The sequence below is a fragment of the Podarcis gaigeae genome, assembly GCF_964106915.1.
Source record: "Podarcis gaigeae genome assembly, chromosome: 5".
Classification (NCBI taxonomy): Eukaryota; Metazoa; Chordata; class Lepidosauria; order Squamata; family Lacertidae; genus Podarcis; species Podarcis gaigeae.
The window spans coordinates 52931869-53076047 of NC_139681.1; the positions used below are offsets into that span (position 1 = coordinate 52931869).

Below are 144179 nucleotides of genomic sequence, written 5' to 3' on the forward strand. Positions count from 1 at the left end.
CATGTCATTTAGATGAGGTTGGCATTATCACTGAAGCAGAAACACCCTGGGAGCACACATTACTTCTGGATGAGTTCTCATGAAATTAAAGCAGCAAAGTGAAGGCAGAGGGATCCAAATTTAAAGCAACTTTCAGTTCCATACATTTAATTTACTTGGAATTATGTACAAGGCGATCTTTGTGAGTGAGGATTTTAGCATGTTGTGGTAAGGATCAGAACGCTGACATTAACGTGATTTTATTCAAAGTCTAATAGAAAAAAGTAACACTGTTTGTAAGCTTTGGCAATGTGACAACTGATTATTGTGAAACTCGTTCTTCTAATATTTATTTCTATGCTACTGCCTTCCATGTGTTCTTAATTACTACAGCCATAGCCATATGAGGAAACAACAGGGTTGTTTGGCTTCTGTCCTACTGTTACATGATAAATCAAATCTTGGGAAAGGAAGGAACTAATGATCATAGTACTAAATTTAGTGAAAACCAGACCTGGGTTAATCTTAAAAGCTCTTATTCTACTTATTAGGAATTCAAGACCCAGTATAAGGATTTGGAGTTGCTGTGATAGTTCTATCTTTTTTATTTCCATTATTTCAGTTCATTGATTTTTAAGCTATCAGAATAGAATATACTGCGTATTTTGAACTATTCTCAAAGCATATTTTAGTTTACAAAATAGCTTTTTAGCTATTAGTTGCCAAATTCATCTAAAATAGTAATTGTAATAAATGCTAATTTTGAAATAAAATATTCACCTTAAGAAAGGCAAATAGCATCAGGTCTTCCTACAGAAAACTTCTAGGAGGACATGTTTTCATAGAATGATAGAATTGTAGAGTTGGAAAAGACCCCCAAAATTAATCTAGTCCAACCCCTTGCAATGCAGGAATCTTCTGCTCAACAGGGACCCGAACCCACAACCCTGAGATGAAGGGTCTCATATTTATATCTTGTCCATATATAGTTTATGCACAGGACTACATTCACTTTTCACACACAAAGCAAACCATGTTCAAATCATGAGACGATATTCCAGAGTTCTTCATTGTGCTTTATAGATAGGATATCCTTCTCTTTACCATGCAGAAAATGGGTCCTTTTCTGATCAAAGGAGGATAAAAGAGTCTGCAGTTCTAAGGACAAGATATGCTAAGGATTCGCTAAATTGAAGTAACCGTCCATATGGATATGTGAATCAACTTCTAAGAAGTTAACACATTGCCCTAGTTCTTCAATTAAAAAATGAGGCTTTTAATGTGTCCAAGTCTTTATCACAGGCAAACACAGACTCAACACAATAAACTGGAAGAAGGATCACTTTATTAATCCTGCAATGAAATTCCTGCAAACGCTAGGAGAATGACAAAACATGAAAGAGACAGTGCTGTGACTTCAGTTCACCAAGAATCATGATGGAGCTGCATGTGCAGTGAAGAAACGAGATCTAGTGCTTGAGCTGAGCTGACGTCTTATGAGAGATCAGTAGGGGCCATAAATCAGCGGTAGAGCAGAATGTCCTGTGCTGCAACTGCTATAAAAATGATCTCATGTTAGCAGGGGTGGCAGAGTCCCTTGCCTGTGAGACCTACAGAGTACACAATACTTGGCTAGATGGATGAATAGTATATTCCATGTTGTTCCTGGATGAATGGTCCTCAAGTGATTCCTGGACTACAACTCTGATCATTCCTGAGGATGACTGTTGGGCATGCTGGCTGGGGCAAATAAGAGTTGTGTGTGTGTGTGTGTGTGTGTGTGCAACCTTATCTGCAACCTAGAATAGCATTAGCTTTATTGCTGCAGAATCACACTGTTGACTCATGTTAAGTGATCTGCTTAGGGCCATAGATTCTTTTCAAATGTACTATGGGCAAGCCAAGTGTCCCACGCCTCATACTTGTGCAGCTGGTTCTTCCTGCCTAAGTGGAGAACCTTATATTTATCTCTATTGAAATGTATTTTGTTGATTTCTAACCCATTATTGTTGTTGTTTTCTTTTGGGTATAGTAATAATAATAATAATAATAATAATAATAATAATAAAAACTGTACTGGATTCTCTCCTTAATCATTTCCTAGAGTGAAAATGGAAGTGAGTTAGAACTAATGAGGATCGATTGAGTGCCTCAGGGCTTGATGGTGATTTTGACTATTGGGTACAGCCAAGTGTTTCTTCCACCATTTTGACAGTGAGCTCTGATTGCTGGTAAACTCCCAGCCACAACTTCCTTCCTCTACAGCAGTGTTTCCCAACCTTGTGCCTCCAGATGTTTTTGGCCTACAACTCCCATCATCCCTGACCACTGGTCTTGCTAGCTAGGGATGATGGGAGTTGTAGGCCAAAAACATCTGGAGGCACAAGGTTGGGAAACACTGCTCTACAGATTGCTAATGTAATTTACTTTCTTTGCTGAGGAACCAGTCTTGAAGCAAAATACAGACAGCTCTTGGAAAAGAAATAGAAAGGAAAACAGATGAGTTATCACATGGAAAAGTGAAGTGAATTGCTTTCATGGACTGTCAACTTCCAGAAGAAGATAGTGCAAAAATGTGTCAGTCATTCATAGCTCTACTTGCCGCACTTTGACTGCTCAGTGGCAGTTAGTTTGGGGAGTATCCCTGGAGAGAAACTGTATATAATCAGAAGAATTCCAATTGGGGGTGTGGGCGGAACATCCACCTCCACATTTCTATGATTCTATGATCAAGAAAGATAAACTAACAACGTTCCATAGCACATTATCTGCATTCAGCTTCAGGGTGTACCTAGGTAGGTAGTCATACAACTGTGAGTGCCTATTGATGCATTCACACAGCAGTTTGTTCCATTTCCCTGATGTTTCCCTAACTGTTAATTTCTGCATTATACAAGAGGTTCCATATGACATAAAAATCACATTCAGAAATTTAGAGTATATTTAGTGCTCATGTCCATGTTATTTGATTCCAGAAATAATCTGCTTGCAGACCTCTTAACCTGGAATATCACAGGAGTATGAATGAATGCACCCTAAAGCAGGTTCAGAGAACCTGTGGCCCTCTAGATGATGCTGGATTCTGAACTCTCATCTGCCCCAGCTAGCTTGGCTAATGGTCAAAAAATATTGGCGTGTACCATCACTAGTCTAAATCTATCTCACCTCATCTATTCAAATAAACCTCCTTCTGGCAGTTCCCTTACTGTGAGAAGTGAGGTTACAGGGAACCAGGCAGAGGGCCTTCTCAGTAGTGGCACCCATCCTGTGGAATGCCCTCCCACCAAATGTCAAAGAAATAAACAACTGACTTTTAGAAGACATCTGAAGGCAGCCCTGTTTAGGAAAGTTTTTAATGTTTGATGTTTTGTTGTATTTTTAATATTCTTTTGGGAGCCACCCAGAGTGTCTGGGGAAACCCAGCCAGATGGGCAGGGTATAAATAATAAATTATTATTATTATTGTTATTATTATTATTATTAATAATAATAATAATATATGAATAAGTGGTGTGATAAAAGTTGGGAAATTATGAAAAGGGCTTGGGCACCAGCAAGGCATTTTCTAAAGGTCCCTTGTAAGGTATTTCTGAGGAGAGGCAGGATATAGCCCACTTCAGCCATCCAACTCATGATGTGCATCTGTTGCAGTCTGCAGAGTTTTGAGACCCCGGAATCTGCCACTGTTTCTAACTTACATGCAGTTTACACTGACAAGGAAGTAGCAAAAGGGATTGACGTGAGTATAAAGCCACTATTACAGGTACGTGCTGCTGAGTTCATGTAGAACCACTGAATCAGCACTGAACTAGATTTGATTGCTTCGTCATCATGTATACTGCCCCAGACACATTCATTGCGTCATCGCAAAACTTCTGTAAGTTGCACGAGTGGTAGTCTGGTGACACTAGCCACCCGTTGAAGCAATTAGGCAATTCAAAATAAATTTAGTTCCATCACATCCTGCTGATCCAACAGAGTTGGATGAATTGGTTTTTACCACCAGATGTTCCTAGATTCAAATCTTGATAGGAGTCCTTGACATGTAACCTTTTGCAGCTCAGAAACAACAGCAAACTTTTACTGTAAGACCGGAATGATTGAAATCAGACCTCATGTTTGGGAAATCTAGTGCAAAGGATGTTCACCCCACTGACTGCAGAGACTTTTGGATGGAAGGAAAATTATGGGTTTGGATCATCAAACAGATTTTCCAGGAAGCCAGGACAAAGGATGTGTGATGTTATCCAGCCCCTTTGAACACAGTGAACTCATATTTCCAAGAAATCTCTGGGAAATCTTGTTTATATTTGACACGGTATAATTCTAATTCAGTTATGTGTACATGAACAATCTTCCCCCTTTTTGGTATTTTCATGGTTTCGTTCTGGGTCCTATTGCCCTTGTCTACCTATATTTTGCAAATCTTTTTTTTGGTTTTGTTCTTGTATGTTAACTATTCTCTACACAGAAGCAATTGAAAGAGCTGTTATTAGGAAGCTGATTGCTCCTTTTTCCTGCTCAAAAATACACAGCGGGTTGGGAAATCTTGTGCAGAAACCAAGAATGATTTAAGCCGGATTATGCCTTCTTGCTTTTCTTGACGGGTAATTTCTCAGATAATTGTCAGCCCAAAGAAAAGTGTACCCAGCTGAGTTACAAGGAAGTTACAAAAATTGAAAAGTCTATATTGAGGCTTTTGTTTGCTAGAGAATTGGGTAAAAAACATCAATCTCATATTGGGAGAGATTGTGTGGAGAAGCTGTTGATCTAAGTGAAGGTGGACAATCTAAATTATTACTTTGTAGTGCTACTTATGTTCCAGCCTTCTTGTTGAAAGATTCAGGACAGCTACAAGAAAGTACTTCTCCACATGGTTCATAGTTAAACTGTGGAACTCACCCACAGGAGACGGTGATGGCCACCAACTTGGATGACTTTAAAAGAGGATTGAACAAAATAATGGAGGGTAAGGCTATTGAAGAAGAAGAAGAAGAAGAAGAAGAAGAAGAAGAAGAAGAAGAAGAAGAAGAAGAAGAATTAATTGCTGGAAACAACAGGAGAAAGCACCAGAAAACTTTGGAGCTCAAGGGCTCTTGGGTTGCCCAGGCAGATGCATTATGTAGCCCATGAGAGCAGCAAAATAACCAGAATGTACAATGGTGATGGGGTAAAATCAGGCCAAATCTTTATTGACAGCAACAGGCAGGGCAAGAGTTGACATGGCATTTGGTCCCAGGAACAGTTCATTATTCCACAAGCTCCACATTGATGGAACGGATCCGCTGGGTTTGGATCACTCCAAACCTGTACCATGGGAGTTGGCCAGTATTGAACCTTGCCGTGGTGCAAGCAAAACAAGCAAGATCTCACTGGGTGTGTGGATTCCAACCAGGCAGATACTGAATCCATGCTTAGGTTTGCTGTGGTCAATCCTCCCCTCATGCCTCTTATGGGGGGGGGGGTATACTATGTTGATCCAGACCAATGCCATTTCCGGCCTCATACAAACAATGTTATTTTGCCTAACAAAGGAAAGCCATAATTGCACTGAGGGAAAGGCAAAAAAAAATGCAACCAAGTGCCAATCAGGTTGAAAGAGGAAAAAATCCTTTCTCGCCCTGTCAACCCACAACCCAAAATTGCTCAGTAAAGCCTTTAACCCAGGCATGGCCAAACTTGTTGATTCGCCTTGTTCAGGCACAGGCAAACTCGGCCCTCCAGATGTTTGGGGACTACAACTCCCATCATCGCTGACCACTGGTCCTGTTAGCTAGGGATGGTGGGAGTTGTAGTCCCAAAACAGCTGGAGGGCCAAGTTTGGCCTGGCCTGCTCTAACCCAAGGATGGGCAGACAGGAAGCTCTCAAAACAAAATGTCTGTGAGCTTCAGGGAAAGCAGCCTTATGTAGGCTTCTCCTCCGCTCTGCAACAAGGACTCATAAGACAGCTTTTTCCCATGAGCCCATCACACAGAGAAGACACTGGACAAAAACATTGCCCAGCATTTTGTTGCAATCTATGGGCCACAGTACCGCCAGACACAGGCGTCCTATGCTTATTGGGCACGGAACGGGGCTTATTGTAGACTCTCATGATTCCAAAATCTTTGATTCAGACAGGAAATTTTTTTTTAACTCTTTCCCTTGTCAAATTGGAGAGCTTCCATTATTGGATGTTGGAACAGCATCTGATTCAGTTAGGGAAAGGTGATAGAACTCTTCCCTTAACTTGGTTAGAGGCTCTCAGATACATGGGGTCTAGAATTACCATTGGACAGCACTAGATCTCCTTCACATATAAAGTTCTCTGATTCAGTGAGACATGTAATTTTATGTACTTCCCTTAACCCCAATTTAATCTTTGGCTAGTAGTTTTGGCCTCTAGTTTTAATCTTTGGCCTCTAGTTTTAATATGAACTAGATTTTGACAGACTCCTGCCTGGAAATGCAAGTGCCTTGCCTGATAAATGTCTGCTAGAAATCAAGATTCAGCTCCATTAAATAATTGCACTGCACCATTGCTTTCCAAGAAATTGCAATTTACTCCTTGTGGCAGAGCTAGTTAAGAGCCATTCATTCATCTGCAACATCTCAGCTACGTGAACTTCCTGCCCCCCCCCCCAAGATGATTCACGCTCAGCACAAACACCTTGCTGTTATCCGTCATGGCTGGCTAACTAGGAAGTTATAACTTATAATTACTTGTTGAATATAAAGAATCAAGCAAAACTTCCAGTTATGGTGTATGTCACTTTGACCATAACAAAAAATATGCTCCTACTAAAGATCCATCATGGGGAACATGATAGGTATATCCCATGGAGAGTTTTTTGCTTGCTTCCATAGTCTACTGTACTTCTGATCCATGTGTTTGTTTCTGCCATCACTAAAAGCAAGGTTCCCCCAGACCACTGCTATGAATAAGCAGCAGAGCTGATTTTGCACTTGATATTAAGTCAAACCCTGGCTTAGCTGCCATGCCATGCTGAACTAAAAGCACTAGGGAAGAGCAAAAGGGGTGAGAGGGATGAACTTCCAGCAACATGTTGAAATGCTGTACTGAAGGGAAGGCCCCTTGAGAATTTGGGACTCTCCATGACACAATGTGAAGCCATGATGGCTAGAGGGCTTTTGGGATGGCTGAGGTATTTTCAGGGCACTTGGCCGGTGTGTTTACTGTGATGTGTGAACCAGACTGGTAAAACCATGGAGTTGAAATACAATTGACAAAGGGTGGACCCTGGCGCCCTTATTCATTTTATACCCCATGGACAATATCCAAAATTGCCCCAGCCAATGCCAGCAATCACTCAACTCTCCAGAGCAGATTTTGGGTGTGCAACATGTCTGCAAGGAAGAAGAGGAAGGGGAACTTGTGTTTGTCTGTGGCACAAGAAGGCAACCACACTTGGCTATCACTTGATCTTCCCCACCTTTACCTGGGAATGTTAAGAATGTGTTACATCGACACTGATGATTTTGTGTGGGTGAGGGGTTTTTTGTTATTTATTGTTCTATTTATAATTTGTAGTTTTGTTGTATTACTGTATATGTAAGCTGTCTTGCAAGGGCATCTATGTTGAAAGACAAGGTAAACAGCTACAAAATAAATAAAACTGTGGGTTCAGCAGTATATGTCTGTGTTCCACCTCCTAAGTGACCAGTCTTGATCATAATATCTAAGTCATATACTTCTGTTTATAATAGCACACACAAAAAATGTTATTGGCCAATGGAGAGAGGCGTTCTGCTATTTCTCTTGTTTTTCACAGCATTCCTTAAGAAAGATTTTTGGGCTTTGAGGATAATATTGCTCTTGAGATTTCTATTCCCTTGATGATCTTGAAGCAGTGCAGGCCTTTGTGAAAGGACAAAAACTGTTACCAATTAGCATGAAATTCTGACAGTTATGACCTCTCTCTCCAGGACCCGCTGAGATCTGTGAATAATGACTGTATTTTTAGATGTAGGCAGTAGCCAACATGGTGCCTTCAAGATGTTTTTGGAATACAACACTCATTATCCCTGACCATTGGCATTACTGCCTCGGGCTGATAAGAGTAGGAGTCCAACAACCTCTGGAAGGCACCATATTGGATACAGTTGTAGGGCCAAATAAGCTCTATCCCATAAACATGTTCTCAACTCATTCCCATTGAGATGGGAATAACTGAAAAGTGGTTGCACCTCGTGGTTGTGCAACCACTAGAATGTGGTTGTGTCCATAATGTACAACCACAAGTGCTGATGTTACTTAAATTTGAGACTGTTTTTTTTTCCTCCAGAAAAACAATAATATGCAGCCTACATATTACTATGCCAAGGACATATACATAGCCATATCTGAATAGAAACCTGATTATTCAATACTCTCCAGAGAACAGACATGATTGTGCCGATGCCTTGAAGATTGCCACGACTCTCAGAAGGTGAAAAGTTTGTCAGGTTCATTTCTGTATTGATAAAGAAGAAAAGATTGAGGGGGGGTGGAACAGCCTGATGGCAGTACTACCTGTTGGGTTTTGATGTCTCATCACAGCTCTGCAGGAAGTCAATCAAAGCATTTAGAAATAGAGTTTTTTTCTTTAAACAAAGTCTCAGTGGTAGCCAAACCAAAAGAATTGCTGTGGGGGTTTTGAATTATCAACATTGCTTTGAAGTATTCTATAGGAGGCCATTATTTTCCTGTCTATGATGCAGCTGTCAATGGGCATTTCTCAGAAGAGGATGAAAGAAACTTTTCATGGTTACAACTCCCATGGATACTTTGATATTTTCCATTTATTTAATGTCCAATATTTAAGTTATTGGTTGTTGTTTTTTTAATTTTTAGGAGTTAATCCACATGTCTTCAGGTCTTCAAAGTACTATACAGCCACTATGTTAAATAAGATTAGAGCAGAAGAGGTCAGATCCTCCAAGTGTCTCTATTTTTCAGAGACAGTCCCAGATTTACAAAAGCTGTCCCAGCCTCTGATTTGATCTCAGAATGTCTCGATTTTCCTTAAGACATCCCTATTTTCATCGGACAAATGGTGAAGGGTATGGAGTTATGTGACTCCCAAGCCAAGGAGATAAGTAACTATACAACCTTTAGAAGACATCTGAAGGTAGCTCTGTATAGGGAAGTTTTTTAATGTTTAATGTTTTATTATGTTTTTATATATATTGGAAGCTGCTCAGAGTGGCTGGAGCAACCCAGTCAGATGGGTGGGGTGTAAATAATAAAATCATCATTGTAATTATTACTATGGAATAGGACGTCCTTATTTTCATTGGAGAAATGTCAGAGGGTATGGTATCTACATGCTACATTCGCATCACAAAGCACCTGTATAATTTTACTTTCAAATTACATTTAGAGAAATGCAAGCACAGAAAGAGCTTACTAGAAATCTATTTAACAGTGCCACCCTATATATTTCTTCAGAAGTATGATCCATTCAGTTCATTGATCCTTACTCCAAGGTAAATGTGTATAGAATTGTGGCCTAGGACAGTGTTCTGTTTTGTTTTCTGCTGTTGTATTCTTCTGGTGAGGCCTTTTGGTTCTTAGTTGGAAGTGTTTGTCCTTCAGGCTAAACTGAAACTTTTCATATAGTGAAGATGTGAGGCTAAAATGTCATGCTTAGAGAATTCTTTAGCAACCTCTAAAGACCACAGGGCTGTTGAAATTTGAGATGGGTTTTATGCATAAAAAAACTAGTCCTACATAGATTATTAGGTGGGCTTTCTAGATCGAGTAAAATGATGCAGAGCTGATGTTGTGTTATATTGTGTGTGATAATTATCTCAACCTGGTTATTTACAAAACACTGTTAAGCAAGAAAACCCTTCCCTAGTTCTCATTTCAAGTTCTTGTTTCTCCAATTCAATCTGTCTCTTCTCCAGGGTATGGTTTGAAGATACATGAGGCTACCACCTTACTGAAGCTAAGCAGGTCTGGGTCTGATCAGTGCCTGGTTTGGAAGGTCACCTGAGAACCACATATACACTGCCTTGAGTTCCAAAGGTGGGGTATATGTTAGAAATCAAACAAAAGTCAGAAATGAAATATTCTGAAATGTCTGTGAGTAATCAAAATCATTCACAAACAAGCTATTTTTTACTGGCACAGGAGCTCCAGAGTGATCATGGTGTTCCATCTCCCACAAGTACTGTTCCACTTATTTCAAGGGAGGAATCAGATCAGCATAAACATCCCTTTGCATGTAAAAATGGCAAAATGTGAGTTAGCCCCTGAGAGCAAGATCATCTTTCTCTCTGTGTGTGTATTAGAGTGTCTGTGGGGTTCTGGATCAGGGTGCTGATTGAGTCCAGTGGGAGTGCTTCTGAGTAAGTGGTTTCAAGACTGCAAGCCAATCAGTGGTATTTGCCAATGACTCACTCATTTCTCTGGGGCTATTGTCCTCATTTCTCTCTTTTTTTTATGTCATAATTTCTGTACATTACCCACTCCGGGCTCACATTACACTGACGAGTTACACAATCAAGTCAGCTTTATGAAGATAATACTTTACTTTGTGGATGTCACACTGACGCACTGAGCAAATGTCGCCTATGGTTCTGCAGTACGGAATAGATACTATTTCTTTCCGTTGAGCTTGCTGCTCTCAAGAAGTGCTCTGATCGTGAAACGCTTCTTTGTTTCTTTTGGTTATTGAACAAATTGCTTGATGCGTTGTCTTTGAATTATATGAGGTTGGCAAAGGAAGGGAGGCAGGCTTGTAGGAAATCTTCCCCCTGAAAACCCTAACCACCAGGCAGGGAACAGAAGGCAAGATATACCCCAACGCAGTAATCTTATACAACCGGCAACCTAAGAAGTAAATCAGGCCGATGAAAACATGCTTCCCAGTTGGTCCACCATCATCCAAATAAATTTATTTCCAGTCTCTTATTTTTGTTTGTGTTCACGTAGAAATCCTGTTTTGTCCTATTTCTACATTACTCAACGTAACAAATTTTTAAAAACACACATCAGTTAAATACTTATCTAAATATTCATATTTAAATGTATTTTTTGTCAAAAGAAGATTTTGCATCTGAACAAAATGTGATGAGCCTGCATCTACAGTATTTTAACCTTTCAAATTATATGCATTTACACATCCCAAATAAGACCAGGAAAGAGCTCTCATTTAGGATGCGTAAATAATTTGAAGGGTAAAAAAAACTGTGGAGGTGACTTGAGTCTTTGTACCTCTTTCTGCTGTTGGCCTTTTTTTGCCCATAATTGCTTACCTTTGGCCTAAGACCTGTCATCACCTGACTTGCCGCCTCCAACTGTTTCGTAAGACAGATTTTATGAAATAGAACAACAAACATCAAGATGTTGGAAGCATTAGAACTAAAAAGGCTGACAAGTCAAAATGAGAGATGTACAAAATTTCAAACGAGTGAGGTAGGCAACATATGGCAGCATACAGTCTTTCAAAGAGCAAACAGAAATAAAATCTTGCAGTGACTTGTTGCAATAGGATCAAGACTGTACACTCCCCCCAAAATTACATTTGTTTTTGTTGTCCGTGAGAGAAACTGTGTATGTCAAAACACATTGGGCACATCACATATTGTGATAAAATTCCATTCACACACAGGGACAGACACACCCACCCCAAGCATTACTTAAAGCTTTTAGGCATTTTGCTCCAGCCATTTTTGGGAAGTTTCAAATTATAGCTCAATTACATTGAGTCATTCTTTTCTACATTAGATCACAGGTGGGCAGGGTGGAAGGTCTGTCTGTTCTGAGAAGGAAACAAGACTAAACTGTAAGATAGGTCCAACCCATCAACTTTTCATGAAGGAAATTATAGGTTTGAAAACGACTTATGATTGTAATAACACCCAGTATTTACCGACCTGGTTTGGTTTTGAACTGATGACCCAGAAAAGGAGAGCCTTTCCTGCCTTAATTCTCTGTCAATATATGTAATCCATTCTTTATTGAACAGGTGTGGCACAGACTTAACATGCTTCTGTTCCCAAACTGCACACCCCGTAACAGAGTTATTTCAGTCTGAAACCTTGATCTCTGGTAAAGGGGTACTGGTCAAATTATTCCGTGACATATTTTGAAAGATAGCAGATATAGTTGTGTTATGCACAAGGTTGTGATCAGTTAAACCAAAAGGAATTTGAGAATCATTCACAAAGAAATCCAGGAACTTCCCTGCCCTCTCTCCACCTCTCCAAAATTATACACAGAGGGAAGAGAGTGGGAAGATGTTCCATTGTGTGAATAGAAGTCATTCCACTTCCACAATTGTTTTGTTGGATTCAACCTAGTGAGTTTCAGTGCAGTCTTAATACTCCTCCCTGGGAATAAGGAGGATGCATCCCTTATTGCCAATGGGCAAATTGTCTTCCCTAGGCAGGTGCCTGCACTAATCTATTGTTTTTCTGCTTTCTCCTATGTGGATTCACAGAACAATTTTGGGCATACATTCCAAGTGCAGAATGTTCCATCCTTCTTAAGTCATAAAGAACATAATCTGAACATCTTTGAAATGTCAAGGAATGTGTGCGTAGTTTGAAACTGAGTATGCATAGCTTGAAACTGAGGCAGTTTCCCATACAAAACACGCTACTGATAATCATTGCCATCCCCTTGTCTTATACTGTGAGGTACTTTCACTGGGTTTACTAGAGATTTACACTAAATACAATGTACAAATAAACATGTGCAATAAAGATTGCTTACACAAGGCTTCCTCACTCTGGTGTCCTCCAGATGTTTTAGACTACAACACTCATCATGCCGGTTGGGGCTGATGGGAGCTAGAATCCATCATCATCTGATGTGCGCCAGGTTCGGAATGGCCAGCTTGCACTATTAAATTGTGTGTATTTACAAGCACACAGGAAAATCTGTGTCATTTCAGCAGTGAGCACATGATATCTTGAAAATGTTGATTTTACTACTGCTACCTTTCTAAAACACAGAAGGGAAAGAGCAGTTTCTTCAGCAGCTGTTCTAAGCTGTGAATGTCTGTCTGGTAGGGAATCACTGAGTCCCCTATTTCTCTATGGGCTGCAAATATTGTATTTACCAAAAGAAAACAAAGTCACCAAATCCTCCTCCATCCTTATGAGATGCTATTGCAGGCAGATTATTTTCTGCTCAAATTGCCACTGGCATCTGTATTCTCCAGCTTTGGGGATAGGAAGAACAGAGAGAGAGAGAGAAACCACCAACTGAGGCCTGAAGTGTCACATCAAGCAGATGCAATCATTGAAGAAGAGACAGCCCTTAGGTGTGTCCAGATGGTGGCTTTGAAGGGGAGGAACTGTGCAGTGTGTGTCAGTCTTCCATGATGAACATGCAGTAACAACATTGTCTAATGCTGATCACCTCTCTGCCGCTGCTTTTACCCAACATTGAAAGAGAACAGGGAGTGTGGACAACAGAGGCTGTAAGAAGGTTGTAAGAAGTACTTGGTTAAGTGTATGAGCTATGAGCTATAAGTCCCTGACATCAAAAGTAGCTTTGGAAAAGTCTTTGGTTCATAATTATAGATGATTTAATTTCTTACACAATCCATTTTTGCAGTACAGTTGTACTTTGGTTGTCAAACAGAATCCGTTTTAGAAGTCCGTTCGACTTCTGAAAATGTTTCACAGCCAAGGCCCGGTTTCTGATTGGCTGCAGGAGCTTCCTGCATGCAATCGGAACCTGCGGAACCCGCATCTGACGTTTGGGTTCCAATAACATTCACAAACTGGAACACTCACTTCTGGGTTTGTGGCGTTCAGGATCCAAAACGTTTGAGTCACAAGGCATTCAGGATCCAGGGTATGACTGTATGTGGAACCTCTGGTGGACCAACTGAACTGAGATTGCCGCTGGAGGGCTTGATTGTAAGTTGGCACTGTCATTTGGGGATTAGATGCACGGTCACCAAGAAACAATTTAGGAAAGCCCTGAAAATCAGAGCAAATGAGAGAGACTAAAAAATCAAGAGAGCGAGAAAAGGTGCCACTGCTATAAGCTATGAGTACCTCTCTAGCCATCAGCTGAATAACCTCCTCTATACACCACATATGTTTAGCAGGCCAGACATATTTTAGTAATCCTAATATTTTCCCAATTAGTTTAGTTGAATTCTGCTCTACTCAAATACTGTCCAACTGCAGACTGAATTAAACCTCCAGTGGGGAGCATGGCAAGAGTTGCCATGTATTTCAGAAGACTTTGGCTTATGATTATAGAGAATGGAGATTTAAATATGACATTGAAGTTAAGACTTTGAGGGATAATGAGATAACGCCTGAGCTTTCCATCTGTGGTGCTTCCGAAGCTTATGCAGGTTGGTAGGGGATCTCTCTGAACATTAGCTGGAGAGCTACCAGCTAGTTATCAAAGTCAGGTTATTGAACATCCTTTCTGACTGCACCACTCACAAGTGTATGCCTGAATACGCTCTGATATGGGTATTCATTTCACTCTCATATATGCTTCGGACAACAGCCCACAGGGGGTTACAAGGCTCCACTTTGATAGTTCTGATCCTGCTAAGTTCTCCACAGCGCTAATCCTTTGTAAGAGCATTTAGACCATGTTTCCCAACACTTTTGGAAAATTTTAAAGCAAAGGGAAAACATTTATTGATGCCATCAGGTACCATGTAGTACCAGCCAAAGTATATCTTTTGTATCCATCTGTCTTTCCTCCCTTTGAACCTTTTGTTTTCCTCACAGCTGTCTTCACTCGCTTTAAACAGATGGTGTAAAATCAACATTTCTTTGTCAGCTTCCAGTGTAAGTCAAGAGAATTCCCTATGGACAATATATCAGAGGACTACATGCACTGCCTGATACCTATTTCAGGGTAATACTTTTTAAAGATAGCATTTGGACCCAATCTAACAGCACATCCTATCTGCTTTTCAGTTAGTCGCATCCAAAATCACTAGGAACTTGCAGTCAGAAATGCAGCAGCTGACTATTCCTAATGGCACCTCCTCATTTAATTGGGTTTTTTGACTTTGCCGTTCTCCTGCATTGACACCCACAGCACATAGCCACTCCTCTCTTTCCCTCTGCCAAATTAAGTTCCTTGAGAGTAGCACCAGTGCAGGCATTGGCAAACTCGGCCCTCCAGATGTTTTGTGACTACAACTCCCATCATCCCTGACCACTGGTCCTGTTAGCGAGGGGTGGTGGGAGTTGTAGTCCCAGAACATCTGGAGGGCTGAGTTTGCCTATGCCTGCACCAGAGTGCAGAATTCCACAACTGGAGGCTAATTCACACATGTGTATATCACATGTGCACATGTGTATATCACATGTGCACATGTGTATATCACATGTGCACATGATCAGAATAGATCTCTGCTCACTCAGGGGGACTTCCTTTTGTTCTATAGTCCCATGCATTCCTGACAGCCTCAAAAGCACAGAGTGTTGCTGAAGTGTAGGTGGGTTCCCATGAGGCAAGACACAGTGATAACAGCAGGAACATTTTTTGAACTAACAGGACTGGACAACAGGGGCAAAGCAACTGCTTATATACATTTCTGAAGGCCTGGGCCACTACCACTCCCAACATCATTGGCTGTCTAAACTTCCAAGCTGCAAATCATGACTCAGAGTTTAAGGGCCAGTGGCAGAGGCCCAAATCCTGAAATGTTCTGTGATTGGATATCATGTATTGAATCAGAACACAGGGGCTCAGACCACAGAATACATAAGAGTTGCCATTTTTAATTGCAATCTTTGGAACACAGAAACTGAAACGTGTAACTGATTGTTCAGGATTCCAGAACATGGTATGGAAAGGTGGTCAGGATGTCATGACACTGTTTTATGGCCTGTGACTTCCTGCTGGTTTACCTTCTCTTTCATGACCCATCACAAACAGATGTGAGTAAGCTTCAAAAAAGAGAAAGAATTCCTGACAAACTTACATGCTCATTGTGCAGCGAGGGAGGGAATGCTAGAAATATAAACTTGCAAGAATTTCATTTTACTTGGGTCAATTTTATGCTGCATGCTCATGGTTCATTTACAAACATGTTGGCAGTCTATACATTATATTAATTAAAGGAACCCTTTTGTGTTGAAGCAAAAGAGTTTTTTTTAAAAAAAATGCACAATCTTGAAGTAATTGAAGCCCTAATTATGGTGCACAAAGAGCAAAAACTCTTTTGTAAGTAGCTCCAGTGCTTGGAATTTGTGCAATTAATTGTAGCGCTCACATCTTCTTTCCCTAGTACTTTATTTCTTAAAGAAATTTGGAAGTCTAGAATCGGAAGGACCTTCAAAAGTCATCCATTTTAATCTCATGTAATGGCCAGGAACCACCCAACATCTTTAAACGGATTAAGCTGCTCCTATAATGACATATAATCAAATTAAATGATAGTATCCTGAAACTGAAGAGTTGCAGGGACAGGTTGAAGCCCCTGCAGCAAATGTGTTTGTAGAAAAAAGGGGGGAAAGTAAGAAAAAAATAGGCTGTGTACATGCTATACCTTTAAAGCACATTTGAAGCATCTTCTTTCCCTCAGAGATTTCTGGGCACAGGAGCTTACCCCTCACAGAGCTACAATTCCCAGCATCTGACAACTACAGTGCCCAGAATTCTTTGAGGGGGAAAATGTGTTTTAAATGTCCTTCAAAAGCATAGTGTGTATGCAGCCTTAGCGAACAAACAGTTAAGCATGATATTTTTCCAATAGCCATTCTGGAAAAGACAGAAAAAGGGGAGGCGGGGCAGAAGGGACTTTTTTTATAACGAGTCATACCAATGGTCCACATTAAGAACAATAAGACCTGCACCAGCAGTTAGTACTACCAGATCTCTGGAGAAGAGACTTACTATCATTGTGGCAATTTGTCCTCCTCAACATTTGCCTTTTGCTGTTGTCAGTCTCCTCTGGAGAGAGATGGAAGAGCCACCTGTATGTTATCCAGCCTGTATGTCAGCCATATGTCATCTACCCCTCATCTCTGAACTGTATTTGGAGTGCAGCAATACAAGTTCCAGAAACTTTCTTGTTGATTAACTCTTATTTTGCTTCTGTATGCCAAATGGTTGATTCTTGACATTTTTTTAATTTACTGGCCTGTAATTTGTATGTTTGAATTGCTAACACTCTGTATTTTGATGCTTTGAATGTTTGCTGTATGCTGCTTTGGGCACAGCTCATTGTAGAAAAGTGGAATATAAGTAAACTCTATCAATTAATGTTAACAGCTTTTCGGAATCTCAGGAATCTTTTTTTCTAGTTCCTCTGAATTTTTTTCTTACTGGGACAACAATCCCCAAACTGGTGCCCTCCTGTCAATTGGCCATACTGGATAGGACTGATTGAGTTATGAGTTTAAAACATCTTGAGGCACCAGGTTGACAAAAGCTGAACTAGACATTCTGGAAGATCACACACTTGAAATTTGTGCTGTGCATTACTAAGTTCCTGCCTGTCCACCACTCTGATTCTTTCTACTAATGACTACAAAGACTTTGCAATCTTTGTCTCACTCAGCTTAGAAAATGACTTTCACATGGATTCACAGTATAGAGCTGTGAACAGGGGAAGCAGCTTTTGTTATCTGGAGTTGAAGACACTTAAAAGACATTTGCATTTTTAAAATATAATTAAACCTGATTTATTTAAATGTAGAACAGGGGAAACATTTCGCAACAGCCAAATGGCCTGAGGACCCTGCTATCTGCCAAACATAATTTCTTGATTGACAGAGGATTTGAGGATAGATGAAGGCATTTGAAATAGCCACAAAATATTCAGCATCCACTTACAAAGCTCTCCTCTCTGCTCATATAATACGGGGTATTCTCCATGAAGTATGAAACTGCAGTCCAGATACTAATTCAGAGATTCCAAGGCTTCACACTTTGCATGTCCATCATTCTGAACAAGAGCAGTTCCGCTTAAACTAGGCTTCCAAACAACATTACCACATCAGCTATACACTTTGGGGGGAGGGGGAGAAGGAATTTTGCAGTGGTGAATACTCCTAATCTGCATCGTGAAGGACAGCACACAAATGTCTCTGCATGTTCCAGTGTGAGGCCATTGAAAGGAGTTTCCGCAAGGTGACCATAAAGCTGATCTGATTTCATGCACTTGGTTTTCTCTAATGGTGAGATCTTCATGGAAGTCATTTGCGGTCTCCATGGGATTGCCTATTGTTTTTATGCACTTTTAACTCAGCCATGTATGCATTATCCTGGAAGCATGTGGGTGTGCTATGGGAACCAAAACACATATGACTACTATGACTAAAGAGGTATATTTCTTTCTCCTCTTTTATCATGGCAGTTGCATGTACTAATGTACAGAAGTCTATTTTCATATACCAGACGGTTGTTAAGCCACTTATAATACTATGAAGACAGGAGTATTATATGTGATTACAGCCACTTAGCTGCCCCATAAAGAAAGTTCTGAATGCTAAGTACATTTCAGTTGCTAAAGACAGGATGAGCACAGAGTGTACAATGGATGACTATTTGAATGCAACCATTGTAAACAGCTATCATGGTTTACCAGATGTACAGTACCTATCCCTTTATTAGTTTTATGATTATAGTCAGCAATATTCATTACCATAAAACTAGCTATAAATATGTATTTAGAGAGTACATTATAAACCAATAGGTTTCTTAATGGTTCCCATGCACTATAAAACAAATAGTGTAAAAATGCATATAAATGTTATAATTTTGTTGTTTTTAAAACAAAGAGAAAGATGTGTGAATTATTTTTCATGTGCTGTCTTGAGGGAAATGGGAGGTGTGTCAAAAGGAAAATCAGAATGGACAAGATGGCTGATTACTGATTTTAGCCTTTACTGTGAAGGGTTGACAAACTTGTCATTACCAATATCAGTTTTCCGTATAAAACATTTGCAAGTATGACATAGCAGAGGTGTTTAATGCTATTGCTGCAAAACGTGAAATACAAAGTCATTATTCCTGCAAATAATGCACTTGTAGAGAATTGGGACAGGAAGAATAGTTGGGCTTCATAAGCTGCTTACATGGCTTATGAAGTCAGTCTGTGATAAAATAAAATAGCTAATGCTATTCAACAGACGGATAGCATCCTGGTCAAGGGAAGTAATAGTACCACTCTATTCTGCTTTGGTCAGACTACACCTGGAGTACTGTGTCCAGTTCTGAGCACCACAGTTTACGAAGCATATTGACAAGCTGTGTGCATAGGAGGGCAACCAAGATGATCAATGGTCTGGAAACCAATCTGTATGAGGAATGGTTGAGGAGGGGTATGTTTAGCCTGGAAAAGAGGAGACTGAGAGGATAGCCATCTTCAAATATCTGAAGGGCTGTCACATAGAAGATGGAGCAAACTAGTTTTCTCCTGCTCTGGAGGCTGGAACCTGAACTCTAAAATTCTATGATTTTATGAAGGCTGCTCATAAGGCTTACTCCTTGCAGACATCTGCACCAAGGCATGGATATCCATTCAGGGGCACACATGAGAAGTAGCAAGTAGAAAACTGACCTGTGAATCAGGAAGTTCCTTCTTCAAATCTTGCTTCTGGCATGAATTCGTAGGTCACTGCAGGCAAACCACCCCCTGTCAGGCCACAGTTATCCACTACCATCCATCTGCAATATGGGAGATAATAATACTGACTTACCTTACAAGTTGTTTGTAAGGACTACTGCTAGATAATGCATGTGAAATGCTTTGAACACTTGGAAGTGCTGTACAACTGTGAACTCTAATTAGATTAGGGTCACTAATTGGAAAGAATATTTCATCACCTTATATGAACAGCTGACAGTTTGGACAGTGACCAAACGGGATATTTGTCACAAGTGTGATCAATTAAAGGTATCTGTTGCTAATCAGTCTGACTTCTGGGTATATTTTGATATTACATTGCAGAAATTAGTATAAGACCACTGAACAAAATGATGTGGTTGTACAATACTTGTAACTGTGTATTTTACTTTGCATGAGATTTCCACATGAATAATTATTATTCCCAAACTGTGACTTTTGGATGTTTTTCTGCAACTGTAATTCTGTATCTGTGAGGTCAGATTCTAGCAGAGGAACCTGCTGAACAGGTCAAACTAGTTTCGTGCTAGGTTAATGGTGGCAGCTGTTCTGTACTGAATCCAAAGTTGCACCCCGAGATCCCCAGGACCCACCCCCAAAATAACTTCACACAGACACTTATTTTAGTTTAAGTTTTTGGACAAATTTTGGCCACAACTTTATTGAAATACAACCACGTGAGCAGTATTGGCTTAAGCATTGACTCCTGACTATAACTGACTCCACCTCTCTGGTCCAATGGGGTAAACCAAACGAGGGAGCAAGGTTGATGAGGACCAACCAAAGCTCACCCCAGGGTTCCTGTGGTCCTGGCATGGCCCTAACTCCTCAAGCGGACTTTGGACAAGATCCAGGACACCCCAAATTCCTTTAATGGAATACCCAGTTCCTGGAGGGGCAGGTGATAGTCGCACCTCCCCTCCCCACAGTCCAACTGAGTCAATGCCTAACTGCCACCTTACAAGTTGTGAGGACTGTAAGGGGTAGGCAAAAACCAAGTAGCTAAAGCCAATCTGCCAAATGGAAAAAATTCCTACGCAGCCCCTGTTCCAAAACAGGCGACCAAAACCAAAGCAAGGCCAAGCGACTCTGCCTAAATCTAGGGACGGTGGGCGGGTGTTGGCAGCGCGAGGCAAGTGCCCCTACTTAGAATCATAGAATCATAGAGTTGGAAGAGACCACAAGGGCCATCGAGTCCAACCCCCTGCCAAGCAGGAAACACCATCAGAGCACTCCTGACATATGGTTGTCAAGCCTCTGCTTAAAGACCTCCAAAGAAGGAGACTCCACCACACTCCTTGGCAGCAAATTCTTGTGTCACACTGCCGGTTTTAAAGTCCCTGGGATCACGCCACCCTCCAGCAATTGGCTAAAGCAGCCTGGCGTGATCCCAGGGCTATGGCCAGGACATCTAGCTACTCCCCCGCAATTTAACCCTGTAAGGGGAGAGCCCTGGGGCCCCGTGCACAACCAGGACCCTCTATTAGGAGGATCCCATCTATGGATTTGGGGGCACCATTCCCCTGAAAACTAATGGGAAGGAAAGATCTGTTGGAGTGTTAATGCTGTGAGAGCCCTTCCATCTTATACTCAGGTTGTATATACATGCAGATAAAACCATGTATCCTAAAAATACCACAGACTCCATTGAATGAGTGCTAGCACTTCTGGAGTCTCTTATAGCTGGGGGACTGGGATGCATACAACACTATGTAAGAAGCATTTAAAAACCAAACAGCTAGAATTATAGGACCAAGGCAGCTATTTGAAAGAAGTGCCAAGCTGCTGGGTACGTACTGACTGTGCTCTGCTTCCACTCAGGTATGAATTTAAAGTGGACATGGCAAAAAGCAGCTCTTTATTTTCTTGACAGATGAATGAAAAGTATAGTCTAAAATGGATCCCCATGTGGCAGCACACTAAGACTGAAGTGTATTGCACCTGGAATCTGGATGAAAACCCATCTCATTTCCCTATCCCTGACAGGCACGAGGTAGGCAACCAAGCTGAAAATTTGCCAGCTGTATAATGTGAAACTTCATTTGAATTTCAATGAAAAGGTGATGTATAAAGAAAGACCTGGCTCACAAGGCAGCAGATTTTGCTTTTAAGTGCATACTAAATATTAAGCTTGTTATGCCTATTCAGCACAAAAGACAGGTACATTTTCAAAAGTAATTTTAAAAGTTAGAAGTCGGACCGCCAACAAAATGTTGCAGCATGAAGTACTTGTGCTGAGTGTTCCAGTCAGTCAGCAATGCCCTTTTGTAGGATATGCCATTCTAGTCCTCGTTCCTTCCAGTGTTACATCCCCCCCCCCGCCGCCGCCAGCCTGCCACTGTTCCATGGCCATTGATCAAACTTAGTCCTCATTGGGCGCTCTTTGGGTTCCTTCCGTCTTGTCGTTTTTCTCTGGAAGACCTCTGGCCCATTGTCTAGCTGCTGCTTACAAGAAGGCAGAGGCAGTGGTGAGGTCAGCATGGTGCAAACACACCAGCAGGAGTGCCAGATTGGCTCCACCAATGCATTTGCACATTGCTGCCACCCCAAACTTTTATCTCTTAGTAAGAAGCAGAAGCTTCTTACTGAGTGCTCAGTAAGAATCAGTAAATCAGCCCTGAATGCTCACTGGAAGGACAGATCCTGAAGCTGAGGCTCCAATACTTTGGTCATCTCGTGAGAAGAGAAGACTCCCTGGAAAAGACCCTGATGTTGGGAAAGATGGAGGGCACAAGGAGAAGGGGACGACAGGGGACAAGATGGTTGGACACTGTTCTCGAAGCTACCAACATGAGTCTGACCAAACTGCAGGAGGCAGTGGAAGACAGGAGTGCCTGGCGTGCTCTGGTCCATGGGGTCATGAAGAGTCGGACACGACTAAACGACTAAAAAACAACAACAAGCAGAAGCACAACTGACTGGTGGTCAAGTGTGTGGTGCCACCTCACCCCACTATCCACTACCACCTTAGTTAAAGTTGCCATCTGAAAAAAAATTTGCTTTCATTTCGATATTCGATATTCATTAGGCAAGCAGAAATCACCCATCCCAGCCGCTTGTGCAGGAACGACCCACTGATTAATGTTCCACAATGTAGTTTCTCATGCATAAAGAATCAGAGCCAAGTAGTTGCTAACTACTTTTTAAGTCTTATTTCCTTTATCTTTAATGCCATCATCAGTTACCTAAGATATTCCAAGTTGTCAACACAGAACTCGCATAAAGAGAACTCTCTGGGCCTATTAAAAAAGACTGTAAAAATTCTAATGCTGGTCACGTGTTCCTCATGTAATCTGAGCTCCAGCCCTGGGAAACATTTATCTGTGCAGGAACATCTAATAAATAGTCACACTCTCCATTCAGTTCTATCCATTCAGATGCCGTGACGGCATTCAAGACAGTGTTTTGCTGTTTGAATGGTAAACAATCATTAAAAGGAAACATAAATTGGCAGGAAAGAATCACATTGGTTTTTATCAATATAACAGATGACGGGATACTCCCCAAAGGCTGACCATACCAGAAATGGCTACGTTCATTGTGAAAAGAAAAGAAAAGAAAAGAAAAGAAAAGAAAAGCATCAAACTAAAGCATGCTCTAGCATTTCAGGGTTTGTAGTCTTTAAAAGCAGAGACATCACCTTACCAACAAAGTTCTGTATACTTAAAGCCATGGTTTCCCCAGTAGTGATGTATGGAAGTGAGAGCTGGACCATCAAGAAGGCTGATCGCCGAAGAATTGATGCTTTTGAATTATGGTGCTGGAGGAGACTCTTGAGAGTCCCATGGACTGCAAGAAGATCAAACGTATCCATTCTTAAGGAAATCAGCCCTGAGTGCTCACTAGAAGGACAGATCCTGAAGCTGAGGCTCCAATACTTTGGCCACCTCATGAGAAAAGAAGACTCCCTGGAAAAGACCCTGATGTTGAGAAAGATTGAGGGCACAAGAAGAAGGGGACGACAGAGGACGAGATGGTTGGACAGCGTTCTCGAAGCTACAAACATGAGTTTGATCAAACTGCGGGAGGCAGTGGAAGACAGGAGTGCCTGGCGTGCTCTGGTCCATGGGGTCATGAAGAGTCAGTCACGACTAAACGACTAAACAACAACAACAACAAAGTCTTGAATAAAAGAATTGATTATTATGAATTAAGACTAGATTGGATGCCATTAGCTTAGTTAGTGATTTCAAAATAATAAGCTGGGACACTTCCTTCCCCCTTAGTGAGTTATAGGGATCTTGTGAATGGGCAGATGCAGTTCAATAATCTATCATTTTAGTTTTTGAGTTTATTTTATTTTTATCTGTTCAGTTGTTATGGCAATAACTTTTTAAAGGTAACTAGAGAGAAACTCAGGACAGACAAAAAGAAGTACTTTTTCACATTATGAAATTCTCTACCCACCAACTTAGACAAATTCCTGGTGAATAAAGCTATCAATAGCTACTAGTAACAATGGCTATATATTGTCTCCAGTATCAGCAGTATGCCTCTGAAATCCATTTGTCGTGGATCACAACTGGGAGGGATCTATTGCACTCATGTCCTACTTGTGAGCTTCTGCTGGCACCTGGTTGGCCACTGCAGCCAACAGGTTGATATGGTCGGATCCAGCAGGACTCTCCTTCCATGTTTATGTCTTTTGTTTTGGGGACATGACAGCATTAACTTTTACAACACTAAATAGTTTTCATAACACTAAATTCCTCTGCTATGCTTGACTAGGAGATTTGGTTTTAATCCTAAATCATACTATGCCACCTTTCTTGGTATTTAGCTTTCAGACCATAATCAAGACAAACAATGATGAAATCCAACTGCTTTTAAGTGAAATTAATGAAGTCTCTTTCTGTCTATAGGAGTTTTGTTTACTAAGCCGAAGGCAAGAAAACATGTACAATAGGAACATTTGTCATGAGAAAGAGAAAGGTTAACAACCTTTGCTGCTGGGACAGAGAAGTTGATTGTTAAACCAATAAACCAAAAACCACAGGCAGCAAAGCACGATCTGTGCAAACCACTTTTAAATACTGGTTTTCTTACAGCAGGAAATCTAAGCACGTAGATAAACAGACTGGAAGCCAGGAAGATCACAACACCTAAAGGCTATATTATCTGAAAAGGTGATGTCTAATTTTGGTGCACTCTTTATAAACATCTCCTTCACATTTTATCTGGTAAGGAAGGGTTTTCAGAGACAGACAGAAACAACTTTCCCTTGAATATTGCCTAGTTCTCTTATGAGATTTATATGTTAGTTACAAGACACTGAACATGGCCCAGTGGTTGAGAGCAGCCAGTGCAGTCTGCTTAAGACAGGTGCAATATCCACACATTCAGGTGCTCAACTCAACAACTTGGCTATAGTGTTCTGCACTGGCTTCCGCTTCTGAACCAGTCTCAAACTTTATCTATTTATTTAGTATACCCTTAGACCTCAGGGGGAATAAAATCAAACTCTGTTGAACTCCACATTGATTACTCCATGGGGCTGGAAAACACTCCCCCAAGCAACACCCTCGGGGAAAGACCACCCAAGTAGGACCAGAACCACTGCAAAGCAGTGCCACCCACCCCTAACTCGGACAGCCGCTCCAGAAGGATGCAACGGTTGGTGGTACTGAAATTTGTTGAGAGGTCAAGGAGAATTAACAGGGAAACGTGTCCCCTTCCTCTTTTTATTATGACAGAAGTCATACTAAAGAGCAACCAAAGCGGTTTCTGTGCCAAAACTGGGCCTAAACCCCCATGGAAATGGATCTAGAAAATCAGTTTCATCCAAGAGCACTTGGGTGTGGTCCACAACTACCCACTCTAGAACCTTGCCCAGGAAAGGGAGATTAGCAACTGGCCAGCAGCTAGTTAGATTTTCCAGGGAGAGTTTCTTAAGCAGCAGTTTTACTGCTGCCTCCTTCAAGCAGGCAGGGACCACCCCCTCTCATAAACAGACATTAACCACCTCCTTGGCTCAGCCAGTTGTCCTCTCCCTGATAGTTTTTATTAGCCAGAGGCACAAGGGTGCAGAGAGCAAGCAGTCACCCTCACCGATCCAAGCACCTTATCTATTTAGACAGGAGGCATTCACCAGGGTGTGGTAACGGACTTTAAGATTTTTTAGCAATGCTATCTATAATTTTGAATCCTCTACAAATATATTAACAAGCCTTTATCTTTTGTAGTGAAGCAACAATCAAGTTTCTCTTTTAGTCCTCACACATGATCTTAGTAGGGTTGTTGAAATAACCAGTGTTTGAATATGTGAATAAAAGTATGACACCTAAATCCCAGGGGTTGTATCCAATGTCAGTACTATTCACAACAGACCTATTGAAATTAATGGACATGACAAACTTAGGTAGAATTCAATGAATATTGCTCAAATTAGGCTCATTGGAATTAATGGACCTAACTTAGCCATGTCAATTAATTTCAGTGGTTGTACTCGGAGCAAAACCTAGCTTAATACCACCACTAAATTCTAATGGGTCTACTCTGAAAATAACATAGTTGGATACAGCTCCAGAGTTATTTATTTATTTATTTATTTATTTATTTATTTTATTTAATATGTCATCTGATAGACTTCATTGAATTCACCATTTTGTTCTTAATTATAGATCCAATCCTGTTGGCAGGTTTTCAGAGTTGGAAAACTAGTATAAGTCTGAGTGCCCCATGCCAAACTCTTGACATCTGGCAAATCTAAACACAGTCCTTGCCTCTAGCACTGTTAAAAACAGCGAGCTTAATCTCATTTAGCTGATCCTAATGAATAAAAATAATCTCTCTGGGAAGCGATCTTTCTTTCTTTCTTTCTTTCTTTCTTTCTTTCTTTCTTTCTTTCTTTCTACTTTACTCCATATGGATGATGGTGCCTTTCTATTAAAACATTTTAGCTCCAAAAGAGTATTTGAAATGTCATAATTAATAAGATTTTGTGTTTGAACTTTGCATCCACTAAGACATTTAAAGCAACTGAAGCTCAGTCCTCTTCAGTCATTTATTTCTTTCATCCTTCAGACATCAGTTTTCTGTCCAACCCCCATAAGATTTTTTCTTTTAGCAGATCTGCAAATGAGGGAAGACTGGGGGTGGGAAGGTCACAACCAACTGTACCTTGAAAATGTCTGTCTGAATTGTGCCCAATTAAGTCATTGTTGCAGAACATAAATAAAAAACCCATGTACAGTAATTCAACTGAAATCACAGCATTGGCTACAACAGTTTTTTAGCAGCCCAACAACTTTTGAAATGTCATCATTTTGATAGCTGGTATGAGGTGATGGAGATAAGAAGAGTGCAGTCGAATACCCAGTTACCTGGAAACAAGCCCCACCAAACTCGGCAGAACTTATTTCTGAGTTATTACTGTTATTATTATCATTATGGGAGGCCCACAAGCAGGACCTCAGCACAAGAGAATTCTTCTGTCCTTCTTCTGGAAGCAGAAGTAGAACACAGTCATCAGGGATGGTAACCACTGAAAACCAGATTTAGGACAGAGCTACTGATTCTGTTGCTCTGGGCACTGAGCCTATGGGGCGTCATAAGGCATTGCAACTATGATGTAGTGAGCAGAACAGAACGTGAGAGGTGAATGAGGGGTGCCAACTTTGGGGTTTCTGCAGGGCACCACTGAAATTTGAAAGACTAAATTCCACCCCTGCTGAAAATCTTACCTCTTATCCTCCATGAATCTGTCTAATCTGCTTTTAAAGGCAAATTGGTGGCCACCACCCCACACCTTCTGCCTTAGCTTGATCATGCAGCAATTGGGGGGTCCTAGAAGCAACAGGGGGTGAGTCTTCATCATGCAACCCCCCTCTCTTGACACCTTATTTCAACCCATGGAAGGAATTGTGCAAAGTCCCCTATGAGGTGAAACAACACACATTCATTGGTGGGGGGCTTTTCTAACTTACGGTAAGTTATGAACATTTTTGTTTTGGTTTTCTTCCAGAACATAGACTTTAGCTGTGCACCAGAGACTCTGCACACAGAATGATGACGCATTATTTACAAAACCTTCAGCATTAAGTCAGCGTATGACAGGGTGCTCTTAATCAATATGGGAAGATTTTGAAAATGATTAACTGTCGCAATTAAATCTGAATCCTTTGTGAAAATATACACCATTCATGGAGCTATTACATTGTTGTTCAGCAATCCATCAAAACAAAGGAATGCACATGCTAATAAACATGTCGTTTTTTAATATTGTTTACTACAGAAAGAGTGACAAACAGCAGCGAATTGGCAAGACGGGGGAATATCTGGAGCAAATAATAATAATAATAATAATAATAATAATAATAATAATACTGCAATGTGTGCTTTACAGGGATTCCTGATGCTATTGCTGTGGAAGAATTGTCTGAGGGAAGAATTGACTTCCATTGCTCACCAGCTGCTGTGACGGTGTTGCCAGGAGAGAGTTTTGTATCAATTTTCATAAATGGCCATCCTTCTGCTGGAGTTTTGCTGTGCTTGGGTGTTGCATGCATCTTATGAAGGGATCAAATCCTCATAAGAACGACCCCTCTGGATAAGGTCTGTCTAGTCCAGTATCCTGTTCTCCTCGTGGCTACCCAGATGGCTGTAGGAACCCCTCCAGCAGGACCCAGATACAAGAGCACTCTCCCCTCCTGTGGTTTCTAGCAACTAGTATTCAGAAACATTGCTGCCTCTTAACGCGAAGGAAGAGCATAGCCATTGTGGCTAATCATTGTGGCTAGGAGCCACTGATGGCCATTTCCTCCATGAATTTGTCCAACCTTCTTTTAAAGCCATCCTCCTAATGCAGTATCCATCATGATGTTTGTTCAGCAGGCCCCACTTGTCATTATTACTATGAACCATCTGTTTTACTGTTTTATTTGATGTTTTAAATGAAAAGTAATTGTTATTGAACTAAGATGGATACCTTTCATAGAAAAAGTCAGTGTGACAATGGGGGCTGAATGGGCGGACAGAAGCCTTATCTTGGTTTAAGGGAAGGTTGTAGCCTCTGCTTGCTCCTCCTTGGTTAAAGGAAGATCCCAGTAAAATGATCCGGGAGGATATGCTTCTGTCCAAATGCCCAGGCGAGAGCAAGGGCCATAGCACTCCTCCAACAAGGACCCCTTGGGGGTACCCCTATTTGATGTGGGTCATTAGGGCTCACCCTAGGGGTGGTTTGCTCTTAGCTGCACTTCGGAAAATGGACTGGGCAGAATATGGCTTTACCCAATGCCTAAGCCAAAACCGTTCACATCTGTAATCAATAAAGTTGTGGCCTAATTGAACCCAATCTATATATTTTCTGTCTGGTCCGGTTATTTCATACTTAGGGAGCAAAGGGGTTATGCAACCTTGACACACTATTTGTTTTCCGTTGATTCCTTCAACATCCCTAGTCCTTGGCTGGATTAGGGAAACAAAGGCAAAGTCTCAATTTGCTAGACTGTTCATCTATTCAGTCCAACGCATGGAAGCAAAAAAGAGAGATTTGGTTTTAATATATGTGCAGCCCTCTTCTTTATACACCACATGAGCTCAGGGATGTACAACACAGAGGCCTGTCATGTTGTCGGGATCAGATGGCCCATTCTCTTTTGCTTGAGCTTTTATCCTGTTTCATTGACTTTGCCTCCAGCCATCCTGCACATCTGTGATTTCTGATCCCAGAAGACTCCATAGCTCCTATTATATATGCACCGCTTACAACCTCTAAGTTTGTTAGCAACAGGTTGCATCTCTTTTATGAAAACAATGTCACGACCTGCCTTTTTGCTTAATTTGTAAGCCAAAAGGTAGCAAATCAAATATTAATGTTAGATTTCCCAAATCAACACTGAATGGTAAAGGGTCTGTTGTCAGAAGCCAAATCATTTGAATTGTTCAATAGGCAAACAGAAAAGCTGTTGATGGAGAGCATCTGGATTTTTGTTTTCCTGTTTATCTCCAAGGAAGCTAAAGGAAACTGTTTCATGTTGCTCTCTTGCCTCGACTGTAAGAAATATTTCAAGTGAAGCCTCTCTTCCGAGAAGGAGATTGTCTTGTGATTGATTTGTCAAGTTTCTTGAGGTTGGAAAATAACTTGTAACATTTTGAAGCTGCAGCCCAAAATATATAGTTTGTTCCCACAATACATATCACAGAAACAAGGCATAGATAAGAGGTAAGTAAATACATTTCCTCTGTTGGCATGCAAAAAATATTGAGTTAGAAATGTAGCAAATACTCTGGGCTCCTTAACTACCCTGCCAATATTGTACATTAGCACCTACCTTTCATTTTCCCATGTCATACAGTATTAATGCATCTTAAGTTTTCAAACATATACAGCCATGATAAAACGGGATATCTGTCAGAATTATTCAGGTGGGAATAAGGTCATCCAGGAAGATTAAAGTGTAGTGTGAGCTGGTGCAGTAATTGCAGTTACTGGGCCAAGATTGGGTCTGATGCCATCAAGCGATGGCAGTGAAACCAGTTTGGGATCCAATGGCTTTCTTGCTGACTGCTGCCAGTGAGGACATGCCAGTGGCCTACCTGCATGTTCCATAGGCTGAAGGGAGAGGTTGGTGCCAGTGGAGCGACAGCTGCATCACTCCATCAGTGGTGGTTAGTCAGAGGCTGGCTTAGCAGGCAGAGCTGAGCAGAGGAACCCCTCCACCCAATCCAACTCTTCCAGCTCAGTGCAAGGGGCATTTAGATTGCTTTGTAAATCATTCATATTCTATTCTATTTTTTTGTCAGTTGCTAGTGGAATGTAAATAAATTTATGTTGACCACATGACTTGCATTGAATCTGTATCTGTAACATTTGGAAGCAGCCCACTCTGTTTTAAATCCACTCTGCTTCGTTCCAATTAGATTTGTTAATCTAGCTCAAATCTGTTAAATCTGTAGATCTATTTTGTCCCCGTTGTCTACAATAGGAAATCTAGAAATGGTTATAACTTTTTTTCCACACAATGGATAAAATTTGCAGGCAAGAAAGTACCCCTAAAGTAGGTTATATCTGCTGAATTTCAGATAGATCTATCCAGGGGATTTTGTGCTGTGTTCCCTACTTTCTGTGACCAAATACTTTGAAAACTGGGCCATGCTGAGCGTGTGCCTGTGTAAGATACCTGAAAAAATCAGATAAATTATTCTAGAGAAACTCTTGTATCAGACAATTTTACCTTTGTTATAAAACCCTGGAAAAGTCGGTTTTCTTCTCACTGTCTCCCTTCCACCTCCCAGTCTTGAACTACCATCTATGAAGTAAAATGACTCTAACTGATCCACACACACCTCAGCTGGTGCAGAAGGGGTTTGGATTACAGTGTAAGTCATTATTTCAATGGGCCTACTCTACACCTGGTGAAGTCTGAGCTGTGATTAGTTGGTCAGCAGATTTTTTTAAAAAAGAAAACAATTTCAATTGAAGTATTTATAAAAACCTAAGCACCATCTTAAAAGAGTCACCCCTTATATTCTATCCTTTGTGACAAAGAAAGGGGAATGCCTTCTTAAACATACACATGCATCCTCTACAAGCAAACGGAAGCATGATATTTTTCTTTAGAAACTATATACACACTCATGCAGATTGAAGTGGCAGATCAATCAACTAAAACATGCACTGTTGATCAGCTTCATTTAATTGAGCAGCAGTCCTAGAAAAATGCAGATTATATTCAAAAAGTGTGGGATCAAATTGAGGGATGAAATGGTGGATGACTAGGGAGCAACATTCTTTCATGTCTGTACTGAGTTGGTGTTCTGATCAAAGTTTCTGATTGAAGGGTAGCAGCCTGGAAAGCATAGCCCTTTTTGGATGGAAGCACCTGATGTACGCAACATCTGGCTGAAGATGCAGCACACAACTAATAACTTGACTGTAATGAAAGTCCTTTTAACTGCCACGAGTAGGTATGGGAATGAAGCTCCTGAAAAGTGAATGAAAGAGTGAACCTGACTTTAGTTTGCACACCTGCTGCCTTCCCTGCTGTCTCCCCTGCAAGAGCCCTGAATTAGTCATCAATACTATTTTTTTTTAAAAAAGAAAACTTCTTTCATATGGAAACAACTGTCCTTGAACCCAGAGCATGTTTTGTTGTTCCACCCACAAAAAAGAAAGGACTTTTTATATCTCATCTTTCTTCTCCCCCTTAATCCGGCTGCTTGGTAAAGGCTCTTGCTAGCAGTGTTGTTTAACAAATATGCCAATTGCCCGGGAGTAAATTGCACAGGATTCTGAGCAACCAGGTTTTGGGATTATGATGTAAGACTTGTAAGAAATATTCCTCATTCCTTAACTAAGGTACCTTCTCCCCACCCCACTTTAATCTGGCTGCTTAGAAAAGATTCAGAATAGCTTTGTGGTTAAACAGATATGCCTGTTTGTATGTTTGTTTTTTTAAAAAACACACCAGTTGCCGAGAGTAAACTACATTGAATCCAGTGGAGCTTACATCTGAGTAGACAGGTTGGGGACATATTTTTGCAGCTTGATTTACTGGGCTGTGAACTGGTTTGACCCAACCTTTAAATTGTTATATCCACCATCACAAATGAACAGGTACAGAGGAGCAGGGCCCACCCCTCATTATTAGAGGATCAGGGGATGTCCACATGAAGCTTATGTGATAAAGGCAGCAAGGAAAGCAGCCCAAGAGGGTAACCCTGAGACAGATTTCCTGCCAAAATAATAAGTAGGAGGAGGTGGTAGGTCATTAAATCATTGCAATGCTCAGGAACAGGGATTAAGAAGCAATGCTCTGCTTTTCCTCCTTTTCAAGCTGCTGAATTCATTTTTAATCTCTTTTTTAAATTTACTGAAGATCTGGTGGCACAGTCCACTCTCAACACATTAGAAAGGACTCATCTTTCTATCTTGTTCACTTTGTGTTGCCTTCCTCCGTGAAAAGTGTCAAGTCAGGAAAGAAGCTTTTGTGCATGTCAAAAGAGGGGAAAGTGACATTGCCTTAAGAATGTCTCTGAATTATTCATGGCACATAGCCTAATTCTTCTCAAGTCCTAGGCCAAGCAGAACCTTGAGTGTGATGTTTGCCTTATATTAATGCTATTTCATTAATCACTACAGAGATGAGCAAGACGGAGTCATTAAGCTCACTGCAATGTTGTATTATTACTTCTTGGATGTTCTATTATTATGCAAAGCATGTTTAATAAAAGTGATTAGAATTCCCCTCCACAATGGCATTTGTAGCAACATTTACTCTTAGAATCGACAAAGGCAAAGATGGAGTTTTTATTACAGAAAATCCCTTGACTTAAGTTCTAGTTCATAAAACTATTTAAAGCCCTGGGCAACAGCCACACATCCATAAAATACAATTGGCAGTCTTTTTGGCAGATATTGAGGATACTTTACATGGCCAGGATCAGCTATAGATGAAAGTGCGGGGGGGGGGGTATACATGCAAATACCTGGCATTTATTATGTTTTTGTATTTAAATTATAACCAGTGGTGCGTAAAATGCACAAAATAATGTCAAGCCCAAACATTAAGTACCTGTCATTTCCCAAGACAACAGGCTCTCAATAAGTTATTAGCTGTGTTGCCAATGTAAATTTCTGCTTATTTTCTTTACAAAGGAGTAATGAACATTTGTCATACAAATGCTTCCATTCAGTTCCAGCAATTCTCCTATCGTACATTTTAGCAATATTCAGCAGTCCACAATTCCATGTTCCAGAGGCAGCACTACTCAACTTAATTTCCTCTGGATGAAAGATGGGTGATTTCTCTGTGAAGTTTGCTACATTTACAAATATGCAAAAGAAGTGTAAGTGGAGGCAAAACTGGCACTTCTTGTACCAGCAGAAGTGATCCCATAAGTACAAAAAGAACCCTGCTGGATCAGATCACTGGTTTTTCTAGTCCATGTGTCTATGGACTAGGGCATATGTCTATGCCCTTTCATGCCATTGCCCATCAAATAGTATACAGTGCCATATTGCCTCTGAAATAATGCACACATGCAAATTTAGAAACAATTACTATAATTAAATAGAAATATAATACATCCCCCCACTGGGAGGCGGGGAGACTGTGACCTGGTCACCTGTGTCATGTCTTTTCTCCCTATGGTGAGATGCAGCCCACATTCACACCATACATTTAAAGTGCTATAGACAGCTGTGGCTTCCTCAAAAGTATCCTGGGAACTGTAGTTTTTTAAAGGTGCTGAGAGTTGTTAGGCGTCACCTATTCCCCTCCCTGAGCTACATTTCTCAGAGTGTTTAAACAGTCAACCCCTCTTCACAGGGAACTCTGGGAATTATAGCTCTGGAAGGGAAATAGGAACCTCCTAACAACTCTCAGCACCCTTAACAAACTACAGCTCACAGAATTCTTGGGGCGGAAGCCATGACTGTTTAAAGTGGTATGGCAGTGCTTCACATTTATGGTGGGATATGTGGCCATAATGAGAGGTCAGTCTGCATTCCAGATGCTAAATGTTGATGGGCAACTTCAATGTCCTTCCTGCTCTCCTTTCTTAAGGTGTGGGTTTTTTTTGGTAATCTTTCAGTGGGACTGAGACTGGACAGCCCTTCACATAGAGGTCTCCTTCAAATAAAGGAATGTTCTCTGTAAAGCATGTTTCCTCTCTAGACTATAAAACAATTCCCTTGGTAAGTTCCATTTAGATAATCACTACTATCAGTACAACATGACAATATTTACCTTGCAAAAAAAAAAAAAGCGTTAACTGAAGCTATTGGCCCTCTCCCAGGTACATTTATGTTTACATGAAGATAGCAGGCAGGTATGCATTTTCTCCCTCTGCTCCCCCCCCCCCAAACTCAACATTTAAACTTGAAACACATTCAACACTAGGCAACCAGGAAATTATCAACACAGTTCTAAAATCAATAGCATTTCCTTTAATCATTTAGGAGTCTCTTTGTCCTGGAATTGAGTAGAGTTCCATTTATGTAGTGATTTTGGATGCATGGCAAAGGATCTTTCAGCATATTTCCCAGAAGGTTTTTTTTTTTTTAAGTTCAAATCAAATTATTTTTCTTTCTTCTCCTTGGTCTTCCTTAAATGGCTACTGGCCCAATCTAATACTTCAGCCAAAACTGCAGCTCAAGGCCTGCCACCTACAAGTCCTTATCCAGGTCTATATTCTTCTGTCATATTAATACACTCAAGCCAGTCACTAGCTAGCAATTCCCTTCTTGTGTATAACATTCCAGTTATTCCAGTGTAGAAAGCACAATCTTAAACTTAGGCAGATGAGTGTCCCAGTTTACTTTGCCCTGCATTGCTCGCAGAACTCTGAAAAACTCCCACTGTAGCAGCCTCTTTCTGAGGTGGGGTGGGTGCTGGGCCTTTATGAGATTCATAAGAGGTGAAGCCCTTAACCATAAGGGACTTGTCCTTAACCATAGATTCAGTCTGCAGCCTGTCCTCATCCATGTCACACATTTCCAACCTCGGCTGCTTTTTCTCTTCCCAGATGTTCTCCAATTCCAGAAGTTTTTTCTCTAGCTTTCCACTCCAATCATTGCTGCTGATAGGCTCCAACTTAGATAAAGCCCTTCTCAACTACTGACTGCAGTACTCCACAGCACAAGTGTGTCAACTCAAGGCCCTCTTCAACCACCGCCAACTGGTGGCTCTGCAGCTGGGCCCCTGGATCTTCTTGCTAGCTGTGGATCAAATGGTGCTTTCACCTCTTCAAGTCTCACACACCCTCCTGATCCTGCTTTTTGGTTGCTCTAAGTTTCTGCTCCAGGCCTGGTTGGTTATGTTTCTCCTTAGACAGTTGGGCTGCTCCAGATTTTTATTTCAGAAATGCTTCTAGTTGCCCTGGCTAGGCTAAGCCACACCAGCTCACATTTTCTTTAAAGAAAACACAAGTGTCATTTTCTCCCTTCTTTGCTGAACAGTGACTCATTCTCACATACTTAATATATTGAACTTGGTCTGTGCTGCTTCCCATTCAGGAAGAATCCCCAGTCCTTCAGAATCATTAACATTATGTTACCAGTGAATAGGCTTGTGAAACTCAGAACAATTCCCTTTCCTTTCTGACAGAAAAAGACAGTTCTTCAGTACAGGGGAATATATGTTCAGCTCCTTGGTGCACAAATCAATAAAAATGTTCCATGAGACTGTAACAAATACAGTTCCAGTTCTAGGTATTTGCAAAGTGTTCTTGAGTTGAACAACTATAGCCACAGAGCAGAGAAAGTAAAAATATAAGAAATGTCATATTAAATCTGACCAGCAGGCAGTCAAGACTATCATTCTGTCGTTGACAGTAGTCAAAATGAGATGTTGATTTATATTACAGCTGACTGGGGCTGATGAAGTATACTAGTACTGGCAATTGGGGCCTGACTTACCCATTCCCTCAGAACTTTTTAAAACAAACTGTTTGATGGTAGTCTGATCATCCATTGAATTAGGAAAACACTTACAAGACACTCATGGTTAGGCTTCCCATACAACAAATACAACTTAGCTGAAATACACAAAGACAACCAGTTAAAATGGGTGACAGTAGATTAATGCCTGATGTCTGCTGAACTACTTTGAGATTGGATAGATGGAGAAAGTCTAGCAGTAATATATTTTTCCTTGCAGGAGACAGAAGCTCAGAGCATTCATTTTTCTCCATTTTGATAATCTTTAATACTCAGTATCTCAGGAAAAAGGAAAGGCTTCTGAAATATAAATGATCTGGTAAAATAACTGGTTGGATCTTGAGTGGCCTAGTAGCCATTGATAGCCCTCTTCTCCACAAATTTATCTAATCCTTTTTTAAAGCCATCTAAGTTGGTAGTCATCACTGCCTCCTGTGGGAGCAAGTCCATTGTTTAACTATGCTTGAACAAGTACTTCCTTTTCTCTGACCTGAATTTTCTAACATTCATTGCATGTCCATGATTTCCAGTATTGCGTAAAGATCCCAAAACCGCCTAGAAATAAATTCACACAGGACTCAAATTTTAGTTTGAGGTTTTGGCATAATTTTGGGCACCACTTTATTGATTACAGACTGTGATTGGTTTGCTTAGGCCTTGGTTCAGACTATCTGAACCTGTCCAAGACTGTCCAGGACAGGAACAGAAACGGCAACTGGCAGTGCAGAGGTCAGCGATGGTAAGCACCCTGGGAGATCGATTGGGATGGGAGCAGATCCCAAGATCACACCCAGAATGCTCCCAGGGGCTCTTGCGTGGCCCTATCCCCCTTTCAGGGGTCAGACAAAAGCATGGCGAGCCCCTGGATTCCTTTAACGGAATACCCACACAGCAACCATTGGAGAGACAGGCCACAGCCACACCTAGTCCCCTCCATCACACATTAACCAATGACTAACCGCAAACCTTACAAAGTTGTGATGATTTGCTATAAGGTAAGGCAAAACCCAAATGGCGCCAGCCAATTGGCCAAGTGGGAAAAATTCCTACCGGGCCCCTGCCCCAAGAGCAGACAACCCACAAAGGTATAAGCAAGGTCAATCAAACCCGAAATATAGGGAAGGGTGGGCGGGTGATCCAGTGCACAAAGCGAAAAAGAGGAAGCTCAACGCGATCGTGCAGCGGTATATAAAAGTCCCTCAAATGCTAATTTAAGCACCCATTGGTGAGAAGCAGTCCCATGCCTCCGAGGAACCAGTTGGGTAGTGGCTATCCAAGCATACCCACCCCACCAATCAGCAAGTGGTTGTGGTGATCTCAACACAATGTGTTCTCTCTGTGAGGAGAACCCGATTTATGAGAGAGGGGGGAAAAACATTTCTCTATCCACTTTCCAGATGCCATGAATAATTTTATAAACTTCCATCATGTCACCTCTTACTCACCTTTTCCTCTAAATCTGAAAGTCTAGTTGTTGTTGTTGTACTTCATCTCCCATATGGGCAATGGTGGGAGCTGTAGCTCCATAACACCTTGAGGCCCACAGATTTTCTCTCCCTGCTCTAAATCTCACAATGTTGGTGACTTTCACTCATCTTGTAATGCAAATAAGATAAGATAAAGAGGTGCTTTAATTTGGTGGGAGTGAGAAAGTGGCAATACCCAATCTGTGTTGGAAGCACAGTTGGAATCTCAAGGAAGTGTCCAGAATCTCCTTCGAAGAACCTGGAAGTGCCAATAAATTATGGGAACTACCTTGTAAAGGATGTGTGTGAGAGAGAGAAGTCCCAGTGAATGTGACTATCCTCAAGGAGATCATTTTACTTTTAAGGGAACTTTCACAATTTCTTGCGTAAGAGTTACATTCATTATTGAGAACACTCTGTTCAGCAGAGAAAACACTTCTGCATAATTTAACATTTGTTATTAGAATTGTAATACCGGTTTACTTAGGGAAACCGGTAAAAAAAGTGGTGAAATATGATACACCTTCATGCAAAGTTTTTGAGAAAACTCTGCTTCCATCCCAAACCATCACTTTCGTAACTTCTTCCACTCCTCAGATCTCTTGCAGGCTTCCCACTGGGAAGGTCTTTCTTATAAAGCCATCCATTTTCCCCATCAGGGTTTATAAATTTAGGTCTTCTTCTATTTCTTAACACCTGGAGATTAAAGATGATTTAATCATGTCAATGCCCTACATTAAAATAAAGAAACATTTAAAAGAAAAATAAAGAAACCAGGAAAAGGGTGGAAGGGAAGTCACCAGGTATTTAGTTGTATGTCAAGATTGATATGAAAGTTGTACAACTGGAGGGTGGAGAGAAGGGAATGTGGGATGTGGTGTTTTTTCCCTGTCTCTGTATTAATAATAATAATAATAATAATAATAATAATAATAATAATAATAAAGAGACAGCACTGGCGAAAAAGAGTTGCAAGTACAATCAAAGATGCCATTCAAATTTCTTTTTAAAATATGAGCAGGGTAAGGCAGAAGTGAACAAGGTTGCTGGTTAATTCACCATGGCCTTTTATGGAGGTTAGATTACACTTTGCAACCCAATATTCTGCATGTTTACTCAAGGGTAAACTCATTGAATACAATGGAGTGTACACACAGGTAGATGTGCTTTGCATTGTAGCCAAGGCAACAAACATAAACTTGTTGCTTAATTCCACATTATCTTTTGAAAGGGCTTAGGAGCTGATGTGGGTCTTTAAAGCACCCTGCCCTAATAATAAAATGAAAGGAGAGTGAGTCTGTGCTTTCATAAACAAGAAAGTTGTTTTTACATTCCTACTCAAACAACCAGAAGAGGATGCTTAATAGAAAGCATATGTAAAGAGTAACTACTCAGTATTTCCATAAACAAATGGGGGTGGGGAGGAATTCTGCCTATCAGAAAATTTTCCTCTCCAAATAGATATGTTGCAGATGATGTATATATGGGAGGATTTATATTATAGAGCCATTGATGTTTATGGTGCTTTATGAAGTAATGCGAGCCAAGAAAAAATAAAATAAAAATCTGCCCCAAGGAGCTTACAACTGAAATTGAATCACTGACAGAGACAACAAAGAGCCTTACTCCAGTGAATTGTGTCTGGCAACCAGCCACTTACTAGACCCAGCCAGGCTTACTTAACATTCATAATGCTGCTGTATCAGATTCCCTCCAACTATAACAAAATGAATTTCAACAGGGACAAATGTAACGTTCTACACTTAGGCAGGAAGAACCAGCTGCATAAATATAAGATGAGGAAAACCTGGATTACCAGTAGTACATGTGAAAAGGATCTTGGAGGGGTCTTAGTGGATCACAAGTTTAACATGAGTCAACAGTGTGATGCAGCAGCAGCAAAAAAGGGACCTAATTCTATTCTAGGCTGCATCAACAGAAGTATGGTGTCCAGATCAAGGGAAGTAATAGTACCACTCTATTCTGCCTTAGTCAGACCACACCTGGAATACTGAGTCCAATTCTGGTCACCACAATTTAGTACGGATTTTGACAAGCTGGAACATGTGCAAAGGAGGAAAACCAAGATAATCAAGAGTCTGGAAGCCAAGCCTTATGATGAATGGTTGAAAAAGCTGGGTATGTTTAGCCTGGAAAAGACGAGACTGAGAGGAGATATGATAGCCATCTTCAAATAAATGAAGGGCTGTCACTTTGAAGATGGAGCAAGCTTGGTTTTTTTCTGTTCCGGAGGATAGGACTCGAACCAATGGGTTCATGTTACAAGAAAGGAGATTCTAACTAAGCACCAGGAAGAACTTTCTGACAATAAAAGTTGTTTGACAGTGGAAGAGTCTCCCTTGGGAGCTAGTGGAGGTTTTCAAGGTTTTCATTTGAGGTTTTTAAGCAGACGTTGGATGGCCATCTGTCATGGATGGTGTAGCTGAGATTCCTGCATTGCAGGAGGTTAGACTAAATGACCCTTGGGGTCCCTTTCAACTCTACAGTTCTATGATTCTGTATCCTGGTACTTCAACTCTTTGCAGTTTTGGCAAAATGGTCCAGGAAGATCATAGGTTGAATTCTATGCAGGAGTCTCATGCATTGTTTGCCCTATCTCAGGGATGGTCAACATAGTGTCCTCAAATGCTGTGGACTACAACTCCTATCAGACCAACCTGCATGGCCAATGATAAAACATAATGAGAGTTGTAGTCAGCTTGCCAGATGGAACAATCCCCCCTTTCCTTCCCCATGAGCTGTTCTGGGGGGTTTTCCACCCACCCCCAAGCCAATCTGGGGGAAGGCAGGAAAAAAAGTGTGGAAAAAGTTCCACTGTGCTAACAGAAGTCCTTGTGTGGACTTACACTAGAGGGACTCACTTGAATCCAGCCCAGTGTTGTTGTTATCATTCTTTCATTTCACTTATGAATCACATACCATGCTGAATTACAATATAAATAAAAACAGTTAAAACAATTGCATCCATAAAAACAAAAATGGCTCCTCCAAGTATTGTTGAATTCCAGCAGCTTCTGCCAACCTGGCTTATGGTCAGGGTCAGTGGTACTTACCTCTGATGTTCTTCAGAAGTAAACACCAGTACCCCTGACCATTGGCCATGCTGGCAGGGGCTGATTGGAGCAGGAGTCCTACAGCATCTGGAAGGCTATGGGTTTCCCATCCCTGTTCTAAGCAAGTATCAGTCGAAAAAAGTGCATTATGTCAAAGTTTTGTTTTATTGGAACCCTAACCCTAAATACTGCCATCCAAATAAACTCATTGGTCTTCATGACTAACTCTTGATAGTCATTATCTGATAATAATAATAATAATAATAATAATAATAATAATAATAATAATAATAATAATAATTTCATTGTTTATACCCCATCCATCTGGCTGTGTTTCCCCAACCACTCTGGAATGGCTTACAGCATATATAAAAACACAATAAAACATCAAACCTCCCAGTACAGGGCTGCCTTCATCCTAACGTGGTTTAGGAACATTTCTTCTAGATCAGACTACCCCAAGGACTAAATGCACAGCAACTTTCATCAGATCTTTATTTCCACTCATTGCTATTGTTGCTGTACCCATTTTCTGAAAGGATAGATTCGATCAGACGTTTGTTTGCTTCTAGCTCTGCACTATTGTTTTACAATGGAATGCTGAAGAGGTTAGAACTGTGGACAGACCAGCTCTAATTTGATACACTTGCTCTGATTTTGCCCTTCAGACACAGAGTTCTAGAATGAGCAGGCAAATAGAATAAATTTGATTCTTGGAATGGAGCCTCCTAATGACCTCTAAACCCTGGGACACGGTGATTTTAATGAACCATGGGATACAAATTACAGATTAAGTTCATTTTAATGGAAGCACCATGGACTAAGAAAAGGAAACCATTCTCACTACAAGCAATAGGAATTCTTCCTGGAGATAATGAAATTTGAGATTAAAAATAACATCTGAGCAATATAGTATTACAAGATCAAAGAAAAGTTCAGAATGACTCTTTGTCTTTGTACACAGATTTCCATGCTGTCTCTGTTCTTCAGATTGCTTTTTCTCAATGTGAGCTCTGACATTTTTGAACCCAGAGAATCTTTATTTTGAAAAGAAATACTTATAGTCTGCTCCTTTTTATATAGTACAGAGAGATGGATGTCGGAGGAAATAAAATGGCACCCCACCTTGGAAAGTGTTCATTCCATTCCATTCCATTTGTATACCATCCTTCATCTGAGGTGAGGCCATGTACCACTTAGGGAAAGGGGAGTTTTGTTTTGACCATGCATTGAATACATCCAGCAAATTCACTGAATCTACACACTAAGATGCAACCCTAAAGCAGTGGGGAAGAACTGGGTGTGGAAAGGTAGTAGTTTCATCCAACTCACTGCTGGTTTTGTACAGCAAGGCAGAAGGGAGGGTAACAGAGTGTTTTTGCTCTCCTCCATTTATGCCCAGATTTCTTTTCTTTTTTAAAAAACTTGATTTCCCTCACATTGGGAACAGTCAAAAGGAAATAAACTACACCAGATCCAGGGCTGACATAGATCCCCCACCATGACTAGAGTTTTCCTCCCAATGCAAATGGCAACTTCAGAGGAGAGGTTTGAGTTTTTGCAATTGGCGGCCAAAACACTGGTATGAAGAGTTTCTTTTGGTTTGGGGCACAGTTGCTGCTTCATGACCAGCTGCTGTTCTTATCATGGGAAATGCAAATCACGATTCTGATCCTGCAGGAGGAGTTTTGTAGTTTTGTAATGTGACTAGATGAAACAGTCTTGAGTTTAGCAGCTCTTGGGAAGAATTTGCCTGGAGTTGCTCCACAGGGTGACTACTGTGAGAACAGGCTGCTGGACTAAATGCACCATTGGCCTGATCCAACATCTTCTTTTTGTGTTTTTACATGGATGCTGTTGCTTTTGGGGAAAACTGGTGTTGCCATCAAGACAAGAAATGCCCCCACAAGTTGTTTCCTCTGTTCAACCTATATCAGAAAAGCACCATGAGTTGGATCAGACATCACCCTTCTGCTCATGTATCCTGCAGAAGGTGAGAAGTTCCACTTTCCCCCTGAAGCCTCCTGTTCCAGAAGGTCGAGAACCATGGAAGATGGCATGGAGGGGTCTGCAAAGGGGGGAAGAAACTGACAAAAATGCTTTGATATGCGGAATTCTCCAGTGAATTCAAACAATCCCATAAGTTTCAAGGACTATCTTCTCAAAAGTGACCTGACACCCATAAAAGGATGTCCAAAAGCTCCCTACTCTTTGGGGAATTGGGGAACATTAGCCATTATTCAAGATAAGCATTTCAATATCCCGTGTTCTCTGCATAAGCAACTACCACTACAGAATTTAGTATGCTGTTCTCAAAGGCCCTTTTCCCTCCACTTTATCTGATGTTGCTATCAATTTTTACATAATTGGATTTTCTCTGAAACTCACCCATATATCTTTATTCAATTATATCTTGAGAGAGTGATAAATATATTCTAGGCGCCTCCTGTCTTTGAACATATTATTGGTATTATTTTTATCATAATGATATCCTTTCTCCTAGCAATACCCTTAAATCCATATCATGTGGGTTGTCTTTTCCTGAACGATGTTAAGAATGCCTTTGTGGTTTTGGAAGCATTACTTCTGAATGTCATTAATAAGGGAATATTAGATAAAAAGTGGAAGAGGCCCATTTTCAAATCAAAAGTGTTTGGAGAATGGCTCAAATGGTGAGATGCAGCAGCAATTGTAATCCAACATTGGTATAATATATCCCCATTTGTTGAGCAAAAATGACCAGCTTGGTTAATTCAAATTGTTGGACTGAGTGTGGGAATTTTGGATCCAACCTTCATATGTGGTGAACATGCCCATTAGTCAATACATTATGAGTTTGGGTTTTCAAGGAAGTAGAAAATATGATGTACAAAATGTCCCATTTAAACCTAATTTGGTCCTTTTCTCCATCTCTGATGACTTGACATGGGTCTTGCTGGAGAAAGAGCTGTGTGTTCTTACTAACTTACCATTGCTAAATATTGCAGGTCTTTGAGAACAGATTTAATGTTGGACTTGCCCCAGCAATTTCGGCACTTAGCCCTAATGAAGAAACTGTCCTTTAAAATCCAAGTGCATCGATACAACCAAACAACATAATTTTTACACCATCTGGGTTAGTTCTATTAATTATGTGGAAATAGAATTGATTCCACCCACCAGCGGCTTATCTGGAAGGATATTCTGGGAGAAATGGACTCAATGGAACAAGAAGTTTAGTTTTTAGGATGCTTCCTGTATTCCTTTTCTGGGTAAATGTTTTTCATTTGAAGTCACATTTGATCAATGTCAGTTTAACATCCAAATTGTCATTGCTTTTTTGAAAAGGCAGTTGTGAAAAAATTTCTATGATTAAAGACACTACTTCAACTTGGAGATTAGTGTATTGATCAGAAGATGTACACAGTTCCGTTGAGATATGTACATTTCCCAAACCTGCTGGGGATTCTGCATATTGACTGGATTATGCAGCTTGTAAATGTTCACAATGGCTGGTGCACATTATCCATTCTACTCACATAACCACAGGTGTATATACATAGACTGTTATCTTTCTCCCATTACTTACTTTTCACTTTTGCTGTAACAATTTCTAGGGATTGCACACAATTCTACCCCATCTGAACACTTTCTCAACTATTTTCATCATGTAAACTGTACTGAGACATAAAATAAAGAGAAGTCTCCAATTTGTCAAGTGACTGTTGCCTTTCACCACATAACTGATTTATGAGTACAGTTGCCATTTGTCAATGGGTCCTCAGCTCATGTAGGATGGGAAGCAAGCAGGAATTAGCAAATGAGAACATTATTTTAATAAAATATATTTTCACATGGTAAGATTGCCAATAAATCTGGCCTGAATTCACATAAGAAAAAATAGCCTGAGTTTGTACCCCACCCCACTGGTTTCTTAGAAGCACCCAAAATAACGTTTAAATAATGAAAACCAGACTGTTCACATATATTATTTTTTTCTGTGTGTCTTCTATATCTGACATGAAGTTCTGTTCTCAGACCATGATTTCCTTTCTGTTGCTCATGTCTTTTCATAAGCCAAGGATCTTTGGAGGTTGGTACCAAGGAATGGTGTATAATTCTACAAAAACAATACATCCCAACATTGAATATGAATCAAATGATTACTGCTGCATCCCCAAGGCAAAGACAGATTTTTTCTTGCTGTGTGTAAAAATATCAGCAAGAATACCAAATAGTAGACATCATGTATTTTATCTTCAGTAATTTCATAAAGAATTATTGCCCTGCACCCTGCAAAAACAACCACATCCCACTGCAGATAACATATGTTCTAATTTGCTCCAATTGGGATTTTAAATTACTTAGAAATGCAGGGTTATAGTGAATAAACCTATGGCATTCTGACAGATTTTGTAAATAGAGCAGTCTTAAGCATTTTCATGATTACTGCTAAACACTTATATAGAAATTTTAAAACAGAATATAACTTGGATGGAGATGGAGTTTTGCAAGAGCTTTGTGAAGTGGTTGTTCCTGAAGTGGTTATAATTTGAAGCTTAATAACTTGCCCAAGACCACCCAGTGGATCCTCTTCTGACCATGGGGTGGAGAGAAGGGTTGGTGACAATGTGGTTCAACTCAGGATGCGATAAAATCTCCTCAAATCACCTTGATTTGCCTTGTTATTTGGCTCCATCACAGAACAGTTCTCAGCGACAGACCAAAACATTTTGGCACAAAATGGTGTCTCCCTCCCCATCAGAGAAGAAGGGGTATGTGAAGGTCTGCCTCAGAAACAAGGGAGGGTTGGCAGAATAAAGAGCTACAACGGGGATCTGCTGCCCCTGTGGATCCTGCTGCCTAAGGCATCACCTCACTTTGCCTCATGGGTGGGCCGGCCATGACAATTCCACACACCTAGCACTTACCATTCTGAGAGCGTAGGTAAGCACATCGCACAATATGTATCTGTAAGAAATGGATTGCCTTGTTAAAGCACATCCAATCAAATGTTATTTGCTAGTATATTGTCAATGAATTATATCTGAACATCAGTACATTCAGTGAAAGATTTTTCTTCTTCAGATAAATCTGATTACAGTTCAAATCTGAGGGGACAGGTGGGGAGTCTGATTGGGCAAAATGAGAATAAGTAAGAAAGAAGCAAAAAGGTAGAAGAAAGCATGGAATAAATTATTCATTATGAATTAGTGGCCTCCGTGTTGTCAGCAAAATTATTATCCTGTAAGCCCAAGTGTCCCCTTAGAGAGAGAGAGAGAATTGTTTCCTTATCTAATTCTTCCCTGTGGGTGGCATTGACCGTGATTGGCCATAATTGAGATATTTTGAATGAGCCAAGCAATGTCTTGACTCCAGCCACTGCCTCTTATCTCTCGAGCATTGTCCTCTTAGGATTAGTACATAAGTAAGCATGCCTCATACACTTTGCAGATCCAGACGTGAATATTTCTGCTCACAATGCGGCTAACAAGATTGTTATTGACAGGAAAATAAATTCCTTGGCATGAAATATGATTCACTCCACTCTGTTTACGTGCAAAGTAAATCAGAATTAAGAGATAACAAACTGTTTCCTGTTTCTGTTATGCTTTTTAATTCATCAGCACTTGAAGTATAGGAGAAGAATCAGACTGATGTTTGTGACAGAAGGCAAGGTTTGGATTGAGAGGTCTGGAGCATGAAAGAGGACAGGGTGGCAGATGCCTTCTCTCAGAAATACTTCTGGAAAGGGGCCTTTTCTGCAATGGCTATGGAATGCTTTCCCTGCTATGCTCTGGCAATCCCCAAGTGCTGAGCATAGGAATTGCAAAGCCATTGTTTAGTGCTTCCTAAGTGCCTGACAACCAGCTGGTTCTGGCGCTTGGTAAGTGCTGTAAAAGGGACTTTGACAGGTGTCAATCACCAGGTGTCATGATGACACCTAATGACTGACAGGTGGGTTGTTCCTCCCACCCATCAAAGTTGGCCAACAGGGGGAGATAAAACCTGCCCCGCCAGGCTAAATAGGTTCCCCACCGTTGTTATATGGTATTGTATTTTAATTGTGTACCTGGTAATATACAATGGGGGCATTAAAATACTTTAAGTAAAAATTAAGAATGAATAGAATAGCCTTAAATAGCTGATTGAAAAAGTTGTGTTTATATGAGCCTTTCTGTTTCTTTCCTCATTTATCCAAATATGATCTTAATGGTGTTTCCATATTACTGTGTGATGACAATTTTGGTGAAATGAAATGGGAATGGTAAAAGAAGAAATCCCCCTGCTCTTCCGGCCACTGTGCTTTGAAAAGCACTTATACCACAGAATTTATGTTTATTTGTTTTTTTCCTTATTAATTTACTTTCCTTAGATATAAGACCATTTTGTCTTGTGTGTATAGATTATAGGGCAGACCCACTACATTAATGAAATTAGGTCCATTAACTTTAATGGATCCACACTATTTAACACTCAGTTGAATAGCACCCATAGATATTAGCCCTATTTAGGTATTCTTCACTCCATTGTTGAATAACATGAGAGCAATGAGTTTGGCTGTGCTGAGTAGCTCCACCTTAAATGTTGGACCCTCCTCTCTTGACAGGTGTGCATACAGCACAAATGTCTGTGGCAAGGGGGTCTTTTGTGTCTACTTGTATAAATGAAGGCTTCTCCAAATTCTGTGACCCTAATCCTCAAAAGGCCTTTGTGTGTGCAACGGCATTTAAATGTAAGTATTGACATTAGAGAAGGAGAATATGACATTGGTGGTGGAGCTACTCAATTCAGCTCTGCTCCTTACTTCTGTCTTGCTCATCATGGGAATTAAAAATAACTCATTAGGGTTATATATGTGCATGTGTGTATATGTAAAAATGAAGCATTGATAGAGTTAATTATCTGTTCGGATCATTCAACCTACTGAAGACAAAAGAGCATGAAGTTTCACTTGTAAAAACATAAGAAGAAGCCAATCTAGTCCAGCATCCTGTTCTCATAGATGCCCATGAGAAGCCCTAAGCAGAATCCAAGGGATGGAAGAAATTCAATTCAATTTGCATGTAAATGTGAATCTATAAAATTTGTGCTTTTCTGAAACAACATATGAAATGAAACACAACCATTCTTCGAAATTCACAATTCTCCCAATTTTATGATGAACTTCTACATCCAGTCTTTGGAAAATTCATATATAAGGGGAAAGTTTGAATAAAATGAATATATCAGTGAAAATAGCATACAAAATGCACTTCTATTAAGATAAATTGCTTCTAAAAATGTGTACTTTAATCAAAACAGCATATAAAAATGTGTTTATTAGGAGAAATTTACACAAATATGCTGAAGACTTTTGATGAAGAATTTTTTAAAAGTTGCAAATTGCTGCAGAAATGGTGAAGGCTGAATATAGGATTGGAAAAATAAGAAACTGAGAGAACGAAAGTTGACAAACCCTTCTAGCCATAGGAAGAAAACAGGAGATAGTTTTTTCCTTGCTAAAACCCTCTGGGATATAGCACCTGCAGCATTGACATTTAAACTGAGGCTAGCCATGCACTTGTAGAAAGGCAAAGGTAATATATATATGGTGTGTGTTCTAGTGAAAACATTTATGCTCCACAAATTCCTCCCTGAAGGACAGATCTGTGAATCGTGAAGGTTTCTGCCCTTTAGCCAACAGATTATATTCAATAAAAGAAAGCATTGCCTTGTTTACTTTACTTTTCTCATTCTCTGGGACTAGCTCAGCCACACTACAAATTACTAAGGAGTCTTATGAGACCCACCAACACTATCTCCACAAAACTTCAATATTTTCTTGGCAAGATCACAGAAAGACAGTTTCTCATCCCACAGGACTCCTCCCTTAGAACTTGTTTTTTGGCATCACATCAGAATTGTAAGCAATAACACAAGGGGACATTCACACCAGCTTTCACTAGTTGTTTAATGAAAAGCTCTCTCAGTAGAGCAGGAGAAAGAGGAGAGCCAAGATGGTTTCAAATGGACGGCAGTAAGGAAGGGGGGGGGGAATCCTGTTCCATTTCTGTTCCATGGGTTGCCCCACATTCTGCTGTGCCTTTCTTCCAATTAAACCTGGGGAATATCTAATATTTTTATGTAAGTGATACATGTGGTGTTTGATAGAGCTCTGGATGGACATACACTCAAGCAGGTGTGTGCGTCTCCATTTTATTTCTCACGGCAAATTATCCATTCCTTTTTTTCATTTGAAACTTTGCCCTGCCTACCATTTGAATGACTTTTTAAAATTTGTCATGGCTATTCAATCCTGATCAACTTTGTACTGAAACGCTTGTGATTAGATTTCATTCTTAAATAAAAAAGCAGCCTACATAAACATCGATTTCTGAATGTGGTAAAGTTAAGTTTACGACTACTCTCCTAAATCTGATCTTTAGTTCAGTAAAGGTAAAAGTAAAGGACCCCTGGACAGTTAAGCCCAGTCAAAGGTGACTGCAGGGCTCATCTCGCTTTCAGGCCAAGGGAGCCAGTGTTTGTCCACAGACAGTTTTCCGGGTCAAGTGGCCAGCATGACTAAACTACTTCTGGCGCCATGACAGAAACACCATGACAGAAACCAGAGCGCACGGAAAAGCTGTTTACCTTCCTGTCACAGCAGTACCTATTTATCTACTTGCACTGGTGTGCTTTCGAACTGTTAGGTTTGGGACAGAGCAATGGGAGCTCACTCCAGTGCGGGGATTTGAACCGCCGACCTTCTGATCAGCAAGCCCAAGAGGCTCAGTGGTTTAGACCACAGCGCCACCCGCAACCCTTTAGTTCAGTGCACACTTACTCCCAGGTAAGTGTGCACAAGACTGCAGCCTCTGCATGTTTTTGATGTGTTTTGCATGATCTCCATCAGGGCCCTATGTTGCCAATTTCAGCTGCATAAGTTACCGTATCTTGCATCTCAGCAAGAATAAGCCTTACACCAGTCAGCACATTCTACATTCTCATGTCTATCAACTGTGCAACTCATAAAGCAACATCCCGAGATCTGTAATTTTCAATATAATTCCCAACCCAGCTGGAACCACAGACTACAGAGAAAACTTTAACCATTTTCCCCTTCCTCATGGCATTAGTAGTACAGAGACATTTTTCCAACCTTTAGGACACAGAATTAATCTCTTTTATCATGACTACCCAGCACCTGGAAATATTTCTGTGGCTACAGTGTTACTGTACAAGAAGTTGACATTTCTCATTAGAATCAAGTAAAACATTCAAAGTCCTGTCTCAAGAGTGAAAAATCACCATTCTTTTGTCCTTCAGCTGAAGTGGCTATTTATCACAATGTTTATAAACTGAACCCTGAGAGTATGGATCTCATCTATCAACAGTCACCAATCCAAAGCAAAATTAAATTAAGAGCTCTTGCAGCGGGGTGTCCTGTTGTTTTTAGTTTTTCCTTGGCAAGATAGCCAAGGTAAGTTTTGACTCAAGGACCAAACAATATGTGTTGAGGCAGCAGTGCAGACGCCAGTGGCTCAGAATGACAGCACAGTGTCATTCTGGATCAGTCTGGTTGGAAGTGGCAGTGGGTTGCCCATGAGGGTGCCATATTTTGTGGTGGCACCAAATCTTTCCCAAATGTTAGAGACCATTACTGACCTGGGGTATTCTGAGGAAAACAGTGCCAACAGGACTCCCCTTCATGCTTGTTTATCCCATTGATTAATTGCTTAGGGATGAAAGGAAATTGGATTCAATGGAGCCCAGTCAGTGTGATTAGACAAGGATTGGGGTGAGCCTGGTTTGAGTACCCACTCAGCCATGGAGCTCAGTGGGTGACCTTGAGCCACTCATATCCTCTCAGCCTAACCTACCTCAAAGGACTGTTATAAAGATCAACTGAAGGTGGGGAGCAGTGCTTTTTTTCTAGAAAAATAGGGGGCGTTACTCACCATCAAGTTACAGTAAACACCATACTTTTTAACAACAACCAAAAAGAGCTGCTGGTATTGCATATCCTTGAGTACCCCCTGAAAAAAAGCACTGGTGGGGAGAGCCGTGTATTGAGCTCTTTGGATGAAAGGAGGATGTAAATGTAATAACAATAACAACAATAATATATCATTGTTGCATATACATTTACCTTTAACTTAATACTGTACATATATTTACCAGTTAACTGAATATAATACATGCTGCCTAGGACCCTCGTACCTATGGGACCACCTCTCCTGGTATGCCCCGTGGAGGACCTTAAGGTCCACAAATAACAACACTTTGAAGGTCCCAAGTGCAAGGTGGTTTGATTGGTCTCAACTAGGGCCAGGCCTTTTCAGTATTGGCCCCAACTTGGTGGAACACTCTGTCACAAGAAACTTGGGCCCTGCAGGACTTGACATTTTTCCGCAGGGCCTGCAAGACAGAGCTGTTTCGCCTGGCATTTGGTTTGGACTCAGTCTGACCCTTATGTTTCCCTCCCCTTATGGTTTTGATTTATGGGCTACTATTAAAATGAAGCTGCATTTTAAATTGTATTTTAACCCATATTTTAATTAACTGGGGTCCTCCCCCCCCCATTATGTTTAATTGTAATTTTATTGGTGGTAGCCTCCCTGAGCCCAGTTCTTTCTGGTTTATAAATAAAGAAATAATAATAATTTCTGAGTCTGTGGGTAGAGAGAATGGATGACTGATTTTTTACATCAATTTATTAAGACCAAGCAACATGGACTTAAAGTTAGTTGAACCATTTGCCTGATTGCATGCACAAAATCTATGAACTAATCAAGGCTGATAGACTTTATTTAACTGGCCGATTCTAAACTGTGCAGGCCCTACATAATAGTAATCATATCTGTAACAGTGGGTGAAATATCTCCCATTTTCTTTCTTTTTCCCCTTCTCTCTTTCTCTTTCTCTCTCTCAATCCCTCTTACTTTCTGGCTTAACTAGTCATCCATCTGATGGTTGTAGTCCATTAAAAATGTTTTGAATCACTCATTCTGTAGGACTAACACCATTATAATAAACAGCCTATAAAGATTTTGAATAAATGAAATCCATGGCAATTCATATTACTATTTTAATTCATGTACAGACATGCTTAGAAATGCAAATGTCTCATTATAGTACTTGGTTGCTGGTTTTATTTATTTATTCATATCACACATACATGATTAATCCTGCAGCAATCCTACCCACTGTTATTTGGTTCCTAGACAGGTAAATGATTGTGATGTAGTATTGTTTCCCCAGAATTAAGCTTTCCTGAATTCATTGGGACTCACCCTAGTAACCCTGTGTAGGTTTGGAAGTTTCGTAAAAATTGAATTTCAATGCAAATTCCCCTTTTCTTCTCTTGACTGGTCTGAAACTTAAGAAAAGATTCCCAGAGGTACTGTGAGAACAGCCAGCAGAATACAGCTCAAATTGTGAGACATTAGGTTTAATTGCCCAGACCTAATATCTGTATATCCACTGCTGTCCATTTCTTCCTACTAATGACTGTAATAAAACTGAGTATTTTGATAGCCTTGTAATATCCATCTTATGAAGCCTTTGAATGGCTGAATGCCTAATGAACCAAGAGAGAACAAGATATAGGCAACGTGAACACATACCCCATTTCTCACTCAAGGGGGGGGTAGGGACGCTCATCCCAACATTATCTTAAGAAAAGTGAAGTTTATGTCAAGAAAGAGCAAGAGGAACTATGTCTCTCGTATGTTTTGCATTGTGAAGGACATTTGGAATGTTTTCATTCTTCAATAATAGACTTCCCTTATGGTTCACCATGTGATGTGATGAACCTTCCATCTAACTGGTTTTGATGCTTTTATCCTGAAAGATGGGTTCCCAGTGCTTGCAGGAACTAGGGATGGAGTAGAAATTTGTGTGCATTTTCATGCACATACCTCCTGTCAGACACTTTTTATAGACAACGTTGCCCATTATGCATATTTTTACAAGCCATTCCCCCTTATCATAATGCATTTCTGTTCTTTAGTGCACACTTTCCCCGAATATACATTTTTTTGTATGGATCTTTTTGTTTGGCAAGAACTACAGTGCAAAATAGGGATGCGGGTGGCACTGTGGGTTAAACCACAGAGCCTAGCTGATCAGAAGGTCGGCGGTTCAAATCCCCATGACAGGGTAAGCTCCCATTGCTCGGTCCCTGCTCCTGCCAAGCTAGCAGTTCGAAAGCACAAAAGTGCAAGTAGATAAATAGGTACCACTCCGGCGGGAAGGTAAGTGGCATTTCCATGAGCTGCTCTGGTTCGCCAGAAGCGGCTTAGTCATGCTGGCCACATGACCCGGAAGCTGTATGCCAGCTCCCTCAGCCAATAAAGCGAGATGAGCACCGCAACCCCAGAGTTGTCCATGACTGGACCTAATGGTCAGGGGTCCCTTTTCCTTTACCTTTACAGTGCAAAATGCAGAGAAATCTAAATTTCAAAGAATAGCGGCATTTCATCTCATGTATTGGTTTGAAAAGTATGATAATAGGCTGTTTCACATGAATTTGAGAACTGAATTTATTTCTCTCTGTGTACTAATTTTGTGGTGTTTGCTCTTGAACCATAGTATAGATTCAGAATTATAAAACTTTTGCAGCCTATGGAAACATGTGCAAGCTGGATAGATGATTGTGACCCATGCTACATCCAAGCTTACAGCACAACCTGTTGGAAAGGGTATAATGAAATGCTTATTTCAAGCCTAATTTCAGGGAAGCAGGGCAGACCTCTTGCACAAATCTGCACCCATAGGTACCACATTGGCAACCCCAGTACAAATACATCCGGAATCACGAATCCTTTCATCCTTCATTCCCCAGGCCATATATACTTGCTTCTTTTCATCTCTTGAGATGCAGGTACTCAAAGGAAGTGCTCTGTCAATACATGAGCACTGTTTCCCTGAGTAAGTATGCTGGATGCAAATTTTCTCTAATCATGTCTACCAGAAAGTTGGGCCTCTCAAATGGAGATTAAACATAAATAAATCCATGCTTGTCGTGTTGCAGCAGCCCTGGTGAAACAACCTAAGGGGGCAGTAAACAGCATCTTGTAACACAGAAATTAATTATGATGCCACAGAAACCAATTATTTTTATGCAAATTAAAGTACACTTGTTTAGATTGCAATAAGGTTTCCAGCTAGAATGCTCAATGTCTTGTGCACCTTGAGAGTTTGCCAGGAGAAACCTTAGTGAAGTGGAGAAAAGACAATTCTCTGGTATTTTGCCTCCAACCCACTTCCAGCTAACAGGCAAGATGATCAGGGGCAGCTTTGAAGTCACTTTGGTCTGCAGAGGACTGAAAAACAGCTCTTAGCCATAATACAATAACACCCAAGTGAGTTTTTATCCCTAAGCTATTACATTTCCCAACATCTTACAAACTTCAGAAATATCTAAATGCATTTTTTTACAGTCTTACTATTTCATAGATGAAAGCCCCCAGAAATTGGGAACTAGAAAACCAGCTTCAACTTAACATTCTTAAGATCTTCCTTAGTTAGCTCCCAATAGATAAAAACCATTGTTGTTGTTGTTGTTAATCATGTTCATAGCGTTTCTTGAGATGAGCAAACTTTACAGTTGGGTTTGTGAATGTCCTTTCCTTCACCGTCCCAACAAACCAGTGAGGCAAGTCAATATGGTTTCTGTTTTACAAAAGGACTCATTCAGATATAAGAACTGCACCACAGACTACATTTGTTACTCAATAGTGCTCCAAGCTCAGTAGATTACAAGCTGCATTGTGTGATGCAATTTGCAATCATATTGTGGCATTCGCTGTGATTGTCCTCAGGAATCCAGCACAGCATGGTAAAGGGAGATTTATGCATACTATTGGTGAAAATCGTTTCCTCCACCCACAATAATTTATATCAAGAAAATTGTTCCCAAATGAACTTCCCAATGGGAGTTCAATTCCTAATGCAAAGTACTATGGGTGGGCATATTTTCACAATATCATGGCATGGAGGGAAGGCTTAAACCTCCCCTCACCATGTGCTGTGTTCCCAAGGCCAACCCACACCTTCTGCATTGTTTAATTTGTGTTGTTGTGTTTTTTAACTGCAATGAGATTGATAGAGTCACACAAGTCCTCAATTCAGCACAAACTGAGGTGGATGAGTAGGCTGCAGGGACTGGCTGGTGCCATCCTGTCAGGGGCGGAGGAAGGGGGGTGCGGTGGGTGCAGGTCGTCCCGGGTGTCACCACTGAGGGGGGTGACAAAATGCTGGGTGGTACTCACCGTGGGGCCTGCAGTGCACCCGAGCCACATGTCTGTCCTGGGAGAGACATGGTGGCTTGGGTGCGCACAGGCTCCATGCTGCCCAAACAGTCCACCTGCTGCCTCCCCCTCCAGCTGTAAAAAAAAAAAAGCCCTTCCTGACGAGATGCATCTCTCCCCAACGTTATTCATGTTCACGTAGAATTTAAAAACATTCTTGTTCTCCCCAGGTCTTTGGTGGCTAAAACGCTGTTCCTGGCAAATTGAAAAATATTAGTTGGGAGGATATTTGGTTTGTTTTATTCTTACTGATTTATTATTAAAGAAATAAATGTGTTGTTTTTATCATTTTATTAGTATTTACCACACTGGGTTCCTTTGGAAAGAAAGAAAGGGTGAAAATGCAATAAACGAATAACAACAACAACAACATGAGCTGCAGGTGCAATCTGAGGTGGGAGAGTTGAGTGTCAAACTTCAGATAAAAGTGCAAAAGATGTAGGTCTCTAGAGGCTCGACTTATAAACTCTCCTGCTTTGCCCACTTTCAAACTTTGTCAAGCTGTTGCATTAGAGTAAGCAGTGAGTCCAGATCCATGCAGTCCCATGGCAAGCACATGATAGTAGTCCAAACATTTATTGTTTGTTTGGGAGCTGTTGGAAAGCATATCTGTGACAAAGAAGTGATGCCTGCAAAGCTGAAGTCATGCAAGGGTGGGGGGAAAATTCACTGATCTCTAAAAGAGATTAGTGCATCTTTATGCACCCTTTTATTTAGCCAAGCTTTGATTGTATAATGTTCATGTTCGAGCCAAAAGAGTAGTTGGTGTGACTACTCATTTGTGCAGAGGCTTTGCCAAGATGGGGGTAAGCAAGCAGATGCTAAAAGCAGGGAGCTAAGTTGGACAAATATGCAATGTCCTGGGGAGCATGTGTTAATTAGATTAATTTGCCCATAAAAGGGCACAAGATGTATTGCAAGCTATCTCCTTCCATTGATAGCTAGCTGTAAAATCTTTCAGAAAGCAGCAAAAAGTCAGTGTTGAACTAATCAAATGTGAGTGCGTAATGAGCAACAGAAAATATTGTTATGGGTTTGTGGGGTGCACGGACTTCCCTACTGTACATAAGCTGTCAATATTTTGCATGCTGACCAGCAACACTGAAATACCTCCTATGGGTGAACCTTCACAAGGGCTAGTAGTAACCACCTTATCTTCACCCCATTCAGTAAAACAGCTGTATGGTTGCTTTAGTGAGTTTCTGCTTTCCTAAAGCACCAAATTAAAAACCTGTATAAAGCAAGCACAGTTGCTAAAAAAAAGAGTTCCATTATCAGTCCCCCCCAATGCAGTTGCTTTCTTATATGGCAATTAGAGCCAGTCTTTTTAAAAATAATAATAATAATCCAAAATTGTATGCATGCAGCTACATTTGTTTGGAAGGCCAAAGAGTACTCAGGAAATATCTTCCCTTGCTTACTGGGACTGTATAGCCATACTGATCTCATTGTCCGCCTAATTCCTAGGTTTCTGCCAGCTCTTGGCAATAGTTACCCAGTGCATATTCTTCCAAACTTATCACACTGCCACAGCCTAGATTTCTCCCTCTTCACATTTTGAGAGACATGCTTTATGAATAGCCTTGCAATGGAAATAGACTTTGACTAAATATAATTACTTCCGAATAAAATTGCCTGTACTAGTTCTCTAATTTGCCAGTTCTCTCGTTTCCAGTCAAAACAATATGACACATTATCTGGAAACATCAACCCATCTTTTAAAAAAGCCCTAGGATTGCTTACATTCTCATTACAACTGTTGTCAGTCTCATGCTAGATCACTGAAACAGTTGATTCAGGTGAGCAAGGTATGGCTTGCAGGCTACATGCCAGCAGTGGCACTCGATAGCATGACTTTGGGACTCTTGAGAGTGTATAGACGTCTGGCTTCACCTCCCACTTCATTGCATAATTAGCAGTCTCTCCATCTCCATCGTCATTGCTTAAAGTAATTTTCCAGTGTTTGTGATTATTGAAATAATGGTGTGTGCTACAGGTGCAGGAGGAAACCAAGTGGACAGAAGCCCAGTTGCTTCCGCCCACATTTTCACAGCTGCAAACCCCTCCCTTGATATCTGACAGACAGGCTCAAATTTCTTCACATCTGAGGATAATATGATGAGTAAACGGTGAGTAGAATAAAACTTGGGTTCTTTTTATTTTGTTTTGTTCTTCCCCTTTGAACATTTAGAGGACAGGCTTGCCATTCTAAATATCTCAAGAACTTGAAGAGAAAGAAATAAGAAAATTCCTGCACTTTATATGTCACAATTACTACCGGGAGAATTATTATAGGAAGCAGCAGCAAAAGGAAATAAGAAAGGTTGGATTGATTTAGGTGATGCAGTGTGATTGACAGATCAGCCTTTATGGTTATCCATCTATCTAAGCTGTCCACCGCTGGAGATGAGAATGCACTGCCCTTTAAGAAGGAAGCGTTGCACAAAAGTTCTGCTTCTGGCAGAGGACTGAATCTGACTCCTGCCTCTCTGGCTGGCAGTCTGAAAGGGTAAACACCAAACGAGGGAGCAACAGGTTCCTGTGGTTCTGGCATGGCCCTAGCCCCTCAAGCAGAGACTTTGGACGAGATCCAGAACCCCCAGATTCTTTTACCAGAATACCCTAATTCTGGAGAGGCAGGTGATGGCCACACCTCCCCTCCCGCACATTTCTATAAACCAATGCCTAACCACCACATGAGCCTAGCGCTTGCTGCCAGTACCCTCACCTCGCAACCAGTCCTTTAAGCCATCACAGACTTCGGCCAACCACACATCATTACCTTCGTCAGATAAATGCACTCCATCTGCCCTAAACAGGGCTGCATTAGAGAATGCAATGCCTGGGTGGGGGGATCACCCTGCCAACCAGGGATAACACCTTCCACACTACCATGTAGTCTACCCACTTCCGGACATTATTTGTTGCAACTACCGACTCCACAAGCCTTAATGAGTGCCTGCGAAAATAACAAATCCCTAAAGCACTCCTAGCCAACGCAAGTTAAGCCACAGCGACAACAACAAAGCCCCCAGCCCGAACCCCCACCCCCACCCATGGTTCCCCCCACCCCTCGTAAGAACCACCCCCAGCTCACTACCCCCCCCCCAACAAGTACACCAACACGGTAATACACTTTAACAGCAATCAACATCAAAATTGAGAAATAAACTGGACCGAAGCCAGCAAATTAGAGGCGGGACAGCCCCAACAATGAAATGAAACAATCAAGAGGCAGGGAATGGGACTATATATCCTAAGTAGAAAGGCAACGGAGGGGGATGAGAATATCAAATACAGTTCTAAATGGAAGCGAGGGACACCTGCGGAGAAAATGGGAAGGAATAAGGTAACCTAGGACTAGGAAGCCACAAGTGGGAGGTGGGAGAAGGGGAGGGGAAGGCTCACACAGCGAGGAAGGTTTGCGGAAGGTCCGGGGGGGGGGTGATTTTAGGGAGCTGAAGAAGAGATCAAGAACCTAAGGAGAGAGTTAGAAGGAAGCAAGGATTTTCTAATGAAGAGAGAAATTAATGAGGGCAATGGTGGGTATAGCTACGGCCTTGAACAATTCACTAGACAACCGTCTCAGCTCAGTTCGGCAGCACGAAGCAAGTGCCCCACCGACGTCATGCTGCTGCATTTATAGGATTCTGGGATCACGCCACTTGCCCCAATAGGCCCAAACAGCCAGGCACGATCCCAGGGCCCAGCTGACAAGGCTTGGGCCACACCTAGTAACAACTCACCCCGTGTGGGTGGCTTAAGGGGCCCGAGCGCAACCAGGACCCTCAATTTAGGAGGATCCCATTTCTGGACACATAGTTCATATGTACTGACTTTTCGCAGTCACTTAATACTAATCTAAATACAGTAGATCTCCACACTTTCCTGTAGCTGCTCTGAGCTCCATCAAGGAACAAATACTTTCAGAAGCCATAAAATATAGCAGTTTAGTCAAACCAATTCTATAGTATGCAAAAAGTATGTGGTTTTTTTTCTAAGAAGTTCTGTGATTGTTCCCTGTTGGGATATCTTGATGTGCAAAATCACGGCACATAAGTGTTTGTTCTCATGGGACGTGCTTGTCTAAACGACCTTCTTCTGATGAAGGTTCAGTGATGCAGACTTGTGTGGCGTCCTTATGTTACTTATCAGGATCATGATATGCAAATTACTCAGATTTATTCTAAAAGAATAGGCAAAAGAACAGAACACTAAATACCAAATTAGATACTAGCACATAGCGTAAATCCCCAAAGAAAACACAGGCACTCAAGAGCTCTCTTTCAAGAACTGACTATTCCAGTTAATATTTGACTTTCTATTCCCTGCTGCATGGCTACACACTCCAAGTAATTCCTGGAATTTCCTGCTGATAGAATAAAGTTTCAACCTTGGAACAGATATGTGTTCCAAAACACCTACTTGGTACTTGGTGATATTAGCACACACTTGGGCCCAGAAGCCTCAAGACTCAATCTTAATTAGAGATTTGACAAATCACCATCCATCATACCTTGTCCCTCAAAAAGTTTCTACAGTGTGCAAAATTATATAATTAAAACCTAGTTCTAATAAATTGAAAAGCACTAACGTGTGCTACCTAATGTCCCCTGCATCTTGCATTTGTGGACAAAACTCTAAGGCAACGGTGAGAAACATTTAGCTCTGCAGATGTTATTGGACATAACTCCCACCATCTCTGACCATTGGCCATACTGACTGGGGTTGATGGGAGCTGGAGTCCAGAAATATCTCAAGAGCCACCTATGTACTATGAGAGCATATTGGGTCTGTAGAGCATTGCAGCCTGAAACAGCCAATCACTGTGTTATTGTTGAAAAAAAGTTGTTCCTTTCTTCTGTTGGTTTTTTTGGGGGGCAGGGGGGCTCTTTGCCCCATCCAATGTAGCATTTACTCAAAGAAAAATATATATCAAAATAGTCCCTGTTCTGAATGGAGGCGATATTTCAAAGAGGCAGATTAAATTTTATTTAAACCCTATTGCAGAGATTAAGGCCTCTTCGTGCAATTCGGAAGCACATCTGGTTGAAGTCTGAGATATCAAAAACTGCATGGTGACTTATCCCTGACCTCTGACTTTCTTTAAAAAGTTAAGAATAAATATAGAGAAACATGATCATCTGGACTGGGGTGGAGTGGAGATAGCGAGTGGGGTGGGGTGGAGGTTTGAGTGATATTATTTTCCACAACCTAAGCTGAACCTGTTTGAAATGTGTGGAACACTTTTATTTGAAATCGTAAATGCTGTGGAGTCTGTGAGAAAGCATTAAAAATCTGTAGAGCACTGAAGCTGCAAACCTAACTTTTGAGCCATGCCACTGAAGGTTAGGATAAGGTGGGGCTAACCTTCTACTGGATTCTGCTGGTGTGAAGAGCTCTGCCGCGGCAACTGGGAGGCTGAGAAGTTGCTGTTGCTGGGTTCTCCCACAGTTGGTGGCTTGCAGAAAAGCCCTGAAATGGGGGTTGGGGGGAGTTTGCTTTGGCTTTGGATCTGAGTGATTTCCCAAATCAAATTTATTTATTTATTTACGGCTATTAGCCCATAAAATGTGTACAGATTTCCCAGCTACACCAGTCTGAACTTGGCATAGTAAAAAGGAAAAGAACCACCACCTTTTGCCTTTTGCCCTGGCTGGGGCAAATGAAAAGGCTACCCCACTACTCCCAGGCTGAGGCTTAGGACTACCAAGCCATTAATTAATCCATCTATCTATTTATTGTTATTCAAATATCAATAAGTAATACATATTAATAAATATGAATTATAGTTCCTAACATGGTAGGCATTTTACTCCTGACATAGTAGATATTTTACTATTGTCAGAGGTTCACAACCGTGGCAAAGCTTTACAATTCTGGAAGAATGGTTGCGGCCAGAGCAAAATGCAAATAAACACAAAAGATGATTGACATCTAATGGAATTTGCCTTATCCTAACCCCTTTAGTGATCTTGTTCTACAGGCCGGCCTTCCCACATTGATTTGAAACTCTGAAACAGATCCTTCAGACCTTCCTGTCACTGCTTGGTAGAGCTGTCATCTTTGTGCATTGTACATTCTTTGATGAATATATATATATATATATATATATATATATATATATATATATCACAACTCCCATTTTGACAAGTAACTGCAGGTCTTATTTTCAAAAGCAGTTATCATCCAGCTGTTATAGAAGCTTAGTATGATGAGTTGCAGGGAATGAGTTTTTTCCCCCCTCGATCCAACTCAAATGAAAATACTAATCTCTTTTGAAGATAAAGTAAAATCATTTTATCCCAAAACTTTAAAGAAAGAGAACGTCTGAATCAGATAGCCTTTAGGGAAAAAACAAACTGTACACGAGAAGAAGGGTCATAGACTAGTGGGGGAGCATTCGTTTAGCAAGCAGAAGGTTCTGAGTTCAATCCCTGCTCTCTCTATTTAAAAAGAATCTGGTAGCCAGTCATGTCAAAGACCATCTGCCTCAGACTCTGGAGTGCTGCTGCTAGAGTAGACAATAGGTGGTTAGATGAACAAACTGACTAACGTGGAATAAGTCAGCTTCCTATGCTCCTACAAACATAGTAGGGGATGTTCTCCATTATTGGGGTTCTGACAAAAAATATATATCACTACAGATCTCTGATGAGAAGGTTAAACCAGAATTTCTGCAATAGAGTTAGATCATGTCAGCTAATAATGCAATAGTTTTATCTCATATCTGCAGCAACCATACACTCCTTGTGTGTGGGGTTCACAGTACATCAAGACATAAAGAGTTGAATAAACATTCACAAACTTTTTATTGATAATTATTACTTAAATAGGTTGAGGATCTATACAACTGTGTAACATGCAGAAAACAGCATTTTTAGAGAAATCGAAGACTGGAACTGAGGGGAGTCGGGGGGTGAGGGGGTCAGTTCTGTGGGGGGAGGGAGGAAAAAAGGGGGGAAATAAGGATGATATGTTTCTGGATAATATGTTTTGTTTTAATTTTGAATAAAAAAGTAATTTTTTAAAAAGGCATAAAGAAAAAGAGGGACATAATGTGTAAGTTTTTCCCTATTGCTTTGTGGTTGTGATTCAAAATGTGTGTTATCTCTCTAGATTTTCAAGCACCTCATCTTTTTTTCATATTGTTTTCCTCGAGAATATAGTTGCAGCTGCAAAAACTCCCCATGACAGCAAGCGCTGAACCAGACCCACCCACAGCATTGGGCAATTATACATCATTACAGCACATTGTGTATCTGTGTGTCTCCCCCACCACGCATGAAATAATAATGGCCTTGCAGATGGAAAAGTCATTACACTTTTGTTTAATGGTGTTGGAAGTGAAATTAATAAGATCAAAGAAAGCACAAGATTGCTAGATTCCTCTGCTCTTCCAAATAACATTTCCCTGTAAAAGTTGGTACAATAGACTTCTTGTGGCCTGTAAGGAGAAGGAGAAGGGAGGGCATTTTGAAAAGACTTTTTTACCCCAGCCATATTCACATTTCCATAATTCAATCTGGACTAATGTGTTATAATGAGATGAAAGCCTCACCACAATAATGCTGCTCCTTTTAAGGCAATCTATCTCCTTTGTTGCTGTGAAATTCTTATACTCTATAACCCTATTGTATTTTGCTAGAATTTGCTTACAGTAATAATGTGCACTTTTTGCGGCACCAACAAAATGCAATAAAGTGATTTAGAAAAATATGTACATAATAGATAGAAAATGACGTGTGGAAAATGATTTGGTTGAGCAGTCTGCAAATAGGAAGGCTTATATGATGCTTTGCCATGCTGAATCTAGTCTAATGGCCGGAGCATAAGTGCCGAATACAGAAAATCTCCACTTTCATTTGTATAAAAGTTGTTGCTTTTATGGGTTTAGGGGGAAGCTTTAAAATGTGCAATCAACATCTTGTTAATGCTTAGAAACCAAACTGGAGAAGTTCTAGGCAATGATTCTTGTGACCTGAAAACATATTTCCTATCCTTCCCCATTGCCACTCTCCTTCTACAATTTTATGACTTATTTAAAGTAGGTATGCATTTCTACTACAATATTATTTTGGGGGGAGGTGAGGGGGTAGGTAGGTGTGGTCTATGACCCCATTGAGGTGGCTTGAGAGACCGCCTTATCCCTTATATACCTAGTAGGCCATTGCTGTCTGCAGGAGAGCTTCATCTACCAGAGAGGGCAAGCTTTCTGGAGCTCACTTTCATCTAACTCAGATTCTGAGTCCTTACAAAGAAAAATCTGTTAAACTTTGGATCAGTTTCTAAACAAATTCAAGGGCTCTGAACCCATCCATTTCCACAGTCACCACCAAAAGCCATCCCACCACCGATACTGCAATACAAACATTCCTTTCTAGCAATGGCAGCTGGAACATCAACAGCTGCGATGTGCTGGGAGGGGAGAGCAGAAGAGCAAGCCTTTCTCCCTTTCCTCCATCCTGTTCCATTCTAACATGCTTGCTTGCAATGTGGACAAATGCCTGGGGGAACCACAGGAGATATGGTTCTCCCAAGGGTTGCTGCAGTTACAATCCCAAGAAAGCATTCCCAACATTTATTACATTAAGAGTACCCAAGAAATATCCCTCACTGCTTACTGCACTACAGAGTCAGCCCTGCTTTAAAATGAATTTTAAAAAAACCAAACCCACAGAATTTAATTTTATCAGTAAATAAAGGTTTTATGTTTTGAGGAAGCAAAAGTTTGATAAACACTCTGCTTCTCAGAAACTTACAAGAAAGACTCCCTGAGCTGCCTTAATTTTGTTGTGGCTTTTGTTTATATCTCAACAGGAAGCTACATGTAGCCACTTATTGATGTATTACAAACACACCAAAAAAGAAAGAGAGAGAGAGAGGAGGAAAAGATCATACAGAAAAATAATGTGGCCCAACTGTTCTCAGTCCCCCCAATGCTATTTGTGCTAGCGCTGTGCAAAATAAATTATTCCTGGGATGATTCATCCAATACTGCTAACACAAAACACAATAATACATCCCACGAACTCCCTAGGAAGTTCCAAAAAATGCATGCAATTAGTCGTACTAAACACTACAAGTGCATCACACTATTCCCTGCTCTTATTTTTCAGATTTCACTGGATGCTTATCGGCTGGCTGATTACATTGCAGTTAACTATTTATGTACAATTCATACAATTGTTCAAATTTGAGTTCAAGGTAAATCAAATGAGGATTGGTCCGAGCCGTCTCCAAGTCATGGTAAGAAGAAAATGACTTCAGATCGTAGGTTGCCTTGGGGGTAGAACCTGTGTCTAGATAACGCAAAATGATTGAGAAAATCTACTTGAAGCAGTGGAGGAAATACACCAGGGGGGAAATGGCAATGTGATTCCATGCCAGTAAAGAATAAAACCTTAAGAAACCAGCTTTTCTTGGTAGGTTTACCCCGTTTGGAACATTTATCCTATTTTTTTCCTCCCATTCCCTCCTTAAATCTCATTAGCAATGTTATAAGGATTTCACCCACCTTTTTAGACTGCATTCACCTTCACAGCATCCATAGACTAGTATTTTTACTGGTTTCCTTATATTACTTTTTATTTATTTTTCATTTTTTATTCACCTGCTATAAAATGATCTCAAGTCAATGTACAATATAAACACAAAAACAGCAGATGAATTTAAAACAAAGCAAAACAAACAAACAAATACAAAATAGACTCTCATGGCAAAGCCGCATTTATCCAAGTAGGAAAATCTGTCAAAACTAAAATGCAGTCCTTGTTTTCTGGAAGTGCAGATAATGAGTGCCTGTTGTATTTTGACAGGAATACTATTCCACAGACCATGGGCAGCCACACTGAAAACCCTACTCTGAATCAGGAGAGGGCTTCTGTGATCTTTGGAAACTGAAGGAGAAATTTTCCCACAGATTGCAGCAACCTACCAGGTATATAAGAGATAAGGCTGTCTCTCAAGTAATCTGGTCCAGAGCTTCATAAGATGCTATATGTTAATACCAGCATCTTGAACTTGGCTCAGTAGCAGATTGGCAGCCAGTGCAAATCTCATAAGCTAGGTGTGATATGCAGGTAGCAGTTTGCCTCTGCAAGCAACTTAGCTTCCCTGTTTTCCTCCAGCTGCAGCCTCTGGACCAACCTCAGGGGTAGCTCCAATGAAGAATTTGGAATAGATAATTGGCTGAAACTCCTGCAATTAGTCTCATCTCTTTTTTTCTGCCTGTAATATATTAATGGGGGTTTATCCTAAATTTCAGAATTCAGTGTTCTGTCAACAGCTGCTCACCCAGTAGCTTTGGGGGGGGGGAGTAATCACTCTAGCTGTTAGAGTTTTCATTGAAAATGTTCTTTCAAGTTAGTTGAAAACTACAATCCTAGGGAGAGACTAAAACAAAAGAAAATGTCCCTGTTATGAGCTGGTATGGTTATGGCTTCAGTGTTCTGCTTCTCTAGCAACTGTAGATATAATAGATATATTAAAAAATATTTTCTAAACATATATATTAATAATTCAATTAAAGTAATGATTGAATGAATAGACATATCAGCAATTCAACAATTCAGAAACATGTTATTAAACAGAATCACTGAAGTTATCAACTATTAATATATAAACCAGCCAATAAATAAATTGCAATAATATAAAGCAAATATGTAAAAGGAACACAAATGATATGCAAGTCTTGTTCCTCTCCAACAAAGTTATTGTAAAAACAGCACAAACCACCTTCCTGATTCCTAGTCCATACACATCAAGTCAGAGTCATGTTGGAGTCTGAAGGATGTGAGAAATAGGCTTTCCACATGACTCTAATGTCCTTAGGCCAGCTGCCCTATTTATCATGACATCCTAACTGGATTATGAGGGAAGTCCTGATCTTTGAATTTTTGCCTGTCCCCATTCCACCACAACTGTGCATCTCAAAACCTTCTCTCACAAGGAGCTGTCCAGCAAAAGCAGCGAAATGTTCACACCTACTCACTCTTGGAAGGGCCCCTGCAGTATCCCACCAGCCCAAATCAGTGGTAGGTATGAAGTGTGATGAGAACAGGAGGTTCAAAATCCTGGAATCATAACCGAGTTTATTGGCAACCATGACAGCACATCCTTGGAGACACTCGGATACCATTAATTTTGTGGCACATTGAAAGCTGACTTTTGAATTAAGCATGTGTAGACATGCTTACTACAAGGATCTTTGCATTGGTGCCTTCACATTCTAGCCCATGGTGATGATTGTTTCTGGCCCTCCTGCATAAAAAATAGATATACAAATAGTCCTCTGCTGGAGTACAGAGTTGAATGTTCAGATACGCAACCTCTCATTTTTTAAATACAGTGGTACCTCGGATTACATATGCTTCAGGTTACATACGCTTCAGGTTACAGACTCCACTAACCCAGAAATAGTGCTTCAGGTTAAGAACTTTGCTTCAGGATGAGAACAGAAATCGTGTTCCGGTGGCAGCAGGAGGCCCCATTAGCTAAAGTGGTGCTTCAGGTTAAGAACAGTTTCAGGTTAAGTACGGATCTCCAGAACAAATTAAGTATTTAACCTGAGGTTCCACTGTATTGGGTTTATATTCCACCCTTCATCAGAAGATCTCAGGGCGATTCAGAAGATAAAAACATGAGAAAAATTACCGAAGGATCACCTTTTGTCAGTACATGCTACTTCCTCTTGGAATACAGAAAATAACATTTCACGGTGTACACTTTACAGCATTCTACAATGCCCTGCCTTCTTAACTGGCAGCACTGACTACATTCCAAATCCGACACCTTTAATTTTTACAACTTGAGAGCAAATAATATTATTTTATTCATCGGTATTTAAAAGGACTTGAAAGAAAAAACAGTGCTTCAATCTATTGACAGCTTTGAACAAAGTGATTCATCATTTAAGTACAAGAGAAAGTTAATTATACTTGGCATCCCTACTCCTGTAATCAGTTTTGTATTTCAAAGCCATTGCTTCTGATTTACACTGCAGCCAGCAGGGTACTGGAGGAGCAAATAAGCTTTTGCATGCATTTTAAGAACTGGAGTACTGAATTTATTGGTCAATGGTTAAAACAGGAATGTCTGCAAAATGAAAATATATAACGAATCAGCTTTGCGTAGCAAAAAAGCAGATATCCCAAACAACCAAGCTTCCGACTGTTAACCGACCATCAGGTGTTTACCTCTGTGGGACGTGCCTGCACTTAAGTGTTCCTGCTGTTCTGTACCTTTAAAGAGTAATTTGCAGATGTTACCAGGAAATGCATTAAATAGGGTGCCACTTAAGTTTAATTAAGATGGAAGAACTAACTGGATCCTGGCAGAGGAGACAGAAGGATGGTTTCCCAGCTGGGACTTAACAAAAGAACAAACAGCTTTTGCCCTCACTCTGACCGTGAAATCCACCCATTCACAAACCTGCTCACCCCCCCGTGATCTACTGCACTTCCCCCTAAGTTTCCTCCTTTTTGTCAGTCAAAAACTGAAGCACACCTACACTCCCTTAAAGTGGACAGTGGGAGCTTTCTCTGCATTTTCTCCTATGGGATTCTGGCACACTGCCATCTTCCTGGAATAGGAATAGGAAGGGGTGAAGCAGTGTAAAGGGAAGCACTAGGTTGTTGGGGGGGGAGGAGCACAGGTGTGAGACCACCTGCACTTGGCACCTCCACCCCAGTTCTCTTCCATCCTTGCCACTGCTCTGTCCTGCCCCTGCATTTTGCTGCAGTTCAAAACTTTACCACAGTTAAAAGAAGTTCTGCTTTCTTCCTGTCCATAACACCAAATAAGACTTGGATCAAAAGATGATAATAAATACTCTGTACACTATTAAATGGTTAAAAGGGGAAGGATCATACATCAGTGGTAGATAACTAGCTTTGCATAAAGACGATTCCAAGTTCAACCTCCAGCTTCCTCAGGCAGCACTGGGGGAGAGAGGCGCTTCTTGAAACCCTGAGGATCTGCTGCCAATCAGAGTAGACAGTTCTGAGCTAGATGGACCAATAGATGGATGAAACAGTGTCTGAAATCTGGACAGGTGACATTTAGCAGCATTAGATGGTTGGCATGATACACAATTTATTATTAGACAGAGAGTGGTACATGTGGCCTAACCATTTCCTTCAGAGAACCTTGGCCATATTAATGTTTGCAAAGGGAATTTTGCAATGACAAACCTAGAAAGCGTCTTAAAAAGCAGAGACACACCTTGCCAACAAAGGTCCGTATAGTTAAAGCTATGGTTTTCCCAGTAGTGATGTATGGAAGTGAGAGCTGGACCATAAAGAAGGCTGATCGCCGAAGAATTGATGCTTTTGAATTATTGTGCTGGAGGAGACTCTTGAGAGTTCCATGGACTGCTGAAGATCTAACGTATCCATTCTTAAGGAAATCAGCCCCGACTGCTCACTGGAAGGACAGATCCTGAAGCTGAGACTCCAATGCTTTGGCCACCTCAAGAGAAGACTCCCTGGAAAAGACCCTGATGTTGGGAAAGATGGAGGGCACAAGGAGAAGGGGATGACAGAGGACGAGATGGTTGGATAGTGTTCTCGAAGCTACCAGCATGAGTTTGACCAAACTGTGGGAGGCAGTGGAAGACTGGGGTACCTGGCGTGCTCTGATCCATGGAGTCACGAGTCGGACACGACTAAACGACTAAACAACAACAAAGGGAATTCTACCTGTCTGCCACAGAATCCCTGCACACCATATAAAGGATTCTAAGGCATGATCTAAGATGCACATTCAATACATTATATGGCAATGTTGAGCCTCACTGATCCATTCAGCTACTATAAACTGAGTGTGTCCTAGAACTTATTCCTTTGTGACTGCCTATCGCAGAAGAACATCCTAAAAATTCAGCTGAGAAAATAGGGATGCTTTCCTGTATGTCTCCATTCAGGAAGCCATGCAGACCAGGTATGAGACTGGATAGATCACATTCCAGAAATCCCATCTGAGTCCAGAGTCCTCAAAACATAACATATATCTGCAAATTCAGTAGAACAAACCTCATGCACAATGGCATGTTTCCCATGACCATCACAGACACAGTAGAACATGAAAAGTACAAGATGTATTTGTCTGCTAAAATATGCATTCTTATTTGTTACTGGTGGCTTTTGGAGCTCATAGCATAAACAGGGCAGTGTGTTAGTTTATCTAAGTGGTTGCATATGTATAATTTAATAAAGTGCAGTCGAGAGCATTTTGTTCTGAAAATCAACCTTGTTAAATCATGCCACTGAGGGGACAAAGGGGAAAGCTACTGAAATTAATGGGATTTTTGACAGAAGAAACCTGCAAAAAATGCATACAGATGATCATTTGTATGCATTAGTACCCCACTGATCTATTATTTAAAGCTGCTGTCAGTTCTGACTGAATTCAACGGAGACTGTTCTTGCAAACCAAATTATGTGGGTCTTGTGAGTATTAAATTATGGAGCCATATAGAATCATAGGGCTGGAAGGAATGCTAAGGATTGTCTAATTTAATTCCTTCTCCAAAGGCAAGATTTATTACACCTAAATATTCCCTAACAGATGTTTGTCCATTTCCTGGTTGCAAATCTCTATGGAAGAAGCATCTATGAGCCCTATAGATAATTGTGCAATCCTTTACTATTTAGAATATTCTGGCCTTCTTTTTTCCATGCAATATCCCGGCAAAGAAATTGGGCTGACTGACAAAATGTTCCCAAGAATTCTAAACATCAAATCAGCGAGTGTAACCAATGCTACAACCACTATGGTGCTCTGACCTTTAATTGCCCTTTTGTCCTTTTCTGATAATGATTCCTTAACTGATTTTACCAAACTGCCTCCAAGGGATAATGAGGACATTACAGACGGAGGGCCTATGCCATGCTTTATCTAAGTCATGGGTGGGGAATTGGATCCAGCTGTGGGCTGGATGAATATTTGCCCTGCAGTCTAGTTTGGCAGGTGGGTAAATGACATCAGATGACCAGTTTTCACCCATTCTCTGAGGGGCACTTTGGAGCCCTAACAGGCCAGCTAAAAATGGTGCTCCTAGGCCACAGCATAATGCAGCCAGAGGGGGTGGCATTGTCCTCTTTTTGGATGATGCAAAACCTCTTCTTTTGGCAGTGCATAACTAACCACCACATTGAAAGTACAGTTCTGAATTTTCTCTTTTACTGCCTTCAGTGACACTGAGAGATCTGCTGTGCTCCATCTTTTTGTGGCAGATCTAGATATTTTCAAAGATTATCATGTTCACTCCAGTCCTAATTAGTTTCTATATTTACCCATACATGAGTAAACCATGGAAGAGTAATGGGGCTGTACACAACTGTCTCACAATCTCCACCCCACCCCAATTCTACCCTGACCTTCACATATTGATTGGGAGAAGTCTGAAAGGTGATTCTTCATGTGTTTCTCTGAAAGCACTTAGACTCATCCCCATAATTGGGACCCCTGATTACACTACATTTCTGATCACAAGGTAGCTTCTTAGTGTGTCTGGCAGAATGGATGAAGAACATCCCCTCTCCTTCCCCCAACCCCAGATCAGCCTCCTCGCAGAATGCAGGAGCCAGAAAGGGTGTTGGCTGCTACATGAGCCTCTATGCCATCTTCACAATTTATGCCCCCGCCCCATTTCTTTAAGACCTGAAGAGAACTGATGTCAGAGACTTGCAGGGCTCAGAGGAATGGGAGAAAGAGGTAGTGGGGCCATAAGCTGATTCAGTGGAAGGGGACAGTGATTTATGAGGGTTTGTTTATATCCATTATAACATTGTGACACCAGACGGTGCTGTGGAGTTCGGTTTTTGCCAAAGCAATTTCTCATACAAAGTTTGCAATGCGTTTAACTGAAACACTTCTTTGATGTGCATCTTTGATGCGTGATGTTGATCTTGTTCTGTGAACCGCCCTGAGACCTCCGGGTATGGGGCGGTATATAAATTCAATAAATGAATAAATAAATAATAAATAAATAAATAAATCCAGCCATGATTTTCAGGATAAACTTTCAAATCTATATACTTTTATAGACTGCCTGATACACTACCAGTTTATTATTTTCAAGAGTTTCTTCCAATCATTGAATTCATATTCAACGTGCAATGGCCAATTGTCTGGCGTATGGAATCAGTAATTATAACTGAATAATCCTAAACATGTCTACTCTGAAGTCAATCCCACTGAATTCAATAGGGCTTATTCCCAGGTAAGCAGAGTTAGGACCACAGTTTATGTCACCATGGCAATCTGAATGTGGAGTATTACCACATATGGTGAGTCCAGCAGTTGCTTAATTAGTGCTGCTACTTTCTGGACCTCACAGTTTTCTTTAGATTGTCTGCAATATGTTGTTGCAGCATTACCTTCACGAGTCATTAAAACCTTCTCGGCCACATAACCTCAAGTCAGTTTTGCATTCATTCTGTAATGATGTATTCACAAATAGTTTTTTCCCCGAAAACATAATCGGTATTAGTTTAAAAATGCCAACTATTTATTTTCTACAGGTGATTTTATAACTTTGTTTTCCTCCTCTCTTTCTTATATCCATTCCTGATATTCGTATTTAGTTGCCAAATCTATTTTTATGCTAACTGCATTCTTTTTAGCTATCAGAAGGCATGCTTTTTTCTGTGAATTTTCTAGCTTTCTGGAACAATCTACCAAAAGTTTTCCACATGACTGATTCCCTACTACTAATAAAATGGATCCCAGAAGCTAGTCATTCTTTCTTCAAAACTTTATTAGACTAACTTCCCATTACTGTACCAGCAGGAGAACTTAATGTTTTCTGCTATATTTACTGTTCCCAACTATAAAGAAACCTTCCCAGCAATGAAAGTTCCAGACAATATTATGAGAAATGTGCCTCCACTTGGAAATATGAGTTCTCAGGTCTATCTCCACAGTATATTTCTGAATACCAGTTGCTGGATATCACAAGTGAGGACAGTGCTGTTACACTCAGGACCTCTAATAGGTATCTGGATGGCTTCCTGGAGTAGATGGGACTTTGACCTGACTGAGCATGATTCTTAATTCTGCATTTAATGTCCACCAAAACCAAAGCCTTCTTCAGGCATTCTGATGGTGTGCTAAGGGGCTGTTGGATGAGTATGCTAGCTCCATCCTCATACTTGACACTCTTTATGAGTTGCAGTGTAATATAGCCTCTTGTACCCTGGGTACTAAATTGTTCCCCACTTTAGACAGCTGCCCTCCAACTCAAGGAAAGAGATGTGACAGTGACAGGGGGCAGATCTTGTGCACTCACCCACACAGGACCCGCCCCCCCATTATCTGCTTTCACAGAAGTGCAATTTTCTGAATTGCTCATATTGTCATGAATTAGTTCAAGGGACTTGTCGGCTAATACTAACAACACAATCCTATGCATGTCTATTGTGTTGTTGTTTTTATTAAGTATTTTGTGGCTTTATATCTTGATTTTATTCTGTGAACTGCCCTGAGACACACACCCACACACCCGGTATAGGGCAGTATATAAATTCAATCAATCAATCAATCAATCAATCAATCAATCAAATAAGTAAGGACTTCTGAGTTCAGTGGAACTTACTCCCAGTTGATTGTGTATAAAATGCAGCTCAGTAAATCAGCCCTGATCTTCATGGGACATTCACTTGTACTTGATGCCAAGTACAATGCCATCTTAGAAACAATGCAAGTTAACTGTTTTTACACATAATTATTGCAAAGACTCAAGATGAAAGTTGGGGGGATGGAGAGAGAGAGAGGGAGGGGAGAGAGAGAGACTCATTCTTCTCTACCATTTCAAATGTACTGCCAAACAAACACTATGTGAAATCAAGACAGAAACTCTAGGGAAGGACTACAGCTATAGCAGGAGATAAAAATGGAGATGAAATCCTGATAAGTCAGTGTGGACAATATGGAGGGCAGATGGACCTGATTTGGAACAAGCAGTTTCCAGTTTGAAATAATAGCAAGTTTCTCAGTGAGCAGACAAATCAGGAAATAGCTAAAAAGTCATCCTGGCCACAATGTCACATCTGACGCAATCAAAATATAACCCTATTGCATGCACACACATTTGCACTTTGAGGCCCCCAAGCCCTTCCCCTGTAAATAACTTCACACTGACACATACATTTTTGTTTAAGTTATTGGGCAAAATTTAGTCCACAACTTTATTGATTACAAAACAAATTGAGTGGTATTGGCCTAGGCATTGGTCAGAGACTATAACTGACTCCTGCCTCTCTGGCTGGCAGTCTGAAAGGGTAAACACCAAACGAGGGAGCAACATCGATGAAGATCAACTGAAGCTCACCTCGGGGTTCCTGTGGTCCTGTCATGGCCTTGGCCCCTGAAGCAGACTTCAAACAAGATCCAGGACTCCCAGATTCCTTTACCAGAATACCCTATTTATGGAGGAGCAGGTGATGGCCGCACCTCCCCATCCACACACTTCAATAAGTCAATGCCTAACCGCCAAGCCTTACAAAGTTGTGACGATTGCTAAGGGGGTAGGCGAAAACCATGTTCCTACAGCCAATCTGCCAAATGGAAAAATTCCTACCCAGCCCCTGCTTCAAAGCAGGCGACCCAATCCAAAGCAAGGCCAAAGCAGCACGACCTAAAGTTAGGGAGGGAGGGAGGGTGGGTCTTTGGCAGCACAAAGCAAGTGCCCCCAATCGTGTCATGCTGCCGCTTTTATAGGCCCCAGGAATCACGCCGCTCTCCCCAACTGGCCAAAACAGCCTGGTGCGATCCCAGGGCCTAATGGTTAAGGCTTGGGCCACCCACCCTGCGAGGGTGTCCTGGGTCTCTAAAAGGGAAATATACCACCTCTACATCTTACCATGGAGTCATTCATTGCTGCTACATCTGATCTCGAGTTCTTTCCAGAATTCTTAAGTGAATGCTTATATGCTTTGAAAGAAGGCTGAATTTCAGCAAGACCAGGGAGTAAAATATCTCTGTCAACATTAGAAATTTTCTGACAGCTCTATTTATAGTGCACTCAAAGCATTCCATCTTAGTACAATACCAAGAAGTACTAGAATATAGGCTGCAATCGTGTGCTCAACACTTCCTAGAAAATCCCAATTAAAGATGGGCTTCTGAATAATCATGAATGGAATTTTCTTGCTTGAAGAGGGTCCAGTAATATGACCCATTAAGACAAGAACTTTCCTGTTTTTGCCAATGGAGAAAGAAAAAAAATCATTTTAGTAGCGGATTTAGATCACAGTAGAACAAAGGGGGGATGACCAGAAAAGCAGTTAGGAAGAAGTCAGTTCAATTTTGCTGCCCTACTCCATTGCTAGAGGTGGCCTTTCAGAAGTCAGGACTGATGGTTTAGTTCAGTCCTATGCGGTGCATAGATGATATGCTAAAGATCATATAGATAAGATAGCATTTCTGGTCAACCTGAGAAGTCATAAAGGAATATGCAGATGATCTCTTATTTCAGCTATGTTGGCCTAAACTTTTAAAGATTTTATTAGACACTACTTAGACCTTGACTTCACCCCAGAAGTCAAAAGGAACCCAGTGCAGACATTGGATTGTTGGGAAAGGAAGTCTTCACAAACTGTAGTGTCCAGGGACTATGATTCAAGCAAATACACTATACCTAGGTTATCAAGAGGTTCCTATTTGCGGCAAGTTTAGGGATCAACAGTGTGACTCATTAGCCTGCTTGCGCTATTGGTGCTTGTTGACTAATGAGTCCCTGGTATGAAGAAAGGGACAGTTGCCAGTGCTCAAGGCTCAATTCTGGGAATCTTGAAGAAGATAAATCATATGCAAGAAGTAGAAAACTCTAAATAAGAATGTGCCCATTGAATAACAGTTTGTTCTTTCCTATTGTTCCCCTGAATTATCATCTGTACCAGAACATTGACTATGAGGGGTAGACATGGCTGTGTGTATGGATTAAAATGGGGGTGGTGGACTGCTCCTGAAAGGGAACCAAAACATAAAAATACCTGTTTATGTAAATATATGAAACAAAACAGCCTTAGCTGGATATATAAATAAGTGTATCACCAAACTAAATGTGTTTAATTATAGTGCAAAATTACTATAAAAGGTCTGAAAAGATCTGATCTGAAAATAATAATTACACAAATTATAGAGGAAATTGTGTGAGGATAAGCTTGCTCATATCCTTTTACTTAAAAATAAAGGAGATTTACATTTTAATTCTCATGAAGAGGAGTATGCAGGTTTCAAAGCAAAAAGGTTAACAGAAAAGAGCTTTGTTAGGAGCAATGATTCAAAGAGGGATGAGAGTTGTAGCCTCACACTTCATTGTACATGGCTAAAAATACATTCAGGGTGTTCAAACTGGAATGAGACAAAACGTTCTGTTTGTATGTGGGTGACATGGTTCGGATGATCTTTAGCTTTCATTATAAAAAAAAAACTATGGTGGTTTTGCAGATGTTTAGTAAGATTTCTGGCGACAAAGCAAATCGTTGGCACCAAATATAGAACTAAAACTTGTCAAACATACAGAAAATGGAAGAAGAGGGGCTAGAAGACTGGAACCAGCATTGGTTAGGCTGCAGTCTTAGCCCCCCTAACCTGGGAATAAACTGCACTGAATTCAATAGGATATATTTCTGAGTATACATGGTTATGATTGCAATGAAGAATATGGCCTAGTTAATGAACTCTTTTAACTCTCTGATTGTTAACATGCATCAGGATTTAGTGAGAATATGGGCTCAAAGCTTTCAGTCATGGTTAGGGATGGATGCTTCATATTTGTTTGTTTATTCATTAATAAATTTGTATATTGTCCTTCATCTGAAGATCACAAGATAGTTCACAACATAAAAATACAAAATGAAAACACAAAATACATAATAAAAACAAGAACAAACCAATAATCCTTCTCCCACAAACACATTTAAAGGATATAGCATGTTAATCAGCCAAAGGCTGGGTTAAAGAGAAATGTTTTCATTTGGTGCTTAAAAATATGTAATGAAGGCACCAGGTGAGCCTTCCTGAGGAAAGCGTTTCACAAATGGGGAGCCACTGCAGAAAAGGCCTATTCTCACTTTGCTGCGCTCTGGACCTCTTGTGGAAGAGGACCTCAGATGATTATTGTAGGGTCTGGGTCAGTTATCACCTTTCTTTTCTTGGCTAACTATTGATAACTGCTACACTTAAGCATGATGCAAGCTAGTATGGATAGGTTTTAACTAAACTTTAAGAAAGCTGGAGTTACTCATATTCAGAGGCATGTTAAAAGTGGATGATTATCTTCACCCAACATTATAAGATATCATCTAGTGGCACTTCTGAATTCTTTGAAGCAAAGAATATAAAAATCTAGTTGACATTATCTTTTTTAAAAAATACCAAGCACCGAGCAGAGTTTCTATTAACTAAATGGATGTGGCTCTCAAAAGTAAATTAGAGGATCATTCAAGAAAGTGAGACATGATCTGCCATTATTTCTGTATGAGATAGGCTTAAAGGGATGTTAGCACCTCCTATTTCTCCTTTAACATCTTATATTAATTGTAACAATTTAGGTGGAAGGTAGATTAGGTGATTTTGAGATTTCACTCGACCATGTGTCTAATATTTTTTCAAGAATGAAAATAAATATTGTAAGTTACAGAACTGCTGCAAAGAGGATTTAATCCCCCCCCCCAAAAAAAGAGATATTTGAATAAAATGCAGAAATGTTCAAGTTTTGAGCTTCTTCTAAATTGGAAGAATTACTTCTCTTAAACAAACACAGATAGAACTTAGGTAGGTAGCCATGTTGGTCTGACGCAGTCGAAATAAATAAATAAGAATTTAAAAATTGTCCAGTAGCACCTTAGAAGGTCTCTAAGGTGCTACTGGACAATTTTTTAAATTTTATTTATTTATTTATTTATTTATTTATTTATTTATTTATTTATTTTTGACAGAAAGAACTTCTTTCTGAACTGTGTAAAATACTTGATAAAATACAACAGTATGATGATAAAATCTGAAGCTGGGTGGGGCAGGCAGGAAGTGTTTCAAATTGTAACCAAAGTAAATCAGTGGAATCTTATTTAAACATGGTTGTTGGATATATAAAGATAGACATGTTTAGATGGGATTTTACAAATTAATGAAATAACCAGCAGCGTCATGTGACTGGGTTAGGGAGGTAGTGGATTCCTCATGGTAGCAGTACTGCTGTTTGCAGTATAGGATTGATGAGGCCAGGATGAGGGAGCTCTGGGCTGGTGCTGGTGGTCATGCAGGAGTCTGGCCCTGAAGGCATATCAGTAGTTACAGCACCATGGAGAGCTCCTACTGAACAACATGCTACAGGCCCCACTGAAAGTGAGCAGAGGCCTTTTGAGCCTCAGCCCTCAGGATCTCCTCCTTATGGCAAACTAAGAGTCTCTTAAAGACTGCCCAACCTACTGGTCTGAAGGCAGGCACTCCTCCTGTGCCCCATGGCCTCCTGCCTGATACACTCTTTCCACCATTGGACTGGCAAGGTGCAGTGGGCATATTGTTCATCAGGGTAAGCTACTCATAAGGATCCTAGTGCTATTTCTATAGGCCCTGATGTATGGCATCTGGTTAAGGGGATTCCTACTTGTCAGCCCCAGGTTCAGGGGTTTCCTGGTTAACATTATCAGGTACTAAGTCAGGAACCTGGTCTAGCTCCTTAGGTACAGCACTGTAGCCTCTGACTCAATATCCCCATTGCTGCTAGGCTCTGGGCTCCTTCTATTATCTTCTCCTCTGTTTCATTTAGTGTAAAAATTTCTTGGCCGCAAGGACTTGTTGTCTTCTTCTTTTTACTGAATCCCTGCAAAGCACTGTGCATTCTTGATGGTACTGTTTAAACTTTAAATAAATGATAATACTGAATCAGCACTACAGCAATTACCAAATCTGACGAACCAGAGATGAAAAAAGAATCATGTTGGTCGAGCAATAGAATTTTGCATTCTGAGTGCTGGGAAAATACAATTTTTGAAGCTGAAGCCCTAAAGGGAAGAAAGATTTCTGGATCACACATAACAACCCAGCAGTGTTCCCTCCCCAAATAGCAAGAAGGAGACAGCTACATTAGCGCTATTTAGTCTCCAGGCTACAAATACTCTTTTCATCAAAGCTTTTAATGGTTCTAATGGTTTATTATGAGCTGCTGTGACAATTTAAGGATATCGGCTGGTTTATTTATTTTTTCCATATTGCTGCTCTCTTCATTTTGTTGTTTTAGGATTTTGTAAGTTAGTGCTCTATGAATGTTATTTTTGACATGGCCTTTTAGGCTTATAAATAAATAAAACAGCAGTTATTACACAACCTCCATCCCACATGTATGTATGTGTATGCATGCACACACACACCACATGCCCTTTGAATAGGCAGTGTTAAGAAGGCAAGAGCCTGCTGGATCAGGCCAATGGCACATCCTGTTCTTGCAGTGGCCAATCAGATGCCTGTAGGAAGCCTGAAGGCAGGACTTGAGCACAGGAGCAGTTTCCCCACTTGTGGTTTCCAGGAACCAGTATTCAGAAGGATAGTGCCTCTGACCACAGAGACAAAGGCTAGTAGTCACAGTTTTAGCATTTCACATGGCACGATGCAAGAGCAGCCACTGATTCTCTGTCCTCAAGTTCAACTGAAAGTCCTCCTCCACATCATCATCATCCTTACCTTGCAACATCCAGGTTTCCTTGGGAAACACTCCATTCCCATGATAGGGAAATCAGAATTTGTTCTGTTTTAGAAGAGCTGATGAGATCACAGCACAGTGGTAGCACGTAATATGGCTGTGAATTTTGGGAGATGGGAAAGCTTCGGGAGCTATTTTAATTGGTGAAGATTCAGTGCAGACTTGATGTGCTGAGGACTGGAAGTTCCCATCTTTAGTTCCCATCTCTCACACGTATGCATTTTCTTAACGCACGCAGCCACCCTCAGTGGTGCATATCAGGCTCTGTTTCTTTCCACATGCTGTTTTCGAAACATTCTTTCCACAAATGCGACTTCCTATCAGAGGCTAGTACCATAGTCCAAGGTCACTTGTATTGGACACGGGAGAAAAGTTGGCTCAACAGATACTGAAGCATTAGCTAGAGGCAAAGAGACAGAGTTTTCCTCCCCCAAATTAATAAAGGAACTGTTGAGGGCGTGTCAGGGCTGGGGGGGTTAGAGAGCTAATACAGGACCCAAGAGAAAGTATGTGAACTTTAATCTTACTTTTAAAAAACAAATCACTTGCAGATGATAGCAAATGTGAAGCAACAGAAAGAATGTCTGCCAAATAAATAAACAAAAAAGCATTCGCACAAAATGTTGAGGTTTAGTGCACAAGGAAAAATAATAATATTGAGTGCTCTTGCAAATACAGCAAATACAAAATATGGCACCCGAGGAGGAAATGATCCGCTTCTCTCAACAGTGACGCTCGTACTTGGACTACTGGGCTTGCTTCCAGCTGCAGTAATAGCCCACTGTATCATACCGTGAGACATAGCCAAGATGTATTTAGAGGCCTAGACGGAGTTGACCAACCTAGGTCTGTGGTTTTTTGACCAAATAAAGCCTGAAGGAAGGGGAAGGAACAAGAAGCATAGGCAAAAGTTTCTCAGCCTTAGAGAGTCAAAATCAATGTGTTGTGAAATGCATATTGACATATTGAAATGCAGTTGTTTTTTAAATGTAAAGAGCATCAGCTAGAGTGGGGGCTAGTCATTAACAGGACTTCAGTAGGCATGGGGGCTATCTGAACTGCTCCCTCCCCTGCTGCAGTTCTGAATAAAATCCCTCCTCTGAAGGGTTTGGCATTGGAAGCAATGTTTTGGAGGAACAGATGTGGCTCAGAAATCAAAAACTGGCTGCAGCCCTGCCACACGTGAGCGCCCAGGCGAAATGCGGGATGAGCGGGCAGGTCGGATCAGGCCCAACGGCATCACCTGGAGGCAGTGGGGTTGGCTCAGGATCCAGTAGATTCCAGGCCAGCTTATCTCCTACCTGCCCATGGAATGCTTCATTTCAGGACTTTATGTTGGAGATCCCAGGGGTGACACTTCTACTCACATGCACATTTGGCTCATTTAAATTCTCAGGTAGTTTAACTTTTAGTAAGCCTCTGAAAATCATGAAAACAAACTCCAGAATCTGAGGAGGTGGGACACTGAGATGAATAAACAGTAGGCAGCAATATATGTATAGTGAGAGTTGGGAAAACATTTGCCCTGGACACTGGAAAGCCCCACGTAGCTCTGGTCTGGGAAGAGGTGAACTGAGGGCCAGATTTGGGGACAGGAAAGAGATTTCCTTTAAAAAATATATGTTTGTCTCACACCTTTCCACCACTCCCCTACCCATGGGAATAAATAACTTGCTGTTTTGTGCGTGCACTCACATCCACACTGATGATCAAGAATTCTGATGATCAAGCAGGAACTATATTTTTCCCCCATTAGGCACATTTTTTGTAGTGTGACTGCAGCCACGGATAGTCTTATTCTTGTTCTTATTCTTTTATTAGAAAAAGAGTCCATCAAACTGTTCCACAAACAGGGGCTTGTCCTGGGCAGATACTGAGCTTCTCTTTTATTTAAAAATAAACCATGTACTGTTAAAAAAATATCATGGAAAGGATCATAATTCTTTGTACAGACAGTACGTTTGCGTGCTTGCTGTCCCAGTTCCAAAATGAAACCCAAACATTCCTTGTCTGTAAACAAGAATTCAGAATAAAACAAACATGATTACAGCTGTCATTTTAAAGTGGACGCAGATAGGATTCTTCAAATTTATTTGTTTCTTGTTTAACCTGCCCTGCCAACACAATGCAACAAACTTGATCCCTGCTGCTCCAGAGGGCAGACATGCCTAGAACTCACGGTGGGAAATTCAAGGGAATAAGTTTTTGGAGAAATATCCTAATGGTAAGAAGTATTTGACAGTGGAACAGATCACCTTGGGATGCTGTAGGCTCTTCTTTACTTGGAAGTATTGCAGCAGAACTGGACAGGAACACTGCTTTCACCCTGCATTGAACAGGACATTGGACAAGATGACATTCAGGGCATTGAATGGGGACCTCCAAATCCCCTTCCAGCTACACAATTGTATGATTCTATTACCCCAACTGGGACGCAGGTGGCGCTGTGGGTAAAAGCCTCAGCGCCTAGGGCTTGCCGATCGAAAGGTCGGCGGTTCGAATCCCTGCGGCGGGGTGCGCTCCCGTCGTTCGGTCCCAGCGCCTGCCAACCTAGCAGTTAGAAAGTACCCCCGGGTGCAAGTAGATAAATAGGGACCGCTTACCAGCGGGAAGGTAAACGGCGTTTCCGTGTGCGGCTCTGGCTCTGGCTCTGGCCAGAGCAGCGATGTCACGCTGGCCACGTGACCCGGAAGTGTCTTCGGACAGCGCTGGCCCCCGGCCTCTTGAGTGAGATGGGCGCACCAACCCCAGAGTCTGGCAAGACTGGCCCGTACGGGCAGGGGTACCTTTACCTTTACCTTTATTACCCCAACTACACATTGTGCTTACTGCTGCCATTTTTTTACTAAAAAGAGATTTTCAGTACAAAGGGGAAACAGAATGCCAGGGCACACCAGAAGGATTGTATTTGCTTCTCTCATCCCCTTCAGGATGTGATCCAGTGTGTTCATCACTTCCTACCCATTCAGTGTAATAAGCAGACACTGATATTAACAGCAAATTTCACACCTTTATTCTGGAATATATTTATATTCACTATGCAATTGAACGCCTCTTAAGATATCATAACTCAATTTAGCACAATGGTTGCAGAGATCAAGGAGCAGGTTTTCATCAAAGTTTGGGTGGAATAGGAAGCCATTATGGATCAATATGGTGGGCAGAAGCTTTCAAAAGTGCCCTGATTTGGAGGGGTTCTTAGAATTCTGGAGCAATGCCAGGTATAGGGTTTTCCAGTATCTATAAATAATTGCTAAAGGCATTGTTTATATGTAATTTGTAAATTCATTAAAAAATATATAACAATTACCACTGGACAGATAACCTTTATGGAATAATTGATCAAATCTGGGTCATGGTCCATTAGGGATACTGTGCAGGAAGCCAAATGAGGTGAGACATTGGGCATTCATGATTGGATTTCTCATGATTTAATTTCTTTGAAGACCAGGCATGGGAGAATGCTACTTGAAACAGAACCAGGATGCTGAAGAGATTACCTTTTTCCTGCCCACCAGTTTCCCACTCAAAATTCCACCCTGGTTAAGAGGGATAATACAGCTTGATGGTGATTTTAGTAATGCTATATGCTATATGCTGTATGCTATACATAAATGCAAAAAGGAGAAACTTCTTCTCAAAAGGGTCAACTAATGATCATGGTACCAGACAGGCAGCAGAACCTGTGCAAAAGCTGCTTCAGCTATTCCGCAGTTTTTGAGGGCTGTATCCAACATTAGTTATACTTAGAATAGACCCATTGAAATTAATGGGCATGGCTAACTTAAGTCCATTAATTTCAATGAGACTGTTCAATTAGGTTCATTAATTTCAATCAGAGTAGAGTTCAGCCAAGTTTAATATTGCTCCAGAAGAAGGAGCCTGTGTTCTGAAACACACTGAGCTATAATAAAGCCTCCTGTTCATTTGTTAATACATTACTGTAAAAGACCCCTGATGCCTGCTCCCAAGACAAGTGCTTCTATCACTCCACCTGAATTTTAAAACAAAGTTGGTTAATGATCTGTGAGACTGCAGCTCTAGACGTTCCACCGCCATCTATGCATTGCATAGTCTGGGGCAAACCATGCACTTGGGCTTTGGTTCCCATCTTAATTTAAAAAAAATAATAAAAATCCTCCCCAGAGTTACCATGAAGATAACCACAAACAATATTGCAAGGGCAGAATTAAAAGTGCTATACTAATATTGCTATTTCTGTTTCTCAAGTAATGCTAAGAATGTCTTGTTCTCTCTCTCCAAATATTATTTGAGTTTTGAAGTATTATCAAAACCACTGACTTCAAGTTGCGGGAAAGAAAATTCTGACTAAATATCAGGAAGAACTTTCTGACAGTAAGAGCTGCTTGACAATGGAATAGACTCCCTCAAAAGGTGAAAACTGGAGGCTTTTAAACCGAGGTTTGGTGGCCATCTGTTGTGGGGTTGGACTACATCAGGGGGCGGCAATTTTTTTTAGCCGAGGGCCAGTCCACTGCCCCTCAGACCTTGTGGCGGGCCAGAGAAGTGGCACTGGGGGGGAGAGCTGGAAGAAGAGGTGAGGGGGCAAGTAGTTCTCCTCCCCACCCCCCACCCCCAGCCTCAGCCACTGCGCTTACCTTCCCTGGGGCTGCTGCCGCCACCACCACCACCGCTGCTGCTTCTTGTGGGTAGGCAGAGCAAGCTCATCTGCTCCACTCTCTGGCCCACAGGAGCAACAGGGTGGTGGAAGAGGTGGCAGAGGGGAGATGAGCGGCGCAAAAGGGCTGGCTCCAGAGAGGGGCTGCTTAAAATGGCACTCAACCAGCTCAGCCCAGCCCCCTTCCTCCTCTAAGCAGGGCAAGGAGAAGCTGGGAGGAGGGAGGGAGGAGGCACCGCCATGGTGTGGGGGAGAGATAGAATGGCGCAGGGGGGGGGAATGGCGCAGCCCGAACGAACAGAATCCCCATGCCGATACACAGACAGTCCATGGGCCGAATCCTGTAGGCAATTGGGCCTGATCTGGCCGACCCCTGGTTTGCCGACCCCTGGACTAGATGATCCTTGAGGTCCCTTCCAACACTACAATTCTATGTGCCCATTTGACACAAACCTGCACCCACTTTTGTTCTGTCATTTAGTGATGTGTAAGTGGCCAACATCATCCTTGGGCCTGTCTACGGGAACATTGTCAAGCCTGCACTTCTTTTTGGTTCTTCCACAGGGCACTGCTGGAGATCAGTAGGCAAGAGGGGAAAACTGCAGAAGGATGCTCCACATTTTAATGCACAGTAGAGTAGCACTATCAAACGCTTTCCGTTTAACTTGTGGCACACTTGCTGAAAAGGGTAAACCAGCAGTTTATTCAAAGAGCAGCTGTAAAGCAGCTTCAGATTTGACATGTTGCACTTCCTACTCTTATTACTTCAACAGCCAGGAAACTGCAAGAGAAAAGCAAAGCGCTCATTTTTATTTTTATTTTTGCTTTGTTTTTCTCCCGCATCTTCTGGGCCTACGTGATTTGGAGATCAAAGGAATTTATGTTCAGTGTTGCCAGCTTATTCCTCTCTGGAGTGTGCTTACTGACTTCCTCTTTATCCAGTATGATGTCTGTCAGTGTTTGAATTACTTCCTCATTCTCTCACTCACTCACTCATCCACTGAGGCTCTGGGTGTCCTAATACACAGCGGACTTAAGGGACCTATTGTCTATTTCATGTTTAAAGAGGACGCATATATTAGACACACACAAAAGATGTTTATTACTGCCATTGCTATTGAATCTGTACAACCGTACCTACCTGAAAAAGACTTGTTCTGAATAGAGGTGGTACATATTGTTTATAAAAAAATATACATAGACCACATAACATAATGGTACAAAAAAAAATATCACAAAAGAGTAGCTAATTAAATGCAGCAAACTGTTAATCGTACATTCTGCCAGTGGTGCGACATATGGCTGTAATTAGAATGGAAGCCCTAGAATAAATACTGGTAATGTACTAGTCCTCATGGACACATCTGGGTCTCTATTCTATTTATTCATCATGGAAATCATCGTTTCTGGTGCATGGTTTGGAACTGGGGAGAAAAAGCATTCTCTCCTTTATCATTAAAAAAAGTCCTCTAAAATTCATAACAAAGATTCATACAATTTACAAAAGTACAGTCTTTTAGAAATGCAGATTTCAGAAGGTCAGAGGCAGAGAATGTTTCCAGTGACTTCAGGCAAATTTTATCTATTATCTGAGCTTTTCACCTGGCTCTGAATATGGTTTAAATATATGCAATATTAAATTTCCTTTCCAGTGATCTTTAATATGTAAATAGGATTAGATCTTTGATGTATCCAGTTTCAACATCACACAGAAAGAGATAGAGGTGGTGTTGCATTTCATGCATATACAAATTATTTTTCCTTGCTCTTTTGGCAAAATGTCATAAAATAAATCCTAACGTGACCTAACCGGCCCTTGAATGGTGGTGGTGGTGGTACGTAGTTCTTGGATTTTAATTTCCAATTTTCATACACAGAAATCAGTATCTCGTACTGCAGCCTCTGAACTTATTTAGGCCATTGGTAAGGCAGAATCATGTAGAACAGGGACTCGTCTTCTCTAGGGCTTCATAACAGTTCCTAGAAATGTGATGATCTAGTTCCTAAGGATTTCTCTCTTTGTTCCTGTAAATAGGAATATTTCTAAAGGCAGACGTTGCAAATAAAAACAAAATAAAAGGGGCAAGTTTTATTTAGATTCTATCAAGGCTACAATGAAGCATTTTGTTTCTGAACCTGCCACTCAGTGCTTTATGAAGCACATAACCTGCTCTATACAGTTCAGCTCATTTAATTATTATCTGTCTTCTGAAGTGAAAGTTAAATATAGCATTTCAAGCTGCTTGCGAACTAGACCATCTTTATTTTCTTTCACAAACCACATGTTTATGCCATTAAAGGCTGCTTTCAAGCTGTTTTCAAAACATCTCATATTCTACAGCAGGGGTGGTCAATCTGTGGCCGCAGATGGCTATCAACCCAATTTCATGCAGTGTTTGGCCGGGAGTGCTATATTTGTCCCCCCGTCCCAAGGTTCCTGAAGCCTGATCTAAGTTATCTCTACCTGAAGCACAGTGGCAGCACTGGGTGGTGAAGTGGGAAGAGGTAGTCTAGAAAAGTTGCAAACCTTTGAAAAGGTATACTCAAAAATGAGAATGCCCTTGTTCAAAAGCCTGCACATCTTTTGAGTCAAGCAGCTGGCTGTACAAGCAGTTGAGCAGACTTTCCTTGCTTCACAGTGCTAGTGGCTGTCTCCCCATATCCTATCATGGGCTCACAAGCCTTAGATGAGGCATAAGGTGGAAGTAGCACAATGTGCCCAATATCAATGCCTGATTGATGTAAAGGTCTAGTCAAGCATCCTTCTTTCAGCAATGTTGAAATAGCCAGTTTCCTTAAGGAAGCGCCCAAGCAGGGTGCCTTGTCACCAGCCCACTCCCTTCTGCATTTGCCATTCAGAAGAATATTGCCTCTCAAAATTTAATTTCAGGTGACTGAAAGTCATAGGACAGCTGAGGAGCACATGTTATACTCCTGGGCTTCCTGTAGACATCTGGTTGGCCACTGGGGGAAGCTGGATGCTGGCATTTGGTCTTACCCAAAAGGGTCCTCTCATGTAGGTTTGAAGCATTGAAGTTTAAACATTCATGGCAAAACTGAATGAATAATAAACCAACAGAAACATAACCTGGATCAATATTCAATGAGTTCATGTGTATGAAATCCTGAGCTGAAGTCTGGTCTTATAATGCCTTTGGAAATAGGCTTTTCAAACAGTATATCCAAACAGCAGCACTAATTTTTAACTAACTGTGCTTAGATGCCAGGTTGCAAACCTGCTCTCCCATGCTCATTTTCCCCTAGTACCATCAATATATATTCTTACATTATGTTCTTACAAGTGCTCATGGTCTGTTTTAACACCACTACTCTACGTAGCCAGTGGTTGCTAACTTAAGCAGCAATAGCTGACATCGTGCCAACTGTAAAAGTGTAAACATAGAGAGTATTTGACTTCTGGGCTGGGAAAGCATTTTCCCTGGAAGAAGGAGGGCATGGCAAGTAACAGAAACCAAGTAAATATTTGCATAAAGGAAACAATCACCTTTGTTTGCAATGTTCCTGGAAACAATCAACATCTCACAAGCTATGAGCAATTATCTTCACTACTTATCTACCCGAGGGGTAAAAACCTACAAAATGCTGTTTAATGTTTCCTCCCCCGCTCTTCTGCTTGCAAAATATATTCCAGGAGAGGCTAAATGACATATTGACACATGCTGTTTTAGAAACGGACCAAGGAACAAATATGCAAATAATATTTGTTGAAGTGCAGTATCTTCAGAAATGCAGATTGCCTAAGAAGAGTCAATCTAGTCCAACATCCTGTGGCCAACGATATGCCCAGAAGGAACCCGCAAGCAGGATTCAAGAGCAACAGCGCTTACTCTTCTTGCTGTTTCTGGCAATTGGTATTCAGAAGCATGCTGCCACCAACAGTGGAAGTAGAGGCTAGTCATTATGGTTAGTAACCATTGATAGTCTTATTGCTAGCAATCATTGACTCCCGTAGGAGCAAATTCCATAGTTTAGCTATGCACTGTGCGATGAAGTACCAGTACTTTCCTCCTCTCCCTCCTTACCTTTTCCTATGTGGTGTCCATACAACCTGGAACAAGGACATAAACAGGTAGACTAATAACCACTTCTTTATTAAAAACAAGGATCTGCAAACAATTAGCAGCCTGGGTAACTTTATTAACTCGACAGGCAATGTGTTACGATAAGAGCTAGGAAGATGTTTCTGCCCTTGCCTGCTTCACATAGGTAACTGCACTTTGGCTCAGTCCATGAACTGGGGGTGGGGGCAAGGAGAGAATCTGTTTTTCATCTAGGGGTGGTTGTTATGATTTGTTTGTAGGGAGGTTATTCAACAAAGAGCATTTGTCCGGAATGTATCCTGACTTGCTTGGAGAGGGTTTATCTTCCAGTGAATCTTTCTACACTTTTCAAAGCATTCAAACGGCCTCGGTCCAGTATACCTGAAGGAGCGTCTCCACCCCCATCATTCTGCCTGGACGCTGAGGTCCAGTGCCAAGGGCCTTCTGGCGGTTCCCTCATTGCGAGAAGCAAAGCTACAGGGAACCAGGCAGAGGGCCTTCTTGGTAGTGGCGCCCGCCCTGTGGAACGCCCTTCCAGCAGATGTCAAAGCGATAAACAACTACCTGACATTCAGAAGACATCTTAAGGCAGCCCTGTTCAGGGAAGTTTTTAACGTGTGATATTTTACTGTATTTTTGATTTCTATGGAAGCCGCCCAGAGTGGCTGGGGAGGCCCAGCCAGATGGGCGGGGTATAAATAATAAATTATTATTATATTATTATTATTATTTCCCCATCACTTTCCTTTCCACTGAAAGTCAGGAGTTTTGTTGTTGCTGTTGCTCAATGTGAGTTTGTGGCACCAGAGTGATGAGAGTGCTTTAGTCCACTTTGATTGCATAAACCTAAATTTTCCAATATGTGCCTGAATCTCTCCTGCTAAACACTGCCAGTCTGGAGATGCCTGACAGAAATACAACTGTTTCTTACTGCTTTTGGTCTCATCACCCTCCAAGACTGTGAGGTAGCAATGCGGCTTCTGAAAGAAAGTTTACATGCCACATATGACCATCTAAGGTGTGTGCCGGGGGGGGGGGGCTATAATCTAAATAGCTTTCAGATCTTCCTTTCTTATTCACAAACATTCAGACAAATACACTTCGGATGTTAAAACATCCATTTTAAAAAATATCCACACAATTCCCTCCTTACTATTGCTCCAGTTCTCTAATTCTCTGAAGGCAGGAAGTTTCACAGGTAGCCTTGACTAGGTGAGCACTGGTGTATTAGGCTACATGCAGACATAAATCAGGTTTTTGTTTTTGCTGCAGCTTGAGCCCATCTTCCAACCCCCTTTGACAGACATCTTGGACAGAGAATTAAATGCTGATTCAACAGCTTTTCTTGTCTCCCTGGAGCGCTTCAGGCAGGCTGCATGTAAATTCAGGTTATGTGGGTCTGCTTCATTTGATAGCTGATCTCACTCGCCTGGCAGGTCGGAAACAGGATTGATGTGTTTTGCTGGTCAGAATGATGTTGATGTAGGACTATCTAAAAGGGTTTAGGCTTTTGGTGACCTCCAACCTCTGCAGCATCAGGGTTGATATGTGCATGGTCAGCTATATTCTGCAGAGCGGTAGAGGATTCCTTGACTGGCTTCTCTGATTAGTTCATGAGACACATTGATGATTAAATAATTCTTATATATTTGGATCATGACTCTGCACTGAGCATAGCTCCATTAAAAGTACCCTCACCATCTTCTTGTCACATTTCTATGGATACTTTTCTATTTGTGAGTTTTGAGGTTGTGCATAGAATCTTTACTAACAGAACTTGTTCCAAAAACAGACATGAAATGTTACATTGAGATAACTGCATAATATAATGTGCTGAGCCTAGCATAGGTACAGTATCTTAGACATATGAAATTATTGTATCTCTCCACACAGACTCCATTAGCCTGGAGGCTGTTTGCTTCTGGAAAGAGAGTTATTAGCACACCATCCTCTTTGGTGGCTTGAAAACAAAGACTAACTCACACATCCAAAATGGAGATCTGCAATGGAATGCCCCATATCATCTAAGTTAAATACCTCCTGAAAAGGCAGCAGAGATCGATTCTTGGTTATTTTTTAACTGTTAGGCTCTCTGAGGGCTTTAGTTTAGCTCAATGGAATTTTACAATGTTAAGTCTTTAGCAATACACATAGAGTTATTTTCCATTTCAATGTACAATTAAACAATAACTCTTAACAATGCTCAGAAGCCCCCTTGAGATCTGAATGCAGAGAAGAGCCCATGCCAGTGGGACTATTGAGGCAGGGCTTTTGTGTATGCCACTCACTATTCTACAAAGGTTTAACCCTCCTATGTTCAGCTGAATACTTGAAAGGGGCTTTAGCCTAATCATATAGTTGATTCAGCCCTTCCTGGGAACCCACTTCGTTTGATTTTTTTTAAAAAAATAATCTCAGTTGTTGCAAAAAAATTAAGAAGAGGATAGCATAAATAAATAATTTAAAGCAGATTTATGGCTGAGAAATGACTTTGGTCTTTTTCATCTTTAGCAAATTCAAAGCACGGGCATTCAATGATTGATTTGAAATGTCTGTACTCTAACTTCTCAAAATCTTTTTCTATATCTTGAATATGCTAATGATGAAATTGGCCAAAGTCCCTGGTCATCCATAAATCTACTTTTTACAGTCAAGAGGTAATTGATATGCTAAGGCTGTAATTTGCTAATAGCATTTTATAGGTAGAAAAATGGAAGAAAATGGCACCTAATCTCCTCCTTGATTTATTAATACATGGAAGTATAACAAGCTGAAGTGTATGACCCCCCCACACACCACCATTATCACTCAATTAGGAGTGAGCATTGGAGTTGGAATACCATTCTTAGGAGATTGACTGGTCTGCTAAGTAGTTCTGGTTACTAACAGTTTTAAAGGAAACAAGCACTCTGGAAGTAATGGAACTTAGTCTCAGTTTTACAGAGCAGGCTGTAGTGGTACACCAGAAATACTATTGCGATTTAATTTGTGTTTTAACAAAATGTTGGGTTCAAATGTAGTTATGGGATTTCACTAACTATCATATTGCTGTGTCACTCCTCGAATATTTAAGTGACATAACTTTATAGAAATAATCTAGAGTTATCCTTAGCCTCAAGTTTCCAGCATTCACTCATTCCAGATGCTACAGTGCTCAGGCAATACTTGTGGATCCCAGGAAATGCATTTTCTTCTGTCCTCCGAATTCCAGATCATTGTTAAACAGAAGATAAGTGTGTGTTTAGGGCACAACAGTTGGCTTGACTTCCCTGACACAGGAGCAGTGAGCAGAGCTTCTTGTACTTCACAAGCTTATTGTGTACACCAGTCAAAGGCCATGGGAAAAGGGAAAGAACAGCTGATTCCTTGCTGAGTGTATTACTCAAACCATAAAAAGAGTAAGTTTCAGTTTGAAATTATTTATATTTTCATTACAAAAATGTTTTCTTCACAGATACACAGCAACATATGGCGATGCATAGGAAATGTGCATAATTACTACTAGATGTTTTGCTTGTGGGAAGATAGATCTATTTGTCATTACATTTTTATTTAGAACGTTATAACTTTCTGAAAGCCCTGCATATTGGACCTGCATTTCTGCTGTCTTTTCATGGCTAATTGTGGGGGTTGACAAGCAACAGTTGAAAAAGAGAAATACGTTCTGTAGTATTTGCAAATCACAAATGATTCACAGATACTGAATTAGAAGGAATCTTGCTACCAGGATACTGAATTAGAAGGAATCCTGCTACCAGGGGGTGCGGACCGTGCGGTAGGTGCGATCTGCCCCAGGTGCCCCCACTGAATGGGGTGACAAAATGGCGGGCGGCACTCACCGCGGGGCCTGCAGTGTGCCCGAGCCACGCGTCTTGGGGGCCCGCAGGCTCCTCAATGTCCATCCGCTGCCTCCCCCCAGCTGTACGGAGGCTGAGGCCCTAGCCCCCATGGCGCGCCCCGTCCCTATGGGCACTACATACCGTGCCCCGCCCTTACGGGCACCGCACACCCCATCCTTCTCTAAGGGTGCCATGCACCCCGTCTCATCTTTCCCTAAGGGCATCGTGTGCCTCACCCCTATGGGCAGTTCGCACCACCCCAGGCACACTGCCCCAGGTTCCCGGGAATAGAAGAAAAGGAGTTTGGATTTGATATCCCACTTTATCACTACCCTAAGGTGTCTCAAAGCAGCTAACATTCTCCTTTCCCTTCCTCCCCCACAACAAACACTCTGTGAGGTGAGTGGGGCTGAGAGACTTCAGAGAAGTGTGACTGGACCAAGGTCACCCAGCAGCTGCATGTGGAGGAGCGGAGACGCGAACCCGGTTCAGCAGATTACGAGACTACTACTCTTAACCACTATACCACACTGGCTCTGTGTGGCTTCCTCCACCGCTGCCTGCTACCAAACCATGCACAAAAATGAAACTAGTAGGTTCCTTAGCTTCTTGTCCCTGCTGGTCACACCCAGAGCTGATTTCCCAACATATAACCACAGTGGTGCCCCGCAAGACGAACGCCTCGCAAGATGAAAAACCCGCTAGACGAAAGGGTTTTCCGTTTTTGGAGGCGCTTTGCTAAACGAATTTCTCTATGGGGTTGCTTCGCAAGACGAAAAAATCTTGCGAGTTCCCGCGTTCCCCCCCCCTTTTTTCCGCCCTTTCCTTAAGCGCTAAGCCGCTTATCAGCTGTTCCGCTGATAAGCCGCTTATCAGCTGATCGCTAAAAGCCGCTAGACCGCTAATAGCGCTAATCCGCTAAGCTGTCAATGGGCTTGCTTCGCAAGACGAAAAAACCGCTAGACGAAGAAAATCGCGGAACGGATTAATTTTGTCTTGCGAGGCACCACTGCATTTCTAAATCAATTTAGTTCCTGAAAATTAAGGAGAGACATGATAGCAAACTCCAAATATCTGAAGGGCTGCTATGCAGAAGATGGAGCAGCTTTGTGTTGGCCTGGATGGCAGGACAAGAACCAATGGATGGCAATCTCAGAAAATCAGATCTGGGCTAAATATTGAATGAAGCTTCTTAACCATAAGAGCTGAACAATAGTCCTTTCATATAAGGACTTAAGCAAAGGCTGAACAACCATCTGTCTGCATTGCTATTGTCCCATCCTACACTGTAGGTCCTGCACTGAGCAAGGGAATGGACTAGATGCCTTCAACTCTATGGTGGCAGCAAGGTTATTATGAGGTGGCTGTTTCTACTTCATTTCTACAGCTCATTGCTTCAGCTGCCAGTTGAGAACAGGTCTGCAGCTACCAGCTTGCACAGGCATTTTCCTAAACATGCAAACAGTCAAGGTGTGAACAGGGGCAAAGAGGCATGGGCCCTGACATCTTTGTGTGCATCTTTCTGCTGGTGGATCCCTGACTACCCCATATTATATAGGGAAGGCCTGTGGATGACTTCTGTGTGCATTTGTTTGGAGGTGAGTAGAGTGCTGTGCATTATGGGGAAATGCCCTGTGTTGCATTATAACATCTTAATATTACAAAAACATTTTTATAATGAATATATAAATAATTTCAAACTAAAACCATTGTTCTTTTGATGGTTTGATGAATTCATTATGAATCCAATGTTCTTTCTCTTTCACCGTGGCCTTTGACCAGTGTACACAATGAATGGTGAACTGAGAGAAATTCTGGTTATCTCTCCTGTGACAGGGATGTCAAACCAGCTGTGGTTCAATGCAGACATTAGCCTAAGGAAGCAGGACCATGGGATCACCTTATAAGGAGCTTAATACAGTTCACTGGTTGTAGTGTCTTCATAAAGATGCTTCCATGCACATGAGTCAATATGAAATGTTAGCTTGCTGGCTCTGGGCCCAATTGTCATATATCTAATAAAGCACCTAGTAGCCTGTTGGAACTAAATGCATATTTATATATTCATCATTATTGCCATCTCCATAAATTCCTACTCATTCAAAATTTACTGCTGACATTTGTTTGCACTGCAACACTGTTTTCACATTAGAAAAAAGTGGTCATTTATTTTAGGCTTTGCAAATCAAACGATTACATCTCAAATCTTGTTTAATGGTAAAGCTGATCCAAGCACAAGCATGTCTTTTATAATTAAATACTTAAAGAAGAACGGTTGGGCAGTGGTGTGTTCAAATTTGATTTAAAGTCTGCTGCACATAGTTTATTTAGCCACATGCTGGAGGCTGACAGTTAAGTGCAAAATATGGTAGGGAGATTCAGGTAACATTGTTTTATTCATTTGTTTGCAGATTTATAACCACATTTCAGCCAAAAGGTGAAAAGTCCACCAAGTACACATACTGCATAAAGTGCAACAATTACAGGATAAAACATAACAATTTTTTATAAAAAAAAAACACCAACCATGCAAATATTAATATCTGAGTATATGAAAAGAAGAAACATTAAAAAATAATTCCCAGTGGCATACAACCCAAGGACCTGTCTGAACTCACTAGGTGGCCACAGCAAACCAATGTTTCACAGTCTAAGATGGAGATAAATAATACTTGCTTACCTTACAAAGTATCTATTGTTATATATAATAGTGGCTACCTTGTATGTATAATAAACATGTTGCAAAATCTGTTACAGTCGTACCTCAGCTCCTGAACGCCTTGGGAGTCAAACGTTTCGGCTCCTGAACAATCAAAAACTGGAAGTGAGTGTTCCAGTTTTCATTCGTTCTTTTGGAAGCCGAATGTCTGACGGGGATTCCAATTGGCTTCAGGAGCCTCCTGCAGTCTATCAAAAGCTACACTTTGGTTTCCAAATGTTTTGGAAGTCAAAGGGACTTCCGGAACGGATTCCATTCTACTTCTGAGGTACAACTGTATTTTCTTGCTGTGACATATTCCAGCTTGAGACTATAGTTTTTGCTGAAGAAGTGTTTCTTCCAAGAGTTGGTTGGATGTTGGGGACTTCACAGCAAAACAACCATAGGAGTCCACATTACACCCTGAAAAACCATGTCTAGTTTTCTGAAACAGTCATGTGTATGAACCACATCATTTCCCCCCAGCAATTTCACCAGTTTGTTTTTTTGTTTGTTTGTTTGCTTGCTTGCTTTTTTAAAACCGATAATCTTGAGGCATCTAGAATAAGGCATCTAGAGACCACATGCTTTTTATCTTACGTCACTCCAGCAAGCTAATAAAAGGAAGAGCAAATATAGAATTGGCCTTATCTGCTGAGACAGGAGTAAAAAGCATGATTATAGCACTTCGCTCTTGTTCATTCTATGTAGGAGATGTACAAAAGCATCTGACCTTGATTTCTGGGGGAGAAGGAACTGCAAGTGAGTAACTTAAGTCAAGAATAACATAGTCAAGCTTTTGACTTTTGCCATTTTGTAGTCCTGTCCGCAGATGCAGTAACAAGCAACAGCCATTTTTGTTGGCTGCAAACAGTTGACTCACTTGCAGATGGATGAGTTTACTCTCTGTTGCTGGGATGGGACCTTTGACAGTTGGGTGGTATTTAATTGGAGTGCTACTTGCCAGCTTCCTTCCTGTGCTTTTATTGATTTGTTTTAATCATTCCTACTACTGCTGTGAAACATCTGTGGCATAAAGGCTCAGCAGATATTAAACTGAAACAGCCCCCAAACTGACTGTATATGAGAAGATGGCAAAAAAAAAATAGTTTTGTGTTAGTTTATCATCCAGCTAGGTGAGGCTGAGACTGGAGTGAAAGTTAAAAGCATGTGTTCAAGTCTTGTCTAACAAACAAATATTTGCAGGACAAACACCCACATTTTAAAAGGGCTGTGGCCACTTGTTTATTGAGAAGCAGAGATGGAAGAGGATTCTTTGTTTCATACAACACACACGTGGGTCTCTAAGGGGGCAGGGGACATCATGGAAAATCAAGGTATTTTGAATCTGCTTCCTTTAGTATGGTATGTCACCTACATTGGAAGACGTCTGGAGAGCAGGCCCACCAGTCAGCTAATGCATCAACCAGGGCTTGGTGGTTAACTTTCATGGATTTATCCAGCCTCTGATACCACGATATTATGGAGGATGGGTAACTCAGTGACATGCAAGAGTACAAAATAATGCAGCACGTAAATTTATCTGCTAATTCAGGATAGGTATAATCAGAAAAGCTTATTTGTTTGTTTTGCATTCTCTCCTCAAGTATGTTGAAGGCCAAGTGCTGTAGGGGGATGTTGATACCAAGATTTATTCTAAGGCAAACTTTTTCAGCAGGGGGCCGGTCCACTGTCCCTCAGACCCTGTGGGGGGGCGGACTATTTTTTTTTGGGGGGGGGGGAATGAACAAATTCCTATGCCCTGCAAATAACCCAGAGATGCATTTTAAATAAAAGCACACATTCTACTCATGTAAAAACACCAGGCAGGCCCCACAAATAACCCAGAGATGCATTTTAAATAAAATGACACATTCTACTCATGTAAAAACATGCTGCTGCCAGATTTAGAAGGTGATTGGGCCTTAGATTGCCTACCCATGCTTTAGTCACTACAAAATAAATATAACCTCCATCTTTCTTCAGCTTATTGTATTCAGACACATTGTTGCATCCAAGTTTCCTCAGGCAGGGGTGAAGCTGTACCATATCTCAACTGATGTTTGCCCAGAACTCCCCTTTATTTCCTCACCTCTGCCACCATTTTATTCCCATATACATGAATGTAACTCTTCACTGGGCTTTTCATTGCTCTGTGTTCTGTGTTCAAGCAGGTATGATTAAAGTCTGATAACGTGGATAATTCAAGTCCTGGCAAAGAAGGCAGCATCTCTAAACTATTATATCTACAAATGCTACTTCCAGGTTTGGACCTGGCACCCCTACTTGATGTTAGAGAGCTTTAAAAAAAAGAAGCAGCATTTTGCACACAAATCAGTTGTACGTTCTTCATATTATTAAAAATACATATACCTCAATGTGGAAAATGGGTCCTACACTGATGCCTGACTCATACTAAATAAACCTCTATATACCCATTTCTTTAAAGCCCCATATGTATATAGTCTTTTCCCCCTTTACCACCCAATTCTCAGACAAAAGTCCCAAAGGCTGCTAACAAGCCCCGCTGTGATTTGTGACATTATTACAATTTGCATGGAAAGGTTTTACAAGGCAATTCATATGAAATATGCTCTCACATTCCCAGATTTTCTTTTTTCTTTTTGTTTTTAAAGCTGGAAGCATGACAAACTCACTTTACGTTGCACTGTGGCCAAACCACAGTGGCAAGCTGTTAAAACATCACTTTCTTTTCTTTTTAAACTCAAAAGGTAGGTAGCTGAAAAATCCTGTCCTATGCAAGTGCCAATTAGTTGGACTAGATTAATGGTTAGTAATATCCTGCTGAGATACCTGCCTAGCATTTTGATTTCATTATTTTTGCTTTGTATCCAAATGGCTTTGTTCTGAGTTGGTCAGTCCTTTTGAGGGGACAAGGGAAAGCTTGGTAGCTGCTTGTTTTAAATAATAATAATAAATAATAATAATAATAATAATAATAATAATAATAATAATAATACAACTTTCAGGTGATTCAATTGATAGTTTGCCCCGGGCAGCTGAACCTCATTGTTGCTATTATTCCAAATAAAACCTGTAGGGAAGGATGTATGAGAAGCCCAGAGAGATAGCATGCTAGGAAACAAATTATTCTGAAGCCCTTTGTTATGACTGTGTCTATCCCAAACATGATGGCACAGATTTACTGTTTGCCAGAACTGCTAAGAAGGCATTCTTATTCAATGGCATGTCTTGGCAGAGAGCAAGCCTAACAAAATTGCCAGAACATAGCCCATAACTGGACCATTATCATTTATGAAACATCACACAGTGGCAACATTTATGTGAATGCTACAGCTGTTCCTCCCTGGGAATTTCTTTTATATGTTGTTCCAATATCATATCAGGAGTTCTATTTCAACCTCTGTCCAGGTTTTTGTCAGCTTGGCTGGATGGCATTATTTATAAATGATAATGCCCCATGAGGAAAAAAATACAGTGCATTACTAGTAACCCTGCTATTTTTATTCGTAATTTTAGATTTTTATTAGTCATCCATTTGATCCAAACAGTGGACAGGTTTTGTCAGGATTGATGGAACTCTGGCATGGCAGCACCAAAAAAAAGAAAAGAAAAGAAAAGAAAAAAGGAGAAGAAAACATGCACAAAAGGCAGTCATTTAGAATTAATTGCATGTTATTCACCATTAGTTTGAGTAATCAGAATGATTCATGGAAGCAGCAGCCCTGTGAAAGCTTCACACATGGTTTTTCTACACAAAATATCATTGCAGAAATGTCCTGGGGGACGTTTTAGTGCTTGAGTTGTCTGCATTCCATGCAAGATGCCACAGAATGTCTAGAACATCTCTGAGATAACAAACATTTCCAAGCTGGAAGATAAACCTTAATGGAAAGCAAAATATTTGTGCTCTGTGTGTGAGGGTTTGTGCGCATGCATGTAAAGAACAGCAGGATTTAAATTATTGCTCTGACAAAAATAAAAGGGGGAGGGAAAGTCGTGAAGGATGTGTTAGGTGAGCTGTGATCTCCTTGAGCTACCAAGAAGAATCACCCAGTAGGGTGATCTCTTTATTAGGACCAACCAAGATGTTGCAAAAGGGACGCGGGTGGCGCTGTGGGTAAAAGCCTCAGCGCCTAGGGCTTGCCGATCGAAAGGTCGGCGGTTCGAATCCCCGCGGCGGGGTGCGCTCCCGTTGCTCGGTCCCAGCGCCTGCCAACCTAGCAGTTCGAAAGCGCCCTCGGGTGCAAGTAGATAAATAGGGACCGCTTTCTAGCGGGAAGGTAAACGGCATTTCCGTGTGCAGCTCTGGCTTGCCAGAGCAGTGATGTCACGCTGGCCACGTGACCCGGAAGTGTCTTCGGACAGCACTGGCCCCTGGCCTCTTGAGTGAGATGGGCGCACAACCCCAGAGTCTGGCAAGACTGGCCCGTACGGGCAGGGGTACCTTTACCTTTACCTTTAAGATGTTGCAAATTAGTGAGACAACTTTTGAGTTCTTCAGAATCCTCCATCAGGATTAATGTTAAGCGTAACAGGAGATGAGAGTGAGAGCATACATAGCCATATGTGGTCCTTGAAGAGACAGGCAAAATGGAATTAGCCTGTGGAAGAGATCATGCAATTAGCCTCTACCTCGGCCCTCCAGATGTTTTGAGACTACAATTCCCATCATCCCTGACCACTGGTCCTGCTACTTAGGGATCATGGGAGTTATAGGCCAAAAACATCTGGAGGGCTGAGGTTGAGGAAGCCTGCTCTACAGGGTGCCAACAATCACCAGGACACATCCAGTCTGCTGGGACTGGAAGCAGACTCACGATCATCCATTTCTTAAATGTACAAAGTCCACCTGTCACTTGACTATGCCTCCATCTCCAAGTGAAATTCACTGGTTCTGTCCTTGGCCACAAAATGAACCTGTGCAATCCACCCAGAGCAAGGGACAGTTCCAAACAACAGCCAGACCCCACAGTAAAGACTCCATCTTTACTGCCTCCCACCTCATGGGTACTGCTATGTTTTAACATCCTTATGTTGGAGGGATGGTGGCGAGATTTCACAATACAGTGGTACCTCGGGTTAAGTACTTAAATCATTCTGGAGGTCTGTTCTTAACCTGAAACTGTTCTTAACCTGAAGCACCACTTTAGCTAATGGGGCCTCCCACTGCTGCTGCGCCGCTGCTGCAAGATTTCTGTTCTCATCCTGAAGCAAAGTTCTTAACCCAAGGTACTATTTCTGGGTTAGTGGAGTCTGTAACCTGAAGCGTATGTAACCTGAAACATATGCAACCCGAGGTACTACTGTATATATAAGCTCCCTGCTCCCACTGGTTGGAATTTGCAGAGTGGTAGGTTCACCACTGCAATGGTAATCCTTCTGCTTGCAGGGTGAGTGAATCTGACACAGTCGCAAGACAGCGGTAAGTTCAGCTCAGCTGGGAGATTTGGGCAGAGGGACACCTCTGCCTAACCCAACTCCCCCAACCCAGTGAAAGGGGGGAGTAGATTGCTCTTCCTGAGTTCTTTCAGACATTCTTGACTCAGCTGAACACTGAGAACTCCTAGAATTGGTTTCACGGTTTCTACAAGTTATAAACAAGATCATGATGAAAAAAATTAAACTCCAAACCCCAGAGATATTTTGTGTTTCAAAACTCATCTGCTTTTCATTTCTTTTGTTTGTAGTGCTTAGTAGATGTTCAGTCAGAGCTAAGAATTCTGAAAACCCAGTCCTCAGAGCTTTCAGCATCAAGGCCGAATTGCAAATTCTTTCCTTTCAAAGCATATTTGTGCAGCTTTATGACATTGTTTACATGTATATGCTGCCTTTTCTTAGTTGTGGTCTATAGTTTATCCTCACAAGCCCGTGAGGCAGGTTAGGCTTTGAGACAGTGACTGGGCCACAGTTATTCAGTAAGCAGCAGGGCTAAGTGGAGATTTGAACCCTGGTCTACCAGATCCTAGTTTAACAATGTAACCAGGGCACCACACAGGTTCCTTTCAACTATCTCCGGTGCATCCCAGTGATTGCTGGCAGATTTCTATCCCAGCTGTTTTCAGTTTACCTGTGGTGTACTGCCTGGCTCAACTGAGCGATCTAGAGCTACTTGCTGCTCAAGCACACTTCTGCCTCTATCTGATTTTGTAGCATGCTGTGCTCTAGATTGCAAGACTTAGCCTATTTATACATTCTGCAAGAGCTCCCATAGACTAAGACTGATGCTCACTATTTGGCAATGATTTTAAGCATATATCTTCCTGTGTCAGCATGCGCTCTTTCCATTTGTAGTATCTGTTGGGTTGGGTAGAACCATTTGTCTCAATTGTCAATAGACAAATTGTGACTTACTGTTAGTATCTGTTTGTACAAGAAGCAAAAAGAAGAAGATGATGATGATGAAATAGTGTAGGTCAATGTGGTCCATGAGGAGCAGACCTGCAAACCTAGCCTCTCCTCCTTTGGTTCTCAGAAGACATCTTTATTTCCAGGCTTATTCCCATAAACAGTTCTTCAACCTCCATAGTGTGAATAGTGTTGTGAATAATTTGAGCATGGGGTGAATAGCAAAGACAAAAGAAAATAATTTTAGCTTTTACTAGCAGTTTTTGGAAAGGCAGCAATTGAAACTGTTATTGTAAATATATTATTAGAAGAAAGCTAATTTCAAAGCAGATTGAGCAATTAACCATAGGAGCAAATGAAAACAACACAGAAAAACTAATTCAGCATAACCTAATCTAGACTATTTCACTATGCAAGCCAATATAAATAACTTGCCTACTGCTAGCCATGCCTTAGCAATGTCTACAAAAGCAGCTCAGAAATTGCCACTGACATCATAATGGATCACATCTTGCTTGTGTTGAAACATCTTCACTAGTTTCCTGTTTGTTTCCAGGAGCAATTGAAAGTGATATTTTTAACAGATAAACCCTTACAGGACACAGGTCTCTGGCTTCTATAAAGAAGTGCTTTCCTCCATATTATTCTGTTACCATCTGCTGTCTCCAGAAAAACCCACACACTGATGATAGGGATATATGTGCTGATGAAATGGCCCTGGCACCACTCTGCAGGCACTAGAGGCTGGCAGGGCTGAATGGGAAAACACCTCCACCCCACCCCCATCTTTCAGCTTGGCAAAAAGGAAGTTTGGATTGCCTGCAACAGTGTTTTTTCCCCTTAGATCTGCAACTCCATGTTCTTAGCCATACACAATATGTAAAACAAAAATAAGGGTCTTAAACAAGGATTGTACTCCTCGCACTCTATCCTACGGATCTGATGTGGCTCCTGTTTCAGCACTTTGGAGCAGCCCTGATTGGACCAGCAACCAAACCAACCGGAATCTGGGCCCCAAAGCAAATTGGAAGCCTTGCCTAGGCTTTCATTATTATTTCAATCAAACATTGGGGAGAGGGGGTAGATGCACGCAGGCAACCATTACAGGGGGAAAGAGGCGGAAGGTCTGAGCCAACCTGGGATTCCCCGGATCTTGAGTCAGCCTCCCACTGTCATTTAACGACACCAGGCCTAATCTGGGTCCAATAACTCCAGTTTTAGATTGATGCTACGATTTGCCTGCTCCCTCACCTTCCACCCAGGTTGGCATGAGCAGCAGGGCTGCAGGTAGGGCAATGGCACACACTCCATTAAGCTGGGATACTTCCAAGGAAGCTGCTGGGATTTAAAGGCTTAAAAAATTGTCCTGTTAGATTTCTAACAGGAAACATTCACAAAAGCAGAATGCTTTCCATTAGTTTGATAGTGTTTGTGTCCGCTATCAAATAAACCAGTTCTTTCTTTATTACTCTACTGAACAATGCCTACCATACACAATGCATATCTCAAACACATCACTTTTTGTGCTGGGAGAATTGTATAGATCACAGTTATGTTCATAGATAACAAGAGAGGTTGGGGGGACGGACCGAACAGCCATAAGAATGATATTCATGCAGACAGGAAGTTAAACTTGGATGCATTTGCCATTTTTAAGATAGTTTCCATTACCTTGGGCTTTCCACAGCTAAATTCGTTCCAGGACAAAGAAATCAAATACTGCAAGGATTTTCTATTGGGGAAAAAAGAATTTTATTTCTTCCTCAGTTGATATTATCGAACTTTTCTTTTTTCTCAGATAAAGCTGCAAACAATCAACCTTGTTGTGCAGACATTGGGAAAGAGAAGTGATAAGGTACATTCCCGTGAAAGAACTCTGACCTTCTGACATCAGTTCAACCTCAATACAGTTTGCATTTGTTTAATACTGAGGGCATGATAGCAAGAAAATCTATGATATTCACCATGGAAACCTTTGTGAAAAGCTTCTGTATAGAAAAACATTGAGATCCAAGTAAGTCATACTCATAGAAGCATAGAGTTGGAAGGGACACCAAAGTCATATTGTCTAACCCCCTACAATTCAGAAATTGCAGGTAAAGAATCCAGATAGATGGTCATGCAGCTTCCAGCAAAGGAGAGTCTACCACGTTCTGAGGTGGTCCATTCCACTGTCAAACAGTTCTTACCATCAGAAAGTTCTTCCTAATGTTTAGTCAGAATCTTCTTTCTTGCAATTTGAATCAATTGGTTCAGCTCCCACTCTCTGCAGCAGCAGAAAACAAGGTACCGGTAGCTCCATCTTCCATGTGACAGCCCTTCAGATACTTGAAGCTTGCTTTCATATCACCTCTTCTCCGGGCTAAACATTCCCAACTCCCTCACATGTACATCAGAAGACTTGGTTTCCAGACTTTTTATCTTCTTGGTCACCCTCTTCTGAACGTGTTCAAACTTGTTAATCTTCTTTTAAAACTGTGGTGCTCAGAACTGGACACACTACTCCAAGTGGAGTCTACACAGAGTAGCTCCATTGATTTCAGTGCATCTTCTCTGAGTATTTACTTACTTCAATCTCATGTAAAGCATTCAGAAAATATTTTCTTCAAAATTACACAAACACTTTCCACCCACTTCTGAAAGGTTCATAGTACAGTGCATAGCATGGGGGTGTTGTAAACAAAAATGGTATACTCTACAAAAAAACCTGTAGACATTTTCAGTACTTCAAACACAAGTCCATAACAAAGAAAATAAACACATACAGAAAAATAAATTTCACATAGTGAACAACAAACTGCTTATAGTGTGCACATTATGAAGTTCCTCTGATTGTGGAAGTTTGTCTGCCAAAAAATTCTACAAGTTTCCAACTCACATGGCTTGCATTGATGCAAGTGGAAAGCCCAGGTTGTGGATTTATCGGAGTTTTAAGGATATGTTGTATTTTTATCTGCCTTAGAAGTTGTGCTAAACTGGTTTTATTGGACTGGTTTACTGTTTTATTGTATTGTAACCATCTCCCCCCACCCCATGGATCCTATACAACTGAGTGCCACAATTTTTCCCTCTGAAATCCTTAAGATACTTGGGAATAACAATGTGACGGTTGAGTTGCAGTAAGCTGCCTAATTAGAAGTTAATATATGTGCACTTCTTGAGAGATAGCTGAGGCATGCTGTTTGGCCACCTTCTTCTGCCCCCTTGAAGCAGTTTGCTTGCCCAGAGCTGCATGATAAAACAGTTGCTCCTTTGAAATAGTGTGTCATGTGAAGTTAACCCAGAGCATGACCACCCCTTGGAGAAAAATGGAGCAGCTTGATTTGAGCATTCCAAATTAGATAGAGGTGCCTCTGGCACCAAGGAGACATTTGGCAACTGAAGATAACTCTAAGGCACAATTTATTTTCTGCTAGACACACAGAAAGGGGCAATTTGGAAGTGATGTAGAGAGGTTTTGTAGTGCTGTAGAAGGGCCAAAGAGTGACAGAATGCCATGGCTGTTCTCATTTTGCAAAGCTCACTTTGAGTATAAAGTAATATATTAGATTCTGGTGTAACAGAAATAGATATGTAATCTACATATCCAGTTGCATCGTCTCCTTGTTCTCAGAATGTTTCCCCTACATTTGGTCAAAGTCTCTTGATTTCCCACTTTGGGTAACATTTGAAAGAGAGTGCCAGCCTATTTACTCCTAAGAGAAAACAGAGAGGTTTCTGAGGCCCTTCTGGGAGGTTTGGTGACCCTCAGGAAGTGATGTGTGTTTATGTTAATCCACAACATTGGGCTTCCCAACCAGCATTGCAATTTCTATTAGCAGTATTTTCGTCTTCACTTTATGAAAAATGAACTACAGTGGTACCTCAGGTTACAGACGCTTCAGGTTACAGACTCCACTAACCCAGAAATAGTTAGGTTAAGAACTTTGCTTCAGGATGACAAGAGAAATCGTGTGGCAGTGGTGCAGCGGCAGCGGGAGGCCCCATTGGCTAAAGTGGTACCTCAGATTAAGAACAGTTTCAGGTTAAGAACGGACCTCCAGAATGAATTAAATTTTTAACCCAAGGTAACACTGTAGTCGGTTTATTTTCTTAACACTGGGAGCTTTGACTCCATTAATTCCAGCATTGTTGTTTTCATATCACTGAAAGGAAAAGCTTGCCACTGATACTACTCTACCATGTTTCCTATGCTAGTAGTACAAGCTGCAATTACTTTCTCCTGTTCTAGTAAACAGGTTTCATTGACTTCTATAGGAGAAATTTTTCAGGGAATAAAAACCTAAGCATCGTCCCAGAATTTCCCACAGGTACAACAATGGATCTTCTTACAGCTAGGCTCAGGTTAACATCTGCTGACCTGATTTATTTGAGATACTGGTTCAAATTAAATGACATGTAAGTTACTAGTCCTACTAAACTGTGCTGGATGGAACAATTAAGGCTCAGAGGTGAGGTAAAGGGGTGTAAAAAAAAATTGACAAGTTAAATGCTGCCAAAATGCTCCTTGGCCTTAGGCTGCCATTATGCCCTGAGGGATTTTTTCTTTGGTTATGATTCACAGAAAGATTGTGCAATCATTAATCATCTGCACTTCTCCCAATGGGATGCTATGATCAAAAAAGATCTTGGTGGAGCACATTCTTTTCAAACATTGACTTTCCCCCAGTGACATGGGCCTTTATAAAACTTAGATGCCAAGTAATGCCATCTGCTTATCTTGAAGAGAAGTATAAAGGCATCCCATAGCAGAACAGAAAATGTGCTTTTGGATGTAATCATATTGAAGATATAACTCACTTTTTTATTATTCTGCCCACTATATGCTGACCCAAGTGAAATTCATTATCTAGCATTATTTTATAGTACCTGGATAAAACAGCTCAAGATGATGTGCCAGTTATTATTAGATAACCAGCTTTATATTACCTTATTTGACCAGCTAAGTTTTGCTAATGATTCTAACCTACTAACTGACCTGTGTTTTATGTGCAGTAAATACGGTGCATAGGTTTTCGTTTTTGTGTACTTTGCCAATGTACATGTCATTTTGCAAACTATTCATCGGTCCCATTAATGGATGAGAGGTTTTCAAAGCTCTTTGGCTATATGCAGTAAAGTTTATTACAAGAACTAAAAGGGAAAATAAAAGAGCTTCAGATGAGAAGTTTGTTTAGATGGAAGCCAAGATCATACCCATACCCTTAAACAGTGGCATCACAAATATCTCAGGTGCGTTTTGACCCAAACTCCACAGTCTTTCCTACTGCAGCCTTGGAGAATGAGTGCTCCAAAGCTGGGTGGGGGGAATTGAATGGATCGTTACCTGGAGGGGCTACTGATTGGAAAGAAAGAAAGGCATACCACACTGGCAATCCAGTGTGATCAAGAGATGAATGCCAGGATTTCTTCTACCAGAAAGATAGGGTTGCAAGGGAGCGGGGAAGGGAAGAGAAGAGGCACCTTCCTATAGAACAAAAATGGGGAAACTTTGGTCCTCCAATGTTGCTTAACTACAACTCTATTCAGCTTTAACATGCATGACCAATGGTCAGATATGCTGGGTATTGTAGCTCTGCAACATCTGGGTGGCCATTGTCCCCCTCCCACCTCCTCTAGAAGCTGATTGACAAGGAATGGCATCCTTGTACATTTGGGCAGCAGTCCTTACAAACCATAAAATGCCTATCTCAAGATGCTGATTTTCTGGGGTACATAATAAAATAAATGCATCTACTTGAGACTTCACTTAAAATCACTTTGAATAAAATAGTGGTTAATCAAAACTGACGTTTCCCTGTTCTCCCTCCACCTCCATTTTTAAAAGATTTATTATCACCGCATATTTGATCTTGCTGAACTTAGAGAACAAAAGATCCTTTACATAATACATTGTTCCAGCCTCTTAAAATGCTATTCAATTTATTTTCACAAGAGCTGGCTATTGGAATGCAAATGTTCATTGATCGGCCATCCAGGCAACAGGGAGTACCACTTACAGATGTTTCTTTTGAAGAACTAATCACTTGTACATGAGGCCACCAATCATCTCCCTCAGATCTTACATCTTTTGTGCCAATATCATGTCTTCAAGGTACTTCGCTGATTTTCCCCCTCCTGAATTTGCTGTGATAATCTTACAAATGATACCAATTTTGTATCATGGTTTGGTAGCATTTCTCTTAACATTGTGCTCTTAAAATATACATTCAATTGTAGCAAGCAACCTTGAATTGGAAATGGATTGGTCAAGTTGGCTCACTTTTAATTTAAGTGAATTTACAGTAGATTGCACAAAATATTAATAAGTCGTAACTACTAAAGGAGTGAATGCACACATTTCTTTTCAAAGCTTTTCACTCTATTCCAAGGGCTTGGGGCAAGTAAATGTACATTTTTATCCTGTTTTATCCTCATAACAACAGTGTGAGGGAGTATGAGCTGACAGTCAGTTAACCATTTCTGTGACATGTGAGTTGTGTTCCTTTAGTATTACAAGTTTGTAACTCTAGTCATCTTCTGGTTTTCAGTCTGAACACACAAAAGGGCAAGTGTGAATGTGTGGCATAAGCTCCACCTTCAGTCATGATACATGAACCAGGCACACAAAGCATACATGATAGGCCTTACTCACACACAGCATTTCCAAAATGGGGAAAGGAAGCCTGGTCAGAGGTCTTGCCCCTCTCTTTGAGCAAGTCAGACTTTTTTAGACCAAGGCTAATCACGTATTGGTCAGGGACTGTGCCTTGCATATGCAGCATCACTGAGAGGGCAGGGTTTGTCCCACATGTTTCCACACGTCCCTTTTTGGTGGGCACAGGGGATTTCAGGGGGTTGGAGGGTCAACAAAAATGGTTGCTCCTCCCTTCCTCCAGCAGAGCATCCCATGGGTAAAGTCCCATCCATGGGTAGTTTGTTCCAACCCATAGAGTATTTGACAGTATTTCAGGAACTGACAGCTTATGAGACCCTGTATTTCAAGCCTATCAAAATGATCAAGGGATGACAGTAAGTAAGTCTTACTTATTCAAATTTTGGGAGGATAAAGTCAAGCAAAATGTAATGCCTGTCACCGCTTGACTAACCATTGTTCAGGGATGGAGGACTAACTTGGCGTTTTCCCTTTTTACTTGGTTTAAGGAGGCTTTGTTTATCACAATATCTGAAAAAACATACTCGTTCTTTATGAGTTTCCAAGGGTAAAGACAAACCTACAGACTATGCAGATACATATTGGCCATTCATTATTTATGTCACAAGACAAATTTAGGTCTGGCAAGTTCCTGAAAAGTATGTTTTTATCTGGTTTTGTTTGTATCCCATGACTTTTTATTAACCGCTCCATTGTGCTTCCATTGAATCATTATCTTATTCATTGTAGTATTATTTCTAGATTCCTGCAATAACCATTTTTCTGCTCTGCATCATTTTCTTTATTAACTTGTGGACCATATGATGTCAAACATGCAAGCCTTCTTTCTGTGACTCTAAAACACCTGTATTGCTATGTGTAACAAAATGAAATAACTTTTGAAAAATGCAAATTCAGAATGTGCTGCACAAAGTTTGTAGAGTGAATTTGGAAACTTTACCATATTTTGAATATTTCTGAATATTAATTTCAGCACTACTCTGCTTCCTCTTAAGGTTTTTTAGGTCTAGAGAATGGAAAAGTACAGCAAGTGCTTTTGAATATATGTGTTCTTTATCACCGCCAGAAGTTTCTATTTTCAACACACAGCTGACTTACGAATATCTAAAAATTCTAAGCAAAGATATGGAATAGGCAGGATGTCACCAGAATTATGACAAGATCAAAGAAGTTACAGCCCACTATCGACCAGTTATTTGTCATCAGGTGGCACTTTGACAGCAGACTTATATTACAAAGCCATTTCTCTTCTCTATTCCACATAAACATCCCATTAACGTTTCTTACCATAGATATTTTTTATATATATGTGCTCAAAAATGAACATAAATGGTGTTCTGAAAATCCATTTAGGAATCATAAGCAAGAATAAATCAGGCAATCAAAATCCAACCTTCACATGCAAAGAAATAAGACGAAATCTTTCTCAATAACTAGAGATGTTGCCATAAAAAATGTCATGTAATTGGGAGGAATGGTCTTGTAGAATGTCAAACGGGGGAGGACACCCACAGTCTGTGGAAAGAAGGAAGGGCTTTTGTTTTTGTCTCGCTAAAGGGAATTTTGGTAGGGGCAGCCTTGTCCATCCTTGAGAGGTTGTCAGGGTGTTTGAAACTTTTACAAGATCAGTACTAGAAGATAAGCCTTGGCAAGATCATACCTAGGCTGCAATTCAAGCTCCAGGGCACAGGTGAAAGGACCAGGTCCAGAAACAGGAGGCAGCAGCAGATTACACTTAACCACATAGTAACTTGTTGGCATCTTGCAAACTCCATAGCCTTCTGGGTGTAAATTGCATTTCAGATATCCTTTCTTCTTAACTGTGTAGCCCAAATGTCCTTTTAAGATCTTAACATGACTTTCTCCTGCAGAAAATTGTGTGTGTGTGTGTGTGTGTGTGTGTGTGTGTGATGAGAAGTGGGCAGTTGCTTAGAAAGTAATGCCAAAAAGCAAACAGAGGATTTCTCCATTTCTATTGCCCAGCTGCCTCTCCAATCTCATAGTCCACACTTGCGCCCTCAGGCTGTTTTTAACTTAATGTTGCACTACAACATGTTCTCATTTTGTATTTTTATATTGAGAACCTCCCTGCTTCATCTTCGTATGAATGGCAAAATACAAATTTAATCAATAACAACAACAACAACAACAACAACAACAACAACAACAACAACAACAACCTTTTCTAAGCAGTGCTAAACAGCTTTGCAGGGGAAGCAGACTGAACAATCTTTAGAGAATGGGCAAAGTCCTTAAAGACGGGAAAGTGTGCTACACCGATAAAATCACAAGACACTCTTTTTTTAGAGGACCTCTGAATGATGACCAGTCTTGTCAATATTCTTATGAGTTTCAAGTTCATAGCCTCCCATTTTCCAGAAAAAAACTCAAATAAAGGTCATACCATAAGGTAGAAAAATCATAATTCTATTGTGTCAGGGCCTTCTTAAAAGTTTGCCAGATTAGATCTCTTCAACTTACGTGATTTAAAAATCTTTGTATGGATAACTCCTTCAGGCACTTAACATTAAAAGTCAGCACAGAAATCCCCAAATGTGTTGCCTTGATAAAGCATGGAGCAAACAACCTTGGGCAGTTCATAGGACAAAATGTTATGGCAGATGTCAAACTACTTACTAGCTGTGCTTGATGTTACATAGCTTGTTAAAAGGCACAAAACTTGTTTGACTTACTTTTGCCCTACAATATATATTACATATTAGAAAGATGCCCATGTACTAGAGGTTTATAGCTTAGCATACATAGTCTTCTGTTTGCTCAATATAACAGCGTGAAGCAAAATTGGCCTTCTGCCAATCAATATACTGGTCTCTTCCTCTTTTAATTTATTAGCATTCAGCTGGATTCTATTAATGGTTTATTATCATTAGTATTATTACTTCTCAACCATACAACCTTCAGAAACAATACATATCAATAACTGATTGGTTCTCTGTGGAGAAAGAAGGCCCATGCATTTAGACATCTGAACTAGAGTGGGGACCCATTTCAATGCCTTTTGTTAGCATCACATGTCCTTGTGCACATATTTATAGTAATACATCTGAATGTTGGAATCTTTAGCCTCTACCCTAGAGTCATGGTGTACCATGGCAGAAACTATATTTTCAGTAGGCGGGATTAACAATGAGACAAAACACTAGAGTTCAGAAAACTCAGATGTGTGGTTCATTACACAAATAGACATAATGAGTACAAAGATAATATTCAAGGGAAATTAGCACATTTTTTGGTAAATCTGGAGGAGGCAGAAGATGGAGAAGACCAGCAGAGAGGAAGCCAAATGAGTATATCAAAAAGTATTTAAATGAGGTGCTTTATTTTAATGGTGATATTGCATCACTCATTGTGCTAGATTCACACATACTCAGTAATGCAACCTGGAGCATGTAGCTTAATGAGTTGCATATTGCCAAATCAAAGCTTACCTACAGTCCCAGATAGGACACCTTCCTGTAAATCAATTTTAACACATCAGATGTTCGCTGCATCCTGTCCCCTTTGTTCATGGAGGCAGAAACTATTTGCCAACTAGGCAACATCGAAAAATGTGTCCACTCAACCATTTGAAGAACTGCACAGCCATTTGGAGCAGTGCTCATCATAATTAAATATTAAACTTGTTTGCACTCTTTTAATGAGAGGTTACGGAAATTTTCCCCGGCCTCAACTAATTGCTGGGGAAATCTGAAGTACATAAAATAACCAATACAAAGCAAACTGCCGTTGGAACAAATTGTTAGTTTGAGTTACAGTATTTATGCAGTAAAGATAAAGCACACAGTTATGGACAGAATGGAAACAACGTGCCAAGTGAAACTGGGAACCAATTTAATCCTAAAGTGGTCCAGATTTTATCTACATGACTGTCAGCAATGGTGGGCTATTTATCACCTCTGTTGAGGGGGACCATTGATATACTGACTTTAATGTGACAAATATCCTCTCTTAATATGACTGCTACTGCTATATCACCATCAGGATGTGTGACATTACAGAGTGTAAGAACACATCCCTGCTCCAAGAAGGCTGCAGACTAAAATTGGACATGGAAAGCATAGGAAGGGGAGGCAGGGATAAATAGGAAAAAGAATGTGTGATTGTTTCATGTGTGATTGTGTGTGTGTAAACCAGTGTAAAGACTATGTTGAATGTGCAGCTACTCACCCTCTACCTTCAAAAATCATTGATTATAATACACTCCCTTCTAACTGTCAGTTTCCATGCCAACTGCATATATATATATATATATATATATATATATATATATATATATAGTAGAGGCTTAAATTCTTTTCTAGTGGCACTTTGGAACATACCTGCATGTTAGTTTCACTTCCCAAACAGCTGTCTGGCAGCTTCACCATCTTTCAGATAGTGGCATAAACAATAGGGTCAGGTTGACCTGAAATGGGTAACAAGCTATGTAATTACAAGTGACACTGACCTTCACAGCTATTGGAGTTTTGTCCCCCAGACTTGTGCCAACATCATATCTGAAACAACACAGTACCATTTATAAGATTATTTAAAAGGCTGTTTTCTCCCCAAGAAGAAAGGTGTGAGGTCAAATGCAACAGGCTTAGTAACTTAAGACCCTATCAACATCCACCTGCCTGACCAGATCTAGGATTGTTAGATTGTGCAATTTGGGCTTCAAATGCCATAATGTTGTAATTTCATAATAATGTTCTATTAAGTCTAACAAATGGTTGAAACCACTAAAAATCCCTGATTTGTTTTGCTCACCTACTCCTACCCAACTTTACAACCTAATGCACATAATCCTCCACAAGCAAATGGCAGAAATTTGATAAAATAGGGTATCCATTTCCAGGATCCCAATGGCTAAATTGGCGTCTGGGGGGAATTTTGAAAAATTGGCAAAATGTCTGGGTTTTTGCCAACAGAACCAAGAAGTATGTGTTTGAGTATCACTCTTTGCCTTTTCTGGGTGAATTCTGAAAAGGTTAATTTCCCTCAAAAATCTCAAGAACATTGATGCCAATAGGGTTACCATATTTCAATTTTCTTGAAATATGGCAGCCCTATAATAAAAATAAATTCAAAAAATACTGATTTCCCACACTGTCTCACCAGAGGGAAGATTATATCCAGAATCCAAATATAGCATATAATAATGGTGGTGGTAACAATAATATTTCTGTACCACTTTTAAAGCAGTATGCAAAAATAAATCCATTTAAAACAGATAAACCAAATCACAGATAATAGGACAGAAGGGCATAGTAGGGCCTATATAAGAGAAGATGGTCCTTCAGATGCAAATGTCAACAGTGACAATCTTAAACTTATTCATATCCATTTTACAACTTAATGAGCTTCTTTGATCCCACAGTTGCTTTGGATAGACTCTTAAAAAAAAAAATCTTCAGGAATCATTGTAAACATAAGAGGTGAATTTCAGTGTTGCACCATCTTGATTCGTTCAGGACAAGCTTTTAAGCTTCCCAGTTGGAACAATTCCCCGTCTTCTCCCCCCTCATGCTGCTCTGGGGGTTTTCACAACCCCCCTCCCCAGAGTCAATTTCAGGGGAAATCTATGCAAGGCCTCTTTAGTTGGCTCCTACCCATGGAATGCCCACAGTGTACTAATAGAGCTGGATGGTAATGAGCCACAGTGCATAGATGCTTTACTACAGGACTGATAGAAAGAAAATGAAACATGGGATTTTGCTATCTCATTTGCATTTAAACTTGTAGCTTCCATAGTCTAGAATTTTGAAAAGCCCCCTCCTCCTTTCTTAAGTTTTTTTAACTGTGTAGAACATTTTTACAAGCTGCACCTTTCTGATGCCTCATTAACATAGCCACTGTAAACACAATGGTACAGTTGATGTGAACCACATCAACACAATTTCCAGATCCTGCCATTAATCATTTCTCCTGTCGGGAGCACTATTTTAAACCTTTCTCCTCCTATGGAGATGCCAAACCGGCAAAGTCTCTTAAAAAAGAAGAAAGAATGTCACACAGCTTTTACATCTGCTTAAAGCTAACTGAAGGGTGATGCATATAAACACCTCATTTAGAGAGAACACCGGCATAAAAAGTTGACAGGCGAGAAAAAGCAATTGAAAAGATTAATTCGCTAGGATGTGGGTGCTGAGATAAGCTCTTGAGATGCAGCATCTTGTTTTCAATGAGGTCTCCAAATGTGGCTATAGTCCTAAGAACATTTAATTATGTTTAAAGCAGCGAAAGAAAGAGCTGCAGTGTTTAAAATGATAGCATAGCTAGGACTTTGCACACAAGCCCAGAGCTTCCATCTTTAAACAAAAGATATTTATCTTTAAACAAATTTGGTTGGTGTTAGATGTTATGGGAGACACAGAGTTTCCACCAAAAATGTATTATTATTTATAACTTATTATTTTCCTATAATGATATACCACTTTTCTTCTAGCTTGGAACTCAAGGTGACATCATCTGGTTCCCACAAAGTCTCCCATGCAGGCATTAACCAGTTCCAAACCTCCTTAGCTTCACCAAGGTGGTGGTGTCTGCTGCTTTCAGACCATACCTGGGATCCACCCTAATGGAAGCACTGTGTCAACTTCTTTACCACTAAGCTGTAGTCCCACTTGTCCCATGTCATGAGGAGTGTCCATATAACCTGCCTCACCTGTTCTGTGAATGGGTGCTGGACAACGGAGTCCATGTGAGCATCCCCATGACATGTCATTATACGTAACAGTACATCTATTCTCCCAGCCTCCCAGGTGTTCCAGCTGTTAGTGCTAGTATTACTACTACCCATATTGTTGTGTCATAGAATCATAGATTCATAGTCATAACTGGTGACTTCAGTCTTCAAGGTTTCACATGAGACTTCATTGATTTTGGTGCAAGAGACTAGCACAATCACACCTCTAGAAATCAGTCTAGTTTTTTTACTTTGCCAGTATCAATATATATAAATGTGTCTGCAATTTCAATCTTCTTCACTTTAGTTAGGTTGCATGTCTTTCAAAACATTCTACTGTAGACTTCCATGTAATCTATTACCAAGGTAGGCTTTCTAATTGTTATGTCTAACAACAACCATCCATGATAGCCTGGATATTACTAAGGAGGAAAAATAAAAGGGATTCAACAGCTCCATCCATTTGTATAGGGGTGTTGCATAAATTTCAGGAACAGAGAAACTTCTTCCAGGAACTAATATTAGAAAGAGAGATGATTCAACAAAGACATTGAAAATAACATTTAGACAGAAATGCACTAAGACAAGTTAATTCTTATCATCTAACAATGACACCTTAAACCTTCCTAAGCAATATCAGAAAACAATTCCTGTGTGCACCAAAAGATGAATTTACAGATCACATGAACAATTGTGTTATTTACAGTTAACAGTTGATAACTCAAATCTATTAAACCAGTAGCATCAATGATCGCAAATTAATACATTCCCACAATTTTCCAAGTGAAGGGCATTGGGGCGGGGGGGATTCTGGAAGCAGTTAACACAGATATGAGCACTAAACTTTTGCTAAATTCCACTGTGTTATGAACGTAGAATGAAGTGTAGTCCGGATCACATACCTTCCAAGTGCCCTGGAAAAAACAGGACATTCCATTTTTTTCATGTGAGACATCTGAACAGGTAATGTGACTTGCCAGGGAACATGTCCTGGTTTTGGGTGGGAAAAGTTGGATGGTATGTTAATGCAACCAATGACATTCTAGGCTAATGCAGAGGATTCCACATGGAGAAAAGTGATAGCTGAAATATTAGTGACAGTGATATATGCATGGGGAGAAAGTTGCCACAGCTTGACTTTAGAGTCCTAGCAATTAAAATATACCTCAGTTTGACAGGAGTTAGACTTCCTGGTAATATCATAAATATGCAGGAAAGCAGGTGTGATTGATTGAATGCTTTCATGTCAGAAAATATGGTCCAGATGATCCAACATAGAGGCATTTAGAGAACATTGTTGTGTTCATTCACAGCAAGATCAATAGATATTGGACAAAGACTGTTTCTTCCTGAGGCGTCAGAGTTACGGTAATCAACATTGTAATCTGTAAATGCTCCATATATATTGAATTCACACATACCAAAACCTGACCAGACCCATTCAAGGATAACAAAAAGCACTAATTAAAGACTATGAGGCATAAAGAACCAGAATCACTCCCCCCCACCCGCCCCTCTCTCTGAGCAGGAGGGAGGAGTTCTTCTGAAAAGTAGAAAGCACTTGATTCTCATTGCCAGGCCAAAGTGTCTGTACACAAAACTCAATTTCATGTTGGATAAGAATCCTTATTTTTCTGGTCATGATTATATATTCTCAGCAAGTAAATTTATTCTTTGTTATGTTTTGTGTTGATGCTGTTTGTTTAATTCTGAAACTTCTTTGGGGTCAGATAATGAAAAGCAGGATCCTTTAATAAATAAAAACATTAATTATATCTAAGCACTCATTCCCTCACATGCTGAGATGGTGAAAGGATTCTTTATCCTCCTCCCCTTCCCTACCAAACAGAAAGGGACTTTGGATAGGGACTCTCTTCATTTGCCATCTCAGGCTCTCTGAAACACTGAGACAGTACTTTTAAAGTGCTCGCTTTGGCAGCACATATACTAAAAGAAAATACTTTTTAAATCACTACATGAAGACACAATAATTGTTCCAGTGACTTTGACAAGAGCTTTCCCCATATGCACTTCAACTGCTCTCTTCTGTATATGAAAAGTATGAAAATGGGAGTGAACTGCTGAGTGGTTTGGGGGGAGGATTAAGGGCTGTACTTAGGGCTGCATGGGAAACCTGAGGGGTCTGGATTGAGCCCCCTTGGCATTAGTTTCCTATTCCCACTCTGTGGACAACTGCGAAGGGAATTAAGAATTATTACAACAAAACCACATCCCATTATCTTCCCATCACAGCAAATGATGTGGCATGTTCAAGAGCTTGTTACTGTAATTGTGTGATTCGTTTTGCAGTCTAGAAAATCCATCATGGCCACATTATCAAGAGACATTTAGAGAGAACTCTTCCCGGACTGCCAGCTCTTTGGATGGTGCAGAATGAATTACATTTAAAAGCAGACAGTCCAGTCACAACCAATGTAATAAAAACAGTATCTTTGCTGCTGAGAAGAAACGTTTAATTGGGTAGGAATGACCCAGGCAAGAAAAACACACGTGCAGGAAGTAGATCAAGTTCTAGTTGGTATGTTAACTGAACAGCACAGGAGCTATTGGGGTATGGCTACCTCCTATATCATACCAGTAACTTCCCACTCTAGACTCACTCTAAGTCAAAGGCTTGCAATGCAGTGGGAAGTAACCACAAAGCTCTTCAGAGGCTGGCCAATTCAGTTTGGGGTGTGAGACTGAATCAGTTTTGGGAAAACAAAGCAACGTGTGCACACAGGCACACACACACCTCATTTACTATGGCAAAATAAAAAACAGCTCCCTCCCCCTTTTGACAAACTGGATGAAGTTTATAGGCATGGTAATCCCTCCAGAGTGGATAAAGTGACAAACTGGTCCAGGAGTTTCTGTACTGGACACCTTTAACATTTTGGAAGGGGAGGAGGAGATCCTAAGGGGATCCATTGTGCCACATATCAAAAGCGACAGTGGCTTTCCTGCAAGAGAAGATAGAGCTTCAACTGGCATATCAGACTAAGCTGGTGAAAAGCACTGCTTTTTACCTATGACACTGGGAGTCAGAAGGAACTGTTCCTCAGTGGTAGAGCACATAATTTTGTGCTCCTTCCTTCAGCCTAGATTATTCCTTCAGTTTACATTATCTCAACTCTTTTTGAAGTGAGTAGCTACTCAGATTTCAGTATGGTGTGCCACCTACATGGGAAGACATCTAGAGAGCAGGCAGACCAGTCAGCTAATGCTTGAACCTGGGCTTGGTGGTTAACTTTCATGGATTTATCCAGCCTCTGATACCATGATATTATGGAGGGTGGGTAACTCAGTGACATGCAAGAGTAAAAAATAATGCAGCACGTAAATTTATCTGCTAATTCAGGATAGGTATAATCAGAAAAGCATTCTCTCATCAAGTATGTTGAGGCCAAGTGCCTGCAGGGGGATTTTGATACCAAGATTTATTCTAAGGCAACAAGATGGGAGAAAATAAAGGCATAAACAACACTTAATTATTCAGGCATTGTGATTGCTCAATCTCCTGCATTCATAAAAATGGCAAGCAGAATGGTTACTGCTCCTCTTTTGTTTGGAATGCACCTTCAGTAAACATTGTCTTGCTTAATGAAATTTATATGCCGGGTAAGAATATTATAAATCAAAGATGTTCAAGGCAAGTAGCGTTTCCTACAACAAGCCTATTTAACATTTTGATGAAAGAATGACTGCATCGAGCGCCTATCTACAATAAAAGATAATTCATTCTGCTTTGCTTGAAGTATGGGGAAGTCTTTCCAAAGAATATTAGTGCACTGGATTTTCCCGATTCTCAGCTATGGTAATTCATTTTTATGAACTTCTCAGAGACATTATAACGTATATCTCCACTTGGGTGATTGTGTTCATTTCCATACACATGTAGAGCAATCCCTACCAAAGTCCCATCTAGTCAAGCACTCTGTTTACACAATGACTAACCAGATGCCAATGGAAAGTCCACAAGCATGACATGAGGACAAAATCACCCTCCAGACAGTAATACCCAATTTGTGCACTCAAGTCAGAAGGATCATTCATCCATTTCTGGAGTAGTGTGACTGCTGCTTCTCCACAGCTTCGGTCGATGCTTCAAAGTGTTGTTTTCCTCTGTTTTAGCAAGGAGGAGTTTGCATCAAAAACTGATAAAATAAAGGAAAATGATTTTCATTTTAGCAGCACCTTGGAAAGTGCTTTGAAGTCCCATTTCTGGGACTTCAAAACACCTTGAACCTTATGTCCTTACGAAATCAGGTGATTGTCTGGTGGCTGGCCCCACCCACTTGTCAGATTTGACCTTAAGTGCCACTCCTGCCTCCAACTCATGGAGCCAAATGGTTCCCCAAGCCTGCTCAAGAACTTCACCACAAAAATGATGTAAAAACCCACATGCCAGGATCTTGTACTGTGTGAAGCACCTTTCAGAGTCATCAGGACTATTTCTATGTACATGATGCCAACTGTTTGGTATCAAAGCTGAAGTTGTACAATAAGGGTTAATTCAATGTAGTGCTAAGCAGATTGTCTGTTCAGCACCAGGATTTCTCCTTGCACAATAGAATTATCTTTTCTTCTTCTGCACACCTCCTAAATCTGTTATCAGATTCCCCCAAACAGAGCAGATTTGGGGATGTCACAGGGCACATGCACTAACAATCCTAGCACTAGTGGAAAAACGGAGTTGAATACTCTCCTAAATGCGGACATATAAATATACCAAGGACAGTCTAGTCTGAAAATCATATAAACTACATTCCAAATAGGATAGCAGTTTATTTTGTATCCACACACACACACACACACACACACACACACAAATACTTTAAAGCTTTTGATCAGCTGTAGAGTTGACATGTCAATTAAAAAGGCTCCTATGTTACTAAAAAATGCAAGCAGCGTGTTACAGTTGCTTTTGATCTATGAAAAATTTGGGAATTATCCTAGAAGATATCATTACCATGCAGTCTGGCAAGCAATTGTAAGGGGTGACCTTTGATACTTACTGACGTGGTGAGCTGCTTTGAACTTGACAGTTGTAAGCTGAGCACATAGTCCATATGCCTCAAGTTTTCAATTCCTCTAAAACAGCACCTGGTTGAAAATAAAAATGCTCCCCCCCACCCCCACTGGAAGTGTGTGCACATTTTTTGAACACTCATGTGGTGAATTTATTTATTTGTAGAGTGCCTTGCCCAAGAACTGACCCCATGAAAACTCCAAACAGGACTTTGGTTTTAAAAGTGACTGGAGATTTGGCTTGAGAACATTTTTAAATGAATTCAAAGAGGGAAATGCAGCATGCTTGAACTGGTGACCACTTTCCTTTTGACTACTTACGCACCAAGACTCTCTTTCAATTCCCCCAAGTATCTGTGTGGGCAGCTTTCAATTAGGAAACACTGGATAACGTTTGGGTGCTTAGAACAAACATGTGTGAGGCCTAGATCATAGACTAAGGCTTTGTTTTTATCTGGCTATTTATTAAAGCAATCTTTTCCCCCCCTGCTCTTTGTTTCTTAAGCTGGATATGGTTTATGGTTATCCCCCAAGGATGCGATAAGGAAATATGCAATAAGCACTCGGCTTTACACCTCATTAGCAGTAGATTTGGGGATCTGTCTGCAAATGTGTTGCTGCTAGGACTGGTTGCTGGCACACCATGAGGAATGAGCTTGCTTATTAAATTTTGGAATACTGAAAAGGTCACAATTGTACTGCACCAGCTAATATTTCATAAAGACTATTAGATAGGCATGCACTCACAAGAAGAGGGGTAAAGCAGGAACAAATTAACAGAGGAGGCTAAACGTTGGCAACAAATGTTCTGGTGCATTTTTTTCTTGATCCTGTTTTAGCATTACCAATGTTAATTTCAATGTCCCTACACAAAAGATGTGACCTTTCAGATGTTGCTCAATTGCCATAAACCCAGCCAGGAAGACAGGGGTTATGGGAGTTGGTAATCCCTCAATAACTGGAGAGTCATGGGTTCTTCCTTTTTCCTGATGCAGACCATTGTAAATTTTATTATAATGTGGGCACTACCACATTATGGTCCATACAAACAAGCTCAGGTGATGCTTGTCTGTAATCTTTCCAAAGGGATATAACACTGTGGTGGTCCATTACGACACTTAACATTTAGGCAAGCCTATCAAGACATGCTATCAAGACAGCAGGACGCGGGTGGCGCTGTGGGTTAAACCGCAGAGCCCAGAACTTGCCAATCAGAAGGTCAGCATTTCAAATCCCCGTGATGGGGTGAGCTCCCGTTGCTCAGCCCCTGCTCCTGCCAACCTAGCAGTTCGAAAACACATCCAAGTGCAAATAGATAAATAGGTACCGCTCCGACGGGAAGGTAAACAACGTTTCTGTATGCTGCTCTGGTTCTCCAGAAGCGGCTTAGTCATGCTGGCCACATGACCTGGAAGCTCCCTCAGCCAATAAAGCGAGATGAGCGCTGCAACCCCAGAATCGGTCACGACTGGACCTAATGGTCAGGGATTCCTTTACCTTTATCAAGACATGCAGAATGCAGAGGTGTATATCTGAAATGCCTGATATTCATTTATTTATTTAGTATACAGTTTAGAGGTTTTATTACAAGCAAGCAGTATATAACATGTGAAATAAAAAAATAAACATTTGGTGGACTGTTTTTCTGTTAACATCCCAAAATGCCTATCCTAGAAAAGGTAAAGTAGATGCAGACACAGACAACTTATCACTAGTGGCTGCTCTTTTGGGCACTTGGAAGAGAAGGAAAAGAAAAATATCAAAAAGCAGCAGCTTCTTCTCACCTGCATCCTGTCTCCTCCACTACTGCCACCTTCCCTATCCTCATTAACCCACAATAGATAGTTCAATTTGCATCACCAAGCTCTATGGGTTCAGATCAATTCATGACATACATGCCACAAATGGTCCCTCAATGTTTGCTTGCCTGCTTGCCTTGCCAGTTTAGCTGGAGATCCTATTTCACCTCCCCTTCTGGAGCCAAAGCCAGTTGGACAAGTTCCCCTCATACTGCATGGAAGGGAACTGGAAAGAAAGACTCAACTGGAGACGAAGAACAAAGACTTACACCAGGTTGCAATGAGTACATGCAGGGGTCGAGCTGGGTTAATCAGAGAAGGATACTACAATCAACCCTTGGTGCTAACTCTTTAAAATTTAGGTTTTCTGCAGCTAGGAATGAGAAACAGGATTCTCTGCCTCTGGCTGCAACTCCTACCCTTCAGTCTGGAGCAACTCCACACATCTGCACTATTCCAGTTTATTTTGTGCGCACACACCCTCTCTTGCCCCGTTCTTTCCATTTCGTGCATAAGCTCCCAATAATCATTTGCAGCAGCTGTAACAATGACAGCCGGGGAAATTTTACCTATCCACCCACTACTGCTGTCCCTGAAAATGATAGCTGTCTAATGCACCAAAGAAAGGAGAGCAAGGGGTGTGCGTGTGGGTGTATGCACACACCTATTCATTAGGGCATAAGCACACAAGATGAGCCCTGTTGGATCAGATCAAAGGAATACCTAGTCCAGCATCATGATTCTCACTGTGGTCAACCAAATGCCTACAGGAAGACCACAAGATACAAGAAGTCCAATAGCCTTCTCCTGCTATCATTCTCAATCAATTCAGGAGCATATTGTCTCTGAATCAGGGCATATCATGACTGGGAAATACAATCTACTTTAATCTGAAAAGAGAACACACCAGGCAAGACTGAAACAAACCAGGAAGTCATGCCTCCTCCACCTTCTCAGTTTCAATTTATTGGAAAGGGCAAAGCTGTTCTGGTGAAAGAAATGGTGATGGACTGGAAGGGCAGGTAATATTGAAAGGCAGGACCACCAATCATGTCATCATCTATTTGCCTGCAGCAGAAGTGACACTAGCCTGTGGTGAGTACACACCTGAAAAGGAATTGCTGTGATTGTGTCAAAAGCTAAATTAATCAATACTTTATAAAAGCACCAGAGAAATAGGTAAAGACAAGCGATGTGTTTTTTCTTAATAAATTAGTGAATACATGGTATAAGTACCAGACCAAAAGGAAAACCTGGGCAGGAGACCTATTCTTCTTTAGTAGCTTTAAACTGAAAGTTAATGTGAAATTCTTGAAAATACTTTGCATTCAATATTAAAAGGCACATCCATTTCCTGTCCAGGCCTGCTGAGCTCCAGAGATGTTTGAAGCATCCTGTCATGATTGATAGGCATCATTTTTCACAGTGGATGTTGGAAGCTTCTTTTCGAGGCACAGCATGCTATCTTAGCATGCAGTAAACAAATGCTTGTTGTGTCTGTATGATACACTTGCAGCAGCAGTCTCTTGAAGCATTGACGTTCCTCCCCCACCACAAGCTTGCAAATCCTTTGCTATGATTATTAGTGCAATCAGCTCCAGTTCAATAATTCAAATAAGCCACTCAACTGTCATTCTGAGAAAGCCTTTCAAGCATGCACCAAGCCGATAATATTGGGAGGGAGGGAGGGAGGGAGGGGGAGGGAGAGGGAGGGACTTGGTCTGAAGTATTTGGTGCTGTGATCCAATATCCCAGGTTGCTGAAAAGCCTCCAAGAGCATTGCAAACCTTAAAGTTTCTCCTAGCTCTAGTCCTCTACTCACTAGATTCATATATTCTGCCACACACTGAGGTTCCAAAGGACACACCACTCTGCTTAACAAAACTTGCTCTCACAACAACAAATCTTCACAAATCCTGCCTCAATTAATAGGGTGATGGCTATAGGTTCTCCCTAGAAATCACTGCCCATTCATCAAAAGCCTTTCATGGGTGAATTCATTGCTGGTAATATGCTAGAGTTCTCCAGGGTTTTCCACTCTAGGAAATAGCAATGTCTGCTCCAGTCAGGAGGCCAAGACTCTTGAAGTCTTTCAGCTTTTATAACAGTTTGTTTACAAGATCAACTATCAAACACCACAGGTTCTAGGGGTTACATTCTGCTTGGTGCTGGGCAGAGCAATTCAAACTCCTGATCCACCATGGTGAAGGAGATTTGACTGAAGCAAAGAGATCCCTCCCATTCAGCCTTGCCCATCTCCAACAGCTTGTCCTGTCATTGGAGCTCTAGCATTGACAAGGAATGCCCCAGTGGCAAGGAGTGCCCAACTTTTCCTGTCCAAATGGAAGAGAGCCAGAAAATAATCCCAGAAGAAATGCCAGTGGTGGTAACTTCCAGAACCGCATAAACACATCCCCGCCAAATGGGCAGTTTTGTGGATGGTGAAGGAGTTGGGCCAGTATAGGATCTGCTGAATCCTGTGCAGATGCTGCTGCTATCAAGTTAGAGTAACAGGCTCAATCTGGACCTCTTTGCTATGACACTCTGCAAGCTGGCACAGCAAAAGGGTGTTTCCTGCCACCCCTGTCATAGACCTATACTCCCAGCCACAGCAAAGCTCAGTCAAGGGAGAAGCCAGACAACCAGGGAAGTCTCAGGAGGGTACTTGCCTGGAAGTAGAGTCTGTATGCAAGGTTCAGTCCAGTCCTAATGTCAGGAGCATCTCAGTTCATGTAGTCAGATGATCCAGGGGTCAAGAAAGCCAAGGGAAGCAAAGAAGCAAGGAGGTCTGGACAGGACCGATGAATGTTGCTTCCAGCAACTAACTGAGGCTGGAAACCCTGCTTAAGAAAGCTGGAGCCGGCTGGTTCTCATCAGGAGCAAGAAGGCTGATCAACAGCAGGTGGAGTCACTTCACCTGCTCCTTGAGGCTGCTGCTCAACAGGTGAAGCCGACTCCTGTTCCATGACACTCCCACCTTCCACAATGCATGGTGTGAGTACCAGGACTGTGGATTTATTTTCTGGCTTTGCCACTGCATTAGGCCCTGCCACTGCCAGCCAGGGGTTGGGATTGCAACCTCAATTTTGTTTATAATTTGGTATGTTATGTTTTGCACCATATGTATTTTTATCATTATAAATGTATACATCTGTCAAGCTTCTTCTCTTCTCTCATTTTGCATGGGTCCTGAAACCCTTTTTATTCCATTAGGCAATTTGTGATTAATCTCTGCTGTCTCTATGCTGTCTCCTCGGGTTTTTGTGTTTATTTTATTTGATTGATATTAATCTGCATTAATTTTATGATACTGTCGTTTGCTGTTGCTTTATTCTAAGCCACCAGGGATGGGGGAGAAAGCTAAAATGGGGTATACACACGCGCAAATAAAGAGACATTTTGTTTAAAAAAAATCTCTGAATACAGTGCTCAGGACAACTACAATGGCATTGTTTACCATTAAACAAAAGCAGGTTGAGATCCCCAGAGTAACTAGGAACTCTTTGCCTTCTGCTACAGATTAACAATGTGAACAGGTAAACAATTAGAGACTGGAGCAATTTAAGAAACTGTATTAGCAAAGTGTTTGACAGCAACATAAAGAAAGGAGCATAAACTTGATGAGTGAATTATTGTACAGCCATGCCAGCAGCTCAGATTTGTGATTGTTTTTAATTTTTATTTTTGCTTCAGGGTTTATATTGCAGCTTCATTAGATGTGTGTTTTTCAGAATATTTTATTCATTAATATGCTTTTGCCTGCAAGCTTTATGCTTTCGATAGTGTGGCAGAGCAAAAATCACCAACTGTGCTGCGGTGAAGAAAAGGTTTTCCCCAGCCATGAGGCAAGTGTCTGCCCGCAAATGGCTCATCAAATGATTGGCAGACGATGTGTGAAGTGATTAAAATAAACCTCTCAGATAGGTAAACTGGCTGTGGATGCAAATGAAAAATGCCATGGAAATTACAAACCTAGACAGCATCTTAAAAATGAGAGACATCACCTTGCCAACAAAGGTCTGTATAGTTAAAGCCATGGTTTTCCCAGTAGTGATGTATGGAGGTGAGAGCCGGACCACAAAGAAGGCTGATCGCCGAAGAATTGATGCTTTTGAATTATGGTGCTGGAGGAGATTCTTGAGAGTCCCATGGACTGCAAGAAGATAAAACACATCCATTCTTAAGGAAATTAGCCGTGAGTGCTCACTGGAAGGACAGATACTAAAGCTGAAGCTCCAATACTTTGGCCACCTCATGAGAAGAGAAGACTCCCTGGAAAAGACCCTGATGTTGGGAAAGATGGAGGGCACAAGGAGAAGGAGATGGCAGAGGACGAGATGGTTGGACAGTATTCTTGAAGCTACCAGCATGAGTTTGACCAAATTGTAGGAGGCAGTGGAAGACAGGAGTGCCTGGTGTGCTCTGGTCCATGGGGTCACGAAGAGTCGGACACGACTAAACGACTAAACAACAACTTACAATAGGCTAACCTTGAGAGTGGTCTGGAGGCTGTAGCAAATGCCAGGTTGGTAACTGGGGCAGCAAGAGAGAATATCTGTTTGTGTGCTACTGGACCCAATTAGTAATGGTTACAAACTCCTAAACTGCTAAGGATCCCAATATCTCCAAGAGTGCCCCCTCCACTACCAGCCAACTGAATCTTTATAATCAGTTGGGGGCAATGAGGTTATGTTTGCAGTCTTCGTGAGGATTTAGGAGGGAACAACACACATAAAGGCCTTCTGCATAGTGAGATGACCTCTTGTTAAACGCCTGTTGCCCTTCGTATGTCAGTTGAAGACATTTTTATTTACCCAGGAGTTTGTGGTTTGATCGTGGTATCTTTGATCCTCAGCAGCAATATATGAATTAGTGTTTTAATGAGTTGTTATTTCTTTTTTGTGTTATCCTGTTGCTTGTGGTGTTACATTTACATTTGTTGTACATTGTCCCAAGCTCGTTCAGACCAGGGCCGACTTAAGTATATCCGGCACCGTGGTGCAAAGCTCCCTCTGGTGCCCCCCCTTTCCCAGAGTTATCTACCTTTTTATGGAGGATGGCATTGCTGACGGGGCTGGAAGAGGTGGGCAGCGGCTGCAGGGCAGCTCCTCCAGTGGGGAAGAGGCAGAGGCTGGACGCGGTGCCTCCAGGCCCTGCTGGCCGCTTTGTGCTACAGTGGCCACAGCAGACGGAGGCTCCAGACGTGATGCTGCTTTGGCACGGCATGGCAGAGGCGGGCGAGGGTGGCGAGCTAATGCCGGGAGGCACCGCATCCAGCCTCTGCCTCTTCCCTGGCACCCTCCAGAACTTTGCACCCTGGCGCCCCGTGCCACTAGCCTCTATGGGTAAGACACCCCTGGTTCAGACAAAGGGTGATTTAGAAATATAAACAAACCCACAAGCAAACTTCACCTCTGAGTATTGTGGTCTTTTGGTCTGATGCCTGAGACATAAACCTGTTTTCCCGCCATGTCATCCCCACTGTGCAAAGAAGAGATAAAGTGCCAAGTGATTAAAGCAGAATATATGTGAGCCCACTGTGCTGCCCACTGGGATAATATATATGCATATATATTCTGAACTGGTTTCAAATCACCCACAATTATTCCAGAAATAAACCTCTGGAAAAAGCTGCTTGGAGACATCAACTGATCGCATGATGGCACAAAAAAGGGGGTAATGAAATCTTAGCAATTATTAGCAAAGTGATATGAAAAATAAAATACCACAAAGCCATCTCATAATTCAGAACTGGGGTAACTTCGGGCTTGAGGGCAAAGTGTGGCCCTCCATGACTGGCCCTCAAAAGTCTTTCCAAGCCACATGCCCTCCCCAGCTATACTCCATCTTGTCAGGCCACACCCTTAACTAGTCGGGCTTTGGCTCCTCCTTGAGTGTTTCCGTCTAGCTAGATTGTGTCCTGATAATGCCTGAATGGACACAGAGAGGTGTGTACAGAAACTCGCCTACTGTACAAAAGCAAATTTTTCATGTTTGATGCTAAGAACAAATAACAGTGAATGACTATCACCATCATGCCCGGCTTTCAGTTTCCAGAAAGTATCTGGCTGCCACTAGATGGGCTACGAGTCTGATCTGGCAACAGAATTCTAATTATTTTGACCATTTATGGTGCCTTCTTATGCATGATAGCACAGATGGAAGTCCAAGTGTGGCTTGCTAACCAATGGGGCTTGCTACCAAATAAGATTGCCATCAATTTCTTAATGAGTTGGATGTTTCTTGGCCACCCAGAGTCACTGGGCAGTTAGATGGGCGGAGTAAAAGGAATAAAAATTTATTATTGCGCGGACAGGCGGAGTCCCCAGATTCTGCGCGGTCCCCCCGTCATGTGGAATAACGACTCAAGACAACGTGCTATGGGATTAAATTGGCCACAACTTTATTAAATTTCAAATGTGGGTAGACCTTGGCTCAGGCATTGGGCGTTCTCCCTCCCCAGTCCCCAGCCGGGGACCTAGGGAGCATCAGGGTTATCCAGTGTGGGGGGGGGATGGGCCGGCTCTGGAGAACATATGTTCAAGCAGAGATAGCCGCCCCCGTAACGCCGCCGCTGCAGGGGAGAGCAATGACGACCTTCCGGCGTACGGTCAAAGCCTCCCTTCAGAAACCCCTTTAACAGGGAACCCTGGTATCGCCGCCGCAAAGAGGAAGATGGACAAAAGGATTCCGTCCAAGGCCTGATACCGCCAAAGTTGTGACGTTTTGCTATGGGAAAGGCGAAACCTGCCAATGCAGGGAAATTCCTTTCCAGCCCTTTAACAGCGACCTTAACGTAGCAGCGCCCGCATACCTGTGAAGAAAAGTTAACCTGCAAAACCTGTGAGGAAAATTAACCTGCAACATAAGACATTGACTGAGGGTGGGTAGGGTGGGAGAAGCTCTGGAGCCAAGTGAGAATTCCCAGGTAAGATCCTCCCTCCTTTGTGTGGGCAGGTAATCCCTCCCCTACCTGGCCTGGTCTCCTTGGCAACTCTTCCCCCAGGTGGGATTGGACAACTGACTGAGGTAGGCGGAGACCTCCAGGTATCCCACCTGAGGGAAGGCAAAGCCTAGCCTATGCTGTTGGAGCCGCTCCAGGTCTAGGGGCTGCACGCGTCCACGCAAAGGGCGCCCCCCGTTTTAAGCGGGGAGCGGTCATTATTATTATTATTATTATTATTATTATTATTTAAATGAATCCAATGGCCATTTATGTTTTTACATTGTCTCAGTTAGTTTTACACCTAATTGCAACTTTATTATCTTCTGGGAGATAACATTTTTCATAAAATCATTTTCATAAAATCAGTTCGGTAGTTGTTTCGTTTATTTGGTTTAGTGCATTTTTAAACTGTGATACATCAGAAACTGATGTTTCAAGGAATGTAACTGGTAATGGAATCATAAAGAAATATGTAAACACTCTTTCCCTACTGCTTTTTAAATATTTTTACACCTATGAAGTTTTGTATTAGCAATAAAGTGCTAAACACACTCAAGCTTAACTGACTAAATCAAGAACATTTAGATATCTTTTCCCTAGAAAAAGTTTTGTTTGTGTTAGAAAGGGCTATTAGCTTTCTAATAGAGGAAATGAGACTACACTCATTCAATATTCACTACTAACACCTCTCCATAGTCTGATGGCAGATGGCAGTCTCATCAGTTTGATCTTGACAATTACAAATAATGTTCATACTTTTATCACTAATCTCCATAATCTCACAGAATTGAACCCACTGCAAGAGAGAAGATAGTAATGTTGTTGTTGTTCTTGTTGCTGTTAACAACTGCGGCTCTTAAAGAATCTACAGTGGTACCTCAGTTTTCAAGCATCTTGGAAGCCGAACATTTCAGTTTTCAAATGCCGAAAACCTGGAAGTAAATGCTTTCGCTTTTGAAAATTTCGGAAGTCGAACGGTCTTCCAGAACGCAATACGCTCGAAAGCCAATGTACCGCTTTATATGGAGACAAGCTGAATCATAAGCTTGATTCACAAAGTAAATTTTATGGCCTGTGTCCATATTGTGGACAACGTAAATGATCACCTAGTTCATATCTTACCTTTTCCCATGAAAATGCATGCAAATGTACAAGTATGATTCCCTAACATTCTCCTATTATGTTTATTCCTAGAATAAGAGTGTGAACGGTACCATTAAGCACACTCTCTGTTACCTTGTGGGTGAACATATCAGATGACACAGCGATTCTTCAAACAGCTCTTGTTTATTCACAGGCCAGAACAGAACTGAACTGAAGGGTTCAACCAGCCTGCTTATATAGAGCTCCACTACAACGCAACAGTAACCATTTTCTGTAACTATCCAATCACTGAACATCACTTTCAATCCCTTATTTGCATATGTGGACCTGAGTGAAAACTATCTACAGTATCCCCCTGCTGGCCCAGGGTGAGAACTTCAGTACATAATACTCTATCCTTAGTTTACCTTTTACAGGCCATAGATTTAGGATATTGGCAAAGGAGATCCTTGGAGAAGGTCCACCACCAAAGGCCTCCTCCTCATTGCAGTAGTAACTCCACCATCTGAGATTCAATAGTATAGAAAACGAAAGGGGTGTGTGCTGGGGCAGAACATGGAAGCCTTGCTATGGCTTAAATTCATTTTGCCAGCTATGTTTCCATTTCATTTTCTTGAAAAATACATAGGACATGACTTGATAGATTCAGGTCAATGTAAATATTCCCAGTTCCTGCAGACCTGGAATAGGAAATTTGAACTGTGTGGAGGGAACTCTTCTTTCCAAATGCAACCAATGTATTGTGCTGGGCCTCATCCCATACACCTCATGAGGGGAATTTTGTGGGCTTGTAAACAGGAGCTGCACCATCTCCGAGTCATTTTCAGCACTAAACAGCTGCAAAAAACCCCACAAAAAACCAACTGCTCAATTCTCTTGCGGTATGGTAGGATTTCGGTCCATTTAGCAGTGCTAATATAATTTTTGATGCTTGAAATGCTCCTTTTTAAAAGCTTTAAAAAGAACCCATCTTCAGATTTTCTGCTTCCTGCAGGAAATAAAAGTAAGTGTCACAATAATGCCTCTTGCTCTATATTTTAATATCCCGGTGCTTAGAGATTATCCACTCTGTGTCCGTTTCCAATTAATTCCACACTGGCTAGCTACAGGGTGGGTTCCCTCCCACCTACCATGTAAAATTTTAAAATCAATCTGTTATGGATGATCCATTGGTTACATTCCAACAGAGAAACTCAAGCTAGAAATAAAACACCTAGCCCTTTTTTACGACTCTGTCCAAAAAATGTTTCTCATATAATAGGATGTATGCCAGCTGTCAGCTTATATTTGAATAATATAGGGGTGTTTGAGTAATACACCAGTGGAATGCTACCATAATTTCATATGAATCTGACCAGTTGTTAAGATGGGGGGGGGAGTTGTCCAGGGTGGATGAAAAGGTCTGAAACCGGTCTGTGACAATTTTGCACAGGACCGATTCAAAGACCATCCCATTCTTACTACATGTGGCTTTTTGAAAATCAATTCAAACAAAATTCTCTTTAAACAAAAAACCGCAGACATTACTGTGACTCAGCACACCAGCTGAAGCTAAATCTAGATTAATCTCAAAGTGGGCAACATACTATTGGTGGGCTCTGTCTGAATGAAACCCATGAGACCTTTCCAAACCTGTAACTCTGTGTATGTGAGGCTAGAATCTGTAGAAAGTTGGTCAGGCCACTTCGTTTGTCTTTGTAAGACACTCCACTCCACTCAGCAAGTTCAGTTACTGTGGAGGGTGAGCCTTTTCCCACTTCGCCTGATTGGATGCCACTTTATGCTAGACTAGAACAAAAGGCTGGGGAGCTAGTTTTGGGTGAGCTTTCATGGGTGCTGAAAGCTGGAAAGACAGAGATATGCCTGCACTATGATGGACTGAAATATGAGTTTGGGGTTTCCCTTGGGAAGCAAGATATGTTGGGATATTAATACTGTGAGCATCTCCATTCTATGCTCAGGTTGTATATATGTGTAAATAAAACCATACAGTATATGCAGAAGACACTATGGTCTCTATTGACCTTCATTCTAAGCAAACCAAACCCTAGGTGAGCACAAGCACTCCGGTAAGTCTCTTGTTGCTACTCTGAGACTGGGGTGTGTGCAACAATACTTATATGTGAGATTGCTGTATAATGAATTATACTGACACCATAAGAGCGTGTTCCCCATGCTGGTCTCCATCAGTAGTACCATTTAATACTAACAATCCCTCTGCTTTCTAAGTTGAACCAAGACAAGTTCAGCTAACCAGAGTCCTGCATAAATACATTCAGTAACATCTTAAGATCATGAACTAATCAACAGGAATATCTGATTCTCAAACATAGTGGTAATGAGTGGTGATTTTGATTAACAACTTCTATATGTGCATTGTGAAAAATTGGTTCCAAATTAACTCTATATTCATTTGCTTCAGTGAGCAAAATGAGCAAACAGGCAGAAACACAGCAAAGAGAAAGTGGATCTAAAATGTATTTTAAAAAGATAACCAACAAATGGTAAAAAAAGACTTTAAATATTCATTTACAAAATAAACAGTAAATGATATAGAAGTGATAAACAGTAAATTACATAAAAATGTTATAAATGAAACAATAGCAACGTGGCTGAATAAATGAAACAATTACAATAGAGCTACTATAAGCACTAAATAGAAGAAATCTAAAGCTGCTTGCATAATAGGGAAGTATAGATGAAAAAATTAATATCAGAAAGCAATTATTTTCCTAGCACCCCCACTCCTGTTCAGCTAACATAAAAGCAAAAGCAATCAGATTTTCTTCTATTATAAAGGCATTCTGAAACAATCTCGGAAAAGTTACATAATACTTTAAAGAGATAGACTTATGACCATTGTAGAATAATGAGTCAAAGGTCCATATCTATCTGATTTTGAAAGAGAGAGACACCACCCTCAAGTCTCCCTTCTTTGTGTATTTTTCCAACATAAAATCCTGCTCATTTCAAATCATTTCCCACACTCCGATTGGTTCTCTTTGGCAACACCTCTGACTAATTTTACTCCACATTAAAAGTAAAAGTCGGACTTCATTAACGTACAACTTTCACGAAAGTTTTCACCTTTTTTGTTTCACTTCCTTTAACTGCAATTCAGCTCTCCTTATCAAACCGAATTCATAAATTCTGCTAAAGTCTGGAAGAAGTACCTCATTTCTAGCTAAGAATATACCCTTTTTTTCTCCAACTGCCCAAAAGAAAGGCTTCTCTCTCTAAACAGGGATGAAAATGCTGGTAAACATAAAAATAATATTCTACAAATAACAAATATATGGTATTAAGGCAAACACCTAACAATTATCAGATAACAAGTATAAGCATCACTCACTACAACTTTAGAGTGCCCAGTTCATACCTTATTACCCTTTTTTGCCTCTTATTTATAATTAGGTGCTTTTCCTTGAACAGCTGCTTCCCAGTTTAATCAGAGACAAGGGTAACTCTTAACCTCTGAAAAGGAAGCATGTAAAATCAAAAGGTACCCAAAGATATAAATGTAATAAGATGTCTCCATCCCAATTAAACAAAGATTCTCAAATGCATCAAAGAGATAAATTCTCTCCTTTTTCTTGTTTTAATTAGATAAGGGAGTAACCCAAATTGCCTTGTCCAAGTACCCCTTTGGTGCTATTCAGAAAACTGTCAACTATGCAGACATCTCTCTTCAAAGGAAGATACAGGGCACATGGCTGTGTTTATCTCAAAGTTTTTATGGTAGAAATAAGGATTCATGTATTTGAGGATGCTTAGCCATGAGGATCATTATGACTTCTGGAAACCCAAGTTTAGTTAATACACTACAATAGGTGAATCTGCTCCTCCTGAACAGCACCCCCAAACCCAAAAAGGATTTGATCGACACGCTGAAATCTCCCAGTACTGCAGTGGAATGTGAAGACTCCATGAACTCTAAGTAGCTTTCTAATTATGCCCAGGGATTGTTCAGTTGTTTTTTTAAGAGCAGGGCATTATCTACCATCATGTGGGTTTCCAAGAACATAATAAAAACAGGAATCACAAAGGGATCACAAGGAATCGTAACCATTCTAGGGATGTTGGAGAAACTTTCCAGATTTACCTGTACATTATGTGCAGATTTGAGGTGTTCTGGAATCTCAAATCCACCCTAGAACAAACCTACCTCCACTACTTCTCATGGTGAATTAATGTAAAGGGGAATTTGTATACATCATTACAGGCAGCTCTCAGCCTACGCTGGGGTTACATTCCAGGGATAGTGCATAAAGCCAAAATCACATATGGTCCAAACACTGGGTTCAATGGCAGTTGGAATTGCCAAAATCTTTTTTCCTGGAGTGCCCTCTTTCCTCCAGCTATTTATTTATTTATTGCCAAGCATTTAAAGCTGACTGTGCCCAAGTTAAATGTGCATAAGTTGCGAGTTACCTGTACTTTGTTATGCTGACATTATTGCTTCCAAATCACATAACCCAGTGTTTCGCAATCTGTAGGCTACAATGGCTCACAAAGCCTAGGAAAATGGCTCATGGGCTTTATAAGTAAACCTCAAATAATTATTTCTTGTAACCCTTAACTGGTATAATGACTAACTCTTAAAACTTTCCCCCTTTTTGGTATATTTTATTGCTCTGTTGACAGATACAACAATAGATCACCAAACCAAGTAACTTTGGGCTTATAACACTGGGCAACAATTTTTTACTTTTTGAATGTTGTCTAGATTTCTACAACTGATTTAGGGTATTTTTGCACTGCTGAATAAGGAAACGGTATCCGTTTCTCTCCATCAGGTCAGGTTTACTGTAAATTGAATGGTGGGCATTGATAAAGGTAAGTACACGTAAAGTGCATGTTGCTTCACCATTTTTCAAACTTCAGGGCTTGAACTTCCGTTTCTTGGAACTCCTGGAATGCTCAGTGGCAGGGAGGTCTCTCTTCAGAGTCCAACAGCAGTCAGCCATCATGACTGCGTCCCAGCAGCCCTGATACCTGGTCTCCATCTCTTTCATGTCCTGATGGAATCTCTCCCCCTGCTCGTCACTTATTGAACCCAGCTTCTCAGGAAACCGGTCCATATGTGAAAATAGGTAGTGCATCTTGACACTCCTGTTGCAGCCCAGGTTTCTGAAAGCAGTCAGCATGTTGTTGACAAGTTCTGCGTAGTTTCTGGCCTTATTGTTGCCAAGAAAGTTCTTCACTACCAGAACAAATGCCTTCCACGCTTCCAGTTCCACTTCGTTCATTGAGTTTCCGAACTCTGGATCTCTGATGAGCTGACGGATCTAAGGACCGTCAAAGATGCCAGCTTTCAACTTCTCCATGGTCAATCCTGGAAAAGCCTGGAACAAGTAAGTGAAGCAGTCACCATCCTTGTCCAGAGCCTTGGTGAACTGCTTGATTAAGCCGAGCTTAATGTGCAGCGGTGGGAAGAGTATTCTGTCTCTGTCCACCAGAGGGTCGTTGATGACATTCCTTTCTTTGCAAGGCACCAATTCCTCCGCACAGGCCAGTCCTTCTTCGTGTAATGCTGAGCACGGTCCCTACTATCCCACATGCACAGAAAACATGGGTACTTGGTGAAGCCAGACTGTTGTCCCAACAAAACGTTCACCATCTTCAGGTCAACACAAATAAACCACTTATGCTGATCATAACCAATTTTCTCCAGCACATACTTCACCGCTTCATAGTTCTCCTTCAGTGTACTTGAGTGAGCCAGGGGTATAGAGGCAAACTGGTTGCCGTTGTGTAGCAGAACACATTTCAGTGATTGCTTGCTGCTGTCAATGAACAGTCTCCAATCTTTGGGTTTGTACTGTGGCACTCTAAGCTTGAGCAGAAGCTGTGCAATATCTGCACAGTACACCAAGTCCTTCTCTTCCAAGAAAAAACGGAGGTACTCTTGATGCCTGTTGCGGAAGAAGCTAATGCGAGCACTGTCAGAGAGGAGGATTTTTTCCTTCAATCTGGATGCCAACAGTTCAGCAGAGTATTTTGACAAGCTGAGGTCGCGAACTAGATCATTCAACTCCTTTTGGGAAAATGGATGTGGAGAATCATCTTCAAGAGCCACTTCTTTATGTCTTTCAACACTGGAGGCATCTTTGTCACTAATGTCAGGAAGTTCTCCGAAGATAGGCACTGGAATTCCATCACAATGAGCTACAGGATGACGTGCTGATTAAAGATCAGGCGGCTGCCCCATTAACTTAGTTATGATCCCCCAACTTTATGCTTTGCCACACCAATTTATGGAAGATTTCGAGGTTTTATGACTTCAAACTGATCCCTTTTCGACATAATCACCCAGAACTATGGGACCTGAATACTACTTATCATTTAAATAATCACTTCCAATCAAAACAATTATTCAACATGGCATTTTACCCCCACCAACTTCTTCTAAAATGCTCCACACAAGCATACATGTGAACAAAAATGTAAAAAAATGACATGTGGCCATAGCTCAAAAACTTGACCTGATTGAATGTGATTTTTGGATTCAGCGCATCAGATTCGTCCTAAATCAACTGAAAAAATGCAGACAACAAATTTGTTGTTGACCAGTGTAATCGATGGCTCACCATACCAAGTAACTTGTGAGGCACCATACAAAAAATGTTGGGAACCACTGATATATCTGGTCATTCGCTAGTATGGCATGGGTGAGGAACCTGTGGCCATTCAAAAGTTGTTCCCATCATCCCTAGCCATTGGTCATGCCGATAGGGGCTGAAGGAAGTTGGAATTCAACAGAGTCTGGAAGACCACTGCATTGCAAGTGGAAAGAACCTGAATTTAAAAGTCAAGAGGTAGGGAGTTAAAAGATGGCCTTTGTACCAGATAACTGTAGATTTGGGGAAAATGCAGGCTGAGCCACATACCTATGTCCAAATTTGCACAGTGGTCCTGCACATGTAAGCAAGAATATATCCTCAGTGCTGGAAATTCTCATCTTTTGGTCTTTCACGGTGGTGGAAACTTTATCAATTGGCTTGGCACCAAATTTGATGTCCTAGGTTAAGGCAAGCTTACTTACCCAATCTTTTAATGGCTTTTAAATTGGCCGTATGTTCTCAATAAGATTGCTAATGCTTCAAACTGCTGCATTTAATTAACTGTTCTATTGTTATTTTAAATGCATTTTTGGAAGCCACCTATCAAAACCCTAAAAGATGGAATAAAATAACATTTTATATAAATAATATCAGCATTGTAGTCTTATAACCAAGGGTGAGTGTGGGTGCACAAGAGAGAGAGAGAACATTTCCAGTAACTGCTTTGTGCACAGTGCAGATTATAAAGGGCAATTGTAGCTTAATTAATAAGAAAGTGCTTTATACATCAAACTGCCAAGGAAGCAGGCTTTGTAGTCTCAAGGCCCCTGGTTGCTCCCTATCACAGTTCAGTTATAATGGTGTACAGTGGTACCTTGGTTTAAGAACTTAATTCATTCTGGAGCTCTGTTCTTAACCTGAAACTGTTCTTATCCTGAGGTACCACTTTAGCTAATGGGGCCTTCCGCTGCCGCTGCACAATTTCTGTTCTCATCCTGAAGCAAAGTTCTTAACCCGAGGTACTGTTTCTGGGTTAGCAGAGTCTGTAACCTGAAGCATCTGTAACCCGAGGTACCACTGTATTTTAAAAACATGATAAATATGGTTTGACTCCATATATTGGAGCTATGTAAGTGGTTAATAATTTCAGCATGCTTGAGAGTCTCTGCAGGTTTGCGTGTGTGTAATATGCTTCAACTACTAGGGCTGAAAAACAGATTGAAGAAAGCCAGAGTAGTTACAGCCAGTTCTGCAGGATAAATGGTGATGCAGTACTTTGCTACACAGGCAGAGTCATGTATGTCTGTTGAGCAGGGAGCTTATCTAAAAGGTCACACCAGTACAATATTCTGAAATGAATCCAGTCTCTCATAGGTTACTCACCCCAGCTGCGGGGAGAGGGAGTTAAGTGTCCTATCTGAAGTCTCCTGGACTTCTTGTGCAGATCAGACTAATATCAGACCAAGAGATGTACATTTTTCTGGATGTTGGGATGCAGTTTGAGTGAATCGATGTAGGGATTTACAAGGTATTTGGAGGGGAAGATGCATTTAAAAGCAAACTAAAATATTATTTCAATAGCATTTTTAAAAAATGCAGCTTAAAGCAGAAAGTGAATGGAATGGGATTGAGGATAAAAAATGGAAAGGGAAAAGTGGCATGATCTGAAAATAGGCATCTACACCACTCCATTTATTTAAGAGCAGACCCTTATCAGTACACTGTAAAAGTCCAGCACTTTCTTTATATGCTTTGAAAGGGTTTATGTACCCTGCAGAATGACTGCAATGAGAGAAGCTCAAACATATTATTAAAGTTCTTGCACTGTTGTTCTCAATATACTACAGAAGCAATGCATCTATTCATCAAAGAAGACGCTCTTCACACAATGCAATCAAAGCAAACATCAATAAAATGTGAGCCAAACTGCAAATCAGTCATAATATTTCAAATCAAAAGAGAAGGGCAATGAGTTACCTCAAATTAAATGCATGATGAAACAAAAAGGTCTTCACAGCTTGCTGGGATGCCAATAAAAAGGTGGGGCAGTTGAAATCTATGGGAGGGGTTTCAACAACCTGCTTGTTTGAGCTGAAAAGGCCCTATTAGCCTCTAGCTAGCCCTTCGGGGGCTGCTGACAGAAGAACAAATGTGCAGGGTGAGAGCCTTCATAAGGGAGCTGTTTCTGAGGAAGAACTGTGAAGAGGGAGAGACTCTATGGTTGCCATAGAGTGCTCTATGGGATGGTAAATTTCATCTGTGTGGCCCCACCTTCCAGCCCTGCTTCATAGGTGAGCTGCTGCCACAGGAACAACTATGAGGGGTAAGAGAGTTTGTGTTGGACAAAACTGTAGGGCTTTTCCCATCTGTTTTGCCCCACCTTCCAGCCCAAGGAGCCCTCATAATACCCTTAACAGGCATTTTGATTTGACCTATTGGTAAGCTGCATGCCTAGTTGAATGTTTATATATGTAAAATGAACGGTTAATTATTTAAATTTTGTCATATTAGGGTGCAGTGATATTATATGTCTGGCCAAAAACAGATTGGCAGTCCCTGGGCAATGCATCCAATTGCGTCTTGCTACCCACATCTAAAATGTACACTACCTTCATAATTCCATGGAAAGCCAGGCTGTGTGGCTAAGCAGCACTGCTCTCAAGAGATTCACAACCGAGTGGGCATCTCAGCTGGACCCAAAGTTGTTAATCTATCAAGAGAGATGTGTGCAGAAGGCTGCTTCCAGGCAAGGATCCCCTATCTTACTAGATGTGGGGAGGGGCAAGGTAAAGGAGAAGAAATGTCCTCCTCTTTGCCCTGTCCCCCTGCTTTTTTGGGGATGGAATGTAACAAAAGAGAGGAGGAGTAATATATAAAACTGTACATTTGATTCAGACCTACACTTGTCAAATCCAAATACTGCCTTCATTTCTTTGATCTGCCTTACTTCCTCTGGAGTCAGTACCCTGGCAACCTAAGTGGCTGACTTGGAAAGAATCTTGATCATTATAAAGAGCATTTTCTCAAGCATCATTAAAAATAAGTGCAGCATACACCATAAATGTGTGGCTTAATTTAATTGAACTTTCATTTTCTGCCTGCTCATGGTTACAAAATTTTCTGCTGCATTTAAATATTAAGAATGAACCTACACATAGTCAGTTCCTGCTTTCATCCTGACTGGCACAGTTGCTTCTATTCCAATTATCCAACCCACTGGCTGCCTAAGTATTGATGTTCCCAAGCTATGGACAAGAGGAATTACATACAGAAGCAAATTGCCTTGTAGTGTTTCTTTCCTCAAGTGTAATTCTTTTGGAAGGACGCTTAGTTTTTTCATTATCTTCTTTCTTCAAAGGGCAAGCATGCACAGAAAACTTTCTAGGACCAGGTGCTATTTGCTTTGCTGCTATTAATTGGTTTATTTTAAAAGAGCCAAGAGACATTATCTTTTAGGAAAATGAAAAACATGTTTTCTGAAAACGTTTAATCCTCTGAGCAAATACATGCTACACAGAGTATCTATATAAGGGTTGATTCTTAGAATGTATTCACATCTAATAAATCTTTTGTATTTCTGGCATCACTTGTCATTGCAGGTGAACTTTCAGCTTTCCTCCCTAGCAAATATCCCACGTTTTTGGGAGTAGGCAAATATCTGAAACACTGCCTTCTTCCCTATGCAGATCCCCTTGGGTGCTAAGATAGGCAGAGAGGGCCCTATTGGTAGTGCCTCTCCACCCTCAAAATAACAAGAGATGGGGGAGATATTCAATTCAGTTGGCATTTTAATGCAATCCTACCTAATTTGCATTTTTAAAACTATTAACTGAAGCCATTCTTTTACATTCACATCTCTGAATGTTTTTATTCAGTGCTGTTCACCAGCTGATTAATGTGTACAAAGTTCCCTATATTGTGCACAGAAATGTATATGTGCCAAGTAAGGCCAGTGTGAGGTGTGCCCTGGACAGAGTTTCAAGGGAAAGGCCTGGTTGGGCACATTTGGCCTGAGGTTCCCAACCTCTGAGATATTGTTTTCTGCTGTCATTTGTTCAAAGGAGCTCCTACTCTGGTAAGTTCTGCCCTCTGTGAGTCTTCTCAAAGGCCGGAAGTTCTTTACTGTGTGATCTAAGAAGCAATATCTGTGTGGTTACCATCTACATCAGTACATCTATTGAATGAACAGTAGATTAGCCTACAGTAAAGGGAAAACAAAGTAGTTTCAACTGCTCCTTCATATTAAATCAAGTTAGACTTCCAAATCCAAGCCTTAATAAATGAAAAAATTGATTCAGAGTGTGGAAATTAATATAGTAAGAATTACCTCTTGCTTATTGGCGAGGTATGCCTTGGTTTAATCCATATTATTGATTCAGGTGTAAAGTGACTGACAGAAAATGATGGCTCCTACTAAATGAAATATAGCAACAGTTCATGGAAACCATCCTCTCCCCACCTAAAAAAGAAAATATTGAAGATGTTGAAGCCAGTAGGCTGCCACTATGTTCCCTCATTATTCCTTTTTCTATACTCATATTTTACATTTATGACTAATAATGCTTGCCGTTTTGCTGTGCCTAGGTATTGCAGAAGTGTAGCTAATCAAGAGCAGTAAAAATAAGAACGAATTACAATGCTGGAGAAATGAGAGAGAGAAATTCCCCCTTCCGCCCAGAACAGGATCTAACAAACCTTTCATTAAGTCAACCTGTTGGCAGAATTGTCCTTCATTTGTCCTTCATTCTTCCATTTATGGTAGTTACAGTCTCTGTTACACCTATCCACTGCAACCTGAAGGCCCGTCTATAAAGTTCTGCTGTGCTCTTCAACTAATTCTACTTTTGTAACAGAATACTTCAGGAATCAAATACAGAATGTGTGCATATGTTTATGCTGAACTTGCATCCTGCCAAGACAGTGGCACCCTGGGTAAGGAGTGGTTCCTGTGTTTGAGAAATTAGTCAGCTACCTGCCCTGGATAGGGTTGTAGCCGGTATGGTAGCTTACATGTAGCCTATATGTACATTTAACATTTAACATCCAACAGGTACCTTCCAAGGAGGAAGGAAGCCCAAGCTATCATGTTAACAGGCATTTTTAACAAGCAATTTTCCCAAAGAAGCTATTCAAGTTCTTACAGGGAACATCAACCTATACAGACGTTTGATAGGCTCAACTCTGCCGCATAAAGGCCTGGCCTCTCTACCTTCCCATAATTACATCACTTCAAGTATGATGTGACAAGCGCTTTTTGTACAATCAGCAAGAACTAAATATCTTGTCTTCTGATAACTAAAAATAAGTATGCCTCATCCTGTTTGTTATTATTGGAAACTCTGAACTTGAAGTTACCACCCTAAAACTGAAAATGCTAAGCTGACATGATGAATACTAAAATTGCTAACTTCTGCTGAGAGAGACTTCTAAGACCTAAGGTCTACTGAATATAAAATATGATGCTAAAGGTATTGATTATTGATTGACTGTATAAAACTATAACACCTGTTATTTTACATGCTTTACAGAGGACTTAACCAAAAGTCTTCCCTCTGATCAGAGATTTGCTGCTTCTTATAGATAAGAGGTTGGGAACCCTGGGGCAGTCTCAGCCAACAGAACCATTTCTTCCCCAACCATGCCCACCTAGGTTACATCAGCTGATGGAAGGGGGCAGAGTTCAATCCTGCTGTGTGCTGCTTTGCTAGTGTATTCCTGGCAGAACATGAGCTGGCAAAACAGACCTCTCCCACCATGAGTCAACTTTGACAAGTGGGTGGGATGCCATCATGTCAGAAGATTGACTTGTGGGTGGTCCTGCGGGTGGGAGTCTTTGGGTCGGAGAGAGAAAGATCGGCCCACTGAGCCACAGAGGTTCCTCACCTCTATTGTAGACAGCTGCCAAGCATTGACAATTTGGCTTCACTCTGCTGGGATTTTCCTCTTCTCAGCCATCTCCTATTTCATCCTTGGACAGCAACTCCTTGCTTCCATTGGAACTTTTCAGCTGTCAGTCCTCCTAGGGCTTAGTTAGAATTAAACAAGCAGTATTTTCCCTCATTCTGTTGACTATTTACAAACCAAATAGCTTTTACATATGCATTTGAACACTTACATAACCTTTACAGCTCCTCCACAGCACCCAAGGCTGGCCAAGTTATTTTGACAACTGAAACTGAAAATCCCACAAATGCCTCTCCCTGGTATTAAAAATACTATAATAATATATTATGTAACTAACAATTCAGACAGGTACCTGGAATTTTGATATTTTGCACCTGCTGAAAATATTTTTCTTTTGCCAAGCAGTGTTGGTGATTTATTCTGTATTTTATAATTTTATGGTATTTTCATAATTGTATGGCATACTGTCATGATTTATTTTTTCTTTAAAAATGAATTAATGGCTTGTGAATATTCTCCCCCCAAGAAAAAATTCTGACTCTTTCATGGCAACAAAAATCAGCAGCCTGAAGCAGCTGCCTCGTTTTGCATAATGATAGTGCCAGCCCTGTTAGTACCACAGAAGCAAGCGAAATCCTTCTTCATTGTCAACCGAGCTTTATATTACACATTGAAATTCATTGGCCATTAAACATTACACAAACAAAAAGCCTCAGCTTGCCTTCAAGTGTGAACTCAGCAGGAAACACAACCCATCCCAAGCCTAAGGTCACCTAACCATTGTCATACTCATTTATTTATTCCCTTAAATTTATAAAACCACCTTTCATCATTCTGATCCCAGGATGTGTTACAACTAACTATATTGTGCTTTTTTTCTTTTCCTACCCCAGGTATAGAGATCCTTTGGCTCTCCAGCTGTTGCTGGAATGACAGCTCCCATAATCCCTAGCTATTGGCAATACTTTCTGAGGCTGATGGGAGTTGTGGTTCAGCAACTTTCAGGGGGCCAAAAGCTCTCCAGACCTATCCTACCCTTCAAAAATGGGTACAGAAGTTGAGCTGGTATTGAATTGGAATCATCGGAGTCTAACCTGAAACCTGTGTCAAATTCCATGCTCAATGTGTCTGTGCTCAAGGGCATGATTGTGTTACTTGCAAACAAACAGATCGCCAAATGGGCGAGTTAAACCAACAGCTTCACTTTGCTTGGTCAACAAACAAGTAGCATGGAACCCAAGAGGCACTGCCAAAAAATAAATGAACTATTGATTAACATTGTACTGAGATTAATTAGGTTTGTGTTTGGACTTATTTTCAGCATTGCTTACTTTTTTTGTCCTAACTTTACAGAGAGTGTAATGAATTGGTAAGAGTGGGAGGAACATTAAACAAATTTTCAGGTTCTTTCTTTATTTATTTCATCTGTATACCACCTGCAGATCGTAGGGTAGCTCACAACATAAAAATACAACACTAAGAAGCAACCAGATGAACGCTTAGCAGGCTTTGCTCCCTGCTTATGCCCTGTATCAGTGACCATTTCTCTTCAGGAAACAGTAGTTTTATCTACTATACAGAACTAACAGGTCAGTTCACAGTGCATGCATTGAGATGTTCTTAAGTGCAAGTGCTATGCTCAAATGTAAGCTATCTGTGGAAACAGAAGACTTCTATATGCCCCTTATAATAGGCCACCATTGGGTGAGTGTAACCCCAGAACAAATTATTTACATTGTCTTCAGAAGAAGGAAAATATAATGCAAGATAAGCCTAAGGTGCAAAAACAGGTGTACTCTGAGGGTTTTTATACAAGAATGAGATGAAGCATTACCTACCTAAAGATGAAGGTGAATTAGAGAAGCTTCTGGTCAAACAGATGTTGCTTTAAGATTGTTTGAACAGTTTAAGTATGAGAACAGAGCACATTCTAACTTAAATCATTTGTATACATACGGTTCTCTGACACAGCTTGTCATTTAAGTGCTTTTTAAACACATACATCTCACATGTTTCATTTCCTCCTTAATTTTTTCCAATGGCACAATATTATTCCCCACAGTAAAGTAGTCCAACCAGGTCCTTGTCCAATTTCCATACAACTTGCTCCTCCTCTCATGGCAAGGAATATTCCTGTGCTACATAGAAAATAGTAAGCCATTTGAATCTAAAGTCCTCTTTTCCAACTAAAAGGGATGAAATATAGGGACAGAGGCAAATTTTGTTTTGTCAAGATTTTTAAGCAAATTCACACCTCCTGGATTAATACATGGTTTAGAACATTAATTATCATTTGGATTTTGCACTTTTCTGATTTTTCTGACATAGTACTTTATTTTAAAAAAATGTGTATGCAAGATAATTTTGTTTCAAAATGTGTACATCAAGATAAAATATGTATTTAAATACATTTTTTAAAAAAATCCACAGATTAATGAGAAAATGAGATGGAGTGGATTTATGAATGAACACAGGCCAGTAGCATTCTAAACTGTCCTTCTCTACTAAATGAAGCTAAGATTACATACCAGCAACAGCTGGGTTACTTTCAACTATTTCAATATAAGCAAATGCATGGCTCCTCAGTGTTTTACAAATAATATTGCACAATGCCAATTATATTCTTATTAGGATCCCCCCCCCTTTCACACAAACACACACCTATGCACTTTCAACTTTGCATGTGCCTGGGAATGATGGGTTCAGCTCTGCCGGTTATTAAACAAATGGAACTCTCAACAATAATAAGTACGGTAATTTTCTGAATGTAACAAGGATTGAAAAGTGCCAAGACTTCATGGTGTTGCCTCACAAAAATGATAATGAGCTTCAATTAAAACCTCCAGATGCTGTACATTTTGCACTATTTCTACAAATAGATAAATTGCTAGGAGTGTGTCAGACCACTGTGATGTATAGTAGAGGACTGTAAAACCACCGGGGGGAAAAAATCAATGTTGTGACGGTCTATGCCCCGAATACAAACAGAACTGAGTTTTTTGAGAAATTAGAACGTAATTTGTTAGAGCTCGAAGACCATAAATTAATTCTGCTTGGAGATATGAATGGTTTTCCAGTACCGGATCTGGATAGAAGTGAAAAGAAGGGGAGGACAAATCGGGGGAAACTCCCGAAATCCTTTAATGATCTTGTAGAGAATTTAGAATTAATTGACATCTGGAGGCATAAAAACCCAACTATAAAACAGTTCACTCACTACTCTGAGCCCCACCAGAGCTGGGGTAGAATTGATCAGATCTGGGTATCAAGGGTAGTATCGTTGAGTGTAATGAGTTGCGAAATTCAACCCAGGACCCTCTCTGACCACTGCCCCTTAGTCTTGGAAATAAAAAATGCAGCAAAGGGACAGTATAGGTGGAGGATGAACGAACATTTATTCGAAATTGAAGAGGTGACAGAAAAGGCTAAAAGTACTTTGAAAAATTATTTTGATTTAAATTTGAGTAGAGATACCC

The 144179-nt window shown here is 40.9% G+C and overlaps 1 protein-coding gene and 1 long non-coding RNA gene across 2 annotated transcripts; one reads left to right on the top strand and one right to left on the bottom strand.

Moving 5' to 3' along the window:
- The first annotated feature begins 15584 nt into the window (after nt 1–15584).
- On the top strand, nt 15585–19827 carry LOC310845829. The gene is made up of 2 exons (XR_014564984.1): nt 15585–15847; nt 19410–19827. It is a non-coding gene; the product is annotated as an uncharacterized lncRNA (long non-coding RNA).
- Nucleotides 19828–58825: 38998 nt separating this feature from the next.
- Nucleotides 58826–113433, bottom strand: LOC310844486 (uncharacterized protein; the record flags this gene model as incomplete). The annotated part of the gene is made up of 6 exons (XM_083738596.1): nt 113336–113433; nt 111137–111185; nt 87129–87154; nt 62019–62186; nt 60110–60214; nt 58826–58925 (listed from the first exon to the last, which is right to left on the bottom strand). The coding sequence occupies exons 1-6, from the start codon at nt 113383–113385 to the stop codon at nt 58826–58828; spliced, it is 498 nt and encodes a 165-aa protein (XP_083594722.1). The 5' UTR covers nt 113386–113433.
- Nucleotides 113434–144179: the final 30746 nt, after the last annotated feature.